General features: G+C 42.0%; 2 protein-coding genes across 6 annotated transcripts; one reads left to right on the top strand and one right to left on the bottom strand.

The window, feature by feature from the left end:
* Positions 1-16101: 16101 nt before the first annotated feature.
* On the bottom strand, positions 16102-41656 carry LOC115459117 (3-oxoacyl-[acyl-carrier-protein] synthase, mitochondrial-like). Of its 5 annotated transcripts, none has more exons than XM_030188983.1 (3): positions 41607-41656; positions 21838-22853; positions 16102-16526 (listed from the first exon to the last, which is right to left on the bottom strand). In XM_030188983.1, exons 1-3 carry the CDS (start codon positions 41634-41636, stop codon positions 16124-16126), a joined length of 1449 nt encoding a protein of 482 aa, XP_030044843.1. In that variant the 5' UTR covers positions 41637-41656; the 3' UTR covers positions 16102-16123. The 5 variants fall into 5 exon arrangements, with proteins under 5 accessions (XP_030044843.1, XP_030044847.1, XP_030044845.1 ...); XM_030188987.1 differs by lacking the exon at positions 41607-41656 and adding an exon at positions 34246-34273; XM_030188985.1 differs by lacking the exon at positions 41607-41656 and adding an exon at positions 33900-33947.
* On the top strand, positions 33664-108801 carry LOC115459116 (peptide-N(4)-(N-acetyl-beta-glucosaminyl)asparagine amidase-like). The gene is made up of 12 exons (XM_030188981.1): positions 33664-33794; positions 40998-41112; positions 45848-46057; positions 52678-52840; positions 56120-56339; positions 64128-64249; positions 64528-64673; positions 66086-66196; positions 74111-74275; positions 92515-92703; positions 104849-105026; positions 108522-108801. The coding sequence occupies exons 1-12, from the start codon at positions 33688-33690 to the stop codon at positions 108689-108691; spliced, it is 1896 nt and encodes a 631-aa protein (XP_030044841.1). The 5' UTR covers positions 33664-33687; the 3' UTR covers positions 108692-108801.
* Positions 108802-122317: the final 13516 nt, after the last annotated feature.

The following is a 122317-nucleotide window of genomic DNA, read 5'->3' as shown; positions in this document are numbered from 1 at the left end:
GAGATGGGAGTAACTAGTGAGGTAATTAAATTTGCTGACGACACAAAGTTATTCAAAATTGTTAAATCGCGAAAGGATTGTGAAAAATTACAAGAGGACCTTACGAGACTGGGCATCTAAATGGCAGATGACGCTAAATATGAGCAACTGCAAAGTGAGGTATATGGGAAAGAGGAACCTGAATTATAGCTACGTAATGCAAGGTTCCACATTAGGAGTCACTTACCAGGAAAGGAATCTAGGCGTCGTCGTTGATAATATGTTGAAACCCTCTGCTCAGTGTGTGGCGGCGGCTAAGAAAGCAATAGAATGTTAGGTATTATTAGGAAAGGAATGGAAAACAAAAATGAGGATGTTATAATGCCTTTGGTGTGACCACACCTCGAATTTTGTGTTCACTTCTGGTCACTGCATCTTTAAAAAGATATAGTGGAATTAGAAAAGGTACAGAGAAAGGCGATGAGAATGATAAAGGGGATGGGACGACTTCCCTATGAGGAAAGACTAAAGCGGCTAGGGCCCTTCAGCTAGGAGAAAAGACAGCTGAAGGGAGATATAATAGAGGTTTATAAAGTAATGAGTGGTGGAACGGGTAGATGTGCATCACTTGTTTACTCTTCCCAAAAATACTAGGACTAGGGGGCACGCAATTAAGCTACAAACTAGTAAATTTAAAAAGAATCGGAGAAAATGTTTTTGCACTCAGCATGTAATTAAACTCTGGAACTCGTTGCCAGAGAATGTGGTAAAAGCAGTTAGCTTAGCGGGGTTTAAAAAATGTTTGGAGAGAGATATGTGTGTGTGTGTGTGTGTGTGTGTGTGTGTGTGTGTGTGTGCTGGGTATTCCCAGCATGAGCCTGATTGCCTCACTTCACTACACCTGGTCTGTTCTCCGCTTCTCTAGTGTTGTGCTGTCTGTGGTAAGCTTCTGCCTGGTATTGTTCTTGTTTGTTTGATTATTTCCCTCTCTCTCTCTCTCTGTTCCCTTTGTTGTGCTAAGCTTAGGCTCTGCGCCCTGTGGTCCTGCCTCCGTTTGGCAGTTCCCATGTCCTTGTATCTGTCTGATCTGTGTATGCTAAGGCAGCTTTCTCTGTTTGCTTACTCTTCCCTTTACCTTGTGTGCTGTGTGGCACAGCCCTGTATATTTCTATAAGCATTTCCCTTCTGTGTTGTGGGGTCAGCCTTGTGTATTGTGTTTGGATTCCCTTTACCTTGAATGCTGTGTGGCACAGCCTTGTTTATTCCTATAAGCAGTTCCCTTTATCTCTGTGTGTTATGGGGCCAGCTTTGTGTATTCTTATAGGTGGTTTCCCTTTACATTTGTGTGCTGAATGGTACAGCCTAGAGTGTTCCCTTGGGGGGCTTCCTGTATCCTTGTCTGCCTGTGGCACAGCCGTGTGTATTCCTTTAGAGGCTCCTGTCAATTGCCCTTTCCCTTGTGTCTCTAACCAGTGCTGTGTGCGCTGCTTGTGCTCCAGTCCCTTGGGGGACCGTTCATTGTTCTTTCTCCCTTCCCAGTGTACAAGTCGGTTCCTGTTCAGCAGTGAAGCCCGCACGCTTGGCCTCTGTGCAAGTGGGTTCCCGTTAGGCCATGAGGCCTGCCTGAATGCTCTATCTTCCATTTTCTGGTGGTGCGAGTTGGTTGTTGTGTGTGTGCGGGGCTTGGTGGGTGGGGTGGTGTGTAGGCCTGTTCGGTCTACCCTAGGACTTGGTCAAAACCCTATACTAGGCCTCGGCCTGGGCTCAAGGGCTCACGACCAGATTAACAGCTTGTTAACCAATTGAGCTGCCCACACAAATAAGAATATGCCCAGATTTGCACACATAACTCTAGTCGCACTATATAGAATTTGCAGGTATATGTGTGCGTCCCGCATGTAACAGTAGTGTTACAAATTTGTTATGGAAAAAAAAGAAAAATCCATGTGACATCACTGGATGCATGCCTATGACATGGTTGTTGCCTTTTTTCCCCTGGGTATGCGTAGAACATCAACATTGACCGCAAACCTGTTTTGTGCATGTGCTAGGCAGGGGCGTATCTGGACTCGGGCGGTAGGGGGGGCCAGAGCCAGAGGGAGGGGGCACATTTTAGCCCCCCCCCCCCACCATTTCCGGACCCCCCCCCTCGCCACCAATGACACCCTCCCCCGCTGCTGTCACCTTTGCTGGCGGGGGACCCAACCCCCTGCTAGCCGAGGTCCTCTCTTCCATGCAGGCTGCGCACTGCAAGTTGCAACGCTTCCTGTTCTTCTGAGTTGACATCCTGCACGTACAACGCGCAGGACGTCAGACTGAATTCCAAATCTGAGTCTGACGTTCTGCACGTTGTACGTGCAGGACGTCAGACTCAGAAGAACAGGAAGCGTTGAAACTTGCATCCTGCACGGAAGAGAGGATTCGGCTGGCGGGGGCTTGGGGTCCCCCGCAGCAAAGACTCGGCGCGGGTTGGTGGCGGTGCGGGCGGGGGGAGGGGGAGGTGGAGAGGGTCTGTGGTAGGGGGGTCCAGGGCGAAATCTGCGGGGGCCCAGGCCCCTATGGCCCCACGCAGATACGCCCCTGGTGCAGGTGCTTTCTCTACTGAGCCACTTGCAGAGTTTGCTTGTGATTTCCTTTGAGCCATCGATCGCTGTTTCAAAATGGATCATTTTCAACAGTGGATATAGATGCTCTCGATATTTAACGGCAACTTTTGAGTATCAAGGCCTATGTACCTGTAGGGTATGCTTGAGTCCATCTCAAGCAGCAATGTCTCTGCTCTGAAATTTACTCCAACCAAGGAAGAAAAACCCCAGAAATTTGGTAAATCTAAAATACCCAGCTGTTTATAACTCCAGGAGACTGGAACCTCTTTATAGTAAGGTCCCCTCACATACGGATGAGACTTGAATACATTGGGAAGGAGAAAGGGGGGAAGATTACAATAGGAAAATATAGGAAAATAAGAGATTCCTTTCATTATCTGGATAGTAATACATTGTGGGGTTTAATACCCCAACTACCTAAAGGGCTATCTGGTACCTTGTAGAAGAACACAGGAGATTCTTTTTCCTTAAATAGTTAAGGGTCATGGGGATTAATATCCAAAATATTTAAATGCACTCTTGATACTTTCTGTGAAGCTATAGTTGTATAAGTTAATAAAACTTGTAAATACCGACAGTCATCCCTGAACACAGTTGCACTTGATTTTTGAGAGGTTTCCAGAGGGAAGGGAGGGAAGTTCTACCTCCTTCCCCAGATGGAAGTATATGGAACAAGGGACCAACGGGATTTGCCTAAGGGAGCTAATGCCAAGATGGTTCCAGACCTAGGGATGAATCAGAAAGGTGATTGGACACAGGGAGTTACTTACAGTATACACAATTATTAATCCAATATATCTGAGTACATTGAATTTAATAATCTGCTTTGCTTGCATATTTTGATTAACTTGAAAACAAATTAAAACACAGCCTTGGACGTACTGCAGTGAATATCCTGGTCTGCATTCAGAATTTTCATTTTAAGATAACAAAACCCACTCAAATGTATTTTCTATAAATTTTAAAAAATGTTGATTCCCTTATTTTCTTATAGATTATGTCAGCACAGGCTGAATAAGAAGCACAATGCCCTTAGCAGCTGAGAAACCAATACTTCAGTAATATTTCTAGCCTAGAGCTTGCTGAATGAAAGGCTAGATACTGCTTATAGTTCAGGGATAGTAAACAATGGTTCTCATAGCTATAAACAGGTCTGCATTTTACAATTTCTACAATGGTTTCAAAAATCCTCCACTTGCCTGGAGTGAGTGGATTTTCATGGCCTTTAGGTAGATTTGAATGGGGCTAGAAGAAGTTGGCGTATTTTTGGCTTCCATTGAACTTGTAGCAATAGGAGATCATGCTATCTCTGCCCCCTAACTGAGGCCATGCGGCAGCTATAGTGTGCAGCAGCAGGGCGGGAAGAAGGATATTTAAAATGGATGCATCTGGTAGGTGGGAGGAAAGGGGAGACAGTGAGAAGACTGAAGGGAAGAAGGAAAATGAGTGAACTGGAGGAAAGAAGTGGAGGAGCATCAGAGGGCTGGAGGATGGTGGAGAGGGGGGGGGAGAGGATATAAAGGAGGAGACTGAGAAGGAGGTATATGGTGGGGACAGGGAATCCCTGTTTATGAAATATAGCTCTGTGCATTTCAGCCAGGAACCAAATTAATTTCCAAACTTTAGCCATCCTTAAAACCAGATCTATCTGTGACATCAAGGATCATACCCTGAGTGTGTACAGTATAATAATCCAAGAGAAAACATCAGTGAAAGCCTGTGTCATGTCAGATCATAAATTCATCACTCTAGCATGACACAAGCTGCCTATTTTTCCACTTCTCTTGCTTTTGAATTATAAAAATAAGTATTTGGATATTCTATTAATAATACAAAGTGTTGATCCTCATTTGCTGTTATTGAATGTATACAGCTCAGCATTTGTCTTCTTGATCTTTCTACTGTATAGTACGATGACACGGTGTTTGTATACCCAGTGTTCATTTTTTATTTTATTATCTGCATCCATTTTTTTTATTTTATTATCTGCAAACAGCTCAAAGATTGGATTTTAGCAAGCAAGAATTACTCTGGGAGCACAGCTAGTCAACGAACAACCAGATTCAGTGGGAAAAGATCAGTAATTCCTCTGGAACATTTAAACAGATCTTTGCTTTTCTGGCATCATTCAGAAAATGCCGTAAACCATTAGCACCATCTGGTGGCTTCTAGCAATGTGGGCCATTTTTGCTGTTTCGCTGTTTTTAAAGATACTACAGCCAGTTAGTTTATCAATGGTTTTCTCCCTCTAAAACAGAGAATGGAAAGAAAACGCAGGCCTGCCAATTGGAGTTGCCACTAAACCCTGCCTAATCCTGACAGTCTAATGCAGTTCTGGTTTTAGCCTATTATAGCTACAGACTTGTAGACAAACATCAAAAGAAAGAACAATGAGCCTTCAAAAACTGATCGGCACTTGAAATCTTTATTTACAGACCCGACATGGGCCGTGTTTCAGTGGAACACCTCCATCAGGGGTCTACAAAATATGAACCTATGATGATATGAAATGGATTGTGCCAGTAAAGTGTCCATTATGAAACCAGCATCAAGTGTTCACTCGGTTGACAACTGACAAAAAACACACACAGAAGCACACAGAGCTGCAGAAAATGGAGCATTAGATGGAATTATACAGTGAAGATAAGAGGGCCATGTGTGCGTTTTGTGGTAGTGGGGTGAGGGCATTGCTATATTGCCGACCAGAGCATCAGAACAAGATAAACCAGGCTGATTCGGATCAAGGTTCATCAGACCCAGCATCCTATCTCCAGTGGCCAGTCTCGATCACAAGAACTCAGCAGATCAAAAAACGTAGATCTATTTCTAATAGTTCATTTCTAAGGTTCAGCAATGACTTTCTCAATTCTACCTGGCTAATAAGTTTTTCTCTAGGAACTTATCCAAATGAATCCCACTGTGCTGGTCACCTTGATCACATCCTCTAGCAACAGATTCCACAGCTTAATCTGTAAAGTTCAGACTCAACAAAAATGTCTTTTCAAGTACAGTGCCCCCTTTGGAATCGGCTGCATATAAAAAATAAAGAAATGAAGGAATATGGTTATCTTTCATAAACATCTTTAAAAATGGCCATTTACACAAGTTGGATAATGTTGTTGGTCAGAATGAAGAGGCTGGTTAGAACTAGGTACAAAATAGATTATGAGCCCATTAAGGACAGAGAAAGTATCTGTATGGAATATGTAAACAGCTCTGGTTGTACCACAGAAAGATGGTGTATTAAGATTCAAGGGGTCCTTTTATAAAGGCACAGGAGGGCTAAGACATGGGTAGTGCGCACCCAATCGGCACCTCCGCTGGGGTAGTGCGTGGACCCAGTGGTAACTCCGAGTTTGGCATGTACCAAATCCTGCAGTAGAAAATAATTTTTTATTTTCTACCACATGAGGCATTCCCAGCAGTAACCGGCAGCGTGCCCACGTTGGCGTGTGCTGCATGGTTACCACGTGGGTAGCGCATGAGCCCTTACCACTAGGTCAATGGATGGCGGTAAGGCACGCGCTAGTTTTAATATCAGTGCAGGCCCATTTCCCGACCCATTAAAAAATAGCTTTATTCTTAGTCACAGTATAAAATGGCCTAGCGCACACCTAAAAGACGCACCTAGTAAATACAAACACTATACATCTTCAAAAAGAGTTTGAATTGAATTTTAGCACTGGACTAGCTAGTAAAAGCTGTAATCTGTTAAAGGGAGGGGGAGGCTTATTTTTGTTTTAGTTTTATTTGTTTGTTTTAAACTAGCTTGATTTATATTTATATTTATAAAAGATAGCGTTTTCAAAAGGCACAAAAATAACATGCAAGTTTATTGAGGGGGAAGGGGGAGGGTATGATCTGTGCCATAATAAAACACATGTGATCTGCATTGTTTCATATGCCTACTACATGTTACGCTAAAATAGCATGTGCATCACTATTTTATCAGGTGCTGCCAGAGAACATCCTCTCTTCTACCCCCATTTGCATGGAAGTAGGCTGTTTATTGTTTATGTATATATGTTAAGCATTGTCTGTAATAGATTACATTGCCTTTAGCTATACTGGGTCAGACCAATGGTCCATCTAGCCCAGTATCCTGTTTTCCAAACAGTGGCCAAGCCGTGTCTCAAGCACCTGGCAGAAACCCAAATTGTGGCAACACTCCATACTGCAAATCCCAGGGCAAGCAGTTGCATTCCATGTCTGTCTCAATAGCAGTCTATGGACTTTTCCTCCAGGAATTTGTCCAAACTTTTTAAAACCCAGATACGCTAACTGCTGTTACCATGTCCTTCTGCAAAGAGTTCCAGAGCTTAACTATTCATTGAGTGAAAAAAATATTTCCTCCTATTTGTTATAAAAGTATTTCCATGTAACTTCCCCTAGTCTTTGTACTTTTGGAACGAGTAAAAAATCAATTTACTTCTACTCATTCTACACCACTCAGGATTTTGTACACCTCATTCATATCTCCCCTCATCTGTCTCTTTTCCAAGCTGAACAGCCCTAACCTCTTCAGCCTTTCCTCATATGAGAGGAGTTCCATCGCCTTTAGAGCAAGAGAGAAAATCTCTAATCTACATATTGCTTTGAGTGTGATATCCAGGCCTGTTATTTCCTTCTAGACTGGAAGCCTGAAGAATCTAATTAGCCATTACTGTCACCTTTTCACAGGTACAGACACCCAGGAAGAAGACCCAAATCAGCTGAAAAAGTGGAAATCCACAAGAAACCATGAACGCAGGCTCCACCTGTTCCCACTACCCCTAAGTCCATGGCCCAGCCCTCTCAGCAGGTGGTAGTTGAGGTTTTAGCACAGTCAGAGAATACCTGGGTTGAACAAAGAGGGAGAGGCCATGGATTGTGATTGAGGTGAGGACTTTGAAGTGCCTCCATATGCCAGCACCCCTAAGCATGAGCTTCAAAAGGAGTCACAAACACAGCCTACACCAAAGCTGCCTCAAACAATTCTGGTCAGCTTGTCCACTGAAGCATAAGTTCACTTTGCTACTTCCTTCATGGCACTGAACAGGAGAAAGTGTGATGATACCTCTTATAGCATGTGCAGCAAATTGTGGACCACCATACTATCACCATGTCCCAAAGCTTTACTAACCTAAAGCTGCTGTGAATGATCTGAATGCTACCTATCTCTGTGGCTGTTCTGTCCCAAACATTCTCAGCCATGAAAACCATCTTCCTCTCCATCTCCACAGCTGGCACCACTGTGGAGAGAACCAGAAGGCCATCCTCAACCTCAAAGCAAAATAGACCTGTTACCCCCACCCACCCCCCAAAAAATACAAAGAAGCATCCCACCCTTGGAGGCTTATCTCCCTCCTGTTTCCCAAGGGTCCAACTTATGATTATTCTCCCAACTTATTATTATTCTCCCAATGACTTATGAACAGTCCCCTGTAATATAGATATATCACTTATTGATATCTTTATGGTATTGTTATGAACTGCTTCAGGTCAAACTTTTGGTAGAGGAACCCAGTATATCAACATAACATACCTGGTACTATCCACCCTTCATTTCTTCTCACAGCCATATCCACTCCAAAATAGAGGGACAAAGAATGCCATGCAGGGGCTGTGAAACATAAATGACAATATGCCATTGACTACATGACCTATCAATAAGAAAATGATTATCCCATAGTGTTATTCACCTCAAGTGCTTGCTGGCCACAACTAGTGAAGTTCTGACCATAGGGTTTTCCATTCCACTCTGCCTCTGTGTGTTATGAGACAAAAGTAAAGCCTCCTCCAGATGTTAGACTAGATAAGGAGCCTTATATTAGTGATGGTCTAATGTGCCTCATGATGCAATCATCAGACCTGGCATTTATTCTTCAACTTCAAAGATGGAAAGCTCAACAGCAAGCTGTCAGACATGATCATTTGGACCTTGCAACCATATGAGCTTTTACCTATTATCCAGGATTCCATGACTGCTGAGTTTAGAACCAAGAGACAGACTTGTCCCTAGTTGTTCCCTCTTTCCCCACCTAACAGGTCACCATAAGAGGAATAGGAATGCCATGACTCCCTCCTCATATAACCCTGAATGCATCCATGACGCCAGCATTAGCAGCTGTCCAACCAGCATCTAGAGTTGATGCATTCCCAATGCCTACTTTGAGTTTTCATACAAAGCCCCAGAAAGCACACTAGGCAGGCACCCCGTGGTCCTCCTCTTCCCTGAGCCTTTATGATAGCTTATGGTTGCAGCAAAGCTTGCAAAGAGGGTAGAAATGTGACATGGCATCCTAACCCAATAAGAAGGATGCATTAGTGAACTGTTAGGGGTCACAACCATAGGTCTGTCACCAACTATGCCTGACAAGATTTATGTATGTATGTATTTATTTATTTAACATATGTATTAGCCGCACAATTCCATAGTACTTGATGGTGATGTTTGAGACGGAGTACTTCTGGATCACTCAAGCATGAACCTGGCTGCCAGCTGCAGTTTCCATGGCATGAGTAGGAGGCATGAGGGATCCTCCTCCATTTCATAGTTGATTTTCATGGACACCTAATATCACACAGCAATATTGTACAACATGCAGCAGACTAACACTATCTGAACAAGCCTTAGAGGTTTATATTTTAAGATGCACCCAGTCTAAGCCATACATCTGAATAGCTTTTCAAACCACCAACGTTGCACTCAATGATGGTGAGAATGATCTTGTATGCCTCATTGTACCTCCTCTCTGATGTTATGATAGGGATAGCAACAGATGTCAACAGCCAACATTTCCATCCATATCCAGCATCACCTGGGAATTCTGAGCAATAATTATTCCTTAGGGTTGATTGCAGCCCTCCCTGAGAGCTCCTTTCCATAGATGAACACTAGCTTATTCTAGGAGTGGAACATACAAGCAGGGTAGGGTATTGGCTAAAAGTGTGCCTTTAGAAGATCATAGAATGGTGTTGGTGTGAACATTACACGCCTAACTGTGAGCCTGCTTCCCCTAGCCCTAGAACAATCGTGTTGGGTGCTTGTGAACAGATAAAGACAGAGGTCCAAACATGAGCTTTTAGTCTGAAATCCAAATAGCCATGGGTTGGGATTTAAAGCACATTCAGGCAGAGAGATCTATATGCCTAGTCCCAGAGGGCATGGGCCTCAGAGGAGTCCAAACATAGCTGACTGCTATAAGACATTGTGCTGAAGATATCCCCATGCAGCTTGAAGGTCTGTGGGTTAGGAAGCCTCCTGTTTGAAGGACCCTCTGAGACCTACCTATACTACAGTGTAACCATGAATGTGTCTGGCATAGGCAAGCCTCCATGCTTGTACTGTCCCTCCTCAAAATTTCTGAACAGAGCAGTCTGATACAGGATGTAAGAATCACATGTGCAGCCACCACATATCGGTTATGACCTTATGGACATTACAGACTATCTGCACATTTGTAGAATAGTAGTGCATGCAGTTTTGGTGAGACTCCTACCCATCCACAGGTGACACTAAAGTAATATGGGTGCAGTCTATGGCACCTAGCATATTGGGCACCCCAGTTATAAAAGATTGCCTTCAGTACCAACCATTCTCATCTGTCCTTAAGAAAGCAAGTATAAATCCTGATTTTATAATGCATAGTTCTCAAAACCTGACAGAAGCACCTGGAGAAGGTGGTTTGTGACATTCAAGCCCCATTGGCCACTGTCTTCTTGAAGGAACCATAGGTCAGCATATGAAATGCCCACAGTAGCTTCACAAGTCCAGAGACGGCCTAAGAACCACTGGTGAGGGGTTCCATGCCCTCCTTCAGGACTTCACAGAAGTTCATGATAGCCTATGAGCTTAACCATTACCTGTTCAGTACCTCATCCTGAGACAGGTAGGTTGAACAGGGAAGATAGCATGAGGAGGTACCTGAATAAGAGAAGATAGCTGATACTCCTGATGTTGTGGTCACTATTTTACATTTAACAGCCTGTATTAACAAAACCTCCTGCAGCACTCACACATCCTTTGGGAATGCAGCCTTTTATATAACCGAGTATGTCAGAGGTGTTCCTACACTTAGGTCACATGGGTTAGAAAAATGCGAAGATTATGCTCATGATAATTTAACTAGAACTCAAAAGGTGTAGTCAGAAAAACAAGCACTACATTGGTCTCCCCCTAGTGTGTTAGAATGTCCTTTCTGATTTCAGAAAACTACCATCTCATTTGTGCTAACACTCAAATAATGTGCACTATATTAAGATAATCTACTTTAAACAGTATCAATATTATATTAAATGGATGGGGGTTTCTCATAAATCAATCCTTATCATTACCCAGCTCCAATTACTCCTTATCAATATCCTTTACATAATACTTAAAGGGTACTGAGTATTGGATCCATCAGATAACCATGCTGGAAACTCCAGCTTATGTGGAGGAGACGTTCCTTGACACAGCATTTTGTGCGAAACATGATTTCATGTCGGATCAGATGATGTCTCCGAGATCAATAATTCTTATAAGACATAAATATAAAAAGAAAGGAAAAAGAAAAAAAAGAACAGTGAAACTTCATCTAAGCTAAGTGCATTTGAAATCATAAAATTGAATATTGGAAATTTAAGTTATTGGGTGAAAGTAAAAAGGTAAAATATTAAAGATTATGGATCAATGATGAATACATGCCCACCATAACAAAATGCCTGGCTCATATATATAGCCTGAATGGTGGTGACATGGTTATCTGATGGATCCAATACTCAGTACCCTTTAAGTATTATGTAAAGGATATTGATAAGGAATAATTGGAGCTAGGTAATGATAAGGATTGCTATATTAAGATAAGGCACGTTACAAGCAAATTTACACAGTACTTTAATACAAATCACTTACATCAGTTTAATAACTCTACCTATAAGTGTCTTAAACCACCTTGTCCAAAAGTTTTGTTTGTAAAGTGCAGACTATATATTTTGTAAATTAATTGTGCACCGTGTAAACATATATACTTTCTACAATTTGTTTTCCATCTGCTAGTTATTAGATTCATGAAATGTCTTCTTGGTCTAGTGTTGTTTGAAAGGCAAAATAATTGCCCCCATTTAACTGTTTCACTCCCTTCTATCATATCTCCTCTGCTTCATCTCTTTTCCATGCTAATGATCCCTAACCTGTTTGTCCTTTCTTCATAAGGGAGGTGTTCCATCCCCTTTAACAGAAGTATTCCTAGGTATTTACAAGATCTTGGACATGACCCATAAGTCCTATCCCCTCCCCATCAAATTCTGATAAAAGGTTTTTTTAAAAGGACACTGTTGGGGGAAGGGTACTACTACTACCCCACCTCATTTCCTTTATGGTTCCTGTACTGCTCCTTCCCTGGAACTGAAAACTTAGAAGAGCTACCGCAGGCCAGAAAATCAGGATGTTTCCTCATCCTGCAACAGTCTGACAGGTATGGTGCTCTGCTGAGAGAAGTATCTATAGACAGAAGTATTTAGGAGGCACCAAAGGGCAGGCTATATATATGGAAGAGGGAAAGTCAAAAGTGGCATTTCCACATTCTGCCCCCACCCCAACTGTCTTTAAATTAGATTTAAAAGACACTACAAGAAAAAGTCCCAAGGGTCTTTATGCACAAAAACAATGAATATTAGCCGGGCCCAGTCACCCAGTAAAACTATTTGACAGCATCATTCAAACAATTTTTCTATATGGGAGTGAAGTCTGGATTCTATACATAGGGGGTCCCCAACATATGACCTGAGGAACAGATGTGACTTTTATAGTATGTTTTTCTGTTTATCTACATGCATTTTCTGTCCTACAGCAGATCCGGCCCACAGATCACGGGGTTATAATGAGCTCACTGGTAAATTAAAGTATTTGACACCAGTACATATAAACTTAGATACATTATTCATAGTTTAGAGTCCTATGGCCAGATTACTGCTGAAACTAATCTACATTCTGTAGGGATGGTTAGTGTTCTCTGTAGTTAACCTTTCATATGCAGCTTTCTTATTGCAATTCTGATTCCTGAAATAATAAATATTCTGTCTTTTCACTTTGATGTCTTCACTGGCTCACAGATAAAAGGGGTCAGATGCACTGCTAGAATACTCACCTCAGGAATAGTTTCCCTCAGAAGTCTATTCAAAGAGAGGGAAACCATCATTAGAAAGGTCATACTGCTGGGAGGGGCTACACAGAGCGATGCAAAAATAAAAGAAACCATAGCCTTAGTTGAATACATCTTCATGCCCTTTGTTATAGCAAATCCAAATCAGCTAGTAAAGTGCCATGAGAACCAGTGGAACTGGGTTTGATTTCTGCTGCAGCTCTTTGTGACTCTGGGTAACTCACTTAAACCTCCATTGCCCCAAGTACAAAAAAATCAGTACTTGTATAATCTCTCTATATAAAAGGCAACACCAACGTTCTATGAAGCCTCCAGCCGGAAGTGTGAAGGGGGCGAGATATCCGGTTTCCCTACGAGTGTCTGCCCCGCCCTCTCTGTAACACAGTCAGTGAAGGAAAACAGCAGAGCACGAAATCAAATCGCTGGCTCTGCAACAGTGAAGGACTCAGAGGGGGGAGGGGAGAGAGGCCAGAGGGCAGGGACACACACACTCCCACATGCACACAGAAGAAAACATTGCTAGCCCCCGTTTCATTTGCATCAGAAACGGGGCTTTTTTACTAGTATAATATATAAACTGATTTAATTGCAACTACAGAAATATGGTATATCAAGTCCCTTTCCCTTCCTTCTTTAAAAAAAAAAATACATTACTGAAAAAAAAATATATTGACTTAACTGCCTTTTTGTTCCCTGGTATCCTGAGGGATAAATGAGAACCATAAGGGTAATATCTAACGCTAATGACTGTGGGTTTTTACAAAGCCGCACTACCAATTCTCGGTGCAACAAATGAGAGAAAGCCTGTTCAATTCCTATGGGCTTCCTCTCATTTGCCGCACAAGAATCACTAGAGCGGCTTTGTAAAAGAAGCCCTGTATAAATATATTGAGTTCCATGTCACTTGCAACAAATTTGCCAACTCATTATTTACAGATACTCAGTCTCCTAACAGTTCTAGATTTAAAAATTATTCATTAGAGGTGAAGCTTCTTGACAACAGTATTGGATCATAAGCTTCTTTTTCTTTCTGTCCTGACTCTTTTGCGATGCCATTTCCCTGTGTATGAGAATAATTACTTTTCTCCCAAAGTATTAAATTGCAGATGAAGGTCTTATGTTGCCAGTTCAAAGAGCTTCATGACATGAACATATTAATACTCAAACAATAAGTACATTTGCTGATGAAGAGCATTTCAGCCAAGCTTGCAAGGTACAGGCAAACATAAAATACTTGGATAGCAAGAACAATGCAGGATCTTTTCTCTTAATACTGTTGAAATGTCTTTGGAGTGGCAAGTTTTCTATTAAACATTACTACCTTAAGAATTGTCTTGTCAGTGACTGGCTGTTCTTGAGTGTTTGGTATAAAAGCTGGTGGCCATGTTCCACGTCCTGAAGCAGCGAGTTCCTGAAACAAGTGACCCTTGTCGGGGTTTTGGACAGCTGAAATTTGTTCATGTACTGCACCACTTGAAGAGTTCCTTTATGCATTGGAATAGTAGCAATGTGAGGCGCTGATATTGGGAAAAGATACCTCTTCAGTCAAGTTAAATCATGAACTACCAGTGGTGTGTGTCAGAACTTTGGGGATTTTATGTGGATATTTTTGTCTTTGCTGATTAAAATAGACCGTGTGGGTTCTGGCTATTTTTCTTCAGCAACTATTTTCTCCATTTTGGGAGTTTTTTTGTTGCTCTTTTTCTGGAGATAATTTAGTGGGGCCAATGATAATATCTGGGAACCCCTTAGGGGATAGATTAACATATTTTGTCAGACCATTGCTCTTTAAGGTGTTTGTTTCAATTGTGAGATTCTTCATAGCTTCCCACAGTCTGGGTTAGCCATCCTGTTAGCAAACTGCATGTTTCATGCTCTTTTTGGGATGCTTTGAAAGTTTGCTACCCCTCATGTATTTTTTTTCTGGCTTTATATAGCAATCATATATGTAGCTGCCTCTTATTTAATTAGCGCAGTCAGAATAATAGCTTTTATTCTAAAGTTTTCACTTGTTGCTTTTTGATTCTGAGATGTATTTGAGGTCTTTGTCAAAGGTTTTCCTTTTATCATTCCATCAAATGTAATGGCATCTTTGCAAGGTACTGTAATTAGTGTCAACACCATTTTAAGTGAGGTCTAAAATATGTTCAACCGTAATGATTCCACTGCCTTTGATTTATAGTCCAGTCTTCTAACAGTGCAATTCAGACCCTCATTTGCCTTTTTTCTTGACACTCTTTCATATTAAAGCAAAGAAACATATTTTTTCTATAATATCTCCCTAGCCCCTTTCAAATTTAGTATATTACTGCACATTGCTGCTTATCTATTACCTCCAGAATCTCTATTTTCAGATTTAGTATGCATTAATTTCTATGTATTTTTTCACAGTTAAAAAGGCATAAACCTTTCTTATCTGACTGAATTTTCCTTTTTATTTACTGTATTTTAATACCATTTGCAAACATAAAAATCTTTCTTTAGGAACCTGGGGCCACTGGTATAAATGGAAAATTTGGGCATTACATTACACATTGTATTATCCCAAAGGCAATGTTCTCAAAATATCTTTTTATGGATACACTTTATTGCCTGTCAAGCTTCATTTCCATCTAAAGTGCCAATTTACCAGCCTTTCTATGACTCCAAAATAAATGAATATCTAACATGAACATTTATCATGTATCTATGGATCCATATTTTATGACTATCAGCAATCCACTGCTTAATCTTGTTTAGATGTATGGCAGTAAATAAGACCAAAATATTATTATATCCTAAAAGTACTGCTTTTGCTAAATATAATTTAATTTTCACATAGTAAATCTCAGTGAGGTATCACTGATGAATCATGCTTTCCATGGCTTTTAATAATTTCTTGGTCAAGTCCTGTACAATGTTGAGTCATGGGGCTTTAATTCAGTACAGGAAGGTAATTTTCAAAAGCATTTATGCATATAAAGCACAGAGGTGTGTTTTATTGACCTGTGTGCCAAATGGCACGTATAGTTACAACATGCACACACAGCATTGATAGACACATACATTTTAAGAGGGTGGGATATCATTATAAAAAGAGAGCTCAGTCAGTTTCCTTTGAAGACTCCAACTGTTAAAGGTTTAGCAGAGGGGCCTCTTTTCTGATATTTAAACCCTTATGTGTCTGAAGATACAGAAATGGGTTGTAAGCTTGAAACAGCAGACAAAGTAGAATTAAAGGAAGGAAGGAATCATGGGTCTGTTTCACAGCAGTTCTCAAGGACAGGGAGAACTGTCAAGTCCCATAGTTACAGCACTTGCTGAAGAGAATGCTACTCGCACACCTGTGCTTCAGTCATCCTTTTCATACTGTACCTTCCCTACACCAGTCCAGTTTAGGCTTTTTCACACACACAGAACAAGGCTATAATAAAATTACACATTCGCAAGACATAATGTTGCATTAGTACCACCAAAGCCAAATGAATTAGTGAGAGCTACATGTCTTTTATCAGTTTTCCACTGTTGTGCAGTCAGTGGAACATAATTGAGATCAAACTCTGGTTCTGTCCTATCCAGGTTTAGGGTGGGTGGTAAAACTCTGTGATAGCAGGCCAATGCAGTAAAAGCTGCTTCAATAGCTCCCGCTGCTCCCAGGAGATGCCCTGTTGCTCCCTTTGTGGAAGAAACTGCAAGAGAGTAGGCGTGTTCTTTAAAAAATCTCTTGATGGCTTGGTTCTCAGCAGCATCTCCCAGTGGTGTAGAAGTGGCATGAGCATTGATGTAAGAAACATCTTCAATGGCTATTCCAGAATTTTTAATTGCTGCTGACATACACCTAATAAAAACAATAAAATCAGATTTATGTTAAAGCACATTTCACTGACTGCTCAAAGCAACAAAGCTACTCAGATCATTTAAAATATCAACTTTGCAGGACTAGGGCAGAGCCACTATTGTGCCAATCCTTGGTCAGGGATCACCTCTCACTAGCGCGTTTTTTCTAGTGAAAAAGGTGCCGGTACTCAAATGCCAGGGCACCCTTCATGGGTGGGATGATCATTGAGGGACCCACCCCACAATAGCCAGGCCCCCTGCAAACAGTCACAGAATCTTTGACAAGGCAGAATTTGTATGTAGAGCCTGAGCTCTTTCATTAAAATGAGGACCATGGGTCAATTTTAGCAGGCAAAGGAAAAGGTGCCGGTACTGAGTACCCCCTCAAAAAAAGCCCTGCCTCTCACTCATCCTTTTTTCCTTTCTAAAGTAATGTTTCTAATAAGACTCCATTAGGTCCTCTTTTTCTATTTCTGCCCAGTGCCGATCTGGGTTTTGCAGAATCCAGTAGTGTAGGGGTCTTTTCCTGCTGTCTCACCTTTGCTGGTGAACCATCTTTGCTGAACTAATATGGAGTCTGCAGCCTGAGACCGCAATACAACATGAACCAGCTTTTCAAACGAAAACTACTTCTTGGCAGATGCGCTAGTGACTTCACCATCAAAGGATATGTGTTTACATGCACTAGCCTTCCAGTTATTTCCTAGGAAGGTGTGTAGGAGCATGCCTCATAGACAGTCTTCGGTACATCTGTGAACTATGGAGGGGAGCCTGATAAGATGTTCTTGCTGGAAGCCCACAAGGCCCCTCATTGTCATGAATATATGTGACCTGGACTGCATGCGATTGGTCCATGATGGTCATCTGTAGACTCAGAGAGGAGTGCCAAAGCTGGGCATAGGAGAGACAGAAGAGAACACAGAAGAGAGAAAGATTTTGTGGTGTATGCATCTCCCTCAGGAGCTAGAGACTGATTTGCCAAACACCAGTGAACTGTAATTCCTTGTGCTAAGAGCAGCCAAGGTCTAGTTCAGAAGCAGACCTGTGGCTTTCTACAAACAAATTAACCAGCTGCACAGAGCAGGGACCTTGGACTAAATCCTGATCTTAAAGGGGCTCACAGGTGGATTCTGCTAGAGCCTGGAGAAGGAGAAGGAAAAGCCGCCTCATCACCCCAGCTGGACTCCAGAGCTGTACAGACTAAGGGTGAGATATAGGACTTTTCCTCTTATGCTCAGGTTTAGTTAGTTGTGATTTTTGTCTGTGAAGGCCTGGTTGTCTCAGGACCTGTGGTCAGTAGCCTAACTTTGCTGCTACGTCGGTAATCTCTTCTCAGGATTTATTATAGTTGTGTAGTTACATATTTACATATATATTTAGATAATCTATTGATGATCCTTATTTTTGTATAGTGCTTTGCTATATTATTTATTAAAAATAATAGATTTCCATTTTGGCATTATTCCTTTCATTGGTGGACAGCCTGACAAGAATCTAAGGGCCACATTTAGGTACTGATCATATCCTTAGCCAAAGAAGTCCAGAGTAATTGAGTGATTTTCTGATACATAACAGTGCCTACAGTTCGCATTTGCCTGGCCCAGTAATAGCGCTCAACTTTTAGGCAAGATAGTCCTCCATCAGCTCTGCTGAGTTGTAATAGTTTCAGCAGTATTCTTGGTTTTTAACTTAATTGAGAAATTATAGTGTCTAGTTCTATAAAGATCATCTTGAGGACTGCATGTGGGATCATTATAAACAGGAATTCAATCCTAAGTAATATGTTCATTTTGATTACATTTATCTGAGTAAGCAGTGATATGGCTAAAAAGCTCCAGTTGGAGAGGTCATGTCTTATGGTTTCCAGTAGGGGGGGGGGGAGAATAATGGGATTGATAGAGTTCTACGACTTTGGCTCATAGATATATGCCTAAGTATCTGATTTTGGTTTTCCAATTCAAAGGATTTTTTAATCTCAGGGAGTCTTTAGTTTTGCTGGGATGTTTATGGGGAAGATTGTGGATTTTTCCAGGTTTATTTTGTATCCTTAGATGTTCTCATACTTCTGAATTTGGGTCAGAAGGGCTAGAATCAATGTGTTCGGGTGTTTCAAGAATAGGAATGCATCATCTTGCATATAGTGGTACCTTGTGATCCCCTCACCTCACTCCCTGGATTTCCTCTGTTGTCCTATAGTCTGTGCCAGAGGGTTCCACAGATAGGGCAAACAGGGAAAGGGGGGGGCGGGATAACCCTTGTCTAGTTCCTCTCAACAGAGTGAAGGGTGGGGATAATATTCCATTAATTTTTAGCCTCATAGAAGGATTATTACATAAGGCTCTTATTGTGGTGATATATTTTGTTCCAAAGTTCATGGCTTCTAGTAGAGAACATAGAAAGTTCCTTTCCACCCTGTCAAAAGCTTTTTCTGTATCAAGTGCCAGGAATGCTACAGGGTAGGGTTGTATGGAGGTAATATTGTTATTATATTGAGCACTCGTATAGAGGCCGACCAAATTCCATTTTCGGTTACAGCAACAAAACCGGCTCAAAAATCCTTTTTCTGCCCAGTTTTGGTTTCAGCCAAAAGATTATTTTAATTTTCAGTCATGTTTTTGGTTTCAGCTGAAAATGACCATCAGGCTTATTTTCGAAAGAGAAGGGCGCCCATCTTTCCACACAAATCGGAAGATGGGCGTCCTTCTCCCATGGTCGCCAAAATCAGCATAATCGAAAGCCGATTTTGGGTGTCCTCAACTGCTTTCCAGCACGGGGACAACCAAAGTTCACGGGGGCGTGTTGGAAGCATAGCGAAGGTAGGACTGGGACGTGCTTAACACATGGGCATCCTCAGTCGATAATGGACAAAAGAAGGGCATCCCTGATGAACACTTGGGCGACTTTACTTGGTTCTTATTTTTTTACGACCAAGCCTCAAAAAGGTGCCCGAATTGACCAGATGACCACCAGAGGGAATCGGGGATGACCTCCCCTTACTCCCCCAGTGGTCACTAACCCCCTCCCACCCTAAAAAAGTTTTAAAATATTTTTTGCCAGCCTCTAATGTCATACCCAGCTCCATGACAGCAGTATGCAGGTCCCTGGAGCAGTTTTAGTGGGTACTGCAATGCACTTTAGGCAAGCGGACACAGGCCCATACCCCCCCCCCCCCCACCTGTTACACTTGTGGTGGTAAATGTGAGCCCTCCAAAACCCACCAGAAACCCACTGTACCCACATCTAATTGCCCCCCTTCATCCCTAAGGGCTATGGTAGTGGTGTACAGTTATGGGGAGTGGGTTTTGGCTTGCATTTGGTCGTTTCTGAGATAGGCGTCCTCAGTTTCCATTATCACCGAAAACCGGGGATGACCATCTCTAAGGTCGACCTAAATGTTGAGATTTGGGCTTCCCCGACCGTATTATCGAAACGAAAAATGGACGCCCATCTTTCGATAATACGGGTTTCCCCACCCCTTCGCGGGTACGTCCTGAGAGGACACCCTCAGGAAAACTTGGGCGCCCCGTTCTATTATGCCCATGTGTTTCTGGTATAATTTGAAAATTTGTGCTTTGTTCCGTTTGTCTATCTCCCTCCCTCCCCCCCTGAGCAAGAGTTGCCCCTCCTCCATCCCCCCACCCATTGGCCCTCCTGGGCCTTACAATCCCTGGCTATCTGGAAGTGTAGTTGGGTAGAAGCTATCCCCAGTTACTCCTGCTCATTCCGGCTCTGCTCTCAAAATGGCTATCATGACTGGGGCATCACTCCTGCCCAAACTATACCACCAGGTTGTCCTGGGGGTGGAGGAGCTACTCTTTGTATTTTTTTTTTTTTTTACTACGATTGCAAGTAACGCAGTTATGATCTTACATAATAATTTATACGGTAAATAGAATGCTCCAAATGCTTCAGATACAAAGGTTTAGCTAAATTTAGCCTGTAAATTTGGGATAAGCGCCTTAGGAATTAGATTCAAGTGTAGTTATGATGTCAGCTTTCACTCCAAGTGTGGCGCAAAGTCAGCCACTGTAAAAGCACCGTGGTTTTTAGTTTAAATTTTTATTAGCTGTGGTCAATATGTGTAGAGGCTATTTTGCGTGAAGGTAAGATGTAGTCTTTCATTATTTAAACTATTATATTCTGGCTTGGATACTATGGATTTGGCAGAGAGATGCAAACTGCAAGCTCTGACAATCCCCAGTAGCCCTCATTAGCTCACATTCACACACTGAAGTTTCGGTTTTGGCTTAAACCAGGTGATGAGTCTCAACCAAAACTGAAAAAAAAAAACAGTTTTTGTCAGCCTCTACACTCGTTACACATTTTCAACAGGTGCAGAAGCTAGTTATAAATCCACTTTGGTCTCCATCTGTCAGGTTTGTAATTACCTTAGTCTTCTTGCTAGTATTTGGGTGATAAGTTTTTTTTAATACGAATTGAGCAGGGATATATATAGGGCAGTAGGCCTTGCATAATCCTTTGTGTAGAATAGTAATGGTTGCTTGGTTGAATGAGTTTGGGATGTTTCCGTTTCTCATGGCTCCATTCAGAGCTGGCTCAAGGTATTGATCAAGTGAGGCACTGTCTCAGGGTGCTAAAAGCCTGCGTCACCGGCTCAGCCTCCATAGCGGCAATTGTGTGTTTTGCTCTCACCGCTGTACTTTCACACGCCACACGCTCCCTTCCACCCACCCTCTCCCTTCCCCTGCCAAACTCAGGAGTGGAGGGAAGAGAGGGGAATGCTGAACCAGATGAAGGAGGGCTGGACCCTGAGTTGGAGGAAGGGAGAGATGAGATGCTGGATAAAGGAAGGAGGGAAGAGAGTGATGAGAAGCTGGACCACAGGGAGGGTCAGGAAGGAAGATAATGGGACAGGAAGATGCTTGGGAGGCGAAGGGATAGGCTATAAGGGGGGGAGAGAAGAAAATAGAGGGAGAAGATGCTGGGCTACAAGGTTATGAGGAGGGAAGATGTTGGAAAGAGTGGAACCTTGTGGTAGAGGACATGAAGGGGGTGTCAAGGAGATGAGTGAGAGGAGGATAGTGAGTACAGAGGGTAGAAATAAAAAGATGGAAGGAAATAGAAGCCCGGGGAAGGAGAGAGACAGGAAATGAGAGATCCAGGGGGAACAAAGGAGATGGGTCCTAGAGTAGCAGGAGCGATCCTCACTCACTCCTTTCTCTGGCAGCTGTCTCATATGACAGTTTGAAACCCCCTAGAGGTAAAAGTTCTCTGTGCAACAGATAATGCCAGAAGAAGAAATAGTCTCAAACCAGGTTTAACTTAAATACAATTTTCCAACCAAATTTTACCTGAGAGCACCATCTCCATCAGTACTTGGTGCAGTTATATGACAGGCATCACCTGAAAGTCCATAGCCCAAGACTTCTGCATAGATCTTGGCCCTTCTTTCTATAGCATGTTTATACTCCTCTAGTACAAGGACAGCTGCTCCCTCTCCCATCACAAACCCTTCTCTCTCAGGGTGGAATGGCCGACATGCTATTTTAGGGTTTAAATTGAAGCTAGTGCTAAGTGCTCGTGCTCTTGCAAATCCAGCCAGTGACAAAGAGCTAATACAGGCTTCTGTTCCGCCAGCCAGCATCATATTTGCATCACCATGAGCAATAAACCTAAAAGAATCTCCAATGGCATGTGCTCCCGTGGTGCATGCAGTTGAGACAGCATGATTAGGGCCTTTGAGCTTGTATCTAATACTGATGTGACCTGCTGCCATATTAACCAAAATCCTGGGTACAAAGAAAGGGCTGACCCTGTTGTAGCCCTTTGTTTTAAATATCACAGAAGTCTCAGAAATATCATCAAGTGGAACCATTCCCATGCCAATCGCCACACCTGTGGTCAAGCAGTCTTCATTCCCTTCTGGTTTCCAGCCTGAATCCTTAATTGCTAATTCTGCAGCCCCAATGGCCATAACTGTGGCTGATGACATTGATTTAAGGTCAGACTTTGAAACATAGTTTTCTTCTTTGAAATGTCCCTCAGTGCTTCCTCTAGGCACACAAGCAGCAACTTTGCATGGAACACTTTCATATTCCTCCCCTTCAAGAGCCACAATCCCACACTCTCCCTGAAGAAGACGATTCCACGTCAATTCAGTCCCAACACCAAGTGGAGACACTAATCCAATCCCCGTGATGACTACTCTCCTTCGCTGTCTGGAAAGAGACACAGTGTTGAATGACTTGATGTTATTTTGAAAATGCTGATATAGTTTTGCATTCGGATGATAAAACCTCATGATGTTCAGTAAATCCTTTGAGTAATGTGGAAACATGATGCTGTAAATGTTGCCTGAAGTTCTTGCCTGTAAAGGAAAGCAAGATACTATGGATTGCAATGGTTTATGTACTGCAATAGTTGCCAAATTTGTTGTGAAAATGTTCATATCTTAAAATATACACCCATTATATTTAAAAGTGACTACTTAAGTGGAACCCATTCTGATTATTGATAAACTTATTTGACCTCTCCTTCCCGTTAGCAGAGACATACCACAGCCTCCTTGAACCAGAATATAAGGGTGCACACAAAGGAGAAAGGCCCCAGGGAGCTAGAGAACAGAGAAAAAAGTTGTTGCTAGGGAGTTAAGAAAAGATATCCGAGGAAGAGATCTAACCTGGGTTGGGAAGGATGACAATTCAGAAAAGAAACAAGTAACATTAGACAGGAAAAGGAGGAGATCAGTTTGGTCTGGATAAAAAAAATGGCCAAAGGATAAATTAGGATATACAGAGAAGTCGCCGAGACAAATAGGGAACGTGAAAAGTAAAGAAAATGGAACAAAGGAAGAAAACTGAATATTGTGGCAGGACCTGAAACAAGCATGAAAACCTATAAAAGTGTCTGAATTAAAGCAGTTCTGCAAAGAATAGTGGACTAAGATTCCTCAGCAGTGATGTGAAAGACTGATAAAGGAAACCTTTGATTGCAATTACTGCCACTTAAAATTGGTGCGACCAGTTTATTAAGTTAAGGGGGCAGTCACATTTTCACATGGGTGATATGGGTGTTGGAAAACTTTGCTCCTTAAATAAATGGCATAATAATTTAAAACCTGCTATGTGTTTACTCAGGTTCACTGTCTAATATTACATTTTGTTTTCAGAAACCATTCAGTGTGATATACATGCAATAATAGGGGAAAATCAGAAGGGGAATAAAAAAAAATTTCACATAACTTTATTAGCATACTAGTAAAAAAGGCCCGTTTCCGAAAGAAATGAAACAGGCGCTAGCAAGGTGTTGAGTTTCTGCCATTAATGTTTCAAATGGAAGTATTATGATAAATGTTATGTTGAAAATTTTTTATTTATTGTTGTACCGCCGCAAGGTGATGTAACAGGCCCCCCACCAAAGTATTGCGAGCTATCTCCCTCCCTCTCTTCCAGGTCCAGGTTTACCATGGTGTCCCTTCCAGTTGCAAGATCCCCCCTACCTCCCTCCCTGCCTCGCAGTTCCATGATCCTCTCTTGCTCACAGTTGCAGTGTTGTCTTGGTTCCCTTCCTCACTCCCTCCCTCCTGTCCACTGCCAGACCGTCTCCTTCCAACAGTTTGTGTATGATATGGGTTGTTGTTACAGTTTGTATATTTATGAGCACGGGAGGGGGGGGGGGGAGTCTATGTGTGTGTGAGAGAGAGAGATGTTGTTGGGGGTGGGTAGCGTGGCATAGTTTGTGTATGATGTAGAGGGGAGGAAGAGAGGGTAGCAGGTTTTGTGTGAGACTGTTTGTATGGGGGACAATTATTTATCTTTCATGAGCCGTGTAGTGGAAGAAGGGGTGTGGGTTGGCTGATCGTATTGTTTTGTTATGTACTGTGTGAGTTGCATGAGCAATTAGTGGTGCCATTTTGGGGGTGGGGGTTGTTTGTGGGGTACTGTAGGTTTGTTCTGTATGAGTGTGTTTCTGTGGTTTGTTGTTTGTGGGGGGGGGGGGGGGGTTGTGTGTGTGTGAAAGAGAGATGCTGTCTGTCCATGGCAGTGTGTGTATGTGGGTGTGTGAGAGAAAGAGATGTTGAATTTCACAGTTACACTTTCTGTATTGAGGGGGTTGGGGGAGGGACTGTGTGTGTGTGTGAGTGAGAGAGATGCTGTCCGTCCATGGCAGTGTGTGTATGTTGGCGTGGGGGTTGTGGGTGTGTGAGAGAAAGAGATGTTGAATTTCACAGTTACACTTTCTGTATTGAGGGGGTTGGGGGAGGGACTGTGTGTGTGTGAGTGAGAGATGCTGTCTGTCCATGGCAGTGTGTGTATGTTGGCGTGGGGGTTGTGGGTGTGTGAAAGAGATGTTGAATTTCACTGTTACACTTTCTGTATTGATGGGGTTGGGGGAGGGACTCTGTGTCTCTGTGAGTGAGAAAGAGATGCTGTCTGTCCATGGTAGTGTGTGTATGTTGGTGTGGGGGTTGGGGAGTTTGGTTGTCTGTATGGGTCTGTGCGTGTCAGTGGGAGACAGAAATGTAAATTCATCAGGGCACTCAGGTGGGTTCGTTGCAGGCAGTTTTTGTTGTGATGAGAAGACGGAGGGATCCATTGCAGTCAGGCAGTTGTTCAAATGAGGAGATGGAGTTCCTTTGGGGGGGGGGGGGGGGCAGTGTCTGTAATTAGAGGGCGGGACCCCGCCGCACTTTGCTGCCTTCAATCTGATTGATCTGCTCCGCCCTCGACGTCATCACGTTGTGACGTGAGGGCGGGGCAGACACTCATGGGCAAAAGCGATCTACAGAGCTTCAACTTCCGGCTTCATTAGAACGCTGGAGGTGCGTTTTATATAGAGAGATCGGTATTGGTTACTTGTCATATAAACATCTAAATATAATTTAGGCCGCATTCAAGATGGTTGCATAGTTTAAATATATCCACGGGGAGCCTGCAGAACTTTAATGAAAACTTTTTTTTCAATAAAGTTAAAAAAAGAAGATAAGAATAGTAAAGTTGCTTTCCCATAAGAGATGTTCTCCACTGACAGGATTAATCAGGTGCAGAAGTGGGTGACATCATCTGATAGTACCAGGACAGAACAGTTCTCCCAGAGCACAGAACTATTGTAAAATTATGAGGATACATGGCTCATCCTCCTTTCAGTCTCATCTGTAAGTTTAAAGCTTGGAATAAACTCTTAGCAGAATTAATTAGGCGCACAATCACAACTCTATCTACACAGAACCCCTATATCCCCAGCAGCACACAAGTTTGAATCAAGCATATAAGTGGGTGACTTCCAACTTGGGGTTGCTCCAATGTATGAGAGAATTGTCCCAATGTTAAGAAAAATCCCACTCACATATATTTCCAAAAGCTGAATTGTTTATATGGACAGATTTGCTTAGTAATGCTTGACTGGCCCAGACAGTAATGGAACAAGAATCAGGTTACTGCTTTGGAGTTGCTCTCTGGATCCACAGATTTCAATAGAGCTACAGCAGCAGCATTAGCTCTGGTCTTGTGTGGTTTAACTCTCTGGCCAAAGAGATATCAGTTTGATTGCAATAGAAGTAGATACATAAAAATAGCTAATTACCAACTACACTTTGCCATTGGAGCACAACAGGGTCCTTTTGCTAAGCTGCAACAAAGTAGCCTTAGCGTGCCCCTACACAAGATTTTCCCGCAACAATAAAATGGCCGATTTTTTTATATTTTTTTTATATTAATGGCCATGCACTGTCACCAGACACAAAAGTACAAAGGGCCAAGATTTGGGAATCAACTCAGAAAGTTTATTAATAAGACCTGACACGGTCAGTGTTTTGGCCAAACTGCCTGCGTCAGGGTCTTATGAATGTGAAAGGTTCAATTATAGCAACCCTTCAAAGGAGAAGGACAATTCTTAGGTCACTAAAATGCCAACAAAAAAGCACGAACATGCCAAATTGAAAACTCTCTAGTGGTACACAGTTACAGGGGGAGCACTTACTGTCACTCATTTTTTAGGTGGTAAGGGCTCATGCAGTAATCCTGCACTAACCAGTTAGAGCATCTACATTACCGTATGCCAACTGATTAGTACAAATAAGCCCTTCAACCAAAAAAAAAAAAAATTAAAAAATATTTTTTTGTGCATGCGTAGCATACACCAATTTGGAACGTACAGCAGGACACCTCATCACATCCCGCAGTAAGCCCTTTTAAACTGAAGCAGCTCACTTAGTATAAGGACACCCCCCCCCCCCCCAAGTTTGTTAAAGTCAAAGGAGACAAATAGCTATAGAGTCTGTCTTTTTCAGTTAATATATGAGCACTTGTTTACAGTCCAGCCTACAGAGAGCTTTATTATACTGTTATTTATTTGGCTTTGACTAATAGCAAGCAACACTCTCCTTTCACTGACATGGAAAAATGTGACAGCCTTTTGCAGGAATTTTGATGGGTCCACAATAAGAGTATCTTATTGTGATGAAATGGAGTATATGCTGATATATGAGCAAGGACTGAAAGTCACCATTTTTTCTGGCTAATGTAACCACTACTAGGAAATGCACCTTCCATGTGAGATACTTACATAATAGATGACGGCAGAAAGAGACCTGCACAGTCCATCCAGTCTGCCCAACAAGATAAACCCATATGTGCTACTTTTTGTGTATACCTTACCTTGATTTGTATCTGCCATTTTCAGGATACAGACCGTAGAAGTCTTGCCCAGCACTAGCCCCACCTCCCAATCTTGGCTAAGCTTCTGAGGATCCATTCCTTCTAAACAGGATTCCTTTATCCCACCCATGTTTGAATTCCGTTACCGTTTTCATCTCCACCAGCTCCCGCGGGAGGACATTCCAAGTATCCACCACTCTCTCCGTGAAAAAATCCTTCCTGACATTTTTCTTGAGTCTGCCCCCCTTCAATCTCATTTCATGTCCTCTAGTTCTACCGCCTTCCCATCTCCGGAAAAGATTCATTTGCAGATTAATACCTTTCAAATATTTGAACGTCTGTATCATATCACCCCTGTTTCTCTTTTCCTCCAGGGTATACACGTTCAGGTCAGCAAGCCTCTCCTCATACGTCTTGTAACACAAATCCCATACCATTCTCGTAGCTTTTCTTTGCACCGCTTCAATTCTTTTTACATCCTTAGCAAGATATGGCCTCCAAAACTGAACACAATACTCTAGGTGGGGCCTCACCAACGACTTATACAGGGGCATTAAAACCTATTTTCTTCTGCTGGTCACACCTCTCTCTATACAGCCTAGCAACCTTCTGGCTACGGCCACCGCCTTGTCACACTGCTTCGTCGCCTTCAGATCCTCAGATACTATCACCCCAAGATCCCTCTCCCCATCTGTACCTATCAGACTCTCCCCGCCTAACACATACGTCTCCCGTGGATTTCTACTCCCTAAGTGCATCACTTTGCATTGAATTTTAATTGCCAAACCTTAGACCATTCTTCTAGCTTCTGCAGATCCTTTTTCATGTTTTCCACTCCCTCCCTGGTGTCCACTCTGTTACAAATCTTAGTATCATCCACAAAAAGGTAAACTTTACCTTCTAACCCTTCGGCAATGTCACTCACAAATATATTGAACAGAATCGGCCCCAGCACCGATCACTGAGGCACTCCACTACTCCCCTTTCCCTCCTCCGAGTGAATTCCATTGACCACCACCCTCTGGCTTCTGTCGGTCAACCAGTTCCTAATCCAGTTAACCACTTCAGGTCCTATCTTCAGCCCGTCCAGTTTATTCAAGAGCCTCCTGTGAGGAACTGTGTCAAAAGCTTTGCTGAAATCTAAGTAGATTACGTCTATAGCACGTCCTTGATGACATATATTATGAGATATGTACCAGGGGGTGAAGTAGTCACAAAGATAATCAGACAACATTGGGATATAATTAAAACCCATCCTGCCTTTACACAATGCGATCTGTGCACGGCATTCTCAAGAGGCAGAAACCTCAAAGAGCTGCTAAGTCCAGCGGAATTAGTAGATCTAGTCAGCAAAAGTACAAGCATGCCGACAGGACATTATAAATGCAAGAAAAACTGCAAGACCTGCGATATTACAATGGAAGCACAATTCTTTACACATGCAGGTAAAAGATATAATCTAAAACACCATACAACCTGCTGGACTCGAGGTGTTATCTACTACATAGAATGTCCATGCAAGAAAGTGTATATAGGCAAAACAAGTAGGTCCATACATGAATGCATGACAGAACACTGCTCACGGATAACAGCCCAGGTACAAAGTCCTCCCCTGCTGCAACATTGCATGCAATTCAATCATCATGTAGAAGCTTTACGAGTCATGGTTATAGATCACATCAGTCCTACAGCTAGAGGAGGGAATTACGATAGGAGTTTATTGCAACGTGAAACATATTGGGTATATCATCTAAACACTTTGGAACTGAGCGGTTTAAACACATATATTCAGTGGAACTGTTTCATGTGAAGCATAACCGGAAGAATCAGCTGCTTCCGGTTAGATAGTAGCTAAAAAGACGCCGCCATCATTTTCAATCTCTGGCAGAAGGTTGGTGATAAATATCTGATAGCCTGGTGAGTTCTGGATTTTTGTTTGTTTCATATGGGAGTATGCAAAGAAGAGAGCTTATATATCTGTTTGCTATTTTTTACAGAGACTGTACGCTAAACTCCCCTTGATAAAGCCAGGAGGGCGAAATAGGCTCCTGTCGGGGTGTGCTTGTCTATCGGCATACAGATAAGTTAAGAATGAATTACTTAAGCCATCTCTAGCTAGTACATAACAAATTAGCTTACAGCACGCTACATAAAAATTATAAAAAAACACAAGAGATATAAGTGTCAAAAAATATTAGCGTGCTGGATAGCTTTAGGTATGGTAGGAGGGTGGGCAAGAGTCAATGAGTATAACGATAGCAGCAATGAAGAAGTTTGACAACAGCTGCTACTAGATTATGAGACCTTGCCTAAAAAAAACTCCACCATACATATTCTCCCATTCTACTCTACTATTTCTGAGATAAGCAGCATAAAATGTATTGAACTTTTTCACGATCTCGCCAGGTATTTGTGACCTGGATTGGTCACTGTTGAAAACAGAATGCTGGGTTTGATGGACCTTTGGTCTGTTCCAGTGTAGCAATACTTAAGTACTTATGTATTCACATTGAAGGCTGTTGAATAGTCAAGACAAACAGAACAACCAACCAACATATTCTCCCCTTTATCCAAACCTAAAATAACAGCAGAGTCTCTGTACTGGAATTTGTCCAAAAGTACCATATTCAGAAAATTTATCACAAAGTAACCTCTTTCTCCAAGATTTCCCTAAAAATGGTTGTTTGTGCTATTGCTCAGTTGTTCTCTCATCTGGAGCCAACTAAAGTTTCTTTAAAAGTGAGAAAACCATTGTTTTCAGAACTGTTGGAATTCTCCCTAACTGTAAAAAAACTATTCCTAATGCCTACTTTTCTGTATTAAAGCTCTGATTTGCTCTCATCAGAAGGTTAACTGGGCAAATTATCCACTTCTCACCCAGTCACGTAAAACCCTGACAAAACATTTTTAAGGCAGAAATTAAAGTAGGGGTAAAAGAATCCCAGCTATACTGAACCACATTCAACTTAGCTTTGCTCATCTCAGTTTGTACATTGTTTAGTAGAGGAGTGTGGTAGCCATGTTAGTCCACTCTTAAGGTTATCAATAGAAATCAAACAAAATAAAACATGGAAAAGAAAATAAGATGATACCATTTTTATTGGACATAACTTAATACATTTCTTGATTAGCTTTCGAAGGTTGCCCTTCTTCGTCATTGTTTAGAAAAGTATCACTATGTGCCTTTGCTTTATCTCCAATGGACAGCAATTAGTGCAGTTTATAATTCTTTTCTAATAGTCCATTGCTTCTGCTGAAAACAGTGAGAATAACTGTTTACTAACCTATATCAAACACTCCAATATGCTAACTACTCTAGAAAGTTTTCACGGCTTGTCACAAGACTGTACAATTTGCCATGAAAAAAAAAATTCTGCCTCCCATTCCTATGCCATTTTCATTCTATTCTCCTTTTTTTCCTCTTTATCTCTGATAATGCCAAAGTTACCCATGGTACAAGCTTTCCTGTTGAAGCTGTACAAGAGGCTAACCTATTCAAATTTAATTTTCAATATTTATATTCCACTTTACCCTAATAAAAGCTCAAGATGGATTACAATCAAGTGAATAGAATCAATAAAATACAAACTTCATTCTTTAGCAAAGTATTTCTAAAATGCTTGCGAGATGTCACGGACCACAGGAGAGAATTCCAAAGCTCAAGGACTCGTAATTGTTTGCTTTATTGAGTTCTATTACATCTCAGCCTACGCATTAGGATGTACAGAGTTAGTAAGTCACTAAGTTGAACGAGGATAAACCATGCAGATTTTAAGCAATTTAAATAGCTCTTGCCTGAATTGGCAGCCAGTGCATTTGCCACAAATACAGGGTTGCCGTATCCCACCTCGAGGTGCCAAAATTAGTGGGATATGGCAACTATGTGACTTACTAACTCTGTACATCCTAATGCATAGACTGAGATGTAATAGAACTCAATAAAGCAAACAATTACGAGTCCTTGAGCTTTGGAATTCTCTCCTGTGGTCCGTGACATCTCACAAGCATTTCAGAAATGCTCTGAAGTTAGGGCTATTTCAAAAATATTTTGCTAAAGAACGAAGTTTGTAGTTTATTGATTCTGTAGCATCTCTCAATCTTCCACTCCCAGCAAGACAACTTCCCTTCCAACTTGCTATCAAACACAATAAAAATTAATCCAGGCACAGAAGGGAAGCCCTTCTGTAACATTCTTCACCTGTTACCTCTACCCACCCCCTCATATAAATGTTTGAGCTTTACCAAAAGATAGCAGTCCCTCATTCATTTGTAGATAATGAAAAACAAGATCTAAAGTGTCTCTTGCATTAAGAATAAGCACCCTTAGGTTCTGTGTAAAATCTAATGTGCAATACCCTCCAATAGTATAGTACCTTAAAATCCCTAGAACGATCAAATCTGAGCACTTCGTCAGTTGAGGATACTGATCTACTTGTGCCCTGTGTATCAACAAAATTCTTAGTTTTTAGGGGCTTAACATAACAACCATCAGGCATTTCACTCCCTCCACTACAACATGAATAGATTGGAATGCCAACAACAGGTACAGTGTCAGAAAGCTGTATTCCTTATGATGGGAATTTCTCATTGAAGGGGCTATTCCAGTGCTTCCTACACTTTTTATCCAATATGAACCTAGTTTAGTATTTTAAAATTCATATGATTCTAGATGATGAAAACAAAACAGCAACCCTTCACTGCCTCCCTGCTGTTATCCACATCTTCCTTCCACTGTTACTTACCAAAGCGAAAAGGCAACAGAAGAAGCAGTAATAGCCCTTAGTAGTACAAGGCACTGTGTGTGCCAATGTGCATTCACAGACACCCATACTGTATAACTCCACACAGAAAATTAAAGTAGAGCTAAAAGCAGGGCTTTTTTTTGAGGGGGTACCGAGTACCGGCACCTTTTCCAATGTCTGTTAAAATTTACTCATGGTCCCCAAGTTTTAATAAAAGAGCTCAGGCTCTACACAACAATTCTGCCTTGTCATAGATTCTGTTACTGGTTGCAGGGGTCCCTCGGTGATCACCCCACCCCTGAAGGGTGGCTTGGCATTTAAGTACTGGCACCTTTTTCGCTAGAAAAAAACGCACTGGGTAAAAGAATCCCAGCTATACTGAATCACATCTAACTCAGCTTCAGGTCTGGTCCTATGAATATTCACCGATTCACACGCAGCCAAACTTACTAGGCGTAAATCACAGTGGAGTGCGCATATCCAGCAGATAGCCAAGACCTGTCGCTTCTTCCTCTTTAACATCAGCAAAATTCGCCCTTTCCTCTCTGAACACACCACCCGAACTCTCGTCCACGCTCTCATTACCTCTCGCCTGGACTACTGCAACTTACTCCTCACCGGCCTCCCACTTAGCCATCTATCCCCCCTTCAGTCTGTTCAGAACTCTGCTGCACGTCTCATATTCCGCCAGAACCGATATACTCATATCACCCCTCTCCTCAGGTCACTTCACTGGCTTCCGATCAGATACCGCATTCAATTCAAGCTTCTCCTTCTTACCTACAAATGCACTCAGTCTGCTGCCCCTCACTATCTTTCTACCCTCATCTCCCCTTACGTTCCCACCCGTAACCTCCGTTCACAGGATAAATCCCTCCTCTCAGTACCCTTCTCCACCACCGCCAACTCCAGGCTCCGCTCATTCTGCCTTGCCTCACCCTATGCTTGGAACAACCTTCCTGAACCCTTACGCCAAGCCCCCTCCCTGCCCGTCTTCAAGTCTTTGCTTAAAGCCCACCTCTTCAATGCTGCGTTCGGCAGCAAACACTTACCGTTCAGTGAATCCAGACTGCCCCAATTTGACTACCCCTATCGGACCGACCGTTCACTTTTCTATTAGATTGTAAGCTCTTTGAGCAGGGACTGTCTCTCTTTGTTAAATTGTACAGCGCTGCGTAACCCTAGTAGCGCTCTAGAAATGTTAAGTAGTAGTAGTAGGTCCAGAAGGAGGGGGAGTAGTTTGTTTTTGTGACCCCATTATTGATAAGGTCACACAACCCCCAGTTTGGAAACTACTGGACTATTCACTATATCTGCTCAGAGTTTAAAAAAAAAAAAAAAAACTATCCATCCTTCAGCAGCCACGTTTATATAAAATCTCTTGAAGTTCTCAAGCTAACCTGAAAAAGAGATAGTTACAACCCTCATGTACTGCGACTCATTTTAGGGTCAGATACATAAAAGGCTTATTCCCGTTTTGCTTAATATATCTGACATAATCCATCAACAGTATTCGAGCTCATCCGCCTCCTCCGGATTATGAGGAAGGCTATTCTTGTTAATTCAGGATCTTTCTAAACTGACCCCAGGTCACTGGAACATCACCAACCAACCTGCCTTCACATTCACACTATCCGGAAACGTCCCAAGTTCAACCTCACACACATCCAGAAACCACGAACTTCCGGACATGCGCCATGATAGGCCACTAGCACTCGCTTTTACAAGCTGTTCAGTTGCCCGGGGGCGCGCTTGCACACTGTCTTGAATAGAACGCAGCTCGTATTTGCGCGCTTGTGCGAGGATGGCAGCTGCTCGCTCTTCTGCAGTGAGCGAGCTCTGCCAGAACAGCCGGGACGTGTTCTTGGATGCCTCCAAGCTGCTGCTCATCTATGCAGACAATATACTCAGGTGAACAGCATAGCGAACGTCTGCCGGCGCGCGTTACGTTGCGTAATTTTGTGTTTGGCGATCTGCTAATGGTTGACATGGGAGAGAGGGAAGGGCGCTATTTACCTCACAGGTTAAGTACGAGATAGCGAAACCAAGCACCCTTAGGCGACAGACGTGGTATGCGCATGCGCGTGGTTTGGTGCCTGTGATGGGATTTGCGTACTAGACTAGTGCATGCGCCGGGAGGGGCGGGGCTAAAAGAGGGTCTCTGGTATTCAATCTTTTTGGGCAGCCGCAGCGCTTTAGTTACCGGTGTGCCTGCAGGGTTCATATGTGCTTTATGTCATTCTCAGTTTTAGTAAAGCTTCTATATAGAAGTTTTATTTCTTGCTGGAAAGTAATGGAAGTAAAACCCAGACTGGCTCAATCTGTCCTTCTTTTTCTGGAGCCATATGGTAACCCTACTCACACTCAGTGCTTTTGTTGGGCAAAAATCTCCTTGTTATTGGGCCTGTCCAGGACACCCCCTCTCCTGACAGATCTGGGCTGCAGTGAATGCAACCAAAGACTATGTGCTGCTCACTAATCCTACTACTACTTATCACTTCTATAGCACTACAAGGCATACGCAGCGCTGTACACCATACATGAAAAGACAGTCCCTGCTCAAAGAGCTCACAATCTAAATAGGACAGACAGAAAGAACAACTAAGAGGTAAGGGAATTAAAGAGGTGGGGATAAAACGGTACAGGGCAAGTCCACCCCACTATCACACCTATTGTCAGTCACTCTATGCAAATCCTCATTCTGGGCTGGGTTCTCCTACTACTATTACTACTAATCATTTCTATAGCTCTACTCCTCCCATCCATATTGTTCTCCCTCCTTCCAGTGATTCTGGAGAGTTCTACAACAGGTCTAATAATCCCCTGAAGAAATTTCCACTCAATTTACCAGGGGCAGGGCCGCCGAGGGGGGGGGGGTGGCGGCAAAATTCCCCGGGCCCGGCGCCGGGGTCAGGCCACTGGTGCTGCAGTCCCTGGTCTCACCTGCCTGCCTCCTCGGCTCTGGGCCCCCTGCATTCGAAGTGGCAGTCACAGATCACCTCCCTTCCAGCCTTCCCTCCCTGTGTCCCACCCTCGCGGAAACCAGAAGTTACATCAGACGAGGGCGGGACACAGGGAGGGAAGGCCAGAAGAGAGGCGATCTGCGACTGCTGCATTGAATGCAGGGGGCCCGGAGCCGTGGAGGCAGGCAGGTGAGACCGCGGACTGCAGCAGCAGTGGGGGGACGGCGGGGGGGGGGGAGGCGGCCTAGCCCCGGGTCTGGCCTAGTTTCTTGGCAGCCCTGAAGATTTTTGAAGATCACCTCTACTTTGTTGTAAAGTTCTCTTTGTATTCCTTTTGCACTGTTTCCCAATTAGTGTCTTCATAGCCTTATCAGGTGTGTCTAGAGACCAATTGAAACTATCTGAAAACTTTCAGCCAAAACTCATCACCTGCTTTTGGCTGAAATCGAAGCCTCAAGTTTGGTTGTGAATAAGTGATTGTGAGCCCTCCTGGGATAGAGAAATATCCAGAGTACCTGAGTGTAACTCACCTTGAGCTACTACTGAAAAAGGTGTGAGCAAAATCTAAATAAATGAATGATGACCGCTGGGGATTGTCAGAGCTTTTAGTTTGCATCCCTCTGCTAAAGCCACAGTATCCAAGCCAGAATATAATAATTTAAATAATGAAAGGCCATATTTTACCTCCAAGCAAAATAACCTCCATACCCATGGACCACTGCTAATAAAAACTTAAACTAAAAACCATGATGTTTTTATAGTGACTGACTTTGTACCGCACTCAGAGTGACAGCTGACATAACTAATTCCTAACGAGTTTATTATCCCAAATTTACATACTTAAGTTCCTGCTAAAATGTTGTACCAAATGCATTTATTTGGAGCACTCTGTTTACCAAGTTAACTATTGTGCAAGATCATAACTGCATTGCTTGCAATCGCAGTACAAGAAGTCAAGAATACAAAAAGTAGCCGGTTCTCTCCCCTCCCTTCCACACTACCTTACAATCCCTGGTAGCTTAATGGTGTACTTAAGGCAGGAGCGATGCCCCAATCACAGTTGCCATTTATAGAGTGGAGCTGGGTGGACAGGAGTATCTAAGGGCCGCTCCTGCCCTGACTACACGGCCTATGGGTAGAGGGGTCCAGGAGTAGGGGGAAGGGAGACAAATGGAACAAAGCACAGATTTTTGGTATCCACCATAAGCAGATGGGAGCCAATACTTAGCTGCCGGCATTAAACCCAAATATTCAGTGCTGGGCTATAACCGGCTACCAGCATTGTATATCTGTTTTTTGGGGGGGAGGGGGTTTAGCTGCTAAAGAGTTAACTGGTTAAGCTGATATTCAGTGCTGGTTGGTTAAGATGTTATCAGTTAAAGATAGGACTTCTGTTTAAGTGCTAAACTTATCTGGTTAGGCGCTGAATATATGTGCCTAACCGATTAAATTGCATGACGTAGCCGGTTTAGCGGTAGGTGCTAATTGTGAATATTCAGCGGGAGGTAACCAGTTATCTGCCGCTGAATATTTGCAGTTAGCCACAGAAACGCTATTTAAACAGCGGCCATTTCTGACCAGTTAAATAGAACTGAATATCAGGGGGATGATCGTTTTTAGCCAAACCCCAAAACATGGGTGAAAATTAAAATAATCTTTCAGCTAAAACAAAATTGTGCAGAAAAAGGATTTGGAGCCAGTTTTGGTGCTGTATTCAAAACTGAAATTCAGTCGGCCTCTACATGTGTCACTGAAGAAAGTCACTATGGACTCTGATCGTCATTTCTAAGCACACATGTAGTTGCATGTGTCCGTTTCCATTCTAGATACAGAATGAGTCCTGGAATTGAGAACTAATAGCCAGCATGTGAAGCACAGATATCTGTGCTCTCTTGTGAGCAGCACAGCCAGCTTACTCAATACATCCTTCTCGTTCCTTTCCGGAGACTTTTTTTTTCTCCTCCAACCTTTGACGGAACCTTGCTTCTCTAGTGTTTCTTTTGGCTGTGGCTCTTGCCCATGTCCACACTGCCTATTTTGCATAAATTGATGTGCTGCACTGCACAACCGTTTGAAAATGTAAGTGTGCCATGGACATGAAAGCTGGCAAATGCTGACCTATTTTGTAGGCAGTAGTGGCTGAGTGTGGATCCCTGACTTTCTTTCCTAAATATACTCTCTCCTGATTTGTCTGGAGGTTTGTAACTATTGCTGCACTGTGTGACTCCTAGTGGGTTTGAATCACATGGTGCCTGAACTCGTGTGCCATTCTGGTGAGACTGTGAAAATGGTATGAAGTTTAGACATTGCATGGTGCAGCAGCAAATTAGTATAGGTTTTCTGGATGTGATGCTAGCAATAGGCCTCTAGAGAAGTGAAGGGAAGGTAATGGAAGTTAACAAACAGGCAGAAGAGCCAGCTTGAAGAAGGAGGTGGTGCTGCAGCCCTAAACATTGGTATAAAATGGAAATTAAAACCTAACTACCCTTCTAGGCAAACTGGATGGGCCAATGTGAGAAACAGAACAATGGAGGCTGCCTTGAAAGTAGGTGGCTAGTGTTTGAGACAGTGCCATACCGTGTGAGCAGTGTGGCCACACAGGACACAGATATGGAGGGGTGAAAAAATATCTTCCCAGCTCACCATCTCCTCTCATTGACAGTGGGAAAGTGGGTGAGGCAGGGGGCACCAGTGGGTTACACAGGGCACAACTGTAGCTTGCTATGGTCCTGAGGTTGTGCAAGAGCGAGTGTGTGGGGAAAGGGCTAAACTGGAGGAGTAGAATTTGCTCTAGTTGCACACTGAGTATCCTATATCATTGGAATGGGGATCCCCCTACCCCAGACCAGTCTGCTGGCCTGGCTGTCACATTGAAGTTTTTTGTTTTGTTTTTTTTTGCCAAAATGACCCCCACTTGAAAACTAGCAAAGATCACTAGTGTTTTTATCTGAGCTTCTTTGTCTAAGTAGTTTTTGCGCTTTCCAAGCACGACTATTTCCTTGCCACTGAAAGAAATGGTCTACCTTCTCGTTCCATTTTCTTTTTTCATCTCTTCCAAATTTGCTTGCTCTCTTCCCTCACCTTTCAAGGACACAAATTGCCGTCAGAATCAAGTTTGATCTAATGATCTGTTCAAAACACCAGGAGGCTTCAAAAATGTTCCTGTATGTGGAAAGTGTACCACTGGCACTCATCTGAAATGCTAGACAACTGGAACCAGGCCAAGATGTCCCAGCGGAAAGAATCTTTAAGAGCTACATTAGGAAGGATAATTGGTCTTTACCATCAGATAATCTGCCATAGAAGCTACATAAGAAAGATGAAAAAAGCATCAGTACCAGCCTCGCAGAAGAAGAAAGTGTCATATAAAATCAGGTTGTGGTTTCTCTTGGGAAAAACCCCCGTGTAAGAAAGGATAAGCACATCTCGGAAACAGCATGCTAGATTGGGAAATGCTACAAGCCTAGGCAAAAGAATCAATGTTACAAGATTTTGATGCAGATATTTCTGATATTTTGGGGGTAACATTTGACATTGAGGCCCTCTATACCAACATACCTCAAGAGGAGTCTTTCTCTCATTTTTTGAAATTTTGAACAGTAGAACTAACAACTTTTGAATTGGCCAGATTAGCTATAACAGAAAATGATTTCTGTTTCTGTGGAAAGTTCTACAAACAGATCAAAGGAACAGCTATGGGGGCAATGATGGCTGCTGAGATTGCAGTACCAACACAAGAATTGGAAAGCAGGCTAAAAAGAGCCCTGGCCTAGATGGAGTGCCCAGCCTTTGGTTCAGTGAACATCCTTCCACCATGATATTGTTCCTGAGACAGATTTGTTTCCTGCTGTAATGGGAGGCGTCCCCAATTTTCAGCATGTAGAATCAACACTCTTGCAACCCAGCATCAGGTCCCTAGCTCTCGCAGCCTGAGTACTGAGAGGGTAGTTTTTGTTTTCCTAAATTTATCCTATAATGTTTCAGATTCTTCTGGCATGTAGGAAGAATTCTATTAGAAGGTCATTAGGGTTTTTAAATGCAGGTTTGCCTTTTTGCTGTGAGGAACATGCCCTAGGTTTCCCCACCCCCAAACCTCTCCTCCTCACACCCAGCAAGTGCCTCACTGACCTGCAGTCCATCTCTCTCCCTCCCCTCCACAACTGACCTCCTTATTGCTGCCACCTTCCAACTGACCTCCTTATTGCTGCCACCTTCAAAAACTACATGTAGTAGCAATGCAGATGCAAACACAGACAGGTTTGTCCATGTACGCATGCGTAAAAGGGGTGGAAAGAATTTCATAAGCCATACTCTGCATACTTATCTACTATATTAAAACTCACCCTCAACGTTCTGAAGACACTGATGTCACTGCAGGCACTCACACACCGGTTCGTAAGTTCATGGTGGTGAAGCCACAACACTGACCATGTCTCCTTGCCCCGCCCTCGCGACACACGTGATGACGTCGAGGGTTACAAAAGAACGAACGGGGAGGAGTACTCCTACCCTTCGAACGAATCGCTGCAGACTGCCAAACAAAGAAAACCGCCCGAGGACGTGCCCAAACAGAGCCATCTCTCTCTCTGCCCATGTCTCCTAGCCCCGCCCTCACGTCTAACGTTATGACGTCGAGGGCGGAGACATGGCCAGAGAGAGATGGCTTCAACCGACGAACCCTACAGTGACCACAAAGGCCCAGATACCCTCCAACCACCCCTCCACAAATGGCGCCGTCGTCGTCGCCGTCAACGCCGCTCCCACCCTCCACTCACCCCTCTCCATCTGCCACCGGAACGCCGGACAAAGTGGTGAGTTACAGGGGAGTGGGAGAGGAGAGGGAGGACAGCCTTGAGGACAGGAAAGGAGCGTGTGGGACTTGGGAGAGAGGGAGACATCAATGGAGGGAGGGGAGAGCCCTTGCTAGCGCCCGTTTCATTTCAGGCAGAAACGGGCCTTTTTTTACTAGTTTCTTATAGTATGTTTAAATGAAAACTTATACCATTTTGCTTTCCTGTACATTTTTGCATATATACAGGCTGGTATAATATGGCTGAATTAAAAATGTGCATTAGATTTTTAACCACTTTCTTTTTGTTTTGATATGAGTTTTGTACTTCATTTATGTATTATTTATTTATAAACATTTCTAAGCAGAGAACAATAAAACATACATAAAAATAAGAAATACTAAATAAAACATAACCAATAATAACCATGCATCTCTCCAACGTACTCAGTAACATCAGATTTATTACACAATTAGTTACCAAATTCTTGTGGTCTATTTGATGGCAAATATTCCATTCAAATAGACCACAGAGGCTAAACGCCCTGTTCCTTGTCTCTGCAAAATAAGAATTAGCAGCAGGTAACTGCAATATGTTTGTGCTAGCTGATCGAAAAGCTCTAACTAGTGTATAAAAACTACGGGATGCTGTGAAATAATAAGGTGCTTCATCCACGAAAACTACAAATCAAATAAATCAACTTAAATTTAATCTGCCAAAACACCTGCAGCCAATGAAGAGGGAGGGATAATATGTTCATAATGAGATAAATCAATTAACACAATGATATGCAAAAATCACTTAAATAAAACATTTCTACTAAAATGGAAGTATTTGTTAATTTCAGAGGCTATCTAATTTCATTCCAAATACTGTGGAATCTGGAAACAAGAATGTCCTGGGTACTCACTCACCCTCCCTCACTGTGTCTCTCCTGGACCCTTCCCTATGGGGTGAGGCTAACAGCAGTACCATGCTGCAGCTTGTACATCCAGGTTCATAATTACATCCACTTCCTCAACTCTTTCCTCTGCCCTTCACTGTCCCTCTAAGCTATTTAGCTAGTAGATTTTCTTATTGTCAGTACCAGCAATGCCTGCAGCATACATATACTAGCACTTGCTGATGACACAGCATCAACACCAGGCGCATGTGCATACCGGCTGTTTGCGGGTAGGAGAGGAAGACGTAGAGGGTGCAGAAGCAGAGTGTGTGGTAAAGGAGCTCTGAATTCAGCACAGGCTCGCCAGCGTGTCTGAAGGAAGTAAACCCTGCAAATTCTATTTATTTTCTATACATGTGAAAGTGTACGTATATGTAGGATATTTCAGTAATATACTAATGTGTTCTTTATTCACCAGAAGTCCAAATGAGGAAAAATACAGATCTATTAGGATTGGAAGTCCATCTTTTTCTACTAGACTGTTGCCCGTCAGAGGAGCAGTTCAGTGCTTGTTCGAAATGGGATTTGAAGAGGTGCATATTACTTTATTTATCTACTTATTCAGAAGCTTTCTAAACTTCTTTCCCAGCGTTGAAAAGACCACTCAAAGTGATGCATAAAGTTAAACATAAGAACACCTCAGAAATATAAACCATTTACTACTGTATTAGTAATGAAATTGTCTCCATAGTTGTACATGATGAACTGGAACCAGTGAGGATTGAAGTGAATCCTGGGAACCACAACGTGTCCAAGGGTTCTTTAGGTTTTTTTTCACATTAAGAATGTTTTAAAATACTACAGCATAGATTTGAGACACTGAAGAATTCAACCAACTATTTGCTAGTAACTGCTTAAATTTGGAATGGATATGAAGGGCAGTGAAATGAATAGGGTTGAGAAGCTGAGGTCAAGACCTAGGGGAGGAGTGGAATGAAGACTGAATGTTGATTAAGCCTGAAAATTTGAATTCTCAACCATAATAGTAATAACGATAATAAATTAACATTTTGTCTACAGTGCATACCAGGTGTATGTACTTGCAGCACTGCTTCATGGAGCTTACAATCTGGTAGAGGACAAAAGAAGGAAGATAACAAACGTTGATTTAGATAAGATACAGTATCTTGCAAGCAGTCAGGCTTACAGTGAACAGTTGGAATACATCTTTATCTTGAGCAGTATAAACAGAAACATACTGTATCACATAGTTTGTTTTTATTTGACTGCCCTCATCTGTTACTAGCAAAAACTATTATTAAACAAGCAGCCTTCTAGTCTCCTTCAAAGGGATTTCTCTGTCAAGCAGGACAAAAAGTCCTCAAATGCATAACTTCATCCATTGTAGCCTGGTGTGGGAAACCTTCTTGTAGATTTGCAAGGCAGAAGACTTTGACTCTAGTCACTTATGTGACCATCTCTGGGAAAAGGTGACTAAATATTCAACAGACTGCTAATACCTGTCATTTCTTCTTTTTCTATAATATCAACAAAATTCTTCCTTTCCTTTCTGAGCACACTGCCTGAACCCTTATCCACACCCTTATCACCTCTTGCTTAGACTATTGCAACTTGCTTCTCACAGGTCTCCCACTAAGCCACCTCTCTCCCTTCAATCTGTTCAAAATTCTGCTGCACGACTTATATTCCGCCAGTGTCGCTATCCTCATATTAGCCCTATCCTCAAGTTGCTTCATTGGCTCCCTATCTGTTTCTGTATATAGTTCAAAGTCCTTATTCACTTACATGTGCATTCACTCTGCAGCTCCTCAGTACCTCTCCACTCTTATCTCTCCCTACACTCCTCCCCGGAAACTCCGTTCACTGGGTAAATCTCTCTTATCTGCACCCTTCTACTCCACTGCGAACGCCAGACTCTTCCCAGATTAGCAGTAGCTGTTTTAGAGATTGACTTACTAAGGTTTTATCGTCCCCTCTATTTTGTGTCGGTGGGCACGAAACTTTAGTAAATCAGTTTCTTAGAGGGGCATAATCGAACTGGGCACCCATCTTTAAGGGTGCCCCGGCGAAGGGGCGGGGCATCCTGTATTATCAAAACAAGATGGGCGGCCATCTTTCGTTTCACTAATACGGTCAGGGACGCCCAAATCTCAACATTTAGCTGGTTACATATTCTGATAGGGCCCACGTGTTAGCTATGAACATTAAAAAAACATTGGAATATTTTGGCTTCCCATCAGATCATTCAGCAATGTATAGCATTGATGTGCCCAAGGAATCTGGCTAATCATCTTGTACATTCGGATGTGATAAGTCAAGATAGGAATGTGGATAATGAAGGAGGTTCTCATGGGCAATGTGGGAGATTTGTTTGTGAAATGTCAATTCATTATCAACAATGGATTAATCCTATCATGGGAAAGAACTATAAATTACGGTCGAACACTTCTTGTGAATCTACCTACATTATATACTTGATAGTGTGTCCATGTGGTAAGATTTGTGTAGGACACACCATGCACAAGATAAAGGTGCATTTGCAGGAACATTGCAGCAGGTTATATACAGTTTCTCTTTCATCTCCTATAGAACCACATTGCGGAGAATTTAATCATCAATTTTTGGATTTTAAGTGACTGGTTATTGAACAGATTTGGGATACATATCAGGGTGTTAGGCATATTTACAACTCCGTGAATAATATTGGATTTATGAACTCCAAGCTATCAAACCTAAAGGACTGAACGATTGTGTTTGGAATATGATCATCTGATTGTGAGTGTTTTTTCAATAAAGTTAATTTGATGACATCATCAGTTTCAATATAGCAGAGGACTGTGTCCTCTGGTAGTGGTCGCCATTTTGAAAGCAAAAAGAGGGTGTTGCTGATAGTTTTTGCACAGAATGCTGAAGGGGGGTTCCTGAGGAAGCTTTATTGACAAAGCTTTGTAGAGCTCTGATAAAGCAGTGATATGTGGATTTTAGACTGTATAGTCACTTTGTGCAGACAAGTGCAATTGGACTTATTATTTTTCTGAACATGTGTCTTTCAGTCTCCTTTGATATGCGCTTCTTATGCAGAATATCCTTGAATGAGTTTTGTTGAAATTCAATAGCATTCACTTTATGATTTTGGCACATTCATGCACACATTGGAAGTACCGATGATGGTGTAATGGTACACAGTAGTTTTCCTGCTCATTGTCTACTAGTGGGTAGACCTGTATTGTGACATTCACCTTATCCCCTCTAATGTAGAGAGTGGAGAAAGGGATACTGAGGGTGTCACATATCCCAAAAAGTTTTAAAATTTTTATAATTTTGTTGCTCATTTAGAGGATGTCACTATAACTCGAAAGTGTTAATTTTTTGTTTTGGATTTTCCCTGGAGTGGAGGAGTAGCCTAGTGGCTAGTACAGTGGACTTTGATCCCAGGGAACTGGGTTTGATTTCCACTGCAGCTGCTTGTGACTCTGGGCAAGTCACTTAACCCTCCATTGCCCCAGGTACAAATAAGTACCTGTATATAATATGTAAACCACTTTGAATGTAGTTGCAAAAACCCTTTCCCTTTCTCTGTTGGGGTTTTGATTTTTAGAAGGGTTTTTTTATGCACGAGTTGGCTTTGCCAGTAAACATGCACTTCCGTCCCCTCTGTAAAATTACACACAATGACAAATATGCACATACTTTTATGTGACTTGGGTGTAGGTGTGTTCAGAGACAGAGCATGAGCAAAATCACAATTGTGCCTCCTGAGCAGGTGTAAATGTATTTGTGTTCATTATCAGTATGATGTCAGCTGTTTTAATGTGGCAGTTTTATAAAGACACATAGGCACTGATGTGTCTTTATAAAATAGGCATCTATTTAGCCACCCCACCTTGGTGACCTGTACCATCCTTCCTACCTAAGACAATCTCTGATTCATTTAAACAAAAGAATTTCTTGACCAACTTTTTACAAAGAGAGTTCTTCCCACCACGTAGATATGCACTAGGTTTTTCTCAGATATGTGAAAGTAGTGAATTTCTTTAAAAGGTCTGACAGTTTGTCCTGTTCAGGTATCAATGAAAGGGAGAATCAGCAGCCAAATCTTCACTATCCTAATAAGTGAAGGAAGTGTGGAAGGGAACACTGGACACATTCAACCAGTGTTCAGGCTTCTGTCCGAGTGGGTTTTAGGGCTATTTACCTAGGGGACATCTGCAGTGCAGCCTCCTGGTCCTCCTTGCTGTTACTAATTACTGTAGATTTACAAGCCAAGGAAGAGGATGGTATTGACATCTGCATTCTCAGTGCAGCCCAGTCTTCTTCCTGCTCTCATTTAGAAGTGCCTGGTTACTTCCCTGCTCTGGAATGGTCTAGCAGGATGCTAACCAAGGATAAATTTGAGCCTACCTGCTAACTTCCTCCTTGAATCTTGCTAAGCCAGTCCAAAACGCAACTGGGAAAACTAGGTACGTACATAACAGTGGCTGTCTTTAGTCTTGTCCCTGTGTGCTCCATGTACTTCCTTACTGCTAGTATAGGAGGATTTGGAAGAGGGTTGTTTTTTTTTTCAATTCCTTTTGACCTTTTTCTCCGTATCTCATCCGACATCCCCGGTGGATGCTAGGTGTGACCTCCGTTTCTATATGATCTTTCAGGTTAAAGTTTCAGGTTTTTTGAGTTTTATTCCATTGCAGTGCTTTTACAGAAGGTACTGGCAAGTGCTTTATATGCACCGCAGTGGTGATGTGGCTGGCAAATTTGTAGTTCTTTGCCTCCATCTGCAGGCAGGGTAGCATAAACCCACCTATCTTAACTGGTCCTACAGGATTTTAAGAAAATTTGGGTTTCTTTTACAAAGCTGCACTAGCTATTCCTGCATGGCAAATGAGAGGAAGCCCATAGGAATTGAATGGGCTTCCTCTCATTTGCAGCACCAAGAATCAGCGCGGCTTTGTAAAAGAGGGCCTAAATTATTAGATAGGCTCAAATTTCTCCATAACTGTAATACATATTCATTTTGGGTACCATAAATCTCTGACCAATTTATGATGTTCAGGAACAAGCACAGTCACTACCTGTAGGCTTGATTCTTCCAAAACGTAGGCCGATGGCTATGCACTATGCTACTTTGCAACCTAGGACATTTGTTCCTAAGAGAGGATTGTGTTTATGCTACAACATTCCTCAAAATTAGCAAAGCCTATAATTTAAATATTTCAGTATCAAAAATTAGTTGCTTTGATATGTTGAATAACTAAAGTTTATCAGTACTAATGGCATGAGCTAAATATTTGTGGACTTTTTTAATTACAGGAGGAAACACATCTTGTCTTTCCCAAAAAGGCATCTGTTGAGCAGCTACGTAGAGTTCGGGACATCATTGCTGCAGAAAGGAGTAACAGATCAGATGGACCAAATGAAACTCGCACTCTAGCATCCTCTCATCAGACTGCAGCCAACAGGCAGCCAGTCTTAGCTCGGCCTGCTCAACCAGCCCGGCTTCCTGAGCAGGCTGAATTCCTGGTAATCATTTGTCTTTATTTTTTTATTTTGTTTCATTGTACTTTTAAGCCTATTAAACAACTGCGATACTTCCTTCAGTTTCCAAAATGAAGAAGTACCTCTCAACAGTATACCAGTAAAAGTGAATTACTGTACCCATTTTGCTCTCAAATAGATCTACTTCTTTTGCTGTTCAAATCTTTACTTTGCTTGGACTCTGCTGTCTTTCATCATTTAAATCCATTCATGTGGATTAATCTGGAAAGAAGGAATGGGACATCTGTTGACATGGGTGATACAGGCATTCTCTTCAGGTAGAAGAGATTTAATTGCAGACATTCATAATATAGCTATGAAAGGGGAAGTACTACTGATTGGTAATTTCAGTATGCCATATGTTGATGGGAACATCCCTGTTATGGTGTTGTCTAGAAATAGGGAGAGCTTGGATTCTCTACAATGAAAACTGTTCCAGCAGTTGGTATTGGGAACCCCCACAGGATAGAGGGCTTTACAGTGGTGTACAGCAGGGATCAGTTCTTGGGCCAGTTCTTTCTTTTACATTTTTATAGGCAATATTGTGGAAGGGCTCCCTGGTAATGTTTGCCTCTTTGCGAAAGATGCAGAATGTGCTATAGGGTATACAACCCTGGACTGTTTGCATAACATTAAGAGGGATCCAGCTAAGCTTGAAGAATGGTTTAGAATTTGGTAGCTAAGGTTTAATGCTACAAAATGCAGGGTCATGCATTTAAGTTGCAAAGGGAGCAGTGCAATATAGAGGGTTAAGTGGGATTTGGGGACGATTGTATCTGATGGTCAAACAGGTAAATGATGACAAAAATAAGAAGAATGCTAGGGTGTTCAAGGAGAGGAATGATCAACAGGACAAAGGAGGGTGGTTCTGGTAAGACCTCATTCAGAGTACTGTGTACAGTTCTGGAGCTCACTACTTGAAATAGATAAATAGGATGGAGTTGATTCAGAGAGTGGCTACTGAAATAGTTAAGGGTCTTTGCCATAAAGTATATGAAGCAGACTTAAGATTTCATTATATATTTTTTGGAAGAAAAGAGAGGGGGGGTATGACTTCCATTACATAAATGCAGTTAGCTTGTGCTAATGGTAGCGTGCTAGCTGAATAGCACTTTCATGCCCATTCTCCCTCTCTGACTCCCCCTGCAGCTTAGTAAAAAAGCCCCTTAATTACTTCCATTTTCACCAAACTGGTGGGAAATGTGTACTTGCTTGAATACTGTTTAATTCAAAATCTGAGTTTATCCTTTAAAAATTAAAAAAAAAAAAAGTGGAACACTCTTAACATAAACAGCCCTATAGCCTACAATTGGACCTCTCCGCCACTTGAAGACCAGGACCTATATACAGTAAAGTCACGATTATCCAACCTAAATGGGACTGACCCATTTTCAGATAATTTGGAAAAAAAATGGTAACCCCTCAAACATGCAGAAGCAAATGCAGTAAAAGCAGGGTCCTGGCTCACAATGTTGGTAAAAGTAGGGTGCTGGGTTCAGAAAATGGAAAGAGAAGTTAAACAATGCAGAAATATCAATATCAAAATAGTTCTGGTTGTCCGCTAAACTTCACCATCCAGGAGTTCAGTGCAGCGTACAATAACAGTTAAAATTAACACAATAAAACAGATGTACCTATCATAACAGTACACACTTTCTAAATCATATCTACTTAGAGTTATCAGGAAATAAAAGTTTTCACCTTTTTTTCTAAATATTAAATAACTCCTTTCAGTTCTAATGAAGGATAGTGGAGGAGTGGCCTGGTGGTTAGGGTGGTGGACTTTGGTCCTGGGGAGCTGAGAAACTGAGTTTGATTCCCGGCACAGGCAGCTCCTTGTGACTCTGGGCAAGTCACTTAACCCTCCATTGCCCGCCGCATTGAGCCTGCCATGAGTGGGAAAGCGCGGGGTACAAATGTAACAAAAAAAAAAATTTGATGATGATTCCCTCTTAGCTAAGAAAATAGTACTAGCAATTTTAGAGAATCGGATGTTCTTATCAGAAGGTTGACATAGTACTAATTGATTTTGCAATCTAGATGAAAATGCAAATAATGAAGAAGAAACTGTATTAATTAACAAGTCTGATGTAAAAACCGTAAAGGATCTGAAAGAACAAGTAGACTGCCTTAAACACAATTCTTTCATTAATAGGAAGCCAATGCAGTTTACAAATAAATTCCGAGACACTGCTATACTTATGTTTAAAAATCACTGTCGCTGCAGTGTTCTGAATAAGTTGTAACTTTTTGAGGTGTTTGGAAATTAAACCCCAAAAAAGAATGTTATAGTAATATAAATGAGGCAAAATTAACATTTGAACCAGTAATTCAAAGGCCTGCTGGTTAAAGAACTACTACTACTACTTATCATTTCTAAAGCGCTACTAGACATACGCAGCGCTGTACACTTGAACATGAAGAGACAGTCCCTGCTCGACAGAGCTTACAATCTAATTAGGACAGACAAACAGGACAAACAAGAGTTAAGGGAATATTAAAGTCAGGATGATAAAATAAGGGTTCTGAACAAGTGAATAAGGGTTAGGAGTTAAAAGCAGCATCAAAAAGGTGGGCTTTTAGCTTAGATTTGAAGACTGTCAGAGATGGAGCTTGACGTACCATCTCAGGAGTGTATTCCAGGCATATGGTGCAGCAAGATAAAAGGAACGGAGTCTGGAGTTAGCAGTGGAGGAGAAGGGTGCAGATAAGAGAGATTTACCCAGTGAATGGAGTTCCCGGGGAGGAATGTAGGGAGAGATGAGAGTGGAGAGGTACTGAGGAGCTGCAGAGTGAATGCACTCATAGGTCAATAAGACGAGTTTGAACTGTATGCGGAAACGGATAGGAAGCCAGTGAAGTGACTTGAGAAGAGGGCTAATATGAGCATAACGACACTGGCGGAATATTAGTCGTGCAGCAGAATTTTGAACAGATTGAAGAGGAGAGAGATGGCTAAGTGGGAGACCTGTGAGAAGCAAGTTGCAGTAGTCTAAGCGAGAGGTGATAAGAGTGTGGATGAGGGTTCTGGTAGTGTGCTCAGAAAGGAAAGGGCGAATTTTGCTGCTATTATAGAGAAAGAAACGACAGGTTTTAGCAGTCTGTTGAATATGTACAGAGAAGGAGAGGGAGGAGTGGAAGATGACCCCAAGGTTACGAGCTGATGAGACAGGAAGGATGAAAGTGTTATCCACAGAAATAGAGAATGGGGGAGGAGGAGAGGTTGATGTAGGGGGAAAGATGAGAAGCTCAGTCTTGGTCATGTTTAGTTTCAGATGGCGCTGAGACATCCAGGCAGCAAGAAAGATCTAACTAAGCACAATTGCCTCCGCTTAAAGAGGTTTACGCCATAATTGATTTACATGAGGACCATAGGTCAAAGAGGACTCCAGTAGTACACCCAGGACTCTTTGATTCAAGCTCTACTGTAAAGATTTTATCAGTAGATAGTGTAAGAGAAGATATTATCTCCGCACCAGGATTACTAAACTATAACATTTTAGTTTTACTTTCAATATATTAATCTGCGCCCAATCTTGAATCATATTAATCCTCTCTTAAATTAAAGGAAGTAAAAACATAGTCAAAGAAGGGTCCCAGATTCGGAAAATGAAAAAAAGAAGCTGCGTGATGTTACTGGGGGTCTGTCGGATATGCCAGATGGTCAGACTAGTGAAGGTCAGATAATCAAGTCTGTACTGTACTAACAAAATAAGATATTTCGAATGCTGTTCTTTCTTTAAAAAATAAAACTTTCTTTTTTTCCCATTTCAACTTAAGTCATAAGCAAATAATGCCTGACAGAAATACAGGGCAAGCCTAAATAAATGCACATAATTATAAATTTTAAGAAGAAAATATTACCCAAATACTTCCAGAGTTAGTCTACAATATTACATGGGGAGATATAGATGTGGAGAAATAACCAAGAAATATAGTAAAACAAAACTAGGAAATAAATAGCCAAATGTTAGTGAACAAGGTGACATAACATCTGAATTATGAGAGCCTAAGATCCTTCTTCTGGCTGAACAGTACAGAGTTAATCACTGTATTAGTAGAAATAGATATAGTTAGATATTTATTTATTTTATTTATTTATTTGTTACATTTGTATCCCACATTTTCCCACCTATTTGTAGGCTCAATGTGGCTTACATAGTACCGGAGAGGCCTTTGCAGGCTCCGGTGTGAACAAATACAGGGTGATGTGGTAAGATCAAGTTCATGTGGCACAGCCACATTAGGGAATCGGAGAACGAAAGAGTTGTGTTATGTCCATTACATGCTTTAGTTTGGTTCTGTTGCAGAGATTAGGCATTTAAGTTGGATCGGTAGGGTATTTTTTGAACCTCCTCGGCTATCTGTTCATTTTAGCTGAATCCCAAAGCAGTATATTTCAGTGGGGATGTGGAGGGTAGTTCTATAATATGGTTCCTTGTAGGAGCTGTGCTGTAAAGGAGCATAGGCACCTTTATTCCTTTATAGAATACTAGCATAATGATGATCATTGTTCCTAGTATTAATGCCAGCCATAGACACTTGCACTTAAAACTGGGACACATATAACTTGCAGCAGGGACACATATAACTTGCTGTATTGTGTAAGTGAGATCACCACCCATGCTTCACTCTTGTGTATGTCCTTCTTGCAAATACACGCCATTTATAGCTTGTGTTTGAAGAATAGTAGTTGGAGACATGCTAGCATTTACACACGTAAATGTGCACATTGTGAATAAATGCTAGCATTCAAAACATTTATATCCATAACATTCAAGTAAATGTTAGCATCTAGGTTATGGAATTAGACAGAGTTTCTTAGGATAGACTCCTCAGAAAATTAAACAGTTATTGGATATAGGCAGTGCTCTATTGTTGATTAGAGACTAGTTAAAAGACAGGAAACAGAGTAGAACTAAATGGCCAGTTTTTCAGATAGAAAAGGGTCTGTAGTAGTGTGTCCAAATAATCTGCACTTTTTTTTTTTCAATTTTATTTTATAAGATACAAGCATAAGTTACTCCAACCTCAGCTCTGTCCATTCTCTTTCTGCCCTGGGAACACCTGTCTATATAATACATTAGAGTAGGCTCTGTTTTCTGAGTGCTTATTTTTGCACATGTGTATGCTGGAGAAATTTTTATAAGCAACTGATTGAGCATGTAAAATGCTGTTCTACATGCCCAAATTGCTTATAAAATTATCTCCATATTGACACAATGTTCATATTATTTAAACTCATTGTTTGGAAAATTGTAGCAAGTTTTATGTTTGATTTGTGCATAAAATTATGGATTATTTTCAGTGAAATACAGCTAACATGGGGCCAGATATGGTAGAGTTTGGTTGTAGCACTGGTGTTCATCCAATGTTTCTCCTCTAAATTCAGCTGCTTTTCCCTTCTCTTTTAGATGCTAAATGGGTGGCCAAGGAAGCGTTCAAAAGAACAGTTTAAAGAGCTTTCTTTTCGGGGGGGGGGGGGGGGGGTTCAGAGATTCCTCTAGGCCCCAGTCTTGCAAAGTAGTCTGGTAATCTGGGGTAAATGAGCGGCATTTTAGAAAGTGTCATCCAAGTCCGGACTTCTGAAGTTCTGCTACTATCTTAGAATAGGATCTACCAATGTCTGGTGAAACGGACTGGTGTCACACAGCATGAGCATCCATTTTAGAAAACTAAACATCTAAAATATCAACAGGGCAAAACAGTAACTTAAATCTCTCTCCTTTGGCAGGAAATGAGTATCTTCATTATGAAATGGCAACATAGACATTTATATACTGAAACTTAAATGATTGTCAGACATTTTAGAAACATAGACCTCTATTTCTCCTGAACCTATCACAAAGCCTAGTAGTATCCCTTGCCAATTTTGGGTTCCAGAGGGGGTACCACAAAACAACCACTAGGGGATGAAGAAGTTGACCCCCTAATTCCTCCAGTGAAGCACTACTCAGTAGGAGCACTTTTCTGAAACCTGAATGTCCCAGACAGCATGTCTAACTCCCAATGTTCTTGTTTTTGGGAAATGGGGAATAGACGTCTGGGTGGGGTTTTCTTTTTTTTGGGGGGGGGGGGGGCCACCTTGTCATGCCCAAAACACACCCAGACCATGTTGGCTTGCCATTTGGTCGGTCATCAGCTCTGTTAATATTGAAACTTAGATATTTATGCATCAAAGACCTCTAAGTGGTTTATGGATGTCCAAAATGTGAACGGTGCTCCTAAAATAAGCACTATAATCACACGAGCCAGTTTGGAGAAAGAAGTACTTTAAATCTGGTTGTAGGGATCCAATTTTTTACTATTAACCTTTATTTCTGTAGCACTACTGACCATATGCAGCACTGTTTAAAAGAGTGCAACAATCCCTTTGACAGGAAACCCTACAGAAAACAACAATTACTACAGACTAATTGATAATAATGCTTTTTTATCTTCTGATTATGTAAGTATAGAAATTGTTTAAAGCACTTCTAAACTGGAGACAAATAATCATACTGATGAACTTCAGGTGAATTAGATGATGATGGGTTTGGCTTCTGAATTTGAAGGTTTAACATCTGGAGGTCTGTTGCACATAAACGGCTATGTCTTCACAACAGGCATCTGAAATGAAGTTCTTCAAAACACTTCAGTCAAACTTTGAACATGTGTTGGTATATGAAAACCCTGCTGTTGTGGATAAGGCACTAACTATTATCCCTGTCCGAGAACTGAAAAAGAGATCTCAACAGAAGCTTGCCCAAGCCACAAGAATAGACCAAGGTAATAATACTTCTATCACACAACTAAATACATTTTTTTACTTCAAATTTTGTTAATTGAAAAAATAATTTACTAAAACATGCACTCAATTACACAACCTAGTACACAAGGGGGGGGGGGGAACCAAAACAAGCAATTGGGATGTGTAGAGGAGAACAACAGCATTCTTAGTAGATCGGCCACACAGACGTCCCAGCAGTGGGGCACCCTAGAGAACACTGCAGTGGACTTCACATAAAAGATCCCAGGTACACATCTCACCATTACTTCCTTATATTGTGTAGTGAGCCCTCCAAAAACCCACCAAAAACCTACTGTTCCCAACTGTACACCACTACAATAGCCCTTATGGCTGCAGGTGTCGCCTATATGTGGGTACAGTAGGTTTTGGTGGGTTTTGGAGGGCTCACACTTTCCACCGCAAGTGTACCAGTTAGAGTGGGATTTGGGTCTGGGTTCCCTTCTTTACAGTCCACTGCACCGACCACAAGGTTACTCCAAGGACCCGCTTGCTGCTCTAATAGGCTTGGCCATAATGTCTGAAGCTGTCGTAGAGGCTGGTATGTACTGTTTCACATCTTTGAGTGGTGGTGGGAGGGGTTCAGTGACCACTGGGAGAGTAAGAGAGGTCATGCCTTAATCAATCCAGTAGTCATTTGGTCATTTAGTGCACCTTTTTGTCATGATTGAAATGGGTCTAGACCAAAATTTCTAACTTTTAGCCCTGCATGTTTTTGCTTTGTTCCATTATGGCATAAAAACATCCAAGTTTTGGGAATACCCAAACACGCCCCTTTTGACTTGGATGCACTGCATAGAAACATGTTTTGAAAATAGCGATTTGGATGTTTTGGCAAAAAAAAAAGACACTCTCTGCCGCTTTGTGAGGGGCAGTGAGTCCTCAAATTAAAGTGGAATCAGTGTATCCAACCTCTGTTTGAAAAGTTCATTCATCAGCTTCACTTTGCTGGGAAAATCAATTACAGTTTCTGTAGTACAGAAATGTTGATTTACAGCTGTGTATTTCATTTTCTCAATTGTAAATTGTATTGTGAAACCTAGTGTCTGAACCTTCCTTAAGGATTAACGAACACAGAGATGTTTCACAGAGAACCATGACTGGGATGTAGTTATACCAGGCTAAAATCTGTTCAGGAAAGACAGGGTAGGAAGAAAGTGAAGGGGTGTGGCATTATCTTAAAGATAATATTAAAGCCTCACAATTGCAGGGCCTACAGGGTAAGGAAGAGGCACTGTGGATCAGTCTAGAAAGAGGGAATGGCAAATGTATTTACATTAGTGTGTGATATACAGGCCTCCTTTACAAACAAGAAGTGGCAGAGATTTAATTGAACAAAATGTAGCTATGAAAGGGGAAGTACTAATAATAGGTGATTTTAATATGCCAGATGTTGATTGGGGTAGCCCTATTGTGTGGCCTTTTAGAAGCAGAAAGATCCAGGATTCTCTACAGGGGAAACTATTCTAGCAAAATAGTATATGTAAACCGCTTTGACTGTAGCTACAGAAAAGCAGTATATCAAGCATGGAATAAACATAAACAGTTGGTAATGAAACCCATGTGGGATGGGGCCGTACTGGACTTAGTACTTACTAACAGGGAGAGTGTTTCTGATTTTATAATAGATGATCATCGGGTTCCAGCAATCCCTAGATGGTGTGGTTTAATATTAAGATAGGTGTGGAGAGTGTTCATTCAAAAGTGAAGGTTCTAGACTTCAAAAAATCTAACGTTATTCAGGTGGAGGATTACCTCAAGGAATTGCTGTCTGGATGAGAACATCTGTAAGAAGTTGGAAAGCAGTGGGCAAAACTGAAAGGAGCTATTGTAAGGGCAACAAACCTCTTTGTAAGGAAGTAAATAAAAGTAAGAGAAAAAGGAGGCTGCTTTGCTTCTCAAAAGTTGTAACTGAACAGGTAAGGAAAAAGAGGTTAGCCTTTATAAACTACGAGATCGCAGAACGAAGAAGACAGGCAACAATATCTGGAAAAGCTAAGAGAAGCTGGTAGAGTAGTCAGGAAAGCAAAGATGCAGGTGAAAGAAAAAATTGCCAATGCGGTAAAATGGGGAGAGAAGATTTTTTTTTTTTTTAGATATGTTAGTGATTGCAGGAAGTGCAAAAGTGGCATTGTGAGACTCAAAGGTGAACGGGAGGAATATGTAGAAGCTGATACGGGTAAGGCAGAAGACTTGTAAAGGTTACTAAACTAATCATAAAAATGGTAGCCACATCTTCTGGTTTAGATTTAATTTCCTCTACGATTAGCTCTGGTGTTAGCGAAAAAGGTCATCCTACAGCACTGGGTGGACAAGGCCCCTCCTCCCATCGCTAAGTGGTACGCAACCATGACACAGATGGAAAAGTGGGTGCAGGAGGGATCTTTGAACCCTAACCGAAAACGAGTTGAAGCTTACATTAGTATATGGCGGAGATGCCAGGCCTGCTTAATGCAGCAAACAACACCAAGGGTGTAGCCTCATGGATCGTAGGGATGATCAGCCTCAGGGGAGTGTAGGGAAAAGGAAGGGAGGGAAGGGGGGTAGGGGAAGCACTTTAAAAATGAAAAAGGAGAATGCATGTGGAATATGTTATATTTTATTTGACTCTGAAGGTAACATGGACAGCTGGTTGTTTGTATTAGAAGTTTATCATCTCACATTATCGCACTCATTTTATTGTTCTTGATGGCTTACTGTATATATACGGTTGAATGAGAGATGTGATCCTGTGGTGCGTAATTCTGTTTGTTATACATTTCTCCTGCTAATAAAAACAGTTAAAAAAAAGAAAGAAACGGAAACACCTGATACAGGTGAGGAACAATGCTGTTTGTTTTCCTTAGTACAGTACCTTAGGTGGGATGTCTAATTGATTAAATACGTTTTGTATCCATAATCTCAGACTTTTAAGTAAATATAATATCATATTCAGGGTGAAAATGTTTGGCCAAGATATTGTGACCTACACTGTGTTACATGAATTAAAATATTTGTCTTTGTTGATAGAGAATTATTGCATCACTTCTTTTGTAGGCTGCCGTATTCCACATGCTTTGTCACTTCTCTTCTTCAGGCTTTCTTGTGCTTCTAATTTCATAGCATTTTAATCCCTGCCCTGAAGTATATACCTTTTTTAAATTTGAGATCTTTGCCGAGTCTTTGCCAGCCTATAGTATATGGGTGGTGATATTAAAACACTGAGTAATAGAGTTTGCAGCTCTGTTGTTATATGCCTTTTTCTTTTCATTTTCTTACAGATACCAGCATGAATCAGGAGGATTTCCTATTACTGGAACTTTTGCATTGGTTTAAAAGTGATTTTTTTCAATGGGTTAACAATCTTCCATGCAACAGGTGTGCAGGAGAGACCCAATCTAGGACAGGTTTATCCCCTTCTGCAGATGATCTGAGGTGGGGAGCTAATCGAGTGGAAGATCATTACTGTAACACGTGCCAGCTCAGCAATAGGTTTCCAAGGCAAGTATTTTATCGCGTAATTTATACTTGAGTACTAAAGTATTGACCAGTATAAAAATGCACACCGTGATTTAATGGTGCAAACTTTTAACAGTCAGTGTGTACAGGGGCAGGATTTGGGTGGAACATAGGCAGAGTTAACAGGTATTCACATTGATTAGCATATTTTATAACCTACATGCAGATATGTGGAGGAGTGGCCTAGTGGTTAGGGTGGTGGACTTTGGTCCTGGGGAACTGAGGAACCGAGTTCGATTCCCACTTCAGGCACAGGCAGCTCCTTGTGACTCTGGGCAAGTCACTTAACCCTCCATTGCCCCATGTAAGCCGCATTGAGCCTGCCATGAGTGGGAAAGCACAGGGTACAAATGTAACAAATAAATAAATATTTACAGCAGCTCCCAGGCCTGTGTAAATGTCTGTGCCTGGAATGCAGGCACTATCTAGGCCACTTAAGTTAGAATTTTCTAAAGATTCATGAAAGAAAATTCTATAACTGAGCACGTGCAGTTAAACCCCTTAGTGTCCAATGTTCCCATCAATCTGTTCCCATATGGCTTATTACGGGAACATTGGACAGTAAAGGGTTAATTAAATACACCTTGTGTGCATAAGTACAATATGCACTATTCAGTAAGGGCATGCTTAAGTACAATAGGGAGTAACTGCAAGGGGGCATATAAGTAGATGGAGCACCGGAAGGGTATGAGCAGGGCATCCATTTACAGACAGAATACTATTTCATGCCACACATTATGCCTGCCATTGTGAATTTACACTAGTATTTTATAGGGCTGCATTTAGATTAAAGAATTTTATTATGATTAAAAATAAAGGAATCCTGCCCAACACCACCCAGCCTTTCTCCACTGTACTCTATTCCAACCCTCCAAATTACCCATTCAGCATTTTCCCTCAAATCTCTATCTCCCTCCCTCTAATCAAAGCACCAATATGTGCAGGAGAGCCAGCCCACAAGTTGGCAGGCATCCCGTAAAGGTCCTGCTGGTCCTGCTCTCTCTGAGGCATAGGCAGGATCAGCAGGGCCTTAGCTGTCAGGAAGCACAAGACCAGCAGCTCTCAAACATATATTGGTGCTTTCATTGTTGCTGCTGTGAGCCGGTATATATTTATGGAAAGTTGGAACTTGGAAGAAAGTTTGGAGGACTGGGGGGAGGGGTGGGGGACAGAAGAGAGATGGCAGGCAGCATGAGGTCTGGGTCTGTGTGCTGGTGGGGGGACAGGAAGGAAGAAAGATGAAGTCAAGGGGAGGAGGAAAGAGATGCAGTCACAGGCTGCGAGTGCATCTGTCTTCCTCCCCCCTCCCCAGACTGTGTTCTGCCCACCTGCATGCCTGATATTTGAGTGGAGGAGTGGCCTAATGGTTCGATTCCCACTGCAGTGTCCTTGGGCAAGTCTGTGAGCCTTCTAGGGACGGAGAAAGTACCTGCATATAATTTGTACAGTGCTGCGTACATCTAGTAACATGATTAGTAGTAGTAGTAGGCATGAGGCAGGCAGCACACAGTCTGGTGGGCGGGGGGGGGGAGGGCAGATGTAGTCGCTCACAGCATCTCTCTTCCCTCCTGTCCTCTACCCCCCGAGGGTGGAGGTGGAGGCGACCGGAAAGAAACCAGACCTTGTCATATTGTTTCCTGGTGTCCAGGTGCCATTATAAAATAGGCAGTCCCCAGTTATAGAGTTGCCCCCGTAGGGGCTTATGTGTCTTCATAAAATTGCACTTAACTGGGCAGGCAGAAGTTACGAGGGCCATGTGAAGGGACAGACCCAAGAATCCCTTTAAATAAATACTTATTTTCGTGTTTCATCTTTTTGTCCGGCTGTATTATTTCACTGGCCACACCAAACACCCACTGCCATGTTGTGGCAGTGATGGGTCTCTGAGCTTGTCCTGTCTAAGGAAGCCAGATCCATGACCTCGGGGCTCTGGGCCTATTGATGAGACAATGCGGAGACAACAGGCAAAAGGGGTTAGCCCTGCCCTAGTTATAGGGGGTGTATAGCTAGTGCCGAACAGGCAGGCTTTTATTTTAGTTTACTGGCATACAGGCTTTTAACTCCTAGCTCCACTCATTGTTCAATACCCATGTTTTATCATTCCCACCTTAGTAATTCCCTTATCCCTTATTTGTCCTGTTGGTCTGTTCTAATTATATTGTAAGCTCTTGTAAGCTGTTGAGCAGGGACGATCTCTTCATGTTCAAGTATGCAGTCATGCATACATATAGTAGTGCTATAGAAATGATAAGTAGTAGTAGAGATATTTCAGATGGAAACTTCAAAAATGTAATAAGGAGTGTAATTTTTAAACCTTAGAATAAATTATCAGAATGGTCAATTTACTACAACAGTATATCAGAAGAAGACTGACAGTAACTCCTTATTACAATTTGAACTTGAGTCTTTTTCGGGCTAATGTGGGGTATAAATGTCATGAATAAATAAATATTAAAAGACTTCTTTGTAAACATTGGTCTGTGTTACAATACAACCCAGAATTGAATCAGATACTGAGGTTTGTAAAAGACCCTCTTGATGTGCTGTCTACTCTTAGATATTGTGTATCTGGATTTTCAAAAGGCGTTTGACAAGGTACCGCATGAAAGGCTACAGAGGAAATTGGAGGGTCATGGGATAGGAGGAAATGTCCTATTGTGGATTAAAAACTAGTTGAAGGATAGGAAACAGAGAGTGGGGTTAAATGGGCAGTATTCACAATGGAGAAGGGTAGTTAGTGGGGTTCCTCAGGGGTCCGTGCTAGGACCGCTGCTTTTTAATATATTTATAAATGATTTAGAGATGGGAGTAACTAGCGAGGTAATTAAATTTGCTGATGACACAAAGTTAGTCAAAGTCGTTAAATCGCGACAGGATTGTGAAAAATTACAAGAGGACCTTACGAGACTGGGAGACTGGGCGACTAAATGGCAGATGATGTTTAATGTGAGCAAGTGCAAGGTGATGCATGTGGGAAAAAAGAACCCGAATTATAGCTACGTCATGCAAGGTTCCACGTTAGGAGTTACGGACCAAGAAAGGGATCTGGGTGTCGTCGTCGATAACACACTGAAACTTTCTGCTCAGTGTGCTGCTGCGGCTAAGAAAGCATATTCCCCTCCCTCCAGCCCTCGCCCCCTCCCCTGGCCCCGTCCCCTCCTACCCCTCCCACCGTGTTCCTTTGCAGCTGGTGCTGCAGGGGAACTCTGTTGAGAGTCCTCTAATGAGCTCCCACTCTCCTCCTCTGTGTCCACAAGGCAGCCTGCTCCCCTGTGGAAGTCCGGCCACCTTGCGGTCTGTGGCTTGCCCTGCAACCTGGCACAGGACCCAGAAGGGGAACTGGTGTGGTGGCTGCTGGACCAGTGGCTGGGGAGGCTGAGGATCTCAAGCTCCTCTTCTTAGCGGGTGGTTGTTGTGCAGTGGTGGAAGTAGACACCACTTGTTGCTGCATCAGGGCTGTACTAGGTGCTTTCAGGTCACGGCGTAGGCCCTCGATGCTGTGTTTCAGCTGTTGAAGCTGCTGTACCACTTCACGTTGGGCCTGTACCGCTTCCTGTTGCACCTGGAGCACTTCCCGTTGCAGCTCCAATTTCTGGCACTGGTAGTCTTCCATGTGCACATTCTGGCCCAGCAATTGTGTGGCGAGGTGCAGTAGCTGCCTTCTCTGGCTGGATGGCCTCTGCTGAGGAGGTGCCCCCCTCTTCTGCATCTTCTTCTTCAGTGCCACCATCGGCAAAGGCTGCTGGTGGTGGAGAGAGAGCCTCGGCTGCGGGTGGTGGAGGGAGAGCCGGCGCTGCTGCTGCTGGGTCCTGTGGTGCTTTCTTGTGCAGGCCCACTGGTTGGCTGCTCTGTGTGCTGGGGCTGGTAGCCACTAGGGCCAGCTTCTTCCTCTGACTGGCTGTCATCACCTGCATAGCAAAAGGGGAGGAAGTGTGTTGGTCAAAATAACCCACTTTTGTTTTTCAGCATTCATATACATAGCCCCACACCAAAGACCTGGCGCCCTGTGTATGTAGAAGGATTGTCCTTGAGATCAGCACATTCAATATGGCTTGCATAGTGCAGGAGCTAGCTGGCTGGCATGAGGCAAGAATGGGGAAAGGTGGGGTCAGTGGTGAGCCCTGGGCTAGACACATGGGGTGTGACATGCATGAGATGACGGGACAGGGAACCCTGGAAGTTGGTCTGAAAAAGGAGTACACTATAAGATGTGTTGGTAGCATGTTTTAGCACCTAACCTTTATACCTTTCAGGAAATCTAGACTGCCCCTATTTGACTGACTGTACATTTGTCCTTTAGATTGTAAGCTCCTATGAGCAGGGACTGTCCTTCTATGTTAAATTGTACAGCGCTGCGTAACCCTAGTAGCGCTTTAGAAATGTCAAGTAGTAGTAGTAGTAATGTTAGCATTTTGAGTTGTGACTATGGTAGGAGGACCATTTTGGGAAGAGGGGGCTGTTTCTTTACATTACTTTCAAATCATGCTATGACATCCATTAAGAGCAGGACATTATGCAAGAATACCATGAAACAGTATCCACCCCAGAAAGGGGGATACAGAAGTGAGGCATGTCATCTCAATTCATCTCAGAGGAGGTTAGTTGGAAGTTACAGGCACACTCATGGGAGGGTAGCTGCAACCTCAGGCCTTGATCTGGGATAGAGGTGTTATGACTTACTATTTGCCTATTAGCCATGTGGAAACTGAACATGAAATTTGCATTATTAAATAAATACATTTACAAAGGACTACAGGGTGCCCTGTTTATAATACTATATGGAGCCCTGAGGCGCTGTCGCACGCTCCTAATTATATCAGGGTGGTCCCGCCGTATGCGCCGGAACCAGCATCTCAGGGACTCCAGGTCCCTCCTGATGCCAAAACGTCTGTAAGGTACAAGTTTGTACACCAGGAGTCAGGGGGTGGCCCTTCTTGCCTTCTCAACATAAAATCATTTGGCAGTCACATTGTAGAGACACACAACACTGATGATTGGGGGGGGGGGGGGGGGACATAACATTGGTACAGGTGATGCCATTGAGGTGGACATGAGGACAGAGAGTACCGTTTGTGTGCAGTATTGTTGGGAAGTGAGAATATTTTTCCTTTCTAGTACATTGATTCTATTAATGAATGTGGGTGTGCACTTACTGATTACCCTTGAATGCAGACTACAGTTAGTGCTTACATTGCTGAGGGAGCTCTTATATGTGTAGTTTCAGGAGGGGGACCTGATAGGCCAGGACCGGGGGGCGGGGCCGACTTTGTAACCTGTCTCTTATATGACTCCAGGCTCTTATCGAGACAGTCCTGGGAGGCAGCTGGTGGTGATGCATAAATAGTACCCGCCGGTGCCTTAGGCACAGCTCAATCAGACAACAATTTTCTGCGAGGCTGAAATTAGGCTCCCAGCGCACAGACATGTTTGTCGGGGAATAACCGTTGGAAAATGTGCATCGCCTTATATGGACGCCTATGTGTGATGGACGTCCTTACATGCACAGTTCCATATATGGACGGGTCAGCACGTGGACGTCCTGGCACATATAATGGGTCCGCACATGGACGACCATGACATAAATGGACCACCGTCACACATGCGGAATCTTATCAGGATGAGTACGTGTTCACATGTGCGGAACCTTCCTTATATGGATCATTATCAAGTGTGCGAACCTCTTCATATATACAAAATAAAATATGTATGTTCCTTATATTTCCCATAGCTCCATGTTCCGCAAATACAGTGGCTTATTGTGTATGGCAGTAAAACGTAAACATCCAGGTACGGGAAATATAAAAAAAATTCATAGTGATAATGTTTCTCACAGAACTGCCAAAGGACATCCATCTTACAGGCCTGCCGTCCTTCAGCGGGCCTAGTAAGATGGACGTCCGTCAGCAATTCGGCAAGAAACACGTCCTTCTTACTGTACTTTGCACTTATGAATGTGCCTTATATTTCCTGTACCTGGATGTGCGCAACTACGTGTGGAACAACCAAGTACATCAGAGAAGTCCAAAGTATAGTAATAAGGACATCTTTCTTGTAGAACCACCGAAGGGCATTGATATGGGCAAGTACAGTGAATGTTTTAGGGACGTCCTGCAGTTCTGGAAGATGGGCGTCCTTTTTACTATACTTTGGGCATCCCTGATTTGGGCGTTTCACACTACAATAATGGAATGTCTAAGGACGTCCATACTATTTTTTTCAATTATACCTACCTGATTTTGGCCGACTTCGTAAGGATGCCCTAATTCATACTTGGACGACCTTTCGAAAATGCCCGTTTGTGTGCTTTCTTCTTTATTCTTTTATTCCTCATTGTCTTGCTTCTGTAGGATCGTTTATCACAGGTAATAAATTATCTGTGACCCAAGTTCCCCAAGCAGAACTATCTGCAAGCAAATTATTCTGTACTCGGTCTAGGGGGGGGAACCTTGGAACCTAGCCAATTACTTCCGCGAGAAAGAACTGAAACTGAGAAAGCAGGCTGAAATATATTAGCGTTTATTATAGATAGATATATGAAAAGGTATACAAAATAGAAACTCTGGCAAAGCTTATCTGAATACAAAAATACTGGCTGGTAAAATTATAACTATATTGTCACATATATTGTCACACTACACACTCTAATTCTTACTGGTTACCAGATAAAATTACACAACTGATTGGTCAGGTTACACTATGTTACGAGGTAGTACGGTTATTAGCAGCTTATCTCCTGATCACGGTATGACTATACCCAGACTTTGCTCAGGTAATTACCAATCACTAACCCAGACTAATAGGAAATAAATCACCGTGTCTCTCGCCAGGCTGACCTCCGTGGCCGTCTTCCGGGAATGGGCACAGGATACTTCACATACTCAAGCTGAGATTGCAGCGAGCCTTAGTCAGAGCTAGGACCGGTACTCTGCAGCAGACAGGGAGGGCACAGGTCACTCCTTGCAGGTAGCTGAACCACACGGTACTTTTCTCCAGATACACAGTTCATCAGTTGGTGGACCTTATTAGGTCTCACTAGTCTTCTTTCCACCTCCACCTTCTTCCAAGGATTCCCACTAACTTCTTTCTTGTTCCCGCTCTTCCCAGTACCTCTTGGTCCGGTGATTGCAGGAACTCCAACTGCTTCCTCCAGCTCACTGCATGGCAAGAAGGGTTTATTTCTTGACCTTCAAGTTGTTACATTGTAGTATGCATTTTCTGTTTCTCACCCGGCCTGCTAGCCATGTCTCACTCCCTTACAGCTTCTCAGGGAGATAAAGGGGGGCTGGTTTGCCCACAGCATATCCTTGGCTGTTACATGACTTGTTAGTGATTTTCCAGAAAGCTGAATTAGCTACATCACCTCTGTACAGTTCATAAGTTGCAGACACCATCTTTATGTCATAGGATTATGCAGGCCAAGACCAGCAAGGTGAGACATACAGGGAAATACCCCTACACTTCCCATTGTCCCTCTTCAAGTGGCCTACTCTAAAATTGATGCTAAATTTCACTTATGGTTTGGATTGTGCTGGTAAAGATTGGGTGATCTGTAAATGTATATGCCGCAGTATTGAAATCCAGCTAAGAATCCTGCATCATCCAGAAGATCAAATGCAGGAGCTCTGGGCTTTAAATGAGCATGCCTCAGCTGACAATTGCTCAGAGGGAAAATGAAGTAATTGTGTATGGCAGTAAAACGTAAACATTTTGATGTCTAAATAAGCTCTACCAGTTACACAATAAACATCACATATTTTTTTATTCTTGTAGGTATAATGATCCAGAGAAACTTCTGGAAACTAGAAGAGGGCGCTGTGGAGAGTGGGCTAATTGCTTTACACTGTGCTGCAGAGCTCTGGGCTTTGACGCAAGATTTATCTGGGACTCCACAGGTATTTCAGTTTTAACCTGTGCTAAGGATGCTACAGTGACACCTACTAGACTGATGTAGTTAGTACCCATGATTACAGGGTTCTGAGCTAAGTGATATAGGTATACAAAAATGGGAAAAATCTGCAGATAGTTATAAATGAAAGTTTGTGACACTGCAGCACAACAGAGGCCAGAAGTAGTTAAGCTGGAAGCCTAAAGATTCAGAAAGAAACTGCCATATCAAAAGAACATACAGAGTTTTAGATGCAATTCAGTGGTTCTCTCTCCTGTACTGCAGATCATGTCTGGACAGAGGTATATTGTTCAGCTCAGAAGAGATGGCTTCATTGTGATCCTTGCGAGAATGTATGTGACAAACCACTTCTGTATGAGATTGGATGGGGAAAGAAGTTGTCCTACATCTTAGCATTCTCCAAGGATGAGGTATGACCAGAATTTGGTAAGACAACGAAGAGAAAATGTACAGGGATCAGAAGCCTGACATCTTTATAGGTTCTGACACTTTTAAAGGACTAACAAGAAAGATGTTAACGTTTTTACTGACTCTTTTATATGGAGGAGACCTGTGAGCGCCTGAAAGCTCAAGTACTTATGTGTAAAGTATTTTTATTTTGTATGCTTAACCTTTGTAAGCCACTAAGCATAACAATTTCAAACTAGCAGCAAAAAAATACTTGAAATAAGTAACACAATGTTATACTTCATAGATTAATGCTGTTAAACTGTCATTTAGGAGGGTTTTTTTTGTTTGTTTTGTTTTTTTGTTTTGTTACATTTGTACCCTGTGCTTTCCCACTCATGGCAGGCTCAATGCGGCTTACATATAAAGGTACTTATTTGTACCTGGGGCAATGGAGGGTTAAGTGACTTGCCCAGAGTCACAAGGAGCTGCCCGTGCCTGAAGTGGGAATCGAACTCAGTTCCCCAGGACCAGACCCACCACCCTAACCACTAGGTAGGTTTTTTGGTGGGTTTTGGAGGCTCCCCATACAATATATAGGGGTAACAGTGAGATGTGTACTGTACCTGGGACCTTTTATGTGAAGTCCACTGCTGTGCCCCCAAGGGTGCCTCACTGTTCTGCTAGGATGTCTATATGGCCAGTCTACTAAGAATGCTGCCCCCCTCCCATACATTCCAATGGCTTCATGACCTTTTCCCTTTTTATTTTTCCAAAAATGGCCCTAACAGACACACTGAGCACAAAAACATCTAGCAAATGGCCATTTTTTAAACAAAAAGCTGGATGTTTTTCTGGTTTAGAAATGACCGTGTTCGCTACTAGATTTTCGGACATTTTTCATCAAACATCCAAAATCAGAGTTAGACGTCATATCAAAAATGCCCCTCATAGTCCTTAATAAGTGGTTCACATCAGTTTTAAAAGAGGCATGTTTTTAAAATATGTTTCTTAATTGAGGTCTGTTTTTAGTATGTGGATTGTATTGTTTCTATGTATTTTATTATAAGCTGTCTTGAGCTTGAAATATAAATAAATAAATCCCAGGTTGACTGTGTATATATGAGTTTCTGAAACAAAATAGGGTCTTTCTGCGGTTGCCTCATGTCTGTCACCCAAAGTACAGGTTTGTTTGGTCTTAGAAGCTCATGCATATTTGGATAGTGCTTCTGTAGGTTCATTAAAAGCCTTCTCAACCTGCAAAGAATCCTTATTGCCGAATACATTTTATTAGAATCCCGATTCCTGCATGTACAATTCAGTTTCTCAATTGGTCTCTAAAATATTTGAGTAAAATTTGCTTTGTATCTGAGGAAAGCTGAAATGTTGTTAGTGGCATGCATTTTCTGACTTGTTGTTTTGACTTCTATATAAGGTAACAGATGTCAGCTGGAGATACTCCTGTAAACATGAAGAAATGCTCTCTAGAAGAACAGAAGTCAGAGAAGCATGGCTACGAGAAACCATCAATACTCTAAATAAGATGGTAATTTTTTTTTTGTGTGTTCTGTATATAACCAATACAAATTTTATTATTCCTTATTGTTCCCAGGCCACTCAAAAAGCTTAGGTTACGCTCTCTGCCAGCAGGTGGAGACTGAGAAGTACTGAACTATGATGTCATACTACTACTACTACTTATCATTTCTATAGTTCTATTAGATGTACACAGCGTTATACACTTGAACATGAAGAGACAATCCCTGCTCGACAGAGCTTACAATCTAATCAGTTAAAAACTGTGTGCAGCCCCTTTTCCAGTCAGTATTTCTGTCTCCGGCAGATGGTAAGTCAGATAACTGGTGCAGCCTCTTCTCAAGTATGGTAGGAAAGTTGTATGTTTAGGTTTTTCTGGGTTTGATAAGAGACAGAAGCTATTGAGTGAGGCTCAGGTTTGAGGAGCTTAGCTGTTCTAGGAGCTTTAGGGTGTTACACCTGGGTGCTTGAGCTAATATTGCTGCAACAGAGAAGAAATACTCAAAAAACCTTTCAGCTAGTATGTGGTTTGCTTCTGTCTGCTCTGTAATTTCTTTTTTTTTTTTTTTTTTGTGCTGGGAAAGAGGTGGGCTTTTTTGTTTGTTTGCTTGTGTTGGTCCATTGTACTGCCCCACCCCCACCGTGTAGCATCTGCTCTGGTTTTTTCCCACAGCACTTTGAAATATCTAATATGGCAGTTTTAAGTGCTGTGCAGATTGCAGAGAACTCCAGCAAGTTGACACTGCATTGGCTGTCAAGAGTATGAGAAGAGAGTGGAGAAGCTGATTTCAGCTGGTAGGGAACTTTAGTGCTTTTTCTGTGCGATGTTTCCACTAGCAGCTCAGTGTCATCTGGGGAATTTTCTTAGTGTGTTGTACGGCAGGAACCACTGGCATTTTTTGATGTGATCCTGGTAATTTCTGCCCAATTGATCCACCTGTGCTCCTACCCTTGGATGCAGCTTCTTTGAGGTTGGCAAAGTAAATACAGCCAAGAATTCTGAAGTTGAACAGTAGTTTTCTCCTGAGTTTGTTTTATGAATACACTAGTAAAAAAAGGCCCATTTCTGTTTTTAAGGAAACGGGCGCTAGCAAGGTTTTCCTCGGAGTGTGTATGTTTGAGAGAGTTTGTGTGAGTGACTGTGTGAGAGAGAGTGAATGTGCGAGTGTGTGTGTGTGTGTGACAGAGAGAGAGTGAGACTGGGTGCGAGTGTGTGTGTGTGAGAATGAGAGTATGTGCCAGGGTCCCCCCTTTGTCGCATTTCCAGGGTTGTCCCCCCCCCCCCCGGTCTGTCTCCCATTTGCAGGGGTGTCTCTCATTTGCAGGGGTCCCCCCCCCACCAGTCCTTGCCTCCCTTCCTTCCTCCAAGTTGCAGAGTCCCCCCTTCCCCTTTTTCCCTGTTGCAGGGTGCCCCTCCCTCCCTTCTTCCTTTTTTCCCATTTTCAGGGTCCCCTCTCCCCTCCCTTTTTCCAAGTTGCAGGGTTCCCTTCCCCCCTCACTCCCAGTTGCAGGGTCTGTGTGTCTCCCCCCTCCTTTTGTCCTGCTGCACCTTTTAAGGCACTGTGTATCCAGTGGAAACAGCTGAAAGAACGTCAATGAGAAACAGCAGCAGCTCCTAGGTTTCGGGTTTTTTTAGTGTATACGAATGACGGCTGCATAGGGGAGTGGAATGAGAGATTAACCAGTGGGCTTCTTTGCTTACCATAGACTTGCTTTGTTCAGTTCCAATGCTGTGTATTACATCCTGCAGCTTGTGATAGGTTTGCTGGCTTTGTTTTGATTGAACGGTGATGGCGGCGCTGGAATGGAACCGGCAGCTGTTTCCCCTCCACCCCCTCCTCCGACTGGCCACTACTGGACCCCGACCCCCGCCCTGAGCCCTCACCCATTGGACAGTCGCTGGAGGTGCTTGCTCGCCGTCTCGCCGCCCTCCCTCTTCGTCCTCTCTGACAGTCCGAATCCGGACTTGGAGAGGGAGGGCAGCAGCGTTTTTTTGAGGGCACATCTGCTTCGGGAGGTTGGCAGCCAGTGTGCTGCGATTCCTGTGCTGTGCTCCTCCCCCTGGCTGCTACTCCTCCCCATGTGTGGGTCGTTGTTTGCTGCTGCCAACTGCTCCCCCTGGCAGTTACTCCTCCCCCTGCCTGGGTCGCATGACGTCACTGATCTACTCCATGAAGCTTACCACCGGAAACCACGGTCCCAGGCAGCCTCAGAACGTTGGAGGTGAGAATTATTATATAGGATAAAGCTTTTGTATGAGGAGAGAGGTTGCAGCAGGAGAGCTTTTGAAATCTCTTTTGCCTGTGGGGGCTGCTGAAGTTTCTTCTGTACGTCCTAGACTGGATGTGTTACAGTATCAGGAGGACTATTGCTGCTCTGAAGGATGCTAACCCTGATTTTGAGGTACCAGAACAATCTCATAACTCAGAGGAGGTTTTTGCGACTTTTTTGCAGAGATGAATTGAGCTCCTTAATTTCCAAAGTATTAGCAACACTTAAGATTTTAGTGAACCACTCAGATGAAAGTGTGGCTTCAGATGATCCTCTTTGATTGATATTAGGATATCTGTTAAGCCTTTTCCTATGCACAGAACTGTTGATGATATAATATCTGCAGAATAGGAAACTCCAGAGGCCATGTTTTGTGTCAAGAAGTCCATGTCTTAAGTTATATCCAGTTTTGTCTCCAGATAATGACAGGTTTAACTTACTTAAGATATATGCCATAGTTTTGGTGGTGGCTAAAAAGTCTACTATCCTGGTAGAAGGGATGCGGACTTTAAAGATCCTCAGGAACATAGGACAGAGTCTTTGTTGATGCAAGCCTTTGAGGTTTTGTCCTTGGCGTTACAGGCAGCAGTTTGTGGAAATTATGTTGCTCATACATATATTAGATATGAGCAACTAGTGGAGGTGTGTATACAGTCTTTGTCATCTATTTCTGGGCACTTGGATATGGGAACAGCTTACTTGGTAGATATTTTAAATGATTTGGTTAGAACTTCAACTAAGAATATGGTGCTTTTGGTGTCAGCTCATCGTGGTTTGTGGCTTAGAAATTGGTGTGATGTTTTACTCTGAAAAGCATCTCAGCAATGTACCCTTCAAGGGGAGGAGGGGGATTTCTTGTTTGGAGCTGAGTTGGAGAAGTTTGTCAAGAGTCTCTTGGAGAGTAAAGTGCCTAGATTACCAGAAGATGGTTCTAGGTCCTCAGCTAGGGGGTTAGCAGAGGTTGTTTCAGAGGTTTTAGGAGATTTAGTTCTCATAGAGTGAGTAGTACTCAGTGTTCTCATGTCCTTTTTAGAGATCAGTCCTTTTGAGGTGGTTGTAGAAGTGGATAAGACTTTACTGGAGCCTCCATAGGTGCCTCCAAAAGGTCTCAATGAAGGTTTGTGAACCTGTCCTCCAGTGTTAGCAGTAGGGGGGCATCTCAAGCTGTTTTACTGGAGGTAGGCCCAGATCAGATCGGATGCATGGGTGGTAGAAGTTATTCATGATGGTTATATAATGGAGTTTGCTTTCCCTTTTTCGGAGGCCTATCTTATATGGAGATTCCAATCTAGACAGAAGGTGGTTGTTATCAGGTAGACCCTTCTAATACTGATTCAGCTAAAAGCAGTGATTCCATTACTGCTAAAGGAAAGGGCAGTGGTTGCTATTCAGTTTACTTTATAGTAACAAGGAAAGAAGGAATTTTTGGCCAATCCTAGATCTTAAATTGGTCAACAGCTTTCTCAGGGTTCCAAGTTTTCAAATGGTAACCTTAAGGTCAGTAATCGTAGCTGTACAGCAAGGGGATTTTTTAACCTCTCTAGATCTTATGGAGGCTTACCTGCATATTCCTATCAGAGAGACATATCAACGATTTCTCAGGTTCGCAATACTAAGATAGCATTTCCAGTTTTGCTGTCCTCTGTTTTGTCTGGCAACAGCGCCCAGAAAATTCATGACGGTTGTGATGGTTGTCACAGCAGCTTTATGCAAAGAGGGAATTTTAGTTCATTCCTATCTGGAAGACTGGCTCATAAGAGCTCAATCTTACAAGGAAAGCAATTAATCTATGGCCCAAGTAGTACAGTCGCTGCAGGATTTAGGATGGGTGGTCAACTTGTTCAAGAACAATTTGACTCTGACTCAGGAGTACTTGGGAGCCAAGTTTGATACCCAGCAAGGCAAAGTATTCCCACAAGAATAGTGGTAAAACTGCATCCAACCTGTTACTGAATCTTACTGTACCTTACAAGAGGACCTTATGAGACTGGGCATCTAAATGACAAATGACGTTTAATGTGAGCAAGTTCAAAGTGATGCATGTGGGAAAGAGGAACCTGAATTATAGCTAAGTCATGCAAGGTTCCACATTAAGAGTCACTGACTCTGGAATTTGTTGCCAGAGAATGTGCAAAACTTGAGATGCAGGATTGTTGCTGCAATTGCTTCTGAGTCATCAGATAGATCAGAAAATCATTGATCAATTGCATTTATGAGGGCAGTCAGAAGAGGCTTGCAAGTTATTGTTGTTGATGCTTTCTTCTTGCCTGTGAGTGTCTGACAGAGCCTGGTAATGGATTGCAGCAAGTAGGCCATGAACATCTTTTTTTCTGATTGCAGGGTGCTCAAAGATTGAGCAACAGGTTTCATTACAGAAATATAATCAACCAAGACAGTCAACTCACCTGCAGTCAGTCTTGGAACTTGCAGTTTAGTGCAAACTGCATCAAAAATACCTTCACCTTGCTGATGGACCAAGATATCCGAGATATTTTTCTGTAGACCAGTTTTTGCTGTTTTATTTGGTTTGTTGAGGAATCATATTTTACTTCCAATTAATAAATTCAAAACAAAATATTTTTCTATCTTTGTTGTCTGAACATTTTCCCCATTCGCTTTGGCCCCAGTGTCTCTTTCCTAACCCTCTTTCCAGGATCTCCTGTCCATTATCCTCCCCCGTGATCACCATCTGACTTTAGTGTCCCTATCCCTTACATCTAACTCTGACATTGATACTTATGTTTCATCTTTTTTTTGCTCCATTTCTCTTAGCTTCCTTTTTTATATTCCTATAACTAGATTTTATTTGTCTCCCCTTTCCAGTCCTTATTCTCCCTCCGCTTCCTATGCTTACCTCTGTAGTCTTCCCATTTTGACCTGTGTCTCTCATTCCTTTCTTCAACCTCCTATTCCCATCTTTCAGCCATTTTATATTCCCCCGTTTTCATCTTCTCGCTAGCCTCTTCAACTGCAGTTCCATCCTTGTCACTCATTCCCTCTACACTTCTGGATCCTTTCTTATATCTTACAACTTTACCCAGTTTCTCATCCCCCACCCCCCATTTTCATCCTCCCCACTTCCTTCAAAAACCTTTCCCCTTCCTTTTGCTCTTACCATCTCCACAGCTTTCTTCCTCTTGTTCTCTTACATTCCTAGCATCTATTCTCTACCTCTTTCCCTATACCCCCCTTCCTCTGCACATGGCTCTTCTCCTATATTAATCTACCCTACCTGTCCTCCTCCCTGCCCCCAGCATCCACTCTTCTGCTCCTCCATGTTCATCTTCCACTACATATGCCCCTGCTTCACTGGGCCCCTAGTTACTGTTCTACTCTACCTTTTTATATCCCCTGCATCAGCCTCCTTCGTCCACTGCCACTTACCTGCATCTGACCTATTCTCTCAGTTGCAGGTGCTGTGTCAGCTCCTAGCCCCCATCACCCAGGCCCATCATCAGGCTGTTCTCCCAAAATCACTTCCCTTTTCTGAACTCAACCTCCTGCTGCACCACCTATCAATCCCACCCTTCTCCCATTCCCACTAGCTGCCTGTTAGCCCCCTCTCTCTTCTGCAGTCTTCTTTTCTCTCTGGCCTCTCAGTCCCCAATCCAACATCTCCCCCCATGGTCCAGCTTCTACCCGTCTCTGTCCTCTCTGCAAATGGTTAAGACATTCCCTCCCTTGGTACAGACCTACCACCATATTTCATTCTAACTGCCCACACAATACCAGCAAAGTGAGCAAGACTCTTCATAACATGTAGTCTGGTTGTGCTGATCTCAGTAATGCTGGATTAGCTCAACTGATCCATGAATCTTGGAAATAGCAGCAGTGTATCTGCACTTAGTTTAAATATTTGCTCTAGCCAAGAGCTTCATTGCTCCATCTGAATAACAACATATACTGTTTTTCCTCTTTCTTTATCACATTATCCCTAAACTGATAAATAATTAGTCCAGTGATGCCACTGTGTAATCAGCAGAGGGGGGAAAAAGTATTTTATCAATGAGTCAATTCACACCAAAACTCTGAGTCAGACCACCAAGTTCTATTATGTCCCCAGCCTCTCTTTTCCCCGGTCCAAGCTCCTCTCAAACCTTTGATTCTCAAGAAGCCACAAACGTCGGTGGTGAAAAGCAGCATAGCTGCCCGCGGAGCCTTGCTCCCAACGCTCTGCCAGTCCTAGTTCCGCCCCCCTCTGATATATACTTCCCGCTGTAGAGGAGGCAGGACTGGGACCGGCAGAACCTTGCAAAGCGCATGAGCACAAAGCAGACTACTGTGCTGCTTTTCACCGCTGACATTTGGGGGGGGGTGGAATAGAGGGGAGGTGGGGAAGAGGGGCTGGGGGAGATAATAGAGCATGGCGGTCTGATGCAGAGATGCCTGATGGGAGGGGGCAGAGAGGAGTGGACAGAGAGATATTGCACCAGGAGAGGGAGGAGGAAGGGAGAGACCTTTATACCCATATCCTGCAGCTTTTGGGTGGGCCTGCCGCCTGAGCCTAAAGTGAATGGGCTCTTTCCCACCCATGGCTTCGCTGGAGGGGCGAAAGCTGAACAGTGCTGCTGCTATGACATGAAGGCCAGGGAGAGAGTGAAGAGGCGCAGACTGAAAGGAAATCCAGATATAAGGAACAAGGTTGAAGAAAGCAACATAGCTAGTTGATTTAAGATGGGCTCAGAGTACTGAAGGAATGACTTACTGAAAACTTATTTTGTAAGCTTATTATATTTATCTCAAACCAAATAACTGGTAAAAGTGGTACAAAATGCATATTAAATTAATTACAGTAGAGTCTCAATTATCTGACTTAATCAAGACTGAAAAGTCAGATAATCCTAGACTTACTGCATCCACCCGACAGCCATACTCAAAAACTCAGAGTTCAACCATTAGTTCAACCATTTTCAAAATGGAGCCTGTATGGGCAGGAGTGAGGGGGAATGCATCTGCTCTGAGCTCACCACTGGGCCACCAGGGCTTGTAAAGGTGGACCTCAAGAGGGCTGGGGGGGAGGGTCTGAGATCAGCGAGGTGGAAGGAGGCAGGATCTGAGATCAGGGAGGCATTTCGTGTTTGGGGTGGGTGGCTGGAGGAAGAGGTACTTTTGGGTGGCAGAGTGGGCAGATAACCGAAGGTCAGTTAATCGGGACTCTTTTGTACATTGAAATAAAATATTATCATGGGCTGATTTTATTCTTGTTTAAAGAAATATCAATATGATACTACAATAAATATAGATAGATAAAACATGGTCATCGTAGGTTATTTGGAATCTGACTATGGACATTTAACTGGAATTTTACAAGTCTTTACTCAGTAAAATACTGTTTCACTACACCAACTGGCTGTTGGCTACTGTCACCAGGCTTCCCTCACTCTTTTGTTTCTTCTTGGATTTGTGAAGGGCTATCTTATCTTCTTTGCTTTCTCTGTAAAGTGGCTATTTTTCACTTTCCTTTGAATTACTTGACTGCAGTAGTGTACTATTAATATAAATACCTTACCATCCATACCCTAAAGACAAAAAATTGACAGTGCAAAGACAGCTTATCAGTAGGAATCAAAATTGAATTAAAAAAATGAGGATTTGTAGAGGAGACAAAATTAATCTGAAAGGTTTTTGTTGTTTTTTCTATCGTTTGTTACAGAGACAACAGTCTATACCAGAATCCCGAAAGAATGAACTTCAAAGCAGATTAATTGTAGAACTAGTTGAATTCATCTCCCCCAAAACACCTAAACCTGGAGAACTTGGTGGAAGGACATCTGGATCAGTAGCTTGGAGAGTAGCCCGAGGTGAACTTAATTTAGAGGTATTAAATTCATTAACCAGGGATGTTCTTTGTCAAGGATTACTGTATATATTGGTTGCCTTATTCCAATCTGGTATTGATTTCATTTATTCATTAAGATTTACTGTCCTTTTTAAAGACATTTCCCAAAGCAGCGTTCTGCAAATTAACTGAGCACAGGAAATGTAGAGTTGTGACAATGCTCAAATGTCAGCAAAGTACACAATTAGAATAACAAGATAAACTTGGAAACAGGCGTATTAAATCATAGTAAATTGATACAGTAACATTCATGTAACAAAGGCATAATACTTATGTCAACACAATACAAAGGAAAATTTCTTAATAGACAAGTGGACGAAGAACGTATAGACAAATAAGATAGGGTATAATAATGGAGTTAAGGACAGATAAAAGTGGGTGACTTAACTTCAAAATAAACTCCATGTACAAGTTTGTACAATCAATATCAGTAAAAGTATATCCCGTAGACTTGCTGTGATATATGCAGCTGATCTCAATCAAGGTGTCTGGCCATCTTGTGAGATTCCTCGCTCAGTTAAGGGCTTATGAGAAGAGAAAGCTTTCACTTGCTTCTGGCAGTAGTGGTATCTTATGTTAGGTTAAGCTCTGCTCCAATGACTTGCTTGTGGGTGTAAAGACCTTGAAGTACTCTGGTCCATTTCTTCTAAGGGCCTTGAAAATCGGAGATAGCATTTTAAATTTGCCCTTTGGAGTACAAATAGCCAGCATGGCTTTTGCAGGAATGGTGTGATGTGTTCATAGTAGGTTCGATATTCAAACATATTTATATGTTTAGTAGCCAGCACTAAGGGGTAGATTGAAGAAATGGCAGGGCTGCCGAGAGACAAAGCCGGGCCTGGGACAAACAGTTTTAGGCTTCCCCGCTACTGCCACACCATCAGTCACATGCAAAGCAGGGGCGTAGCCAGCAGCCTATTTTATTGGAGGGAGACTGAGGCCCACCCATTCCTTTCTGCTCTCTCCCTGACTCCCCCACCCCCATTAAAAACGTTTATCTTTGCTGATGGGGATGCCAAAGAGCTCCACAGCCCAAACCTCCCGTGATGTGAAGAAGTCGGCAGCATGCTTTCTAGCAGCTGACGTCGACACTCCTCGCAAATGCTCAGTTCATGCATGCGAACAAGTATTTTATAGCAGCAAAGTTGGGACAATGAAGCCATTATAGAATGCTAGCGTAAGTCAGTACTTGAGAGTTTATGGAATAGTGCCTAAGTGCATTTGCATGCAGAACTGCAAATTGGCATTAGTTAATGCCTCTTAAGGGTCATTATTGGCAGTTAAAGCCAATTAGCATCCACTAAGCATATAAGTTAGGAGCTATTCTATAACTTACGTGGTTAGTTTTATGCGCTAGTTGCAAAATTGTGTACTCAAGTTTATGGAATTAGGGGTAAAGGCCGACCAAAACCAAATCCGCAGCTCGGTTTCAGCAGGAACTGGAACCAAAACTGGAACTGTGGCCCTGCTGCTGCCACTGCAGCAGGCAAGCCTCCCCCCACCACCCTGACAAAAAACAAATTCCCCACCCTCCTGGGCTGGCCACCACTCCGCCCTCCTCTCTGCATCCCCCCCCCCCCCCCCCCCCAGTGGTAGACCCTTCCTAGGCCTACCTTGTAAAGGACCTGGTGGTCTAATGGAGTCTTTGGTGCAGGAACAAACCGAATTGCTCCTGTCCACAGGAGTTCGTGGCTGCCATTTTGAAATTGGGAATGGCCTGAGCAGCAACTCCTGCTCACGCCATTCCCAATTCCAAAATGGCAGCCATGACCTCCTGCGGCAGTCTTAGCCGCCACTTTTTTAGAGCAGCAGAAGGGGGCAGGGGAAACTTGGGATCCTCCTGCCCTGAAAACACCTCTACACCACCAGGGCCTTTACAAGGTAGGCCCGAGAGGTGAGGGAGGAGGAGTGGTGGGTGGCCCATGGGGAGGGAGTGATGTGCTTTCTGTCAAGGGGGTGGGGGAAGCTGGCTTGTGGTAGTGGAGGGAAGGGCTACAGTTTCAGTTGAAAATGCACAGGCATTTTTTGGGGAAACCTGAACCCGAATTATGGGTCATTTTTGATGCCGAAATTGAAATTGTCAGCCTCTAATTGAAGGGTAACACCCTAATTTTATATATGGTGCTTAAGTAGAGAGGTGTGGTAGCCGTGTTAGTCCACTCTTAAAGATTATCAATAGAAATCAAACAAAATAAAACATGGAAAAGAAAATAAGATGATACCTTTTTTATTGGACATAATACATTTCTTGATTAGCTTTTGAAGGTTGCCCTTCTTCGTCAGATCGGAAATAAGCAAATGTGTTAGTTGATAGTATATATAAGTGAAGCATCAAAGCATTTCAATGACAGTCTAGCTTAAAATTATGCGTGCAAATTTGAGCATGCACCCAGTTTGCCTGCGCAATTTAATTGAAAAACAAGCCAATTGGCGCTAATAATCAATTCCATTATGTAGCTTCCCCCTATTCCAGAACATGTGGGATTGTTTGTTTATTTTAGTTATTGGGATTTATTAAACACCTTTATGAAGAGATTCACCCAAAGCGGTGTAGTGCAGTTACAGTTTAACATAAAACTTTACAATTTTGTTAACAGCATAACAAGTTAAAATTATTTTATTTATTTATTTGTTACATTTGTATCCAACATTTTCCCACCTATTTGTAGGCTCAATGTGGCTTACTTACATAGTACCGGAGAGTCCTTTGCAGGCTCCGGTGTGAACAAATACAGGGTGATGTTGTGGTAAGATCAAGTTCATGTGGCATAGCCACATTAGGGAATCGGAGAACGGAAGAGTTGTGTTATGTCCATTACGTGCTTTAGTTTGGTTGTGTTGCAGAGATTAGGCATTTCAGTTGGATCGGTAGGGTATGCCTTTTTAAACAGGTTGGTTTTTAGTGATTTCCGGAAGTTTGGGTGGTCGTATGTCGTTTTCAAGGCTTTTGGTAGTGTGTTCCACAGTTTTGTGCTTATGTAGGAAAAAATTACCAGATATAAATACAATAAATGAGGTAAACTTGAAAACAGCAAAGTAAAACCCAATTAAAAGGACTAATACTAATAAAACATCTAATAAGCACACATTAGAACATTAAAATAACATAGATATGATGCTAATGCTTTTCTACAATACATCGTATCATTTTACACATGTTCTATATAATACCATCCACAACTTAGTTTAACAGTAAAAGTTACTACTACATATTTGCCAAACAATTAAAAATTAAGCTGTGATAAAGTTCCTTATTAATCGCCTACCAATTTCCACCTAATTCAACAACAAAAGAAAAAGCAATAACATTACTCCAAAACTGTAATTCATGACCATAAAATGATGTTTTTCAACCCATTTACTGAATGTACAATAAGCAAAACAACATGTAAAACAAATCTTTTGCTTTCACCCCAATGTAGCAAAATGTAGTCAAGGGAGAAGTGTTTCATGCAAGTCACCCATTTAGGCTGCAGTTTAGTTCATACTGTCGCTGCTTGGTATACACATTCATTTAGGGCACGCCAGCTCATCAGCTTCAGCTCTGACCTAAACCAATCAAAGAAAGACTCAGATTATGAAACACTGTGCAAGAGGTCAAAATCCCCAAACAGAACTGCTGCTCTCAATTAGAGTCAGTCAAAGAATGTAAGTATTGTTTGTCTTGGTGATTTCAAGATGTGATGAAGACTCCAGTTCATTGTCTTACTGCACCTAACGTTTCAATGCAGAGTAGAAAAAAGGACTATTTTTAGTATGTGTTTTTCAACATGCTGTCCTTTAGCTATCTGACTTATTGTTAGGGGAGATTGTAGGAGTTCTGAAATTCCCCCTTGTACACGTTAGTAGAAGAAAAATTAAGCACATAAAGCTCTCCTCTTTTGACCATCCTCAAGGATCCATTCTTTAATATTTTCTAGCCTTTTCTGGATTTAAAGGAACTTAAGCAAAATGCTGTCTAGGAGTAATGTCTTCAAATGGGTTAATTTTGTGCATACTATAACAGAAATGAACCTCACTCATGCCAGGATATACTAAGATTAATCTCAGTCTCAGTATTACTGCTAAATGTTCGCCTCAACACCTGCATTGCTACAAAGAGAACTTCCTTCTGGGGATCATAAAGTATAATATGCACAAACAAAATATCAAACTGTGCTTGGAAATTCCTTTTAAATCAGGCCGTGGTATCCAATATGACTGGAATACTTGTAAAATGAGTTATCTTGTTGGGCAGACTGGATGGACCGTACAGGTCTTTATCTGCCATCATTTATTATGTTACTATCCAGCTTATTTTCGAAAGAGAAAAACGCCTATAGTGCGACCTAAATCGGGAGATAGACGTTTGTCTCGCAAAGGCGCCCAAATCGGTATAATCGAAAGCCGATTTTGGGCGTTTCCAACTGCACTCCATCGCGGAAACGAATAAAGTTGACGGGGCGTGTCGGAGGCGTGGTGGAGGCGGAACTGGGGCGTGGTTATCAGCCGAGGAGAGATGGGCGTCTTTAGCTGATAATCGGGGGAAAAAAAGGCATTTTTACCGCGATTTTGGGTCACTTTTTTTGGACCCTTTTTTTTTCACAAACAAGTCCCAAAAAAGTGCTCCAACTGCCCAGATGACCACTGGAGGGAATCGGGGATGACCTCCCCGGACTCCCCCAGTGGTCACTAACCCCCTCCCACCAAAAAAAACCCCACTGTAAAAACATTTTTTCCAGCCTGTATGCCAGCCTCAAATGCCGTACCCACCTCCATGACAGCAGAATGTGTTCGATCCTGTCACAGCCTTTCCCTGGGTCAGATGTGAATCTCGGGTGCACTACAGGGTCACATCAGCATTGCATTGTGGTGAGTGTAGTGTATTGGGCTCCGTGATTTCATTAGCTTGTGTTACAGTCTCACGATGTTGGTAGTTGGTAGGCTCTTCTCCCATGGTGCTTTTCCCCCTGCCTACTGGGTCAGAGTGTGCCCTGTTGTGTTTCCTGTTGTAGTCCATGCGGTAGTGGCCATTTTTGTAAGCCAGTTTTAGTTCCCTTTCCTGTGTTAGCCACGTTAGACAACTTAGTTCTTCCCTTGAATGTGGCTGAAAGAGGGCATTGTACAGCATTCTGCCAGCTCTGACCTGCTAATCTCAGTACCAGGGAGACTCGTTGCCAGTGGTGGGGCACAACCTCTGATCTGCAGTTAACTGTGAGTATTCCAATAAAGGACGTTTTTGGAGAGATTAGTCTTCAGGTGTCAACTGGTGTGCCAATGTTATACAGCAGTAACAAGTCCTAGAGGCCTGCGTGTATGCAGGTCCCTGGAGCACTTTTAGTGGGTACTGCAGTGCACTTCAGCCAGGTGGCCCCAGGCCCATCCCCCCCCCCCCCCCACCTGTAACACTTGTGTTGGTAAATGGGAGGCCTCCAAAACCCACTGTACCCACATGTATGTGCCCCCTTCACCCCTAAGAGCTATGGTACTGTTGTACATTTGTGGGTAGTGGGTTTTGGGGGAGGGGGGTTGGGTGCTCAGCACCCGTGGTAAGGGAGCTATGCATGTGGGAGCTTTTTCTGAAGTCCACCGCACTGACCTAGGGTGCCCAGTTGGTGTCCTGGCATATCAGGGGGGGCGAGTGTACTACCAATCCTGGCCCCTCCCACGACCAAATGGCTCGGATTAGGACGTTTTTGAGCTAGGCGTTTTTAGTTTCCATTATCGCTAAAAAAAACAAACGCCCAGCTGAAAAACATCCATTTTTTCGAAAATACGGTTCGGCCCGCCCCTTCACGGACCCGTTCTCGGAGATAAACGCCCATAGAGATAGGCGTTTCCGTTCGATTATGCCCCTCCACGTATGTTTTTCGGACACCTTTTTTTGGTCTCTGATTGCATTTGTTACTTCAGGATCTTCTCTTGTCTCCTTAAAATGTATTAAATTCCACCTCAACAAAAATAAAAACACACATAAAAGAGGACAACACAAAAATAAAAATCTGCAGTGTTCCCTGCACCCGTTCAACCGATAGTTTCGTCAGAAGCCCACTGAAAGAATAGAGTTTTTAGTCCTTTCTTTAAATTTCTGTAGCAATGCTTTCAACTGAAGATCCAAAGGAAGAGTATTCCACAAAGAAGAGGCCAGAACTGCAAAAGCTGAGCACAAAGTCGGACTGTTGAGGGAGGTGGTATACTAAGCAAGGCAGCCTGAGATAGGCACAAATTATGTGATGGAACATAGGGAAGATGACAGTTTGCCAACTAAAGGGTCTGTTCTGGGTGTAAGGCCCAATCAGTTCAAGATTCTGCTTTCATCCTAAAATGATATGCAACAGGAAGCTAGTGCTGGGCTGCTAGAAACAGGGACACTGTTGACTTGAGAGAGTGCCCTCGCTCATATGTCTGGTTTTGATCTACTTGCGATTCTGAAGTTAACTCTCTGTGGAGCCCTTGTACTAAGCTGTGTTAAGCACTAACATATGTTTAATACAGGAAAAATGGCCTAATGCAGGTCGCACTAAAGCATTCTGTGTTAGTTTTGTCATTTGCGCACACTAAGCGCATAGTATTTATTTATTTAATTTTTTGGAGGAGGCATGTCAGGAGCGGAGAATGGATTGGAAACACTATTCAGCTAGCATGCTGGATATTACTGGCGCACTAACTGATTAGCACACTATAACGTGGGAGACCTTACCATCACCTGTGTTCATTTTTTTAAAATGTGCTAATGCAAATAGGAAAATGCCTATATCACGGCCGTGCTAGAAATGGACTTAGCCTGGAGGAAAGTTTCGTGTCAAGGTGCACTGTACCCGCACAGCTTAGTAAAAGGGACCTGAAGTGGTTAACTGGATTAGGAACTGGTTGACAGACAGAAGCCAGAGGGTGGTGGTAAATGGAATTCGCTCGGAGGAGGGAAAGGTGAGTAGTGGAGTGCCTCAGGGATCGGTCCTGGGGCCAATTCTGTTCAGTATATTTGTGAGTGACATTGCCAAAGGGTTAGAAAGTAAAGTTTGCCTTTTTGCGGACGATACTAAGATTTGTAACAGAGTGGACACCAGGGAGGGAGTGGAAAACGTGAAAAAAGATCTGCGGAAGCTAGAAGAATGGTCTAAGGTTTGGCAATTAAAATTCAATGCAAAGTGATGCACTTAGGGAGTAGACATCCAAGGAAGACGTATGTGTTAGGCGGGGAGAGTCTGATAGGTACGGACGGGGAGAGGGATCTTGGGGTGATAGTATCTGAGGATCTGAAGGCGATGAACAGTTGTGACAAGGCGGTAGCCGTAGCGAGAAGGTTGCTAGGCTGTATAGAGAGAGGTGTGACCAGCAGAAGAAAAGAGGTTTTAATGCCCCTGTATAAGTCATTGGTGAGGCCCCACCTGGAGTACTGTGTTCAGTTTTGGAGGCCATATCTTGCTAAGGATGTAAAAAGAATTGAAGCGGTGCAAAGAAAAGCTACGAGAATGGTATGGGATTTGCGTTACAAGACGTATGAGGAGAGACTTGCTGACCTGAACATGTATGCCCTGGAGGAAAGGAGAAACAGGGGTGATATGATACAGATGTTCAAATATTTGAAAGGTATTAATCCGCAAACGAACCTTTTCCGTAGATGGGAAGGCGGTAGAACTAGAGGACATGAAATGAGATTGTGGGGGGGGGGAAGACTCAAGAAAAATGTCAGGAAGTATTTTTTCACGGAGAGAGTGGTGGATGCCCTCCTGCGGGAGGTGGTGGAGATGAAAACGGTAACGGAATTCAAACGTGTGGGATAAACATAAAAGAATCCTGTTCAGAAAGAATGGATCCTCAGAAGCTTAGCCGAGATTGGGAGGCGGGGCTGGGGTTTGGGGAGGCGGGGCTAGTGCTGGGCAAGACTTCTACGGTCTGTGCCCTGAAAATGGCAGATACAAATCAAGGTAAGATATACACAAGAAGTAGCACATATGAGTTTATCTTGTTGGGCAGACTGGATGGACCGTGCACGTCTTTTTTTGCCGTCATCTACTATGTTACCATATTTCCTGCTATATTGGTAGTTTTGCTAGTTGTTTTTTCTTGATTGCTGGTCTAATTCTGTAAATATTTTTTTCTCATTTTGCAAATTCCATTAGTTCTTTCCCTCCATGTACTGATGGACACTCATTCATTCCTTTCATTTATTGGAATGCCTGTCCAGGTTAAAGGATGAAGACAGACTCTGGCCATTTATTATACCCTTTACGCCAACTCGGACTCTTCGATCATTAACAGATAACAGATTGGTAATTCCGCCACCATATAAAGCTAGATGGGAATGTACTCGAAAATCTGCATTTTTTTTTCTGGCTCCAACACTTTGGAACTGCCTTCCTAAAGAACTTAGGCTTGAGGATTCTTACATTCATTTTTGTAAAATTCTTAAAACACATTTTTTTCAAGAATCTTTTGGAAACACTGCTTAGAATCAAACTGGAAAAAAAAGGGGGGGGATTAATGCCCCTTGCTGGTTTTGATATATATGAATGTTTTTGTTAATTGTATATTTTTAGTTTTGATGGTTTGCTGTGCTTTTCTATCACATATGGATTTTCGATTTGTGTATTTTAATTGTTTTAATGTTATATTTGATTGTAAACCGTTCTGATTTAGTCTGTAATAAGAAACGGTCTAGTAAATAAATAAACGATTTCCGTTTGTATTTCAGGACATTTTGAATATTTGGTGCTGCTGATGCTCTTAAGTGTTCTTGAAGGCCTATGATATTAGTTCTAGATGTATAATCTATTTCTATAAAGCTCACTCATTCCTTGACTCTTGGAATGTATAAATTCAGTATACACCAATTCTTATAGATTGCTTCATGAGCACGTAGGAGTTTTCTTGTTCTTACATCCAATTTTTTCATGATCTTTGAGGCCAGCCCACATTTCCAAAGCTGTACGATAGTACTGCGACTGCAAGCTGATTAATAGTTTCTGTACTGTTAAAGCATTTTCCTGTTTCAGTCTTTGTAGTATTCTTTACCGATCCTTTCTCGCAATTTGTGCGGTACTGTTGTTGTTGTTGCTTCTTCTTCTACATATTTATATATACTTTTTTGCTCAAGTTCTTTTATACTACAGTCTTCTGTCAGAGAGATTGTTTTCAGTTTGTCTTAGTTTTCCATTATGGAAGGTTGTCTTTGCATAAAAGCTGCAGGTGTCATTTTTATTACAGTGGTGGAAATAAGTATTTGATCCCTTGCTGATTTTGTAAGTTTGCCCACTGACAAAGACATGAGCAGCCCATAATTGAAGGGTAGGTTATTGGTAACAGTGAGAGATAGCACATCACAAATTAAATCCGGAAAATCACATTGTGGAAAGTATATGAATTTATTTGCATTCTGCAGAGGGAAATAAGTATTTAATCCCTCTGGCAAACAAGACCTAATACTTGGTGGCAAAACCCTTGTTGGCAAGCACAGCGGTCAGACGTCTTCTGTAGTTGATGATGAGGTTTGCACACATGTCAGGAGGAATTTTGGTCCACTCCTCTTTGCAGATCATCTCTAAATCATTAAGAGTTCTGGGCTGTCGCTTGGCAACTCGCAGCTTCAGCTCCCTCCATAAGTTTTCAATGGGATTAAGGTCTGGTGACTGGCTAGGCCACTTCATGACCCTAATGTGCTTCTTCCTGAGCCACTCCTTTGTTGCCTTGGCTGTATGTTTTGGGTCATTGTCGTGCTGGAAGACCCAGCCACGACCCATTTTTAAGGCCCTGGCGGAGGGAAGGAGGTTGTCACTCAGAATTGTACGGTACATGGCCCCATCCATTCTCCCATTGATGCGGTGAAGTAGTCCTGTGCCCTTAGCAGAGAAACACCCCCAAAACATAACATTTCCACCTCCATGCTTGACAGTGGGGACGGTGTTCTTTGGGTCATAGGCAGCATTTCTCTTCCTCCAAACACGGCGAGTTGAGTTCATGCCAAAGAGCTCAATTTTTGTCTCATCTGACCACAGCACCTTCTCCCAATCACTCTCGGCATCATCCAGGTGTTCACTGGCAAACTTCAGACGGGCCGTCACATGTGCCTTCCGGAGCAGGGGGACCTTGCGGGCACTGCAGGATTGCAATCCGTTATGTCGTAATGTGTTACCAATGGTTTTCGTGGTGACAGTGGTCCCAGCTGCCTTGAGATCATTGACAAGTTCCCCCCTTGTAGTTGTAGGCTGATTTCTAACCTTCCTCATGATCAAGGATACCCCACGAGGTGAGATTTTGCGTGGAGCCCCAGATCTTTGTCGATTGACAGTCATTTTGTACTTCTTCCATTTTCTTACTATGGCACCAACAGTTGTCTCCTTCTCGCCCAGCGTCTTACTGATGGTTTTGTAGCCCATTCCAGCCTTGTGCAGGTGTATGATCTTGTCCCTGACATCCTTAGACAGCTCCTTGCTCTTGGCCATTTTGTAGAGGTTAGAGTCTGACTGATTCACTGAGTCTGTGGACAGGTGTCTTTCATACAGGTGACCATTGCCGACAGCTGTCTGTCATGCAGGTAACGAGTTGATTTTGAGCATCTACCTGGTCTGTAGGGGCCAGATCTCTTACTGGTTGGTGGGGGATCAAATACTTATTTCCCTCTGCAGAATGCAAATAAATTCATATACTTTCCACAATGTGATTTTCCGGATTTAATTTGTGATGTGCTATCTCTCACTGTTACCAATAACCTACCCTTCAATTATGGGCTGCTCATGTCTTTGTCAGTGGGCAAACTTACAAAATCAGCAAGGGATCAAATACTTATTTCCACCACTGTATGTGATAAGAGGATATAAATTCAAGGTCTTCATCTTTTAGTGTAGCATGTATCAGTTTCAGATTTTGAATTTTTCTCATGTTTTTATCCTTCCTCAGCAATACCCCTGCATGTAATGATTTTATATTCTCTTAATTTTTTTCCAGCGAGGAATTATTTTCTTTTCTTCTGGCCTTTTATCCACGTTGGTTGCAGTCTCCCAGTAATAATTCTCACTGTATCTAATTTATTTCTATGATATCAATAGGTAGTTCCTTTATACAGGTTATAGCCATATTCATCTTATGTATCATTCCTTCAGATGTGAAGCCCATTTTAGAAAGGATGCTGAAATCAGAAATTAGACATCCAAGTCAGGATGTTTGAAGTTCCACTAGTATTTTAGAACAGGATCTGACGATGTAGGGCCTGCCCTGAAATACATGAAGAAATGGAAGTTCATACACTGGTTACATGCGGCATGGACATCCATTTCAGAAAAATAGACATCTAAAATATCAATGAGGCAAAACAGGTACATGGGGCAATCAGCAGGTGGAGACAGAGAACTGGAAACTGAGCTATTTTGTATCTCCAGCAGGTAGATGGACACACTTCTCAGCCTCTTGTTCTGAGCGATTTGCTCCTGGTTCATTTGGTCAACTGGGTTCCAGTTGAGCTTTGGGGGTGGCTTGAGTCTGCAGAGTCATATCTGGAGGTCTTCAGATCCCTGTGTCTGGTGCCCCACAAAATTTATTTTTTTCCCTCCCTTCACCTCTCCCTTGTTTCCTGTGGAGCTCTCTCTTTCCAGCACAACAACCAAAAAAAAAAAAAAGAAAGGAGACGGAAAGAGGTTTATTAGAGAGGATGGGACAGAGTATCACTCCTGATCCTTTCTTCTCTGGGGTAAGACTTGTGGAGACTTTGAGCTTGGGTGCAGCAGCTGGCAGTGGTAAGTCTAACTAAAGTTTGATTCAGAACTGCTTTGAGGACTTCAAGTTCTACTTTATGCAGGGAAGGAACCTGACTTGCCGCTTGGGACTGCGCTGTGCTGCACTTGTGCCAGTTAGTGTGAATGGCGACTCCTGCAGAGGCAGTTAAGCGGTTTTCCTGCTGTGGGACCCGCTGGCCAGCGTTGGGGCATTGTCGTGGAATTCCATGGAATGTGAGGGAAACGATCTGCAGCAGCACATCTTTGGATTTGGCACAGCATCTGAATATTCCGGGGACTTCAGGTTCTCTTTAATGGAAGAAAGCATGGGAAAGGATGCCATTTTGTCGGGACCGACTAGCAGTGATAAGCCTGGTGTGATCAGGCGCAGAACACAGCCACTATTTTACAACTCAGGGCCTAACAGAACATTCAGCAGAATTGGGATATTTGTTGTCTCTGGAGTTAATATTTCTCACACACCAGGCCTATTTACTGAAGCAGGGACATAGTTGCTTCAGTTTCTTGCCTCTCTGGATCCTAAGTAACCTTGTTTAGCCTCATGTGCCCCCTCCTGGAGGACTATGCTTCTGCTTCCTTATCTGATGTGGCCTCGGTCTGTTCCATGGAGCCATCATTGAAGTAGCTGTTAGAGGTGGGAGATCTCCCTCCTGAGGAGGGGGATGACCCGAAAGTACTGAGGTCCTTTCATAAGAAGAAGCGCAGTACTTGGGAGCCCTTTTGGACTAGTTTAACACCGCTGGCCAGAAGCTGTTTACTCAATGCCTGATTAAATCTGTAATTGCACTTCTCACAGAGCTATAATTAATGGTGGGTAGGTTTGGTTGGGAGTTAGGTTGGGTGGGTTTATAAGTTTCTTCTTGAGTGAAAATTTTCGGTTCTGAGGTGGATGATGTTACTTATGAATATGTGTATGTATTTACATTGTAGTTGCTGAGTCCTTGAATGTGGAGATGATCTTTCTCAGCAGGCACTCCATAGACCCGGGAGAATGGGAACTATCCAGCCAGTGTTTTCAGCTGATAGTAGACCAATGGGGTTCTCTGCTTCTGGACTTGATGGTGATAAAAAGGGAATGCCAAAGTGCCCAAGTTCTTCAACCGTTGGAAAGAACCAGTCTCGATGGGGATTGATCCCCTACTGCAGCCCTGGTCAGAGACACACTGCTATGTGTCTTCCCTCCTTGGCCCATGGTAGGTCGCATGTTGAAAAGGATTAGATTGCACTGGGGTTGAATATTTCTCATAGCTCCAGATTGGCCATGGTATGCAGACCTGATTCAACTGCTGGATGGAAATCCTTTCCATCTTCCACAGGTACACAGTCTACTGAATCAAGGCCCGGTGCTCATTGAGGATCCATGCCCCTTTGGTCTTACAGCTTGGCCATTGAAAGGGCTTGGTTGAGACAAAAAGGTTATTTTGGTTCAGTCATTGCTACCTTTGTTCAGGCTCAGAAAAACTCTACGTCCATGGTGTATGCAAGGGTTTTCTGAGTAAGGATTTTCTCTCTTCTCTGCTCAGATCGCGCAGATCTTCAGAAAGGATTGGCGTTGTGTTCTCTGAAAGTTCAGGTTGTGGCTTTGGCTTTGGCTTGTTTCAGGGGGCTGACTACAAAAGATATCTCTTGCAGCTCGCCTTGCTATCGTTCGATTCTTGTGAGGAGCATCCACTTGTGGTCTCCCTTTTGTACGCCTTGTCCAGAGTGGAACCTTAATTTAGTCCTTTGGGCTCTTCAGATGCATCCTTTTGAGCCACTCCAGAAGGCCTCCTTAAAAGACCTTATTCTAAAAACAGCATTCTTGGTGGCTGTTATGTCGGCACATAGGATTTCGGAGCTTCAGGCGCTCTTGTTGGGATCCCTTTCTCTGCTTTTCGGAGGTGGGGGTCTCCCTGTACACAGTTCCTTCCTTTCTTCCAAAAGTGGTATCAGCACTTCATCTCAACCAGAGAGGATAAAGAGACTCAGTATTCTTCCTTGAAGCTTCTCAGTGTACATAGAGTCCTCATTAGATAGCTGGAAGTCACAAATGAGTTTTGCAAATCAGACAGACTGTTTGTGCTTTTTGGTAAGCAGAGGCTTGGCCTCATGGCTTCCAAGCTCACAATTGCTAGATGGAGACTATTGCATCAACTTATTTGCTTGCAGGGAAGCAGGCTCCTTAGGCGTTATGGGCTCATTCTACAAGGCGTACAGCAACATCCTGGGCTGAGACTACCTTACTGTCTCTGGCAGATATTTGCAAGGCATCGACACTGCATAGTTTTGCCAAGTACTACAGGGTGGACGTTGTGGCGCGCTCGGAAGCCAGTTTTGGGGCTTCAGTCATCACAGTGCTAGGATTCCATCCACTCTAAGGATTGCTTTTAAACATTCCACAGGTTCTGGAATAGTGGGAAGCTACGTAATGGAAGGAGAAAATAGGTCTTACGTGATCATTTTCTTTCCATAGTCCTTCCCTACTATTCCAGAGGCCCGAAGTTTCTGAGATGTTTAATCAGTGCAAAGTAATAGGTCAAATAACAACTTTCTCCTTCCATGGTGCTTCCTGCATATCTTTTGTTCTCTACAAGTTGTCCAGAGATGAGAGAGGTCCACACATATTTGCTCGTTTGATTAGTGTTAGCTTAGCGAGTTGTCAATGTTGTGCTTATTAATCACAGTTTTCTCTAAAACAAGAGTTCAATGTGATGTACAATTGGGAATAACCCTAAATGTACACATTACCCAATCTTAATACAACAAATAGTTAAAAACAAATATTATCATTACTAGCATTCGAAAAAATATGTTTTTAATAATTTGTGAAATTTGAAAATAATTTCGCTCGACTCTAATGGTTAATGGAAGAGAGTTCCGTAGTGATATGTTTGTTTAAGGTTATATTTATTCTGAGTTTATCCTTACTGCTTGTCTATATAAATACTGAGGAGCTGGGCTGGATGCCAAGAGAGAGATATCTCAGCTCAGTTTTCAATTCTCTATCTCCACCTGCTGGTTGATGGAAACAGCTATCCCACAGGTTCTGTAATAGTGGGAAGGACTAACGGAAAGAAAATTATCAGGTAAGACCTAATTTCTCCTTATCAGTGCTAATTGGCATTAATTTAAATTTACACATGCATCATTAGGCGCTAGGATCCACGTGTAAACTTTACACATGGAGCTGCAAAGGGGGTGCAGCCATGGGTGAATCAGTTGTGCAATGTTACAGAACTAGGGAGATCAGCACCTAGTTGACGCACAAGAATTTACACCAAGTTTCAGTTGATATAAATCCTTGTATCCAAAATTGGGTGTGGATCCCAGCGCCAAAAGCTATTCTGTAAACAGCGCCCAACACTGAGCACCATTTATAGAATATCGCTAAGTTCTAATTTTTATTGGCTCCACATACAGAATTTAGTCCTAAATCAATAAGTCCCTTATCTGTGGATTTTCAGTGGCACTATCCAGATAATGCTGGTGCTCTAACCACTATGGTACTATTTGCATAGTGTTGGGACAAAACAACTAGGTCTGTGTAAAATGGCTATATTCAGCCACTGTCCATAGAGCTAAACAGTTTAATTTAGGCCTGTAAAAAGCAGTCCTAAATTAAACCGCCTAGCTTATATGTATAGTGGCTGAGTATTGCTGTTATTTATATAGCTGCTGGTGGTAATCATACTATGGAGCTCATTCTTGAAACAGAAAAATGTCCAAAAAATGGCACAAAGCAGCAGATGGACGTGTTGTTGTTTTTTTTCACAAAAACGTCCAAATCACTATTTTCAAAACTCATTTTAAAGTCTTTTTTTATGCAGTTTGTCTAACTGTCAAAGGGAAGGGAAAGGGAAATGGGACTTAATATACCGCCTTTCTGAGGTTTTTGCAACTACATTCAAAGCGGTTTACATATATTCAGGTACTTATTTTGTACCAGGGGCAATGGAGCGTTAACCACTAGGCTACTCCTCCACTCCACAGGGGCGTGTTGGAGTTGTGCTTTGGGTGGGACTAGGGCAGGTTTACGATTGGACTTTTTTCTATGATAATGGCACATTGTAAAAATGTCCAGGGCAAAATATAGAACGTTTTTAACTAGACCTGTTTCAATAACGACTGAGTGCCAAAAAGGTGCCCAGATTGACCAGATAGGATAAAGGCATGACCTCCCCTTAATTCCCCAATGGTCACTGACCCCCTCCGAACCCCCTAAGAGGTAGAAGTGACAGTACACACCAGGCTCTATGACAGGTGCAGATATAATGGCCAGTCCTCTTAGAGCAGCAAGCAGCAAACTGGTCCCTAGAGTAGCCTAGTGGTTGGTGCAGTGGACTGTAGAGAAGGAGCCCAGGCCCATATCCCATTCTAACTGGTACACGTGATAGAAAGTGTGAGTGCCCCAAAAACTACCTACTGATACCTGCAGGCATAAGGACTGTTGTAGTGGTGTACAGTTGAGTACAGTACATTTTTTTTGCTATTTCTGGAGGGCTCACCATACAATATTAAGGGGATTATGATGTGATATGTACCTGGGACCTTTTATGTGAAGTTCACTGCAGTGTCCCCAAGGCTGCCCCACTGCTCTGCTAGGATGTCTGTATGGACAGTCTAGTAAGACTGCTGGCCCCCAGACATACCAGTGGCATGTTTTTTGTGCATTTTCCCTTGGACGTTAAAATGGTCCTTAAAGAAAAATGCACTGAGCACAAAAACATCTAAAATAGGGTGATTTTTGAACCAAAAGATAGACATTTTTCTGGTTCAAAAATTACCATTTTGGCACTGGATTTTTGCCATTTTTGTTTTTTGCAAAATGTCCAAAATCTGATTTGGATGTCATATCAAAAATGCCCCTTTATACATCTGTTAAGCTCCACTGGCTTTCACAATTGACCTGATGCTTGTAACCTTCTATCAATCATCTCGTGGCATTCTGAATTAATTAAACTGGTGCAGACCTCAGTAGTCCAGTTATACATTATCAAAACATGGACCACAGTAACCAGACTTGCTTTTTTGATTATATATAGAGAGACTGTGTAGCTGCCACAGATGATTAAATACGCTTTTGAAGGTTACCTGAATTTGAGGGTTCAGAGTTGTGTCATATCTAACTATATCCCAAGGTTACTTACCTGTGGTCTTAGAGTTTATAAAGTTTATACTGTAAAATAAAATAGAAATGTGTTTTCTGGATTGAATACAATATATTTTGGCATTGATTTTGTATGAGTGTGGTAAATGATGATGATAGTACATGTAGTATGTAAGGATGCCTAATTTTCCTTTGATTTCAAGTTCACTGGTGAAACACTTCTCCATTTCCTCCCTTGGCCTATTTTGATGTTAAGAAACAAAATTAATCCTGTGTTCAAGACCATTCATTTTTTGCAGCTCATCAGTAGCAAAAAATGTAGACAATTTGTTGTGGTCATGGAATTCCCTCTTTTCATAGGGACAGAGAAATAACCTGCATATAATGCTTACAGCACTGTGTACGTCTAGTAGCACTATAGAAATGATTAGTAGTAGTAGGTGTAATCCCCACATAGATCTTTAATAACATAGACGTTTAGTCTCCTTCTGAAATAGGGAATAAATGTCTATGAACTTGCCATGCTCTTCTCCTGCCCAAAGGACACCCAGACCACGCCCCCTTGCCATTTGCACACACTTGGTTTGTAAAATGGGGACTTAAACGTTTATGCAGGATAAACGTTTAAGTGCTGCTTTATACATGAATCAAATGAGAATAAGGCTTGTAAAATGAGGGCCTATATTTATAATGTGCCATCACTGAAAATGTTTGTATACCTTTAAACAGATTTCTTAACTTTAAGCAAATGTGCTATTTACCTGTCACTGAATATATATATCTTTTTTGCACACCCTTGCTCTACAAAACAGCCAAAGTTTAAAATAGAAGTTCCATGGATTTTTTTTTTTAAAGCACTTGTATGGTTGCTGCTAACAGCAACTACTTTTGAAGTGTGGCCTTTGCTGATGCAGAATGAGAGAAATTCTAAAATATGCACGCAACATGAATACTATGCTAACCCGTTGCAACTGTGCCCTATTTTTACTAGCACAGTAGAAATATTATTCATACCATCTTGCTTGGGGTATATATGCTGCAGACCCACCACATTATTGTATACACTTTTTTTGTTGAACACTGGTTCTCAGCCCTGTCTACGTAGAGACACCGAGCCTGTCTGGTTTTAAAGATAGCCACAATGGATATGCATGATATAGTTTTACATACAGTGGAGACAGTGCATCCAAATTGATATCTGACATATTTATTATGGTTACTCCACAAACTCGATTTGACTGTATGTGTCCCAAGAACTGGGCCAAGAGCTACTTCTGTATAGAAACAGATGCAAATTGTTGCCTGACAAACTAGTTTTGCATGTACTACATTTGTAAAAATTTATCAAAGAAATGAAGTAAAACCATGCACTCCTCTTTCTCTGTTTGAAAGAATGTTGATTTTTTTTTTCCTTTCTCCTTCAGCAAAACAAGGATGTTGTTTTCATCCCTTCTGTGAAAGAGAAAACTTCCAAGCTTTTTCACCTTTGTTACAACACAGCTGAGGATCGCTACACACGGGTTTCAAATAATAATGAAGTAATTTGTGGTTGGGAAAATGGTGTCTGGAAAATGGAGTCTCTGTTTAGGAAAGTTGAACCTGATTGGAAAATGGTAATACATTATGTTTTATAAAATCCTTTTGTTTCAACTAACAATACACAGCCTAGGAAGGTTCTTCGTAAAATTAATTAATTACCAAGTAAGTAAGGTAGCATTGACCTTGGATATTCATCCAGACATAAAGGAGAAATTTTCAAAATCTCATCGGGGAGAGTAATTTTATAGCAGGACACCTATTTCATAAAGACATGTAGGTGCCTCTGTGTCTTTTATAAAATGCTAGCACAGATCCTACAGATATAGCATGTAAAGTGTGGGCATTGATATCTACACCTGCACGAGAGCAGGCCTAAATGTTAGTGTAGTGAGAGACTGTGTGAGTTGGAGATGATTGTGTAAGATAAGGGTGAGTGTGATTGGATATGGCTGGGGTGGGAGGAGGAGAAAGGGATTAAATATTTGGTGAGTGGGAATATTAGCTGGGGTATGAGTTTTGGACATGGCTGATGTAGAAGGAGGTGAAGGGGATTAAATATATGATGAGTGGGGATATTAGCTGGGGTGCTAATATTAGTTTTGTGCTATTTATATTGAGCTGGGATTGTGGAAGAAGGGAATAACTAAGTATATTGCATTCTAAAGAGTCATGGCTAAGATTGGAACTCAGAAGCAATGGAGTGTTCAGGTTGAAAGGGTATGGAGAAGGAGGAGAAAGTTTGGAGAGCAAGGGGCACAAAGGATGGGGAGTGGAAGTGGGAAAAGAGGCTGAGGGAAGGTCTAAGAGAATTATCAGTGAGATATTGCAGTTTGTTGTTGATTGTTTAAATGGAGTTGTCAAAAAGATGGGAAGGAATGAAGAAGTTTCTCTTGCAATAAAATGCAAAGATAGCAGGTAGGAATATTTGTTTGGTCATGTGTGCATGGTATATCTGATTAGTGGGAATGATTAGACCAAATGAATTAATCACCTGGAATGTGGATGGTCTGTGCTCTTCAATTAAATGAAAGAAAGAATTAACAGCTCTACAGAGAATGCAGATAGGAGTGGCGCTACTCCATGAGACACACCTCTTGGGTGCTGAACATATATAATTGAGAAGGGAATGGTGGGGACAATGTTACTCTACATGCACAGTCAATAAATAAGCAGGGATGGCTATATTGATTCATAGAAATATTCTATTTGTGGAGTGTCACGAAAAACCTAGCCACCCGCCTAGTGTTACCCCTCGGCCACTTAGTCTATCCCCGCACAGCTCAGGTCTGCCTGCACCTGCCACTTGTGCTTTACACTAGCACCCTCCTCCCACTGACTTGGTCATAACTGCCTCTGGGCGAGTCTCCCACTCTCAAATTATCCCCAGTGATTTCTAGTTTACTAGAGGCCACAGTCCCAGTGGTCCCACAGTTCCCAGAAAGTACTCACAAACCCAACACACAAACCACCAGGATTCATTATTAATCCAGACAGGCAGAGGCAACAAACTAATATTGTTGTCTGAAAAAGTGAACAGTGAAACAGAAAAAGTGCAGTCAGCAAAACAATAACAGGTTACTGAAATATGGATGAATTATAACACTAACTAAACATTTGTTTACTATCTAAGTAGTACCTGGGGAGATCAGGACATATAGCTGCTCACCAGTTATCAAATATAACTGTTTTTACAGGGCTTCAGCAAAGAGCTCTCTCTCTTCTCCTGGGCTGAAACTGGAGCAAAAGCCAGTAGCTTCTGGGTAACTTCAAACTCCAGGTCAATCAGAGCCCAGAACAACAACATTTGAAAATAGCTGGCTACATCACAGCAGGCACTTCCCTTTTCTCTGTGTTAACTAAAGAAGGAAAGGTCAGTTCTCTGTAACAGCTTTAAGCATAAACATGCACCACCTGCTGCCAAACTAGAGAAATACATTGCAGGAAAATATCAAAATAATTATCACAGGCTTAAAACACACTGTTCTGTCACGTGGAACAAAAAGTTCTTAAAGATAAGGTGTGGCATTGGATGTTGTTTGAAGGGGAGGTTGATGAGGAGCAACTTGTGCTGGTGGCACTGTATGCTTCAAATATACCACAAGAAAATTTATGCTCAGGTGCTGTGAAAAGTAATGGGAGTGTCTGGAAAAGTGGTGGTAATAGGTGATGATTTTTAATAGTATGGCAGATTATTGTTAAACCATCTGTTTATACCTCATTAGGCATTACATGAATACGCTCTTAATGCTATGCTTTATATGAGTGAGAGATGCTCAGTGAATACAACTTTGGGAATTTAAAATATGGCTTTTATTTAGCTCAAATTAATAGAGTAATTAACAATTATAATTAAGGTCTGATTAAAGAAATATGTAGAAACTTACAATCTCTGTGTTTCAATAAGATGTTATGTTTAATGTTTCCACACAGTCAGTACCACACATAGGAGCCGGTGGCACCCCCAGTATTGAGAAAATTCCTTGTATGTGTCTAGGGAGGGGTTATTTCCACTAGGCTTAGCACCCCCAATAATTTTGAAAAGTTGGCTCCTATGGTACCACATATTTAAGGGAAATGGGACTTGTCATACCGTCTTTCTGAGGTTTTTGCAACTACATTCAAAGCGGTTTACATATATTCAAGTACTTATTTTGTACCAGGGGCAATGGAGAGTTAAGTGACTTGCCCAGATCAAAGTCCACTGCACTAACCACTAGGCTACTCCTCCAGTCTAGCTTACCCTCTGTTTGCTCAAATAGATTTAGACTGTGTTATCTGCTGTCAGGCTAATACTGTTCCAAAAAGAGTCTGATTTAAAAACAGAATTTCACTGTAACAGCATTTCTGATGTTAGCTTAGTTTGAATAGGAATTTCTCACCTCTTTCTAGGGAGAGCTCCTGGCTACCCTCTTTTAGTGAGACATCTTTCTCCATCACACATCTTTCCAGTCCCTCTGCTGGGCTGTAGACCACCTTTTTTCACATACTCCAATTCACCTACTTTTACTTTTACTCTTACTCTCACACTCCCCTCTTCTCACTCTGGCTGATATCCAGGAAATCACATATTATATAGCATTTATCTCCATAGCCATTAATGGTATATCCTGTCATTGGCTGTTGACAGGTTAACATGGAAGTAATGGAGCTTGGCAATTCATGATTTGTCCAGCTTAATGAGAATTATGTCATGGAGTTGAAAGACCTAGTCAGTTTAAGCATACACAACCCATTCTCTGATAGATCCATCAAAGGGAAATCTCCGCAGATCTACCCCTCTGATCACCTTCATGAATGGGCACAATTGTCTCATGAATGGGCATAATTGTCTAAGATCATCGTGACCCTACTGACCTTGCACCATGGTTCTTCTGTTCCATGATCTCATATAGAGTGAACAGTCCAGCTCCATGGTTTAGTGCTCTTTGGTACACCTGCCTGGATCAATAATACTGACAGCGTAATTCTCCTAAAAATGCAGTTCAAGCCTGGTCTGGACATCTAGGAAGCAAAGCCTAATTTGACCTAACTTCCCTATAGCCTACAGGCCCAAAGCCATCCCAAAACTAACCATAACTCATAAGTGACCCGTGAAGGAAGAATGGAGAGGTATCAGATTGTCTGAGGAGTTCTGCTTATTGGACATATGGAGGGTACAACACTCACTGGAAAGAGAATATACCCATATATCCAAAGTATATCGATGCAAAGTCAGTCGGACTATATCCTAATGATAGATCATCCTTTTTCTCCAGATGTTGGAGCCAGAAATAGGGCTACTCATGATCTCAGATTATTCCCTTGTTCTGATTCAATGGAACATTTCCAGATGGAAGCCTTCCTTTTTTATGGAGAATGCCTAGAAGACGAGAGGACGAGGCAACGTTTCAACAATTTCTTGCTCACAAATGGGAGGAATATTCTGCAAATAATCAGTAACTTACAGAGACACTGGGCAACTGCTAAAGCAGTAATGCAAGGGGAGAGTATCACATATAAGATAGCTAAGAATAAAAAATTGAATTGGAAGATCTTTTTACTTACTAAAGGGCAGAAGCAAGCAAGGCTTGCAGTGGCCAGAGGTTGATGGAGACCAACAAGAGCAGTTCCTGAATATTCAGAGAACTTTGAATAAACTGTTACATCGTAGGGCAAAAGCCTGTGATGCATGAGAACATCATTTGTTCATATGGAAATAAATCTGGCATTTGCTTGACATGTTTGTGTATGGCAGAAGGTGTGAGATTTATTCCTGCAATAAAGATGTAGCAAAGCGACAAGTTCAAACCAATTTAAAGGTTTTTTTTACAAAGTGTCGGTAAGCCCAACGCGGGCTTACTGAATGCTAAATTGGAACTACTGCCAGCCCAACGTGACCGCTGGCGGTAGTTCTGCTCCGAGCGCACGCCATTTCCAGGGAGAAAAGAGAATCCCCCGGAAATGACTTGCGTGGCGGTAATCAGGAATTGCCGCACGCTGCCTGGTCACCATCGGGTGATGGTAAGGGTTCCCCGCTGAATTGCCACGTGGTAAGAGTTCTCTTACCGAATGACCATGTTTGTCTGGGGGCTTTTTACCTGCTGTGGTAAAAGGGGCCCTGGTACGTGGGGAGAACGCCCCCCGCCGCTAGCGGAGGGCCTTTTTTCTAGCAGCTTGGTAAAAGGATCCCTTAGAGATTAACCAGATGTTTTAAAGTTACTAACAGAATTTATATCGGGCAGTGACAGGAGATTTTTCAGTCAGGAGGCCTTTTTTCATCAGTTGTGCCTGCCCTGCTTATCAGAGGAAGATCTTCACAAATCAAATAGTCCCTTGATGGGGAATGGAAATACTCAGCTATGGGACAGATGGCAAATCATAAGACCCCCAGGGCTGGACAGCCTTCTGGCAGAATTTTATAAAGTGTTAGGGCATCATGTTGTCCCCATTTTGGTAGTGGTGTTTGAGGAGGCCACTGAAAAGGAGTCGCTCCCTTCATCATCTAATGAAATCTTAATAAGAGCAATTACCAAAGTGTGTCCTTCCCCTTTTGGGTGACTAGTATCAGCCTATCTCACTGCTTAACATAATTAACAAGATTTATGCAAAAGCTATTGCTATCAGGCTGCAGAAAGTGATTCCAAAATTGATGCGGCTGTAATAGGTTGTGTACATTCAGAGTGAGTTTTTCTTTTTTTTCTGATCCAGTCCTGTACATTTCTTGAAGGGTAAATAAGCATGTGGATAGAGGTGAGACAGTCGATATTGTGTATCTGGATTTTCAAAAGGCATTTGACAAAGTACCTCATGAAAGACTCCTGAGGATATTAGAAAGTCATGGGATAGGAGACAATGTCCTATTGTGGATTAAAAACTGGTTAAAAGTTAGAAAACAGAGAGTAGGGTTAAATGGTTAGTATTCTCAAAGGAGAAGGATAGATAGCGGGGTTCCTCAGGTGTCTGTGCTGGGATCGCTGCTTTTTAACATATTTATAAATTATCTATAGATGGGAATAGCTAGCGAGGTACTTAAATTTGATAATGACACAAACTTATTCAAAGTTGTTAAATTGCAAGAGAATTGTGAAAAATTGCAAGAGGACCTTGGGAGACTGGGCATCCAAATGGTAGATGACGTTTAATGTGAGCAAGTGCAAAGTGATGCATGTGGGAAAGAGGAACCCAAACGTGATGCAAGGTTCCACATTAGGAGTTCCACCCAGGAAAAGGATCTAGGTGTCATTGTTCATGATACGTGAAATTCTATGCTCAATGTGCAGCGGCAGCTAAGAAAGCAAATAGAATGTTAGGAGTTTATTAGGAAAGGAATGGAAAACAAAACTGAGAATGTTATAATACCTTTGTATCGCTCTGTGGTGCGACCACACCTCGAATTACTGTATGCAGTTCTGATCACCACATCTCAAAAAAAGATACAGTAAAATTAGAAAAGGTACAGAGAAGGGCGATGAAAATGATAAAGGGGATGGGGTGACTTCCCTATGAGGAAAGGCTAAAGCAGCTAGGGCTCTTCATCTTGGAGAAGAGATGGCTGAGGGGAGATATGATAGATGTTTATAAAATACTGATTGAAGTGGAACAGGTAGATGTGAATCACTTGTTTACTCTTTCCAAAAATACTAGGACTAGGGGGCATGCAACAAAGCTACTCAGTAGTAAATTTAAAATGAATTGGAGAAAATATTCTTCACTCAACAAGTAATTAAACTCTGGAATTCCTTGCCACAGAATGTGGTAAATGCAGTTAGCTTAGCAGGGTTTTAAAAGGTTTGGATAATTTCCTAAAAGAAAGTCCAAAAACCATTATTAAGATGGACTTGGAAAACTCCACTGCATAGTTTGGGATAAGCAGCATAAAAATCTGTTTGCTGTTCTTAGATCTTGCCAGATACTTGTGACCTGGATTGGCCACTATTGGAAACAGGATGGTGGGCTTGATGGCGCTTTGGTCTGTCCTAGTATGGTAATGCTTATATTCTTATGACTCATGCCTCAGCTCCCCCAGGTAGTCCGGCTCAGACACTGGACGTGTTTAAGAGGAAGGTTTAGTTTGTAAAGCCTCAACGTTTATTGTCCATATCCAGTCCTATCAACTCTACACATGCATCTAGTTGAAAGTCTTTTGCTATGCAATACACTTAGTCTCATGGATTCTCTCCCTCAGGAGCAGAACACTGAGCTTTGCCAATGGCCGGTAAGCAGCTGGAGTACAGAAAGTATCTGGCCATGGCACTTATAACACTTTGATGTTGCTTCCAGAGTCTCCGCCATGGGCGTGAGGATGTGCAGACTGTCTCTGCTGCGTGTCTCTGACCTAGAACCAGCGTTCAGGAGATATTAGAGGATGTATCTTGCCAAGGGAGATATCTTTCTGGGATAAGGTGAAGGAGCTCAGCTGACCTCATCAAGAAGCACACTGACACAATCCAGTCCCTCTCTTGGCAGCCTCCAGCTTCATCCTCCTCTACTACAAGATTTTCAGCAGGCCTAAGCAACAGACCTACTACTCTCAAAAGTGTAGGTTTCCGCTGCCTTCTCGCTCTGCCACAGCCCCAGTTCCTGCATTCTTGCCCTCATCAGCCCTGCCTTCAAAGCCCCAGCCAGCTCCCCAGGCAAAGCAAGTGACAGCTTTTGATTGGCTCCAGGAGAGCATAGCTACAGTCAAAGTAAGCATCCCGGATGACCTTCTGGTAGGAGGGTGGATCAGTTTTTTTTTATCAAAGGTAGCCCTTGTAACCCTCTGACCGGTTGGTTTTTCAAATAGTCTGTCTCGGTTACGCATGTCATTGGCATCAACGACCACCAGAGTCCCACCAAGAGCAACTTACCTCAGCACTCCGCACAAGCAGGTACTTGTACAGGAAATCTCCACCTTCTACAGGCCAGTATGGTTGGACCAATGCCACCAGGGGAAGAAGGGAAAGGATTCTATTCCAGGTACTTCCTTGTGCCCAAGAAAACAGGGATTTTGTCACATTCTAGACCAAAGGGCCCTGAACAAATTCCCTAGTCAAAGAAAGCTTTCCGTAAGCACCCTCCTTCCCATGATTCAGAAAAAAAGATTGGCTATGCTCTCGGACTTGAAGGATGCCTATTCCCACATATTATACTTCCCAGTCACTGGAAGATTCCGAGTAGGGAAATACCACTACCAGTATTGTGTTCTTCCTTTTGGCCTCGCCTCAGCTCCAGGCTGCTCACCAGATGTCTAACAGTAGTTGCTACACAGATTGTTTCCCTACCTGGACAATTGCTGGTCAAGAGCACTTCGCAGGAAGGGGTGCAGAGTCAATGTAGAGAACTGTTTGGGTGCTGGAACTATTAGGATTCATCATAAACTACCCCAAGTCCCATCTTCTCCCAGTACAGCAATTGGGGTACATAAGGAGCTCTGCTCGATACAGTCCAAGCTCGGACTTTTCTGCCTCACCTGAGAGTGAATGCCTTGGTAAAAATCACCTCACAAGTCTGAAGCAGCAACAATTGTTAGGCCACATGGCAGTGCATGTCACTCCCATGGCTTGTCTCCATTTGAGAAACGCCCAGTGGACCCTAGCTTCCCAGTGGTTTCGGGCAGCTGAGAATCTAGCATATGTCATCTAGCCCCTCCAGAGTTGGGTCACTCCCTTCTAGGGGCTGTACCAAATATTCGTGTTCGATTTCTTTTGTCCACGAATACATTTCGTATTTGGACAAATAGTGATTTAAAATTCAATATGAATAATCCAGTGGTCTACTGTGCTAATCCCTACGGAAATAAACACTTGATCTCTGATTTCACGTTGCTTCTTTATTATGTGTTATGTTAAAGCTCAATGCCTGGTGTCTTGTATTTGGCTAAATAATATTTTTTATTATTGTATTTGGCCGAATAGTAAAATATACTATTCATTACAGCTCTACTCCCTTCTCTGGGAGACAGTTCGGTTGAAGTTGACTGTGGGAACTACCATTCCAAATTCTGCTTCCTCAGAAGATGTTGACAACTGATACATCCAACCTGGGATGGGGAGCTCATGCTGATTTGCCTTCACACCCAAGGAACATGGTCTGCTCTGGAAACAGACCTCCATATCAACCTCCTTGAGCTGAGGGCCATTTTGGAACACTTTAAAGACTTTCAGCAGATTGGTTACAGAACCAAATTATCCTCATACAAATGGATAATCAGGTTGCAATGTACTATGAGCAAGCAGAGAGGTACAAGCTCCTACTCCTTGTGTCAAGAAGCAATAGGGATGTGGCAGTGGGCTCTCCTTCACGGGATGATCTTGCCAGCCACATACCTAGTGGGAAAGGACAACAACCATGGTGGACAGACTAAGCAGGGTAATGCAACCTCATGAGTGGTCTCTCAATAAGAGCAGAGCCCACGAGATCTTCCAAGTCCCCCAGGTCTGTTCCAGGTTCACGTCAAGCGTCAGATGCCTTTTCTACATTTGGAAATAGGACTCTGTATGCATATCCTCCAGTACCTCTCATAGAGAAAAGTTTTGCTGAAACTCAAAGAAGATCAGGGAACTATGATCCTAATCACCCTTATTGGCCAAGCCAGATCTGGTTTTCTCTTCTTCTGGAATTGTCCTTCGAAGAACCATGAAAATTGGAGTGTTTTCCCGACCCTCATCATTCAGAACAAGGGATCCCTTCTGTGTCCCAATCTCCAGTCCCTGGCCCTCATGGCCTGGGTGTTGAGGGTATAGAGTTTGCATCCTTAAATCTGCCAGAGGGTATCTCCAGAATCTTGCTTGGCTTCTAGGAAAGACTCCACTAGAGGTTTGCCATCTGGTGTGAGGGCAAGCTCTACATCCTCTTACTTGTCCTACACAAAAACTGCTTAATACCTCCTGAAAACCAACTCTGCAAGGATTCACCTCATTGCAATTAGTGCTTACCATCTCCATGTAGGAGGTAAGCCCATCTCTGTACAGCCTCTAATTTGTTCATTTTATGAGAGGTTTGCTGTTGACAAAGCCCTTCTTCAAACCTCCTACTTTGTCATGGGATCTCAACATTGTTCTCACCCAGCATTTTGTTCTTTGAACCCAAACAGATGAGGGGGGGTAGTCGTCAGCAAATACACAATTTCCAATTGGTTAGCAGATTTAATCTCCTTCACGTATGTCCAGGCTGGGCTGACTCTTGAGGGTCATGTCAAGGCTCATAATGTCAGAGCCACGACTACAGTAGTAGCCCACTTGAGGTCAGCCTCCATAGAGAAGATTTGCAAGGCTACAACATGGTCTTCAGTCCACACACTTACATCTCACTACTGCCTTGAGCAGGATACCTGACAGGACAGCCGATTCGATCAGACAGTCCTGCAGAATCTAAAGTCCAACTCCATCATACTAGGCCCAATTTTGTAATGTTCCAGGCTGTACTTTCACAACTAGTGTGTATATTATTTCAGTTTAAGTGGCTTTGAATGGTCTTCGTCGGCATTGCCATGTGGAAATCGCTAGCACAATTTGGTAAAAGAGGCCCTAACTCCAGAAGCATCCTGAAACAAAAAAGATTTAAGTTTCTTTTAAACATAACTAATGACTCATCCAGTCACAAATACAAAGGCATTGCATTCCAGAAAAGCAGTCTAGCCACCCTAAACATCCTAGTGCATACCTTTTCAAAACTGAAAATCCAAAATGATGGAACTACCAGTTGGTTTTGTGAACTTGATCTCTGTGATCGCATAGGTGTATAAGGAATCGGAAATCTAGTTAAATAAAGTGGAATGTCTACATGATATATCTTGTGAATCAAACAAAGAATTTTGAGACGAATCCTATGAGTAATAGGGAGCCAGTGCCATATTTTGCACTATCTGTAACCATTTGATTTCTGTTGTACGCATACCGTTATAAAGAGCATTGCAATAATCAAGTTGAGCGATTACAAAGGAGTGTATTAAAACACGAAGGGCAGAAACAGAAAAGAGATTCCAAACTGAATATATCAGATATAATTTATAAAAACCCAGCTGAACTACATTAGAGATCTGAGTATGAAAGGTTAAATTTTGGTCAAATGTCACTCCTAAAATCTTAACCATTGGGCCAAAAGTTATTTTACAACCCACCATAAACAGTGTTCTTTCAGCTCAGGGGAACCAGTTCTCATGAACAAGATTATGCTGTACAATGACTTTTCTGAATTCGGGACTAAATTATTTGCACTAAGCCAACTTGCAAGCCTATCTAATTTTGAAGAAAGACTTTGAATATCCTGCAAACTAGTATTATTTTTTATTTTAGTTACATTTGTACCCCGTGCTTTCCCACTCATGGCAGGCTCAATGCGGCTTACAGATACAGTTACTTATTTGTACCTGGGGAATGGAGGGTTAAGTGACTTGCCCAGAGTCACAAGGAGCTGTGCCTGAAGTGGGAATTGAACTCAGTTCCTCAGTTCCCCAGGACCAGAGTCCACCACCCTAACCACTAGGCCACTCCTCCACTCAATAGGATGTAGTAACTGAGGGCCCCTCGTACGAAGTTGCTGCAAAGGGGACCTGCACTGGCGCGTGTTTTTGATGCGGACCAAGGCCCCCTTTTACCACAGCGGATAAATGGCAGGTCTTTGGGTTTTTTCAGGAAATGGCCATGCGACATGTGAAGCACTTGCCACGCAGCCATTTTGGAGGGGGGAGCACTTATTTGAGGTAGCGGTAAGGGCTCCTGCACTAACTCGGCGGTAACTGGGCAGTGCACAGCACTGCCCGATTACCACCAGGTATACACTGGTGCTACAAAAATGAAAATATTTTTGTAGCACCAGATATTACGCATGTTGGGGGTGGGAACTACTACTGGGCTGCTGCGGTAGCCCAGCGGTACTTTCCTTTTAGCAAATTTTAAGCCCATGTTGGGCTTACCGCCGCTTTGTAAAAGGACCCCTGAATGTCATCAACATATACATATAGATTAAAGCCCAGAGACTGGGCCAGATAGAGTACAGGGGCCAACAGGGAGCCCTGGGGCCACCCCACAAGGTAGTGAATAAGAGCAAGATTGAGAGTTGTTTAGTGCAATGGAACAACTCTCAATCTTGCTCTTATTCACTACATTGCACTACATTAATATGTCCAGTAAAGTAGGAAACAAACCAAGCAAAATCTGTATCCAAAATTCCTATTTCTTGTAAACGGCTAAGAAGCAAGTCATGGTTAATAGTATCAAAAGCCGCTGTCAGATCAACTGAAATAAGTATAACTAATGCATTCTGGGCAAAATGTTGCTGAATGTAATTTTAAGACCTATCAGCGCAGTTTCCGTACTAAGACCTTTTCCTGAACCAGGTCTGAAAAAGGATGTAAAGTGTTAGTCTGGTCGTGAAAGTCCTCCAACTGTTCAAGCACAATAGACTCTGCAAGTTTAAATATAAAGGGGAGATTAGAAATTGGACAAAAATCAGCGGTCCCAAAATTTTTATGGCATATACTAATTTTTATAAATGGCCTTATGGGCATGGAGGAGTTTTGTTCAAACGTCCAATTTTCATGATCTTTAAGAGGCTAGTCTACAATTCCAAAGCTCTGTGAGCATGTGGAAATTGCCAGGTGATTAATAACTTGTATCTTATTCTGTGATGTTAAAGCATTCTTCAGTATCAATGAATGTATTTAGAAATAAATAGTATAAAGTTAAGAATGGCTAAAAAATTATTTGACTTGTAGTTTGTGAAATATCTTTATAAACTGTGTTCTGTCTCTTCTTGCAGGTTTATTTAGCACGAAGAGAAGGCTCGCCCTCTGCTTTTATCAGTTGGAAACTGGAGTGTGCTTCAGTAGGACTGAAAATAGAAAATGTTTCTGTCCGAACAAGCAGTCAGACATTTCTTAGTGGAAGAGTGAAGTGGAAACTGCGCTCTGCCACAGTAGAAGCTGACTTGTCTGGAGGTTAGTATAGTTTATATTAAATATATTAAGTAAACAAAACTTTTCATCTGAAGAAGAGTCCAGATAATAGAATTCAAGAGCCACTAATAAACTGCAAAGAATATCAGCAACAAATCCAGGCTCAGTGACATAAGATTTGTTCAAAGTCAATAAACTAAGGGGCCCTTTTACTTAGGTGCTCCTAAAAGTGGCCTGCGCTGGTGTAGGCGCATGTTTTGGACGCGCACTGGTTCATTTCCTCAGCGCGCCTGGAAAAAAGTCTCTTTTTTTTTGTGCCGGAAAATGGATGTGCAGCAAAATTAAAACCAGCACGCGTCCATTTTTGGCCTGAGACCTTACTGCCACCCATTGACTTATTGGTAAGGTCTCATGCACTAACCAGGCAGTAAGCATTCAATGCGTGTCAACTGCCGATTACCACCAGGTATGTGCCATATGGTAGAAAATAGAAAATATTTTCTACTGCGTGTTTTGTGGGCATGTGCCAAAATGGAATTACCTCCCGGGGCACACGGTAGCCGGGCAGTAGTGCCAATTTGACGCACGTTGGATGCGCGTAGGTGCTTACGCGCCTTTGTAAAAGGGCCCCTAAAGGTATAACAAGGAAACTTTTCTCAGACTCTGGTGAGTCTATGCCTAGATACATCTTCCATTCAAACTTTGTTTTCATACAGTATTTTTGTTTTTCAAGATTTTATTGTGATTTTTTAGCCTCAGTTGTGATTTTCCTCGAAACATTAGACTTCTATTACACTTTACCAGTAATCCACCTACTGATATAGCAATGGGACTATGTACTACAAAATATGGCCACAAAGATTTCAATCAGAGGAGTTCATTACAATAGATACCTGTGCTGTCCACTTCTTTCCATTATATAGTTTGAAGAAGGTTACCCTAGGCCAATAGTTGTTTATTTTGTTGCTTGCTTGCTTGTTTGTTTTGTCTTAGTATTTTTATTGAAATGTAAGAATAACAGATATAAATACATGAGTATTAGTGACAGCATGTACAAAAGGTCTTGCACGAATACAAAGCATGACGTGATAGAGGTATATTAAGATTAATTCAAATGTGATAATAAGGGAGACCATTTCTTACTACAGTTTATATAGTTTTTCAATTTCTTTGAGATATCAATATGAAAGTAGAATAGAATAAATTCCACCATGACTTATGATTAACCTGATCAAGGGATCTCCAAGAAACAACAAATTTGTAAAGCAGGTGGTTATCATGGTATTGAAGAGTAAACATTCATGATCACTTTAAGCATTACTACTACTTAACATTTCTAAAGCGCTACTAGGGTTACGCAGCGCTGTACAATTTAACATAGAGGGACGGTCCCTGCTCAAGGAGCTTACAATCTAAGAGACAAGTGAACGGACAGTCCGATAGGGGCGGTCAAATTGGGGCAGTCTTTAAATGTCTTTAAATAGCAAGTTTTTATAACAAAGAGGTACAGATAACTGAAATATGGATAAAATATATTCCAAACATCTAGCCAGAACTTCTGAAGGACAATCAAAAACCATATGTTAAAAGATCCAGTTGTTAGTTTGCAAGATACAATTTTAGGGGAGTTCCATAAGATCTATGAACAAAAGAATACATAGATTGTACATTAGAGGATGAGCGAGAACGTTTATGTAAGGAGCTCCAAATCTGTCCCCATTCGTGTCAGTTACAGAAGACATAATATCCTCTTCCCAACATTTGCACAATCCAAGCGTTCTGCTAGGAAGCTTACTTTTAAAGTATCTATATAAGTGAGAGGCTATTTGGCCAGATCAATAATAGTGGTACTTTGTGCAAAATGTTTGGCATCAAAACTTCACTTTTTAAGTAAGGATCTTAATTGTAACCATTGAAAAAAAATGAGATGCATCCAGTTAAAAATTATGTTGCATTTCTGAAAAAGATAGCCATGTGTGAGTTAGTGGGTAAGTAAAATCACCTATAGCCCAAATTGTTGCCACTGAGAGCAAGAACTTACTGTTTATCTATTAATATGCAAAGGTTATTCCAAATATGTAGGGAAAGGGATTGATTAGATAACTGTTCTTCTAAGCAGGTAAGTAGTGAATGCTTGTTCTGATAATAGGGTTAGTAGCATAGCACTTGAGAAGGCGCATACCAAGGAGACGTGAAAAGAGAAGAGGCTCTGTCAATTTTTCGTCTAATAGAACCCATCAAGGTAGTGAAGATGGATCAGTAGGGGAGATCCATTCCAGACCTTATTGCAAGGTGAAAGATTTATGCTAAAGCAAAAGGTCTGGAAAATGAACCCCTCCTTGTGTTTTAGGTGCTTTTAACTTATTTAAAAAAATTGGGGGGGGGGGGGTTAGAATTCCAGAGAAATGTAGTTGTTAATTTTCCAAGTCCTTATAAAAAGAATTGGGAAATAATAAATGGATCATGCTTAAAGTATATGTAATTTTGGGAACTATCATCATTTTTAATGAGTCAAGTCTCCCCCACCAAGATAAGTGAAGGCCACAATTTGCTCCTATAGCAGCCGCCATGGCAAACCCACTGTAATATTGATACATGAGGAAACAAATTGTAAAAGTTTTTGTAGTAGCCGCTTTTTTGTGATTTTTCTTGATATTAACAGTGTGTCACTGGAGTGGGTGTTTCTTATCAGATAGTGTCTCAAGAAGGTTTGAGTCTCTATTAAAAATAAACAAACAAACAAACAAGGTGTATTCCTGCAGAAAGAAGCGCAGTATTGAAAACAGGAATTCAAAGATGTCACTTGACTTAATTATATTTTTAATTATATAAAGAATAAAGTTAGGAAACCATTCACAAAACATTACAAGCCCAACATGGCCATGTTTTACTGTAAGGCTGCATCATGGGCTCATGAACTAATTTTTATAAGAAAATCACCAAGCCTAAGAAGTTTCACCACATTTTATGAATGAACTCATAAAATGTGGGATTCTTATACTTTATACAAGTTCAGCATCAACCAGTAGTTTGGATAAATTCAAACTAAGCTTGAATCCCTGATGTGGCTTTAGAACAAAACATGGCCATGTTTGAGCTTGTGATGTTGCTTTGTGAATGGTTTCCAAGTTTGATTAAAATTTCATCTACCGCACATGGAAGCCATCTAGGCGGTTTACAATGAATTTAAAGTTACAGTATAAAAGGTTGAAAAGAGCTACAAATCAATAGGACAGAGGAATCGTAGAAGAAATTGAGGGAAAAATATTAAGAATAGAAACTAATAGTAGACTAAAGAGAATAGGAAAGAAAGTAGGCAGATTCCAAGCCACTGCATACCAATCTATACCATATCCTGATGTAATATATCAAATCAAGTAACATCTCTTTGTATTCCTGCTTTTGTTGTTGTGAAGTTGTAAGCCTTTGACTTCTTTTCAAGACCTTGTACTTCTGCTAGGTCTCAATTACTTCAGCATTGCATAAGGTGATTTGTAGACCATGCTTTCAATTCTGTTATTTCCTCTTTCTCCGCAGATTCAGACCTTCATTCCTACCCTGACTTTTCTGATGCAACAGAAATTTTTTTAGAAGCAGAACTGAGTGGAGGGGAAGGTACAACAGCCTGGCAGCACAGTCAGCTGTTTAGACAGAATTTAGATAACAGCACAGAAAATCCTTTGGAGATACTGGTGACCTTCAAATGACTTCAAGCATCACAGTTCTACAGATGCAGTGAAATCGGATAAGGAATCTAAGAGAAGTTCTCTTGTAAAATTAGAGACCTTGTCAAATTTCTGCCTTTCAAGCGGGGGGGGGGGGGGGGGGGGGGGGGGGGGGGGGGGGATTATTTATACCTGCCTGCAGTGGTGAAAATTGTTATGTATATTTCACTGTGTGGACTTTGCCAGATTTTCAGAGTAAAATTGTGTGCTTACTTTTAATTTAAAATGATACTAAGAAAAGTACCTCCACACATTTGCACGTATCAGTTTGTGTGGATACTTTTGAAAATGCAAAAGTATGTATGTAGTTCCAAACAATGTCCCAACTGTGTCCCTACGAACATCTACATACAGAGCATAACCGTGCGTAGAGAATGGCATTGTGCATATACCTTTTACCCCATACAGGGTAAGCAGTTTTATAGAAATTCATTCCCGCAGGTAAAGAACTGCTTTACTATAGAAATGGCTTTTTGAAATTGTCCTCATGATTGATAATTTGCTCTTTTTTTTAATATAATTTTTTTGCCACAAAAAGTAACCTTTTATTCAGATAAGGGCATCTTAGGAACCTCTATATCAGGTGTCCTTTTTATTTTTTTTGCTGGAGCATGTGCAACTTTTCTACTTTTGTGCATATAACTTGTTCAAGTTAAGTATCTCCTCATATTGTGTTGTCTGTAACCAGCTCCTTTTTCCCCAATGATAAACTGTTTCTTTTATAGCACCACCACTTACTGCTATATTCATGTTTTGATTTAGGGAGCTGCAAAAAATCATTGAACACAAAAGCAGTCACTAAGATGAAATAAGAATATAAGATCCTGGAAACAGACTGAAGGGACACTCAAGCCTATTGCCTGTTTCCAACAGTGAATCAATCCAGGTCACAAGTATCTGGCAAGATCCCAAACAGTAAAACAGATTTTATGTTGCTTATCCTAGAATAAGCATTGGATTTTACCAAGTCCATCTTAATTATGGATTATAGTCTTTACTTTAGGAAATTATCCAAACCTTTTTTAAACCCTGCCAAGCTAACTGCTTTACCACGTAGTAGCTTCCTTGCATGCCCCTAGTCCTAGTATTTTGGAAAGAATAACAAGCAATTCAAGTCTACCCATTCACTCATTCATTATCTTATACATCTCTATCATATCTCCCCTGAGCCATCTCTTCTCCAAGCTGTCGCTTTAGCCTTTCCTCATAGGGAAGTTGCCCCATCCCCTTTATCATTTTCATCACCTTTCTAAGTACCTTTTCTAATTCTGCTATATCTTTTTTTAGATGCGATGACCAGAATTGCACACAGTATTTGAGGTGCAGCAGCACCATGGAGTAATACAAAGGAATTATAAAATTCTCATTTTTGTTTTCCATTCCTTTCCTATAATTCCTAACATTCTATTTGCTTTCTTAGCCACCACTGCATACTGAGCAGAAGATGTCAACATATCATGAACGAGAACACCTAAATCCTTTTCCTGGGTGGTGGCTCTTAATGTGGAACCTTGCATCACGTAGCTATAGTTGGGTTCTCTTTCCCACATGCATCACTTTTGCACTTGCTTACTTTAAACGTCATCTGCCATTTGAATGCCCAGTCTCCTAGTCTCGTAAGATCCTCTTCCAGTTTTTCACAATCCTCTTTGCGATTTAAGAACTTGAATAACTTGTATCATCAGCAATTTATTATCTCACTAGTTTTTCCCATCTCAATATCATTTATCATTAAAAAACAGCAGTCCCAGCACAGACTCCTAGGGAACCCTACTAGCTACCCTTCTCCATTGAGAATACTTACCATTTAACGTACTCTGTTTTCTATCTTTTAACCAGTTTTTAATCCACAATAGGACATTACCTCTTATCCTCAGGAGTCTTTTCATGATGTACTTCATCAATGCCTTTAAAAAATCCAGGTACCAATCCTGCTTATAATCGAAAGAGAAAATGCCTATATTGCGACCAAATCGGGAGATGGGCGTCTTTCTCCGTGGGCGCCCAAATCAGTATAATCGAAAGCATTTTGGGCGTTTCCATCTGCAATCCGTCGCGGAAACGGGTAAAGTTGACGGGGGCTGTCGGAGGTGTGGTGAAGGCGGAACTTGGGCGTGGTTATCAGCCAAGGAGATATGGGCGTCTTTAGCTGATAATCGAAAAAAAAAAGGCGTTTTTACCGCAATTTTGGGTCACTTTTTGTGGACCCTTTTTTCACGAACAAGTCACAAAAAGTGGCCCCAACTGACCAGATGACCACTGGAGGGACGGGGATGACCTCCCCGGACTCCCCCAGTGGTCACTAACCCCTCCCACCAAAAAAAACCCACTTAACTTTTTTTCCAGCCTGTATGCCAGCCTCAAATGCCATACCCACCTCCATGCAGCAGAATGTGTTCTATCCTGGACAGCCTTTCCTGGTTCTGATGGCTCTCGGGTGAGCGTGACACCTTTTCTGTATTCGCACTGCAGAGTCACATCAGCAATGCATTGTCGTGGGTGTAGGGTATTGGGCTCCGTGATTCCACTAGCTTGTGGTAAATGCTTACGATGTTGGTAGTTGGTAGGCTCTACTCCCATGGTGCTTTTCCCCTGCTTACTGTGCCCTGTTTTGTTTCCGGTAGTCCATGAGGTAGTGGCCATTTTGTAAGCCAGTTTTAGATCCCTTTCACGTGTTAGCCACGTTACAGAACTTAGTTCTTCCCTGAATGTGGCTGAAAGAGGGCATTGTCACATTCTGCCAGCTCTGACCTACTGCTCATCTCAGTACCAGGGAGACTCGTTGCCAGTGGGCACAACCTCTGATCTGCAGTTAACTGTGAGTAAGCGTGCTTATTCCAATAAAGGACGTTTTCGGAGAGATTAGTCTTCAGGTGTCAACTGGTGTGCCAATGTTATATAGCAGCAACAAGTCCTAGAGGCCTGTGTGTATGCAGGTCCCTGGAGCACTTTTAGTGGGTACCGCAGTGCATTTCAGCCAGGTGGACCCAGGCCCATCCCCCCTACCTGTAACACTGGTGCTGGTAAATGGGAGGCCTCCAAAACCCACTGTTACCCACATGTAGGTGCCCCCTTTACCCCTAAGAGCTATGGTAGTGTTGTACATTTGTGGGTAGTGGGTTTTGGGGAAGGGGGTTGGGTGCTCAGCACCCATGGTAAGGGAGCTATGCATGTGGGAGCGTTGTCTGAAGTCCACCGCACTGACCTCTAGGGTGCCCAGTTGGTGTCCTGGCATGTCAGGGGGCGAGTGTACTACGAATCCTGACCCCTCCCATGACCAAATGCTTGGATTAGGACGTTTTTGAGCTAGGCTTTTTAGTTTCCATTATCGCTAAAAAAAACAAATGCCCAGCTGAAAAACGTCCATTTTTTCGAAAATACGGTCTGTCCCGCCTCTTCACGTACCCGTTTTCGGACATAGATGCCCATGGAGATAGGCGTTCAATTATGCCCCTCCATATCAACCTGCTCACCTTTATTTTTTCACCCCTTCAAAGAAATGTAGTACATTGGTGAGGCAAGATTTCCCTTGACTAAATCCTGTTGGCTTTGTCTCATTAATCCTTGCTGACGTATATCTCTGTAATTTTGTTCTGTATAATAGTGTCTACTATTTTGCCCGGCACTGATGTCAGGCTCATCGGTCTGTAATTTTTCAAATCACCTCTGGAACACTTTTTAAAAATTGGTGTTACATTTGATACCTTCCAATCTTCCAGTAGCATGCTTGATTTTAAAGATAAATTACAGTAATAACTCTGCAAGTGTATTTTTTTAATTCTGTCAGTACTCTGGGATGTTTACTATCCAGTACAGGTGATTTACTACGCTTCTATTATCAAATTGCCCCATTACATCTTCCAGGTTTACAGAGATTTGTTTTAGTTTCTCTGACTCAGCAGCATTGAATACCGTTTGTGGTACTGATGTTGCTCCTACATCTTCCTCAGTGAAGACCAAAGCAAAGAATTCATTAAGGGCTCCTTTTACAAAGCCGCGGAAGTGATTCCCGCGCGGCAAATACAACAAAGCCCATTGGAATTAAATGGGCTTAGTTGCATTTGCAGCGATGGGAATCACTATTGTGGCTTGGTAAAAGGAACCCTTAATCTCTCTGCTATGGTCTTTCCAGAGTGTTTCTTTTACCTCTCGGTCATCTAGCGGTCTAACTGATTATTGCCTTCTTGCTTCTGATATACCTAAAAAAGTTTTTACTTTATATTTTTGCCTCCAACGCAATCTTCTTTCCAAAATCTCTCTGTGCCTGCCTTATCAGCACTTTGCATTTGACTTGCCATTCCTTATACTGTTTCCTATTATTTTCAGATCCTTCTTCCATTTTCTGAAATACTTTCTCTTAGCTTACTTCACCTCACTTTTTTAACCAGCCAGCTGTTGTTTGGCCTTCCATTCTCCTTTTTTAATGCATTGAACATATCTGGTCTGGGCTTCCAGGATGGTATTTTTGAATAGCATCCTTGCCTGATTTAAATTTTGATCTTTGCAGCTGCTCCTCTAAGTTGTTTTTTACCATTTTCATTTTATCATAGTCTCTGTTTTGAAAGTTAAATGCTAATGTATTGGATATCTTGTATGTACTTACTGTATGTGAACAGTGCTAAAATGTAATGCTGAGTTATTTAGAAAATGACTCAGTATATAGTCATACGATCGCAATAATCCCCTTCAGATATTATCAGTTTTAACCGTTGACTTCAAATCACATATTACATGTGTGTTTTTGACAATCCTTCAACAGAGGAGGAAAAAGCCTCAAAAGACCTCATAGTAATTGTGGCACAGCCTACTATATCAGGGAGCATTCACTCTCATCATCGACAAAAAACCTCCATCCTCCTTTTAATTTTTCTAGAATTTCAATATGCAAAAGTATTCAAGAGTTCTACTAATTGAGCTTTATAACTGAACTTATCTGTGCATGATGCCCAGTGTTAGCCAAACCCCATGGCCGACTATGGCCAAAGTTTCGAACTCAACGCACGCCATCATGGAGTTACCACCCGGCTACCACATGGCTCTTGTGGTAATTTCATTTTTGGTGCGCGTCCAATACGTGCATCCGAAATTATTTTCAGATGCGTGTATTGGGCATGCGCCAAGTGGCATTTGACACACGTAGGTCATTACCACCCGTTACCGTGTGAGACTTTACCACTAGGTCAATGGCTGGCGGTAAGGTGTCAGACCCAAAATCGATGCGCAGCAATTTTCATTTTGCCGCACATCTATTTTCAGCAAAAAATTTAAAAGGCATTTTTTGCAGGTGCACTGAAAAATGATTCTGCGCATGCCCAAAACATGCATCTACACTACCTCAGGCCATTTTTCAGCGCACCTTAGTTAAAGGACCCCTTAGAGGGCAATACTGGATCTTTCCATTTCTGTGCAATGCAAACTTTGGCAATAAGCAACAACTGTCTGATTAAATCTAAATATTTATAAAAGGCTAAATGGAGTGGAGGCATTCCAGGGAGAATGAAAGCTGGGTCCATTGGAATGTGAATCTGAAGTAAACTGAAAATATAAGTAACTGTCATTTTCCAAAAAGACTGAACATGTGAACATGTCCACCACATATGTACCATATCTCCCTTGGTGGGGCATCCCCTCCAGCATAATGGAGAGGACTGTACCTGCCACATATGTATGCGATGTGGAGTGGCATGAATACAGTAGAGAACTCTCAGTTGAGTATTAGAGTCAGTGAGATAGAAGAGTGGAAAGAATAAGACCATACCAAAGTCCAGAAGTTCTCGATAGACTGTTTTCCTACCAGTTTTTCCCAAAGGTCCATGTAGTGAAAATGGCAGGGTGAAAGAGTCAGAAAGGTTCTTTTAAAAAAGTATGCTATAAAGGTTTTTTTAGAGAGAGAACCTCTTCAAAGCATAAAAATGAATGAGTAATGCATTCAGTAGGAACAGTAGTGGAAATGAAATTGGGAATTTAGAAGTACTAACAGCAAAAAAACAGCACCAAAGACCTTAAAAAGAGGGGCACAATTCTTTAATTATTAAATTGGAATCTGTATAAAACAATCTTTGGAAAAGACCCGACACGGGCCGTATTTCGGCGCTCCGCACCTGTGTCAGGAGTCACAGTAATAAACACACTCATAATTATCAGCATGTAAAATTTCAGGAAAGAAATCAGTTCTATAGTTTTCAAGCTAGTTAAGGGCAAAAAAATATTCAAATATCCCTCTTTCTGTTAACTACTTTTTACAAAATGTCTTTTTCCAATCTGAAGAAGGGTTACCTTCAAAAGCTAATCAAAAAATGTATTAAGTTAGTCCAATAGAAAAAGATATCTTATTTTCTTTTTTATGTTTTGATTTATTTATATTTATTACCTTTAAATTCTTTTGCACATTATCCCCCCCCTGTTTACTGAAGCTTAGCTTGAGTTATCTGTAACAGGGCCCATTTTATTCCTATGGGCCCTGCTGCAGATAGCTTGAGCTACGCTTTAGTAAACAACCCCCTATGTTTTGAAATTTTTGACAACTTCGATTACTAAACTATACATATATGAATGATAGTACATTTTAATTTAGTTGCCTTGATTAACTTGTTGTTGTGCTGCTTTAAATGAAAATAAATTTAAAGGCCACAGCTGGAACAGTTACTGGTTTTTATTCATGTCTTTTTTTCTTTTTTTTTTATACCTTTGTTTCCAGATGTTGGGCAGAAGTTATCAGTTTGGGCTACCGTTAAGAACAGTAATTTTACTGTTAACCCCTGTTATTAATAGTTTGGTCTTATTGCATAAAATGGGACCTGGACTAAAGTAGCAGGAGTTAGTGTTAAAATAATGCATCTTAATGGTAGCCCATGTGAATAACTACATTCCTTTGACTTTTATTTTCCTAGATATCTCAAAGAATGTGAAACCTCTCTCACACTTCTAGGACATTACTGAGTTCAGAATGTTGCTACCTGCTGTGCTGCTGAATTGTTTTCATTTCTGATTGTAAGGACTACTTTTTTCTATCTCCAAGTGTCTACATGCAACCACAAATAGACCTAAGAAGTTAATAAACTCACTGCTTCCTCCATCTGATTTACTTTAATCCTCAACTGTGTTTTTTATCCCAGTGCTTTAGAACTGGTTCTCACCCCAAGGTTTATTTGTATTACTTCTGTAAACTGTCCATTCTTCTCTAATGCTAAACATAAAGGACAAGATTCAGTAAATGGCTGCCAGAAAGAATTGGCACCCAGCACTATTCTATAAAGGGCACCCCAGGTTGACAGCCCTTTATAGAATAGTGTATAGTACAGATTTCCATTCCTACATTTTGGCGTTGGGACTTAATGCCTTCTGAAACAGGGTGTAATTCCTGGCGAACAATTTAGGCGTGCATCTGCAGTATTCTGTAACACTGCATGCAAGTTTCCCCTGACCTGTGCCTGCCCCTCCCATGGCCACAACCCCTTTTGGGTTGCACTCTATTTGATTTGGACATTACGTTTTATAGAGTAGCACGTAGCAAGATGCATGTTCAAATCCAAATTGGTGCCAATTTGCATCAATAATTAACACCCAATTACTGATGCTAATTGGCTCATTACCCAATTTAGTTGCATGCACATCTCAGGATCACACCCAAAATTTGAGCGCCCATTATAGAATATGGAGGAAAATGTCCAAGGTTACTTCTGTATCAGAATCATTGCCTTCATTATTACATGTTGGTTTATCGTCAATTAAAGTGCTGATTTGTTAAGCCACATTTGATTTTAACAGACCATTTATACAGATCTCCAAAACAGCTAATGTTCTGCAAATACAGCACATTGTATCACATCTTTTTCCATTATCTTCTATATATGCAGTGTAAATGTCTATTTTATTTTGTCCACAACAGTCACATAGCATCTCATTTGTGCGGATTTTTCTTTCCTTTGGTTTTGCATATTAGATGTTTCATGTTGTTCATCTCATTGTTGCTTTTGTGATTTGTTCTTGGTTATTGTGACCTCTGGGGCGGGTGTCATTCCCGCTGAGGTGGGGCCCTGTGTCGGATCTGTATATAGTTGGTGCTTAATAAAGACTGTGGGGCCAATACAATCCCGGATATTAAATGTTTGGGCTGTTTCCGGTGACCGGCATTAAATATCTGGTTTATTTCTGGCCGGTTGGAAGATAGCCAGCTATGTTGATATTCAAACTTAGCTGGTTATCATCTAACTGGTAGAGATATCCCACCTATTCACGCCGCCAAATGTAGCCGCTAAAGTAGGGCTGAAAATTGGCGGCTTGCTGGTTAGTAGCCTAGTGGTTAGTGCAGTGGACTTTGATCCTGGGGAACTGAGTTTGATTCCCATTGCAGCTCTTTGTGACTCTGGGTAAGTCACTTAACCCTTCATTGCCCCTGGTACAAAAATAAGTACCTGAATATATGTAAACCGCTTTGAATGTAGTTGCAAAAACCTCAGAAAGGCGGTATATCAAGTCCCATTTCCATCTTGTTGGGCAGACTGGATGGACCGTTAACTGCCATGTTAAACATCTCAAACAGAGTTTTATGTTAGGGTGTGGGAAGATGCGGAGAATGTTGCAGTTAACACAGGTGCTCAATAGCACATATTAACTGTTAACATGGAACAGTTAACTGCACTTCCAGAGGTGGCGGCCATTGCCTCACGTTAGCAACATGCCTTTCTCCAAGTGCCCCGTACAGTTACTGTATGTTAACATTTGCAGTTAACATGCATTAATAGTATCTACAAATAACCAGCCACACAAAATTACTAGCTGACTGGACCCAAATATGGACAAATTCAAAAGTCTCCAAAAGGTTGTAATACCTAGGAGAATAGCCCCTCAAGAAAAGATGTCCCAGACAAGAGAAGAATCCAACTTGTACCAAGTGGTGAAGGGTTCCCATTGCTTTTTAAAAGCTGCCAAAAGTCCATTATGTATAGACATCAATTTACTAAGGTAATAAGCTTGCCATAGCGTCAGTTTGACTTGAAGCAAAGTAGAAAGGATTGCAGTTGACCAGTGTCTCGCTACTTCCCTATGCATAATTGCCACACATACTGCTAGCACCCTAAAATGATAGTCCAAGAGACTAGGCAGTCCCCCATGCAATAGGAAAAGCTTCAGGGCCGGTAGCCCTGTAGCATTTCTGAGAACACACAGTCTAGAAAGTTTGGATCAACGGACACACCCACCATAGACGAAAATATGTGCCCCTACGCGCACAGCCTCTCCAGCAAAGGTCAGAGCATGTTGGGGGAAACGGAGACAAACGAGTAGGGTAGAAATGCCATCTGTACGTTTTGAGACCTTGTTCAGTCAAATTAGATGATATAGAAATAATATTCTCATGTAAAACAGACCATTCCTTCATCTGAGATAGATGTTCCCAGGTCCCTTTACAGATATTTTTTTCCCTTCTATTTATACATAAAAGGTTCAACAATATCAACATTATTACTTTTATTACATTTTAGCGACCATCATCCCGTGATCTGCAACAGAACATAATATTCCCAAAACGACCCCCATCCCTCTTCACTCACCCTCCCCTGTACCTCATCTTTTCCAAATCAAAATCTACACCAAAGAAGGGGACAGTTAACCATTCAAAATTCTACTGCGAGCAGTTGGGGTCAAGGTATCCCGAAAGGGGGACCAGCATTGAAAAACAAGTTCCCCGCCGTGATGACAAGTCATGAATCTTTATGCTCCAAAGCACTTAACATGATCTTGCCGGACTGCAAATGTTGTATAGTGGGATGGTCAGGTTGCAGCCACTTGCTTAGGATAATCTTCTTGCCCACTATCACCGCTCGTCTTCCCTTTACAGATGTTTTAGGGTCTCCCAGAAATAAATTATAAATTTTAGAGATAAGTTTCTTTTGTGAAGCCCCGAACAAAAGAATCTCTTCAAAAGGCACTAATTTACACTGTAACCACTCACGAACTGGTGGAGAATGCACTAAGTGACGTATTTGAAGATATATATTTTTAAAAGTCTTTAGAGGGGAGAGAATATTGTGATTGTAATTGTTGAAAAGCCTTATGTATACCCCTTTCAATTAAGACCTGTACACAGTTTATAAGAACATAAGAGTAGCCATACTGGGTCAGGCCAGTGGTCCATCTAGGCCAGTATCCTGTTTGCCAAACAGTGGCCAAGCCAGGTCACTACTACAAACATAAATTGTGGCAATATTCTATGCTACAAATCCCAGGGCAAGCAGTTGCTTCCCCATGTCTGTCTCAATAGCAGACTATGGTCTTTTCCTTCAGGAATTTGTCCAAACCTTTTTTAAACCCAGATACGCTAACTGCTGTTACCACATCCTCCAGCAAAGAGTTCCAGAGCTTAACTAGTCACTGAGTGAAAAAATATTTCCTCCTGCTTGTTTTAAAATTATTTCCAAGTAACTTCCTCGAGTGTCCCCTAGTCTTTGTACTTTTGGAACGGGTAAAAAATCGATTTACTTCTACTCATTCCACACCACTGAGGATTTTGTACACCACAATCATATCTCCCCTCATTCGTCTCTTTTCCAAGCTGAAGAGCCCCAACCTCTTTAGCCTTTCCTCATATGAGAGGAGTTCCATCCCCTTTATCATTTTGGTCGCTCTTCTTTGATCCTTTTCTAATTCCGCTATATCTTTTTTGATATACTACGATCAGAACTGAATGCAATACTCAAGGTACGGACGCACCATGGAGCAATGCAAAGGCATTATAGTATTTTCGATCTTATTCACCATCCCTTTCTTAATAATTCCTATTATCCTGTTTGCTTTTTTGGCCGCCATCACACACTGAGCAGAAGATTTCAGCATATTATCTACAACGACACCTAGATCTTTTCTTGCATGTTGACCCCCAAGGTGGACCCTCACATCAGGTAACTATGATTTGGATTATTCTTTCCAATGTGCATCACCTTGTATTTGTCTACATTAAATTTCAACTGCCATTTGGCTGCCCAGTCGTCCAATTTCCTAAGGTCTTTGTTTAACAACCTTGAATATTTTTGTATCATCTGCAAATTTAATTACCTCACTCATTGTCCTGATTTCCATCTCATTTATTATATGTTAAATAGCACTGGTCCCAGTACAGATCCTTGCGGCAATCCACTGTTCACCCTCCTCCATTTGGAGAAATGACCATTTAACTCTACCCTCTGTTTTCTGTCCAATAACCAATTCCTAATCCCCAGCAGAACATTGCCTCCTATCTCTTGACTCTTTAATTTTCTCAGGAGTCTCTCATATGGAACTTTATACTACATCAACCAGCTCACTTTTATCCACATGTTTAGTCATGCCTTCAAAGAAATTAATCAAATTGGTGAGGCAAGACTTCCCTTGGCTGAACCCATGCGGACTCTGTCCAATTAAACCATGTTTGTCTACGTGTTCTGTAATTTTATTCTTTATAATAGTTTCCACTATTTTCCCAGCACCAACATCAGGCTTACCGGTCTATAATTTCCTGGATCAGTCCTAGTACCCTTTTTAAAAATCAGCATGACATTGTCCACCCTCCAATCTTCAGGTACTACGGACGATTTTAACTACAGGCTATATATTGCTAAGAGGAGATCAGCAATTTCTTGCTTGAGTTCTTTGAGTACCCTCGGATGTATGCCATCTGGTCCAGGTGATTTACTACTCTTTAATTTGTCAATTTGGCTCAGTACATCTTCCAGGTTTTTATTTATTTTATTTATTTAGAATTTGCTCACACCTTTTTTAGTAGTTGCTCAAGGTGAGTTACATTCAGGTACTCTGAATATTTCTCTGTCCCAGGAGGGCTCACAATCTAAGTTTGTACCAGAGGCAATGGAGGGTTAAGTGACTTGTCCGTTCACAAGGAGCAGCAGTGGGATTTGAACCGGCCACCTCTGGATTGCAAGATCGGTGCTCTAACCACTAGGCCACTCCTCCACTCACTGCGTGTTCTTTCAGTTCCAATTCATCATAACTCTTGAAAACCATTTCCAGTACAGGCAGATCTCTTACATCTTCTTCCGTAAAGACAGAAGCAAAGAATTCATTCAGTTTCTCCACTATGGCCTTGTCCTCCCTGAGTGCCCCTTTTGCTCCTTTGTGATCTAACGGTCCCATGGATTCCCTCGTAGGCTTTCTGCTTCTGATGTACCTAATCTAAACACTTGCTGTTGAAATCGCTTGGTAGGATCTGTACTTAACATTTTATAAAATGTTTCATCTGTTAATTGTTTTAGGGCTTCTCGCTCATATTTGCACCTATCCTGTACCACCACTCTTATCTGCCCGCCTAATCACTATTGATTAATCGCTTTGTAAATCATTTAAAACCTGTTGATATTCATATGACAAATTACTATAACCTCTGACCATACATAGTTCAGCCATACGGAGACCACGGAGGACCCATTGTTGAAACTTAGATATCACTGGGTCAGTAGGACCCTGTGGCATCCAAGTAGAAGGCAAATGATAGTTCTGTAAAATGTGGTCGCAGATAGGTCAGACCCACTATTATTATTAGGTTGAACATCTGCAAAGTGTAATCTTAAACATAACTTACGGAAACATTTTTGTAAATTTACCCACACAACAAATGGATTATGAAAACAAGTGGGCACAAAAGTTAAACCCAAACTTAACACCTTAATCTGTGAAGGAGTAAGGTTTTTAGAAGACAAGTTAAATACTATTGAAGTGTTTTCTTGCCTTGTCTCTTTGTTTTGCCGTACACTCATATGTCTAAAAAGGTAGTACAAATTATTTTAAAACATTGGGCAATATTGGGTATGCATACTCAGTTTAGATTGATGCCTGTTTTTGTGTTCATTAGGGGCATGAATTTGGGTGAATGGCTGAATTCAAAGAGAGCGGACATACCTCAAGTTACAAACAATGAGACTGATAGAGGGCATTATGCATGTCATTTATGCGTATATTGTCAGTATGCTCTTCAAGTTAAGGAGATAGGGGTCCCCACTCGCAAGATAAGCTATATAAGCTGCAGAGGCATACCGATTGTAACTCCTCACAATGTGTTTATGGCATATGTTGCCCATGTGGTTTATGGTTTGTTGGGCAGACTATGCGAAAAATTAAGGTGCAGATTGCTTAGCATTTTAGTAACTTACGTACCGCTCGTGCTGAAGCCCTCTTGGTCTCCCATTGGATCCAGTAGGATCACACTGTGCAAGATTTGTGATTTGTGGTATTTAATCAAATAACAGCGCCAAGGGGTGGTAATGTTCCCCTTATGTTGATGAGAAGGGAACAACATTTGATTTTCCTATGGAATATGGTAATTCCCCATGGTCTCAATAAAGAAATCGAATGGCTTAGCCTATAAGATGTAAAGTATTTAAACCCCGCTGTCCTGACGTGAGCCATACATCTGTGTGGGCATCCATTTTGGGTGTACCCACGGTCGTGTGGTGGCATGAATGAGATTTCAACAGCTTGATGTAGCTGGTAAGCATTTTTGTGTATATTGTTACGTATTTGTGCATTGTATGAGATGGAATGATGTGAAGAAAAAGTTGTCATCGCTACTGTTGTTCCATTTAGAGATACTGACCCCTGAAGATGCTCAGGTGGAAATGA

This window comes from Microcaecilia unicolor, unplaced genomic scaffold, assembly GCF_901765095.1.
Source record: "Microcaecilia unicolor unplaced genomic scaffold, aMicUni1.1, whole genome shotgun sequence".
NCBI classification, from domain to species: domain Eukaryota; kingdom Metazoa; phylum Chordata; class Amphibia; order Gymnophiona; family Siphonopidae; genus Microcaecilia; species Microcaecilia unicolor.
Note: the sequence above shows the minus strand (reverse complement) of the source record. Positions and strands in the feature narration are given on the sequence as shown.

Coding starts and splice junctions, on each gene's coding strand:
- LOC115459116 (XM_030188981.1), top strand. CDS start 33,688: ATGGCAGCTGCTCGCTCTTCTGCAGTGAGCGAGCTCTGCCAGAACAGC. Junction 64,674..66,085: donor TAGCATTCTCCAAGGATGAG/GTATGACCAGAA, acceptor CTTCTATATAAG/GTAACAGATGTCAGCTGGAG. Junction 66,197..74,110: donor TCAATACTCTAAATAAGATG/GTAATTTTTTTT, acceptor CGTTTGTTACAG/AGACAACAGTCTATACCAGA.
- LOC115459117 (XM_030188983.1), bottom strand. CDS start 41,636: ATGAAGCAGTGCTGCAAGTACATACACCTG. Junction 22,854..41,606: donor GCTGCAAGTACATACACCTG/GTATGCACTGTA, acceptor TTTCCTTTACAG/GCAAGAACTTCAGGCAACAT. Junction 16,527..21,837: donor GATGGAGATGGTGCTCTCAG/GTAAAATTTGGT, acceptor TGTTTTTATTAG/GTGTATGTCAGCAGCAATTA.